The sequence below is a fragment of the Tachypleus tridentatus genome, chromosome 12, assembly GCF_004210375.1.
Source record: "Tachypleus tridentatus isolate NWPU-2018 chromosome 12, ASM421037v1, whole genome shotgun sequence".
NCBI lineage: Eukaryota > Metazoa > Arthropoda > Merostomata > Xiphosura > Limulidae > Tachypleus > Tachypleus tridentatus.
In genome coordinates this window covers 45,560,164-45,704,342 of record NC_134836.1, presented here as the reverse complement: position 1 = coordinate 45,704,342, position 144,179 = coordinate 45,560,164, and the positions used below count along the sequence as shown (strand labels likewise).

The window sequence follows — 144,179 nt, the reverse complement described above, 5'->3', positions numbered from 1 at the left end:
CTTCAAAATTAGTGTTATAAATAGCGCCACAACAGCTACTATGTCTGTCGTATCCCAGCCGGTTTGATGAACCTTGGTATTAAACGAAAGGCCTCATTGGTACTAGATGTGGTAGGTGTACTTGGTTGACATGTCGTATTCCGCGGTACATTTATAGATTAAATTCCACGCTGTTGAACTGCAAAAAAAATCGGCATAGCTTATCACCAAAACTGTTTTTATGTTTTAATTTCAAAATACCTGTTAAAAAACAAACAAACAAGAAGAACCTGTTCCAATAAAGTCACAGAAGAATCTGCCAACACAAGTGGTTTTTAAGACGTTTAGAGCATGTTAGATATTTATAGTTGAGTGGAATTCATTCGGCTCCACTACTGGTGTGTTTAGTGTTCGATTTCAAAGGCACGATGCAGCATGAGTCACCTTTCTGGCATGGTTTTTACATCACGGTGACTTCCCTTTAAGGCCTGGCATTCGAAAGGGTATTTAGAACAAATTTTATTTATACTTTATATACAAAGAAAATTCATAGTTTTTTGTTTGTTTTCTTAAAACATTTCAAATAATAAAAGTATGAAACCTGTGTTCGTATAAAACGTATGACAAAAATCTGGACGATATATTTCTTGATGTTTTTCTTCACATGTATTTTACATTTTTTTGATAATGCACCCAAACTCGTATTTCAGCAAATTAATTAAGGGTGAACTAGTTTGTTTTTAATTTAAGTTTTCAATTCCTTTGTTCTTGCATATTATACAGTGATGTATAATTTATTATTAACTATCAGAAATTTCAGCATAACATACTTACAATTATAGCCACTGTAATGCACAAATAGGTAATAGAAATAAATAGTTTGAAAATATTTATTTTACTCTTAAGCATTTCCTTTAACCTCTCGCACCATAAAATGTTTCGTTTCTGCCATATGTTTTGCTAATTGTTGTGGAGACCTTTCGCCATCAGGTCAGAAAGAAAGGTGGAAGACTTTCGAAACGTCGTCCTCTTCACTTGTATCTTCACAGCAGGCAGTTGCCGTCAATTCTACCAAGTTTCATCATGAATACTCTGTCTAAACAATCTATCAAAGAATTTATATACCCGTTTATTGAGGTTTTAAAGACATCCGTGAATTTGTTTTGGTTTAGATAAATTACGTAAACGTGGTTTTGCAAAGAGACTTTATCAATATTTTGTTTTTGTGAAAGATTTTGACTGTCGTGAATATTTATTTATACCTTGGTCATTTTTGGTTTATTTTGTTTCATATCTTATTACATTTTGAATTATTTCAAATAAAAAAATGTATAAAAATTGAAAAACTACAGACATTTCTAGCCAGTAATTTTCATAAATATACATTCTTTATTAACTAAAATTAACTTAAATATACTTAACAAACTTTCTGGAAGTTAAAAAAGATTTTTCTTATAAAGTTGGACCTCTGTATAAGTTTGATAACATTAGTGGCTTATTACATAATTTGTAATATAGTTTTACAAATATTTACGTCACTCGTAGTATATAATAGACACCCATAATGGATGACTATACCTAAATATTATTGTGCCCAAGATTAATTACTTTAAAGCGTATAGTAGTTAGGATTTAGTTAAGGCATAGTACAGAACTAATCTCGAGTGTGCCTTGCCTAATTGGTTGTTTGTTTTTTTAAATTTCGCTCAAATTTACATGAGAGCCAGTTACGTCAGCATTTCCTAATTGTGAACTAATGAACTAGAGGGAAGACAGATAGTGAACAATACTTAGCTCCTGTTAAACTGAATAGTGAAATTTGGCCATCAACCCTCATTACACGTCCAAGGCACGATTATTTGTAAAATGATAAATGGACGCGAACCTTGGACTGTAAGCTTTACAACTCAGAACGGTTAACAGTAGACTAATATTATATATAAGGTGAATTTATTCTACACCATATAAAGATATATAAATATAATTGAATAGTCATGTTCAGGATAAATATTCAAATTCGTCTTAACTGTTGGCAGATTTTATTTTAATAGATAAGTAACTGTAAACGTTTTAAAAATTTTAAAACAATCTATGAAGAGAAAAAAGAGGAAATATTCTGTTAACAAGGATCGAGCTTCGCGTGGTCAAAATATTACAAAAGACAAAACGAAAACCACAATTACACTGAAACAATTCCCTAAAAATTATGATTACTTTTCATTAATATTATTTCTTATAATTAAAAATATTACATTACTTATTTTACCAGGCGTATATAACTAAATGATATACATAATTATCCTACGATCAATTATTTCAACCCTAAAAATAAGTTGTTCGAAATAAATATAAGGTCATATAATAAGAATATACGAGACACATTAATTGTAGTATAGCTATTAATGTAGCTAAAACTATAACGCATGTTTATAGTTTTAAAACGTTGGCACGGTGATACAGTATACATTATTGCATATATGATCTTTATATGTGAGCATCAGATATCATATTTTCTATTTAACTGGAGTGTTTTAAAAATGATCATTAAACTTAGTCCAGACTATTATTTAAATGTATTTTAAGCGCTGTTATCGTTGGGTGAGGGCCAGAGTATCCAGAAATCACGTTCTTTCCATTGGTATTTCTTGACGATACAGAATATAGTAAGAAATTATTCACAAAATTTAAATTAATAGAGTTCACTAAAACCAGGATCAAAAAGGCTTAGTTCATAACATATTCTACAGGAGTTTCAAAACAAATACTTAATTAAGTTTTACTAGTACACAAAATGTTTCTTAAAACTACCATAAGATTAAAAATTATATAGTAATTTAAACTGTACCAGAGCACTGAAGTGACCCGAATCCCAGTATTGAGAATTTGTGTGCAAAATGTGCAAGTTACGGGTACAAATTACAAGTCGTATATTTTCAGCATCTAGAAAGTGTCAATTATATGTATAGAATACCGATAACGCTTGTATATTCTTATGGTATTTCAGCTCTTTCCGCCAGTAAATGACACAACCTACCAGCATACAACGCATGCATGAAAGTATTCTTTCTTATTCTGACGAATTTATATATACGTAGACGCACATATACAAAATTAGTAATAAAATAACGAAGCATTTTCGCTAACATTATATAAACAATCTAAAAAACCTGGACTTTCAATCCGGAACTTAAGCATTTATAGTGCAATGAAAAACTTCGTTCATTATACTTACTATATGCGATTGTAAATCATAGTTACAAAGATAAATAGGTAATTTGTTTAACGTACAATTCAAATTTCTACGGTACATTTTGTTTTACTTTTCTTATTACACCAATTTTCTAATAAATAATATTGTATAGTATGTTAAACTTCTGGTTTATTAGGACATTTATCTTTAAAAAGAAAGAAGACAAAGCGGTGTGATGAATACATTAAGAACAGATACCTGAATCTGATGAATACATTAAGAACAGATACCTGAATCTGATGAATACATTAAGAACAGATACCTGAATTAACAGTAAGGAATTTTCTGTTTAAAAAAATTGTCCAAAATTACATAAAGACTGCCTGCACAATACAGGTCCTACTTTTCAACTTACAGACTAGAGATAGAGAGCAACTTAAATAAGTTGTTTATTTTCTGACCAAATAATAGGATTTGACCGTTCCTCTTATAACGCATTCTCGGCCCCAGACAGTGATTTTGCGGCAACGGGATACAAAAAATAAATCCACGAATTCATAGTAGAGTCACGCTTATATCAGTAATGGGACCATGAATACGAATGCTATACTTCGAAGTGTTTTTTTAATTATTTTTATTTTATCATACTTTAAGGTTATGAGAACATAAACAGAACATCACCACTATATTGTGTTTCTCATCGAAACTCCTAGAAAACTTAAGGATTTTAAATTACAACAACACTCAAACGGCATTATTCTGCAAAGTAATCATAACAAAAACTATTGTGATTCTCTACACTGGAATTGTATGTTACAGCTTTGACTAACCAAACATTTTGTTTTTAAATAACCAGTTTCACGTTTATATGAATATCTTCTTTGTTAGACATAAAGCTACACAGTGGTCAACACGTGCTCGGTCAACTACAGGTACCAAAGCCTGTCTTTTGTAATTTATCTTATGTAATAGTTTCCAAAAATAACACACATTAATTTTTACTGCGATTTAGTCAAATCTTAGTGAAAGAGAAATATTGTTGATATGAAATTGAACAATATAGATTGAAATTGATTCAACTCATGAGCAAGCTCATACAATACTAAACTGAATCAACAAACTTATTATTTATATATACTTTTTTACTTGCAACAAACGAGAGATTATTTTAAAAGAATAGAATTGGTTTATCCTGATTAAAAGAAAAGTAGTTTGCAATTTTAAAAGGCACTATAGGTGAGCATACCGTAGGTTTGCACGTTAAACTGTATAATTATAACAAACCTATAGAAGTGTTGTTTGTTTTTGAATTTCGCACAAAGCTACTCGAAGGCTATCTGGGCTAGCCGTCCCTAATTTAGCAGTGTAAGACAAGAGGGAAGGCAGCTAGTCATCACCACCAACTCTTGGGCTACTCTTTTACCAACGAATAGTGGGATTGACCGTAACATTATAACGCCCCCACGGCTGAAAGGGCGAGCATGTTTGGCGCGACATGGATGCGCACAATCGACCCTCAGATTACAAGTCGCACGCCTCAACACGCTTGGCCATGCCGGGCCACCTATAGAAGAGTAGAATCTACGTGATGCTATCTTAGTGAGCTGATGGCATGTGCACTTTTCCAAATACAATTTCATTCATTTTTCTTTCAAAATGATACGTTAGCTATGATATATTACTATCACATTAAAAAACAACAAATACATATAATACGTGATGTACAACACAAAAAGCATTTTACTTTCTTTTTTAGGAGAGCAGAAATATTTACTGTACGTGTGTTTTGCTTAGCAATAGAATGGTATATCTTTATCGCTTTGTCAGTTCTCTATTTTGAGGCATCTCTCGTACTAGGGTGTGCATTGCCTTTCACATTATGAATACGTTGGAATGAGCTTCATGTCTAACACTCCACAAAAACCTGTGAAATATTTTACGAAATATAATTCACACTGTATTAACGTTGTCTTTTCAACGCAAGAAATATAACGAACATTATCCACTGTAAAATAGATTTAATATTATTTCCCTTTATTACTTACCCTCTTGGCTCAGGATGAGTTTATTTGTCGATTTTTCATAAGCGTCATAGGTAATTCTATCTATTTAAATTTAGTAAGCCATTTTACTACGACGTCTTAAAATGTTCTTTTTTATACTATCATTTTTCGATTAGAACAATAAGAACGTTTCAGGAAAACGGTAAAGCAATGTTTTATGCCAGAAGGTAAAAGTAAATGTTTATATATGTCTATGGAACAAATATATGATACATACATAAATACGTAAAAAAAATACATACATAATCCTACATTTGTACACAGTCCCATTTACAATATCGTATGGTTTTTCAAAAGCTATCTGGTATATGTCTGTTTCCATTTACAATATCGTATGGGTTTTCAAAAGCTATCTGGTATATGTCTGTTTCCATTACCCTCTCACCCGGAAGGGCATTGCATTTCATTTTCGTGTATGTCTTTTTGTGTTTCTGTGCATGTATCTTAGAATACCAATAAACCGATGTACACGAAAATTTCATATAAGATGGGAAGGTATTGTGGAACTGACTTCCTCAAATCTTGTCCGAATCAAAATCCGGATTCGAAATCTTGATCACTTTGAAGTTTGTTTGTTTTATTAACTTCGCCCGAGGCTACACGAGGGCTGTCTGCGCTAGCCGTCCCTAACTTAGTAGTGTAGGACTAGAGAAAGGCAGCTAGTCATTACCACCCACCGTCAACTCTTGGGCTACTCTTTTACTGACGAATAGTGGGATTAACCGTAACATTATTACGACCCCACGGCTGAAGGGGCGAGCATGTTTGGTGTGACCGAAATTCGAACCGCGACCCTCAGATGACGAGTCAAGCGCCCTAACCACCTGGCCATGCCAAGCCAAAAAAAAATAGGATCTGTGACCATTTTGGACCTGAGAATGGTTTTCTGATTTTTTTTTTTCAAAGGTGAAAATTAACGGCAGTACAAGAGCACGTGAGGAGTGTGAGGGCGAGGGTATGCACTCACTGTGATTACTCTTGTAAATGTTTGTATAAATAATGTTATATACAGGCAAAAATTGTTCAAGTGCCTTTTAATAATCAAGTTTCCATGGTAATAGTAATACGTACTTTTTTTTATGAAAGACCTTAACTTAATGACAAAGAAATCTTACAATATCACACAGCTAATAAATACTACATTTGTTATGTGTTTTTATCCCAGTGCTACTGCTACACCTGACATTTTAATGACTGTTACTTTTCAGTGCTCTTGACAAATACGTCTCACTTTTGGTAAGTTATTTCAATTTTTTCTACATCCTTATATGATTATATCATAAAATCTTTTACTTCCCAGAACTGTGAAAATTTGTTTAGAATATTAAAAACACACAAAATCTATTTCTTTGAGAGAAATTTTTTAACGTTGTTTTGACCTTATTTATTTGTTTTGAATGACGAAAACATTGATGAAATACACTTTAGATTGATTTAATTGAAATGTACAGGACACTGTTGTTCATGAAGTAAACCAATTGTCTAAAATAATAGTTTGGAACTCATCTGAAAAGGTGTGATTTTAACGCAATAGTTATATTTTTATTATTTTAATTAGTTATTGATTTAGGAGCATAAATATTACAAAACTTATCTTACGTCAGTAAACAGAAAACAGATATACTTTATACACTGAAAAAACAACAACTTTGTGAACCAGTTATAACTGAGACAATAAAAAACTACGTTGAGAGTTAGTTTTATTTTAAGTAAAAAAAAACTATGGAATTTATTTGCTATTTTAGATTATTACATTGCTTGGTAACAGAACAAAACAAAACAAAACAAAGCACAGCATCTGTACTGTTAGTGTTGAAATGTTCATATTTGAAACATATAATAAAGTAAGCTGATTTTATAGACATGAATTGATATTTGGTTTCTAAATGCCCTGCTTGCAAATAAATATAAATAATAAATAACAAATAACAAGATTACATTTCATCTCCAGAGATGGCGTTAACTTGTAGCTGATAAAATACATCGGAGTTGGAAGTTTTTATTTAACTAAGAAAAACATGCTTTTTTCTGTAAATATCTCTGAGGTTAGGAAATCAGATAAGCCTGAAGGGATACACATTAACGGAGTTACAGACGCGGTCTAAGACAAACATAGTTTAAATTCAATACTTTTTCATTGTTTCTAAAGAATCTCTTTTAATGTTTTTATGCATATATTTTGTGGATGACAACAGTATGAAAAATGCACGAGTTTTAAATCTTCGAGAGATTTTTATCGCGTTTCTCAAACACTTGGAAATGATCAGATTATTTGATAAATCGTGACATTTGTCTCTCTGGTATTACTCAAAAGATTGATTTGTTTTAAATTTTGTGCAAAGCTGCACGAAGGCTATATACGCTAGCCGTCCCTAATTTAGCAGTGTAAGACTAGAGGAAAGGCAGCTATTCATCATCGCCCACCGCCAACTATTGGGCTATTCTTTTTACCACCGAATAGTGGGATTGAGCGTAACATTATAACGTTCTAACGGCTGAAAGGGCGAGCATATTTGGTGTGAGAGGGACCTGAATCCGTTTAACAATGTTAACACTGAGAATTTTATCAACCTGAGTTTTTGGGTAACTATGATTATATACAACAAATAACTGGTCTAAGACCCATCATTCCATTCACCACAGTTAAGTATAATATGAAATTGTCACGTCTCTGCTGAGCAGTGTCTTGGGAGTTTTAATACTAAGATGTTTTAACGTAAGTCCAGCCGTAGCCTCAGTTTCGTTCCGAATGTAAAGTTGAGAAATTTGTATGAGAGGTGGTCATGTACCAGAAGGGAACATTTTAACATTTACCAAATGAAATATGTTCAAGGATTACTTCAAAGCACTACAAGATTCAGCTTACATTCTGTTTAAAAGCAAATCAAAATCATTAGATTTGATTTAAATATGTAAGCAAACATGAAGTCTTACACTATTTCATCACCACAAGAAGGAATATATTAATATGATAGTGATCCCGGCATGGCCAGGTGGTTAGGACGCTTGACTCCTCATCTAATGGTCACGGTTTCGAATCCCCGTCACACCAAACATGCTCGCCCTTTCAGCCTTGGGAGCGTTACAACGTGACGATCAATCCCATTATTCGTTGGTAAAAGAGTAGCCCAAGAGTTGGCGGTTAGTGGTGATGACTAGCTGCCTTCCTTCCCTCTTGTCTTTTACTGCTAAATTAGGAACGGATAGTGCAGATAGCTCTCGTGTAGCTTTCCGCGAAATTCGAAAAAAAAAAAAAAAACAAACTCCAAAACTTGTTTATCTGTATAGGCACAAAGACGATAAGTAAAATACAGTGGGTCTTGAATCCCCGAAAATCACCTTCACGTAGACAAGAATCATTATGTTAGCACAACTACCTGTGAATTTCAACTTTATAAAATCCCCCAAACTTTCCGCTGAGCCACTAGGCGGATTTTTGATGTTAGCAATCATATCACACCGTCATCTTAACCAAATATAAATCAATCGAATTGCAATTAAGTCCTACTACATTCAAAACTGTTTAAATTTCAATAAGCGCCTAACTAGCCTTTAGTAATAACATAAATATTGTATGTAAAGGTAACTAACTGAAAATTTATTCACTTCTGTTGAAAACATCAACGTTAAAAATAAATTTACCCAGTTTATAAGAATATTATTTTAAAGAATGTGATTTCAAACTTGGATAGAAGTCTTTAAAACGTGTTTTTCATTCAAAATACACAGAGCATTTGCAAACGATTTAAGAGCTTCACCAAGTTCTTACACTACGCGTTTCAATGTTCCGTCATTCTCTGTCTGACGACCGTGCAACATTGCAATAGTCCTATAACGTAGTTTTTAATGCAAAAAGGATCCTTTTATATTTTCGTACTTAAAATTATACCACCCCTCTCTGAATGTTTTTCATAAACAATATACTGTACGAGGAATGTTGTATACCCAGCGCCCGTTGCAACAGTCCAATCGCAGAGAAATCCGTCGACACTGTGTCCGGCAACTTGTTCAGTATATCCTGCTTCAGGTATATGATTGCTGAAGGAATATGTCGTAGAAGATACTTATGTACACGTATTGCTTTTCCAGGCAGAAATCCTTCTCAACAATGTTGCTTATATACGTTCTCTTGCTGGAGTTTGATTCATATTCCTTTGTTTGTTTTTTATGACACGAAGTAAAAATAGATATCCCGTGTTGAAAATTATACATTTTGTCTGAATACATCGTTATCATTTCAGTGTTTTGTGTTAAAAAGAGTTGTTATATACCCTTCCCACATCGTTATCATCTCAGTGTTTTGTGTTGAAAAGAGTTGTTATATACCCTTCCCACATCGTTATCATCTCAGTGTTTTGTGTTAAAAAGAGTTGTTATATACCCTTCCCACATCGTTATCATCTCAGTGTTTTGTGTTAAAAAGAGTTGTTATATACCCTTCCCACATCGTTATCATCTCTGTGTTTTGTGTTAAAAAGAGTTGTTATATACCCTTCCCACATCGTTATCATCTCAGTGTTTTGTGTTAAAAAGAGTTGTTATATACCCTTCCCACAAACGATCAATTTTCGTCAGATTTATACTACCTACAAAATTTCAAGTAAAATAAAAATGTAGTTTTGATACATGCCGTTCAACTTATTGTATATCGGCTGTTATTGTCACTGACTCGATGGTTTGTATTTTCAAAATCGTTTTAGTAATATAGCTTGTTCAATCATCTGTACTAATATTTTTCTTATAATCAAGGAGGAAATGCTCTTCTCTCAAACACTCACGAATAGAAATTTTTGTTATTAACACTCAAAGCTGAAGTTTCATCTAATAATCATAATAACTGCAAAAATGTTCACTACTTCCCTAAGAAAATCCATTCTAAGTTATCTTCTAAATTAATTAATATTATTCATGTAATTTGGCGTAACTGTTTAACTATATAAAAGTATTTTAATGTTACATAAATCAATTCGAAAACATTTTATTGTTCTAAAACACAATGCTTTATTTTTCCCTTAATAAAAATAATTTGAATACTCAACTAATTGTACTCTTATATTTACATAAACGTCCCCAAGTATTTTATGGTGTTATCATTTATCTATTAATGTTCTTGTAAAGTAATGGACGAATGATAATTTCAAAGTGTAGAGTCTTAAAAAAAAACCTCCAGTGGACTTACAAAGCTAGAATCAGAGTTTCGATACCCGTGATGAGTAGAACACAGATAACCCATTGTGTAAATTTGTGTTAAATTACAAAGAACAACAGCTTAACAAAAAATTAAAAAAATACTAGCACGTATTTAATAGAAGACAACTCGAACGTTTTCGGAATCGACAGATGCGGAATACACTTGTGACATAAAACTCAAACACGTGGTTACACTTATAGTCAACGATCTTTTAAAGTACTGATACTCATATTATATGTAGATTGTTACCTAAATCTGGGAACCACACTGCTGAGTAGTTTATACTGTGAATATGCCTAGATATACCTCTATCCAACGAAGCCCATTAGTGTTTCAGACAGCTATGTAATCGTAGTGAAACCTAAGTGTATAAAAAATGTTTTAGTTTTTATGTACAAAGTCACCGAAATTCTACATTATGAAACATTTACTTTGCTGTAATTTCTTACTGTGTCTTTATCTTACATTCTTACGTTTAGAAATATGGTGTTAAAGACAAACGAGAAAGTTCAGCATCGTAGAAGTAAAAAGCGATGAAGAATGATTGGAAGGTGAAAAGAAAACGCTCCATATTTGTAGAAAACAAAATATGAACTACTTTGGATGTACAATTAGATTTTTGGAAAGCTTAGCAGAGATTCTGATGAGTAAAATCGGAGGAAGAAAGAGGGACAGACAGACTTACTAGGCTGCAGGACATTAGAAAATGGATCAGAAATGAGAAGCCAGAATCAGGAAAGTTGATGCTGGAAGCAGAGAAAAAGAAACAATGGAGAGCTAAAGTTGTGTCGACCATCTGAATTAGGGAAGACATATTAAAATTAAACTCTCGCTTGTCTTAACAAAGAAGTAAGTATAAATATTTCTCATTAAAGTTCAGTACAATAGAATGGCATTCATTTCAGTCACTCACCTAAAAGCTCTGTTTAGTTTATGTATCAGGATAATTATTTTCTTAAACAAACTTCTAATACAGTAATACAGAGCTATGCAGCTAGATAGCGTATCAAGTAACCATCTTGACTGGCATTTCTTTATTATCAGCCAACGAAAAGTCTCAACTGAAATTGTTATCATGACTTATCTTGTGAGTCCGTTTACTTTTAATAAATAATAAAACAATACAACACTGATGACAAGAAAGATTTAAAACAAACCATTGGCCTCATTCTTTAAATATAACAGCGATAATACGAATATTACATATTTTTTAAGATTTTATTTCAAATTTCGATCGTTTCATTTATGTTGGCGCAGATAGCCTAGTTGCTTTGCGCCATAAAACATCGAACCGACCAACCAAACAATTTTTTAATACATCTACGTTTAATTGTTTAAGTATAGAATGAGATATTGAAATTTAAAAAGGAAAGGTTGTGCTGTCTTGATTACTGGCTAAGTGTTATATTAGTATGCTAACTCTTAAAACGAGTTACGTTAGTCCTACATTTCTAAATTCTTGGAAGTGTAAAATAAAGCCAGGCTTCTCAAAGTTATATTTATGTTTACAATTGCATACATAAATAATACAATAAGTACATAGAAACATAAAAAGTGCAATATAATACAAGTTATGCAAGGATTGCAACGTAAGACGTAAACACTAACTTTATTAACAAAGGCAACAGTTACAATTCATACTTTTATAAAGAAGCAATACAATGACCATTTTGACAAATAGGTAACGACACCATCTGTTGGTGAATATAAAAAACTATTTTCATTTTACGTTTAAAATAGTCAAAGTCCTTAAATTATCTTTTTCAGATTCGTAACACCAATATATATGATTCTGAAGCTATTTTCTGTCTATATGATTACCTAACAAACACTATGCATTCTTCATAATACGCATGCGTAACTTAGTAGAGTCTTCTAAAAAGAAAACGAATCATATAGAGAAGATATAATGCATAATTTCCAAAGTGCGTTACAAATTTAAAAATAAGCTTATTTATTTGGTGAAATAGTGATCACTACGTTATTCTGAAATTTAAAAAAATATATTATATAATGTATTAATGTATTTCCAAACAATACAGATTATTCACTGACATATCATCTTTCCTAAACTACAGTATTTGCGTATATTACAAAACTCAATAAGTCTTTCATTAGATAGTGAAGAACGTGTAAGTTTATTTCAAAGAAATCTGTACTGTATATTTTATAATTTCAAATCCCTTCAGAGTTAGCTTGACCGTGAAATTCAATCAATATTTCATTTCTTTGTTTTCGCTACTGATTTGGAAGGTGTAACATATGTTGCTTCATATATTCATGCATAAACTTGTGGGCTAACTAATGATACATATGAGAATTATTGTTCAATAATAACTACAGCTTTCCTTGCTTTGAAACCAACAGCAACTGTGTCTTAAAATCAGTTGCACGAGCGAAGAGCGTTTACTGAAAACTTGCCCTCCCCCCTCATCAAAGCTGGCTGTGATATGATTATTGCTCAAGACACATAACAGCCACTTTGTGAGAGGGGTGAGTAAAACCTAAAACATCATACTGGTAAGTTTTCTTTTCATCTTCGCTTTGTAATGACTTGAGTTTTGCTTTACTTCTTCAACAATGTTAAAACCAACTTTTTTGTAGAACTACATTTTTTGTCCAAACTTTTAGAACCTTATAACACCACATTTAGTAGAAAAAATTAATTTGTAGAAATACAGATAAGTTGAATAAAGCCAGTACAATAAGAAAAAAAAATTTAGAACATTGTAACACCGCAATTAGTAAAAAATAAATAAGTACAAATACAGACAAGTCGAATAAAACCAGTACAATAAGAAAAACTTTTAAAACCTTGTAATACCGCATTTATTAAAAGAAATAATTTGTAGAAATACAAGCAAGTCGAATAAAACTATTACAATAAGAAGAATCAGGAAATATGGCAGGAACGACCCTCTTATGTCACGTAAAACGTATAATATCTAGATATCTAAATACATTTCAACACTTGTTATATTTTTCACTACAATAAATTCCATTTGTTGTACAATCATCGTTTTTGTAGTACATTAATTTAAATAGTTCTAGTCAAACTGAAAGAACAATTTTCATAATTTATTAACAATTTATTTAAATACTAGTCTATCAAAGTAGCAAGGTTCGGATACACATACTTTAGCAAACAAAATTAGACATTTAACACTAGACTTGAAATATACAAAATTAATACAATTTAATTCTAAAAATATATTTGTATTCATATAATGTGTGATTACTACTTTGATCCTACTTGTATATGGAGATTAATTTAAAAATCTGAAGATGAATAATATTCTAGCTGAAGAGGAAGTCGTCCTCATACTGGGAACTGATGTTTTATTGACTTCACGTTTGATGGTAGAGGGCCCGGCATGGCCAGGTGGGTTAAGGCGTGCGACTCGTAATCCGAGGGTTGCGAGTTCGCATCCCCATCGCGCCAAACATGCTCGCCCTTTCAGCCGTGGAGCGTTATAATGTGACGGTCAATCCCACAATTCGTTGGTAAAAGAGTAGCCCAAGAGTTGGTGGTGGGTGGTGATGACTAGCTGCCTTCCCTCTAGTTTTACACTACTAAATTAGGGACAGCTAGCACAGATAGCCCTCGAGTAGCTTTGTGCGAAATTCAAAAAAACAAGCAAAAAACAAACAATGTTAGAGACTTAACCCTTAAACGACGGCCATCATTAACTGATGCTGCCACCTACAACATTCCTGCTGTTTAAGGGTTAAAGGACGTATAGAGCAGAATGCGTAATATTTTAGTTTATTTATGCAGAATGTACTTCCACAAATATATTTACTGAGAAAGTAAGAAATAATTCTAACTACACATTTTTATTTTCCAAAACAAACAAACACTTTATAGCATTCATCACGTTAACAATATAATCTTGAAATGGTTGCTTTTCTTTCATCAATCGTCTATTTACTCTTTACTTACTCCCTGTTCAACACAATACTCATTTCGTTCACCTTGTAATATTCATCATATTGATAACATAGTATTGAATTGTATGTTTTCCTTTTCCTATTAAACTGTTTTCTTCTTACTTAATCGATGTTTAGAATAATCTTTTGCTGAGTGAAAAGGATAATTTTTCCCTACAATTTATCCTTCCTAACTAACATTTTCTTATCGGGCTAAGATTATTCGAGGGAGTTGATAGTGTCCAATGGTAATCCCATGATTCGATTGTTCGAGGGAGTTGATAGTGTCCAATGGTAATCCCATGATTCGATTGTTCGAGGGAGTTGATAGTGTCCAATGGTAATCCCATGATTCGATTGTTCGAGGGAGTTGATAGTGTCCAATGGTAATCCCATGATTCGATTGTTCGAGGGAGTTGATAGTGTCGAGGAGTTGATAGTGTCCAATGGTAATCCCATGATTCGATTGTTCGAGGGAGTTGATAGTGTCCAATGGTAATCCCATGATTCGATTGTTCGAGGGAGTTGATAGTGTCCAATGGTAATCCCATGATTCGTCAAGATGGCTGTGATATGATTTTATATTCACAACACACCACAGCGATTTTGGCGATATTGAGATACTTTATGTACAATTCTTACAACCGGATCCTAGTTGTGGTGATTGCTGTTTATATGATTCTGATTATGAGTTCTATCCTGTGAAATATGGTAAGTAGAACCCACGTTTTCTTCAATATTTCATAAGTCTTTAACTATTTCCCGTACTTATTAGTTATGACTGTCTTCACTTTAACGCGTTAGGCATAGTGTCTCACACCGAACTATAGATGAGTTATACCTATAATATGTAGTTGGAATTCTGCTTAAACGATAACCAAAATCTGCAGCTTTAAGTCATACAAGTGTAGCTTAGAATTAAATTATGTATTTCGTCACAGTTCCTTCAGCCAATACATATTATAAGAAGCGTCTATTTTTAATTACGAATTCAGTTTACAGAATGTTACAAGTTACTCTGACATCAAGTTACATCTTTCTTTACACGCAATACAACCGAAGATGAAAGAAATTTGAAAATATATTGTTCACTTTAATTCCAGCTTTGCACAGTACATTGCACATTAAATTTTGTAATCACGTTTTGACATTGGCCTGAAAGTTTTCAAGCACAATACCAGTTAACCGAAGAGATGTCATTTATTAAAGAATGTTTCGTCATGAATGAGAATTCTCACCATATTATCTTCCATTCCCAACTCAACCAATAAACACTCGCTTTCTGATCACGTACTTCTTCCCGGGAAATCAAGTGATTCTGACGTACCTTAATAACGTTCAGCTCATCAAAGGTGGCTGTGATATGTGAACCAATGACACACTTCACAGTCCCTTTGATGGATGAGCGGCATTATGAAGTTTCCAGATCCTGACTTAGACGTCTTCAAAAGAGGTCCTTGCTACAAGTACTATTATGTACGACACACGTGGAAAAGTATCCGAATATTTGCCTTGGAATGTGACCGAAAACAAAAATTAAATCACCGAATAATTATGAGTTATACATTTAATGAAAGAGCAGAAAACTACAATGGAGAAAAAATGATTAAAAATATAGGGGTTGAACTAAAAATAGAAACATTTAGTGGAAGCAACTTAATAACTTATGATTCCACTTTTGGTTTAGAACTTCATCAGTTAACTGGAGTAGGACATCTTCAGGTTCTTGAAAGGTCAGCTAAAAAATTATGTTCCATTCCTATACGACACAATTTGACAGAGAATACAACGGTCTCGTTCATTCGTGATTGTCGCCCAAACTTATACCTGATGAAACTTATGGGATATTCGCCACGCTGTAATAAATTTTGACTATTTTCCAATTGCAAAACCAAGAAGTTGTCCAGTTAGGGTCAGTGACCCACCTATTATTATACAACTGGTCATCTTTGACAGTCAGTTAAGTCACATTTTGTTCTTGTGTTGATTGATCACTAATGTAGAATAGAACTTACACGTATTTAACTAATAGAGATCTGTCTAAAAGGTTTATTGAAAAACAAATTAATCTGTTCACTGAGAAGAAACCAGTCTATTTAACATCGGAGAAAGAACTAACATATCATTAAACACATGTTTCTATTTTTGTCCAGCCTTTTATATGCGTAACAATATAAGATACCCTAAGAATTAAATCAGGTAATTCAAAAAAAACTGAATAATAATATATTACTATTGTGCAAATATGTAAAGGACAAGTATTTATTAAATCTAAGCTAATTCACATAAACACAATATATAAACACATATAATGTTTTTGACAATCAGGATAAGTGAGAAATTTAACAAAAAAATCAGCATTTTATTACTTACATTCATAAAAGCACACCAAAACCGAAATATTATTTAAAAGCAACATTTCGGTAGAGTTGAGCTGTTCAGTGATTTTGAAACTATTCCATTTTGTTATTCTTTTTTAAATGAAACTAATAATAAAATAAATTACCGTGAGAATAGCACCTTCTTCCCTTTGTTCAAAAGAAAACGAAATGCTGAGTTGTACCTTTTTAAGTAATTAAAAACGTCGTGTTACATATAAGAAACATAATACAAATATAGAAAAATCACTGTTTATCCTCTCTATTATGCATTATAAGTCGATATACGTCAAAGTAATCAGACAGAATAATACTTAAGAGAGAATGTTGTGTAAAATAAAACGGGTAATCCTTATTATAATGTTTTACATATATGATACGCTTTAGAATAACAATACCGTGAAAATAAGTGTTATAAAAAACCAAAGGCATGTTAAATTTATATATATATATGAACCCTTTGTATTATGAAATAAAACACACCATCATTAAAGTAATATTAAGCAATCCATGCATAGGATCTGGAATAATCTGAGACAATTAAATATTTACCAATGTAGAAAACTAACTTACGGATGTTACGCACGTTTCGGCATAAAAATAAGCGAAATTCAAACTTTTCTGGACGAGGATAAACCTTTGTTTTGTTTGTTTTTGGAATTTCGCGCAAAGCTACACGAGGGCTATCTACGCTAACCGTCCCTAATTTAGCAGTGTAAAACTAGATGGAAGGCAACTAGTCATCACCCCCAACTCTTGGGCTACTCTTTTACCAACGAATAGTGGGATTGACCGTCACATTATAACGCCACCACGGCTGAAAGGGCGAGCATGTTTGGTGTGATGGGAATTCGAACCCGCGACCCTCGGGTTACGAGTCGAACGCCTTAACCCAACTGGCCTTGGATAAACGTTTAACACAGATTATTTAATATAAATTTACAATACTAAAGTTAACAAAGCTATCGTAATGGTAAAAGACTGTGTACAAAAAACAGTAACACTTTAAACGAATCTTTGCGTGTACGATTTTTTGCACATAAATGAATGATAAGCCGTTCAATAATGTATAACAATAAAAAATAATTGAAACAAAAGTTCTTCTAACCCTGGTTTTATTAACACGTGCTAAGCACTTTCTAGAAATAAAATAAAATACATTTCTCATAAATAGTATAAAACCACGAACATAAGCAACAGGAAAGTTCTGCAGATTAAATACTGGAGTCGACATGGAGTTGAAACCTATCGTGTACCTGATCAACAACAACAAATCAAACTGAAGCGGTGTTTTTCATATTAACAAAACGAACAAATGCGATGAATTATGAAATATAAACTTATAACGTCAAGAAGACCGAATTAAAATGGAAAAACGTCAACTCAAGCTGGAAGAAAACTGCCTTTTGCTTGTCATTCATTGAGGTAATATTTCTTGAAGATTTATCTTCATCTGTTGAATTTCATAATTTTATGTTCAATTAGCATGGTCATTAAACACAGTTCAAATTAACATAAGCGATTTTTTTTACTGTAAAGTCCATTAAGTTGTAATGGCACAAAACCACATGACTGTATGAGTGTAAGTTATAGAAAGGTTCGGCAAAACAAATTTATAATTAGTTATTTAAATCGCTAATTTTCAAGACTAAAGTACGGGGACGGTATTTGTTATATAAAGGCCCCGGATGTTTATCACATAGATAGAAAAGACAGATGTGGAAGAAATTAATACATTGAACAAAGTTTTGGTTTAGAGTTTCGTGCAAAGCTTTACGATGGCTATCTGCGCTAGTCGTCCCTAATTTAATAGTGAAAGACCAGAGGGAAGGCAGCTAGCCATCACCACCCACCGCCAAGTCTTGGGCAACTCTTTTACCAACGAATAGTGGGATTAACCGAACCATTATAACGCCAACACGGTTGAAAGGCGAGTGTGTTTAGTGTGACAGGAATTCGAAACGACGACTCTCAGATTGCGAGTCAAGTGCACTAACTACAAACACAAGTATAACAGTGCGGTTTTATGTGTATTGAAAAATTCTGGGCGGTTTTGTCAAGTTGAACTAAAAGGGGTCTTTTTTCTTAATAAGAAATGTGGAGGTTAAACTTTACATTATAATAAAGTGTTTTAATAAAACCAATGACATGCCGATTTCCTTTTCAGGAAAATCACAAACAAAGATGTCTTGGTTATCATAATTAGTTTTGTCTTATTCCTTGACAGTTGTGTGATAATGCTTGCAACAATCTCTCTAATCTAATCTACAAAATATAAAATGTTATATCATGGAGAACGTATAGTGTATTTGCTAAAGTTATATGACACAGGATATAGAAATTGATTATAGATAACAATCTTTATTTTTAAATATAATGTTGTTTATATTACAAACAGATTTATATAACTGAACATAAATCATTCCAAATTTCGTACTGAGTTTCGTTACACTATCTGAGGTAAAATATTATCTTGGAAACCTATCTCGAAATTTTCTCACCACGATTTCGTTTTTATAGCCAAATTTGTACCAACAAATTGGGGAGAGCCTAAAAAATTTAATCAGCAATTAATTATGAAAAGTCGTGTTTTTATTTCTATATATCGGTGTGGTATTTTTTAAGGTGTCCTTGTATGAATTCCTTTAGAAAACAAAACCTCTTGCAATTAATACACAGGGGGAGTTAGAACACTTTCTCAGCAGATAGCCCGATGTGGCTTTACCATGAGAAAACACACACACTCATAACGCTTTCTGTTGTTGTGTTTCTTCATGAGTGTTTCTACTTTAAAACAGTTTCGTTAAGATACTAGATTAGTCAAACTATTGCATTCTACTCTATAAAAGTATTATTCCCCCAAAAAAAAAAACAATTTATTTATCCAACAAAGATACTTACCATCAAAGACTTTCTTATTTTTTATATATGTGCTACTGGCTTGATATTCTGACGAACTTCCAAGCCGTTCCGTCAAAGACAAGGTAGTGAGATGGAATAACAAGAACATCTCACTACCCATGTCTTTCATGGAAAAGATGGTAATTTCATATGTCAATGATTTTTCATGAAGGCTTCACCTAAATCTTGCTCCTGAAAAACAAACTAACAAATAAATTAACATAATGTTTTCGTACCGAACTTCATACAATACCATAAAAGAATATTTTAGGTTATCGATAGATAATTAATAATTATCCCTAGAATCGTAGCTGACTTACATTCTAAAGAACGAAATCCATATAAAATAAATGTAAAAAATAAAGGATAAAATAAGTTTATTAATGTGGCAAAAAACAGTAAAAATATACATAAAATAGTCACAGAATATAGATGTAACAATATAACTGAAGGAAGAGATAATGTAACAAGACATTACCAAATATTTGGAAATGAAATGAAATGTAAACTTAATACTAAAGGCCCATACAGAAGAAACGACCGTGAACTTGGAAAAAATAAAATAAGGACTTGGAACATAATTGAGATGAAGGACAAGCGATTATAGAATGGACAGACGATAAAAAAGAGAACATTCAAATTTGAAAGACATGACATGTTGAAATCTTGAATAGAACATAAAAATGAACTTATAAAAAGTACAGGGACAATGGACATGACATCAAAGTAAACACGAGAGTTGAAAAAGAACATGCCATAAGAGATATACGAAAAGAAAGAAGACAAGAAATTTTAAAGCAAGAAATTTTGTTAAGGGAATATAGAACCGACGTGAGACTTGCATAAAGACAAAAATGAAAGGTAATGAAAGGGCGAAATACAGCTTGGCGTTCAGGAAATAATTAACAAGGAAAACTAAAGTTGCAGAGAAAACTTTCCTGAACAATTTGGTAAAGAGTTACAATCCACTCAGAACTTGTGGAAACAACCAGATCTTCTATTAAGTGAGCATTTATAATGCACAGAATGTAGAATGGTTTCTACAAAAAAGAAATCAACCTTAAGTTTAAAATATATAAAATATTTTTAAAAGCAATTTATTTACAAACTTTTAAAAGGTCCTCTAAATTAACGGAATTTTTCTGTAATATATCGTTAAGTTTAATGCAAGCATGGTTAAGAATGCAATTATTACACAGTGTATTCTTCATAATATTTTTGTTTCAAAATTAAATGAAACACAGTCAAAACTGACATAATTGTATACGATATTAATGTTTTTGTAGCACTGTGTTAACTTTGATGTTTGTATTATTTATAGGCCAAAGCTTTCCTCTTACAAGCATAAAACAAAAATTTAAAATATAACTTAAAGTTTATCTATAAAACAAAACTTTTACCATGGGTAGCTAAAAATTATATATACTTTTTAATGTTATGTCTCGTTAATGTACACCGGTTACAGATTATTGTTTTTTGTTTTTTTAATTTCGCGCAAAGCTACACGAGGGCTATCTGCGCTAGCTGTCCCTAATTTAGCAGTGTAAGACTAGAGGGAAGGCAGCTAGTCATCACCACCCACCGCCAACTCTTGGGATACTCTTTTACCAACGCCCCCACGGCTGAAAGAAGGAGCATGTTTGGGTTAAAGACGAATTTGTTCCTCGTAATCTAAAACATACTTCTAATTATCTAACAAGCACTTTTCTGAAATACACTAATATTTCGTAAGCGATCAACTACTCTAATCTAGAACCTAATTCCTTAACGGAACTTAACTAATAGAGCTAATACAGTAGCTTAATATGAATGTTTAGTTGAAACCACGCTTGCAACCACAAAACACGAATAACTCCATTCAAAAATATATTTTTAAAAGGGTAGTATACAAAGAAATAATTAGATTAAGGTGCTACAATAAGATTAAAACACAAATTTGGGTTAAAATACTAAACACCTACTGTCTGATCATTAACAGCCTATACACAACACCGAATCGCCCATATTGCAAGAAACATCAGATATTTTTTACTTAGAATTAAGTAAACTAATCTTACAGATGTAAGAGAGAGAAAGTAATAGCACATACTTCTTTCATAAATATATACAATTTAGTCTTAGTTGTCTTATGTTTATGGAGCTAGCATTCCTATCAAAATTACTTCTTAGTTACCCCCCCCCTTTATTTAATGTCGTGCGATCTGCTTATCTGTCAAGTCAAATTTAATAGTTAATAGGTAAACAGTACATCATGATGATTTCTTTCTCAGATATATGAAGGAGCAATCAGGCGTCAACCTTAAACACATACATATATATATAAATATATACTTGATAACTCAGATCAAAATGCAAGGTCAATAGCCACTTACTGTATCAACCACGAACGTAGTTGTTGGCATGAAGTGGTTGCGATGAGCTATATACGATAAGTAAGACTATCTGGTTGTTGATTGTGTTTTCTATAGATCTTATGGATTATAAGTTAGTTTATGTACGCTCACTACGTGCGACGGGCAAACACAGTGAAACAAAGTCCTTATGTCTTGTAAATATCTGATGAAACAAATATCTAAAAAGCAAAAGACAGTATTTCTTAAAAACGTTTCACACAGTATAGCTTTGGAATAATGCTTTTACAAAATAAAGCTGTCATTGTTTTGTTAGTGAGCTGACCTTTGATCTACTTGCAAGTATTTTTTCGCAAGACAAGTCATGTTTTTTTTTTAAATTTAGATAAAAACAAGTAAAAATTTCGATGTTAAAATATTGATGTTAAGACAGTCTGCTTAACAATGATCCTCAGTTAAATCCTGAAGAAGAAAAGTTCACCAATAGGGAGAGCTCGGGGTATAGGGGTTTCTTCGCTTTTTATTATGACTTCTTGAACTTACATTTGTGTCTGACATCATAAATTAACATTGGTGATATATTCAATGGTTACAGAAAGAAACCAGTAGTTTTGGTAAATGTGATTTGTCTTTTCTTCTCTCAAAGGTGTAAATTAGTAAACTTTAAATTCATTGCAAAAATGCAAAGCTTAGAAGAATCTTAACACAGTACTTTAAATTAATGTGTCAAACAGCATAACTGATAAGAAATTGTTTTCTTCAAAAATCAAAACAATATCGTTTTATGCTACTAAACCTAAATCATTAAGTTTTTTATAACAAAAGCCAAGTTTCAAATACTTAGCACACTAAAAGTGCTAAGCCTTGATTGTCCCCGTTGTCCATAAAGTGGCAGCCATATTGTACCACATCACCTTATGAAGTGTATTTTAAACCGAAAAATTAATATACAAACAAACCAAAGTATATATTTTTTAACCTATTGTGTTAGATTAAATTAAATACATTTGTACATTTTATGTGAGATTAAATTGTAAAAAATATGCAAATAATTTAATAAAATTTGCCATATTGGATGTTCCCTTCAAATTAGCCCGGCATGTCCAGGTAGGTTTAGGCGTTCGACTCGTAATCTGAGGGTCGCGGATTCAAATCCCGTCGCACCAACATGCTCAATCTTTCAGGCGTGGGGAATTATAATGTGACGGTCAATACCACTATTCGTTGATAAAAGAGTAGCCCAAGAGTTGGCAATGGGCGGTGATAAATAGCTGCCATCCCTCTAGTCTTACACTGCTAAATTGGGGACGGCTAGCGCAGATAGCCTTTGTGTGGCTTTGCGCGAAATTAAAAATACAACAAAAAACAAAACTCTTCAAGTTGAAAAGTAAGAAATAAAATAATTTATAATTAATCTAACTTAACGAACGTTGTTATAAACAGTGCTTTGTTGCTGATATAATTAAACAGATATATTCACAGGATATACTCGCAGATACAAGATGTATGTTTGAACATAAGTGTCACCTTAATTTCTTTTTTAATTCATACACCAAATGCTGATATTACACTCGTCTTATGTTTATAAATTTACTCGTCCTTGCTGTCAGCAGGGCACCATAAGAAAATTATTATCATGTGTGAAAGAACATGCTAACCCTAGATCTCTTACAAAGCCAATTACATTTGAGCATACACTAGAACCTAGACCAATGGGACGTTGTCGTACACTTCAGTTGGTTTAAAATCTTAGTCAGACCTAATTATGACAGAGTTTTTGACTAAAATAGAAAATAGATCTTGCTAATTTATAAGCTGAACACCGGAACTAATATCCAAATTTCCGCAAATTCTAACTTCTACCGAATATTAATAACAATGCTGAGAGAAAAGTTCTGTCGTATGACCTGGTTGTTAAAAATGCATTAGTGTTTAGTTTGGTATCAGAAATATGATCTGCTGTGTTTGTTTGACAAATGTAGCCTTCCAAAGAAAAACAACATTAAAATCTATCACCTGAACTAATGTAATATAACAAAATCAAGTCAGTTCATACTGTTAGTTTTATAAAATAACATTATAAGTAATAAATCGAATAATGATATAAAAAGTCACTTGTTTTGCAATTGGACTTCTGTTTTGTGAGAGACACACGTTTACAGTACACAAACCACAATAAAAAATACAGTAATCTGCCAATCTACATTATTATAAACTTTTACCAGTAAGTCCTAAAAAAGGTAGCAAAATCGCATAGCAGGTGAAAATCACATATTGAAAGAATTGAGAAAATGATGACAAAGTGTTTAAGTGGTGGATAGTGATGAAACTAATATTAAAAAACTGAATGGAATGTTATATGGCATGAACCTGATAATGAAACAGCTTGAAGGTCACACCATAATCTTAAGGAATAACAAAACAGACAATTAAATAAAAATAAACAATTTAACAAAGAACTTTCATAGACAACCAACAAACAATCGAATATCGAAAGCGTATGTTCTACCGAAAAAATATCTAAAAATCATAGGAAATTAGATATGGTTGCTTAGCACAAAGAATTTCACTAATTAATTAAAAAATAAAAAATAATCTTCAAAGGAAAACAAGAAATATGAGGAAAGAATTGCAACTGTTATAGAACTTTTTGGGGGGATATTTCAAATGCCAAACTTAAATCAGTGTTAAATTATAATACATGAGTAAATTTAGTTTCAAATAAGTTGCATAGGTCGGATAAACTCTGCCGCGGCACTGGGACCATCAAACAAACCAAGTTAGTTTAAGTTACTAATACAAGCAATAGACTGAAAAGCTGTGAACAGGAATATTTCATCTGATAAAAAGTGGTGTTTAAAATCTTGTTAAATGTCACAAAGGGAATTTTTAAGCTAAGATCACTTCATGACTTTCACAACATTTTGTATTCGAAAAAACAACAACTAAGTTTTATTGATTAGATTGGCTCTATTAGTAAACAAAATGTTTTTTTACGTAGAGAGGAATTGTATTGTTTAGTGAACAAAAAATATATTTTTTAAGTATTGAGAATTTGTAACAATGCTTTTTGAAATTAAGTGTGAATAAATTAGAAATAGAAATTATAAATCGTGCCAATTTTAATAACAGAGATTTGTTTTTGTTTTACTTTCGCGCAAAGCCACGAGGGCTATCTGCGCTAGTCGTCCCTAAGTTAGCCGTGTAAGACTAGAGGGAAAGCAGCTAGTCATCACAACCACAGTCAACTCTTAGACTACTCTTTTACTAACAAATGAATTGATCGTAACAATATAACGCCCCCCAGCTGAAAGGGCGAGCATGTTTGGTGCGACGGGGATTCAAACTCCCGACCCTCCTGAAAAACAAAACAACATAATATTCTTAAGTTCAGTGAGAAAGCTGTTAAACTTTAATTTGATCCAAAAATTTAGGAATATAAATTTGTTATTAACAAGTTCAATATTTTGACATCTCGCATAAACAAATTAGACACTTCATTAGACATTATAAATAGAATTTTGGAAAGTTTTAAATGAAAAATACGACGATTTAGTCATATTTTTGTGTTATATATAAATAAGAAAAATATACAAATTAAAATTAAATGTATCAAATGAAACATAAACTACATAAACACACTTATTCATTTTGACATCATAAACCTTATTGAAAAATGGAAAAAAGAAATAATAATAATTGTAAAAGCAGAAAACGTAGAATGATACAGTTTATCCATGGTCAAAACTACAGCGATATGCCAGGTTAAAAATGATGTTTAAAGTGATGTCATGAACAAATGTCCAGCCCTCTTACTTATGAACTGGAAAACATCCACTATGTGTCTTGCAAGTTCTATCTTATTAAGTTAAACTCAAACAACTTGTAATTATTTATTTTTGTTCACATTGTCTTGGCTGCAATACCTTCATTTTCACCTTTTTATCTCAACAATGATTGTACCAAAAATAATATAGGTTGTTGTTATATTCATTATTGTTCTTTCGCATAATAACAGGTAAGACAATAGCAAATTAGGCCTGTTTAGATTTACGTTTAAAGGTTACGAAATCAAGTACACAAAAAATGTATGTTTTTCATATAACCCTAATAAATAACACTGTATTTCACTTTCAGAAACGAAATGCTTCCAAGGAAAAATAATTATTACATGGCTAACTTCTCGATTTAATTTTTTTTTTTTTTTAAGTAAGTTATTTTTCAAGTACCATCCCAATGAAGTCATTTGGTTGAAACGTTGGCCTCATAATTATTTTTCCTTACAACGGTTTACAATATGTATTTTCAATCACAATTTTGCCGCATGTATTTATCATTTATGTTTCTATTTCCTAGCCATAGATCAACAAAATTAATCCATGTTTGAGAAAAATGACCCAGCATGATCACGTGGTTAGGGCGGTCAAACCGCAATCTGAGGGTCCCGCGTTCGAATCTTCTGTACATCAGACACCCTTACCATTTCAGCTGTGGGTGCGTTTTAATGGATGATTGGTCTTCCCTCCAATTTTTCACTGCTAAATTAGGGACTGTCCATCTTGCTCAACAAAGCCCATGCCTCTAAGGTTATATTAGCGGACCCTGTCCAACTAAACCCATGCCTCTAAAGGTTATATTAGCGGCCGTATACTTTTCTGGCACATGAATACTTATATTTCTCAGTACAGCAAAATTATTATAATATGTAGGAATTACTTCATATTTACTTTATTTATGATAAAAAAAATATTATATAATTCTCCCTAGACACTTTGAGGAGCTGGTTGGCCCTCTGATGGAGCTCTAAATATTGGATTATTTCTTACACTATAAAATTATAGGTGCGTTGTAAAAGTGGCAGTTAATCCCTAAGCGTGGATGGCAAAATGCTTGCTGACAGACTACCCTTCCGCTAGTTAGTAGTTCAAGAACAGTGACAGATAACCTTTGTCGCTTTGCCATAAATACAAAATACAGTTACCTGCTGATTTCAAATCTATATGTTTGTGCTTCTTTTATAACTGGTAATTGTATTTGGCCATTTACTTCATGGTTACTCACAAAAACATTTTAAAGCATTGTTTATGAAAAAGTTCATTCTGAATATTTAAAGAGGAATTCAAAGTAAAGACATTTTTTCTTAAAAATTCATGTTAAGTACAGACGCGAAGTTTGATATTTCACTAGAAAATATATCAAACAATTAACTAAATATCAATACTTCTTAATATTTCAATATACATAAATATTTAACTAATTTTGAGAATATTAAAACAAAGTTCTGCGTTTTGGTAGACGATGACGATATCCATGTTCGAACACGAGGTAACAAAACAAAGATCAAAATATTACACATAAAAACAGCAAAGAGGTACTTACCCTACGTCCACACTTTCTCTCTTTCTTTTTTGTGCGCGTACTCACTCGAGTGTGTCCAAGCTTGAAAATAGGTCAAGGTCATTTCCAAGGTAAACCATATAATGCGGTAAGGTGCATTTGTTATAAAAGCTAACTTAATGCAGTATTAAATCTCCACTGAATATTTTAATAAATAAATTAATAAAATTAATAGCGTCAGTGCTACACGTTCAACTTCAAACTTATAGGTAAATCCCGTGTGTAAGATATAACTAAAAATACCTTAAAGGCAAGATAAATATTACATTTACTCTTTCGCCCTCCCAGCCGTGGGGCGTTATAATGTGAGGGTCAATCCCACTATTCGTTGGTAAAAGAGTAGCCCAAGAGTTGGCGGTGGGTGGTGATGACTAGCTGCCTTCCCTCTAGTCTTACACTGCAAAATTAGGGACGGCTATCACAGATAGCCCTCGAGTAGCTTTATGCGAAATTAAAAAAAAACAAAAACATTTACTCTTGTTTAGGGTCACTGATGGGGTTACAATTTCCTGAATCCTGTCTAATTCAGTGACAACGAATCGCATGATAACTGGATCAGCATCTATTTTTACTATTTTAAACAGCGTGTCTTCTGAATAATCCAAAATAATAACTTAGTAGCGCCAATATTACTTTTTTTTTCTAAATCTTTATAAATATAGGTTCACTGTAATAAGTTAAAGATAACCAAAACATCATGAGGATACAGATGCAACTTGATGTTTTCAAATCGTTTATCCTTCATCTCATAGAGTTCAATAATACCAGCATGATAAGTTGGAACATAACAGAAATAAGAATATGTTACCACTGCTTGGTAGTATCTAGTACATGTAATGAAATCACTACTTCGGTTATAATATTTATTTCAACTGAAACCGATTAGTCACGATATATGAATGAAACTTGGACAGGACTGCACAGCGAGTGAATGCTATAAAACAATTATATATAAGCGCTACAAAATGTTTCACCATAGACCTGAATAATTAAATGTAATTATAATACACCATATTTTATGTTTGATGTAAAAATGAACTACATACAAACATCTAATTAACAATGTTAAAACTTCTATCTTCGAAGAATCCTTGGGTTAGCAAATGTTCAGCATAAAATAAGTAAAATCATAAGCCTAATATTTGCGACAAATATAGTTGAATATAAAGACATATCTCGTTATTGTAAACACGATTTGACAGAGTAAACAGTAAAGGTTACATTCCCTTGACTAGTTTGGGTATAAAGTGGTTGTGTCTGAAAGACGTTTAACATTTCCTTGTACCTATCAATTATGGCCTGGCATGGCCAGGTGGTTAAGGCACTCGACTCGTAATTTGAGAATTATGGGTTCGAATCCCCGTCACACCAAATATGCTCGCCCTTTCAGTCGTGGGGACGTTACATTGTGACAGTCAATCCCACTATTTGTTGGTAAAAGAGTTGCCCAAGAGTTAGCGGTGGGTGGCAATAATTAGTTGCATTCCCTCTAGTATTACACTGCTAAATTAGGGACGGCTAGCGCAGATAGCCCTCGTCTAGCTTTGTGCAAAACTTCAAACCTATCAATATATGATTTTTTTTAATGAAAACTACAACCTTTTAAAAAGTACTAACCTATTCATGCAATAAACATATCAAGTCTTTGCAAGTTTAAATATGACATTTACACAAAAACTAGCTACGTTTAATCAAATTGCTTGAATAGACTGTTTATGTAGTGAACATCTTAAAAAAAACAACAGGGTCTTGAAGGCCTAAACCGACGACAGCCGAAGAATTACCACTACGTTAATTATTCTTCAGTTATTTCTTAATCTCTATCCGAGTAACATCCATATGCAATATATAAATTGTGTTTATAAACCTGTTTGTGAAATAAATCTTGCTTTACAAAGAAAATTGGCCTGCTACAGTTTATGTACATGATAAACGCGGGTGTTATTAGATTTTCTTTATACATCATTTTGTAACGAAGCAGTTTCGAATAAAACATATCAGAAATATAATTTTCACGTGCACGTATCTATGTCGCTAAAATCAGGGGCTCGATTCCCGTCGGTGGACTCAGCACATAGCCCGATGTGGCTTTGGTATAAGAAAACACACACACACATGTCGCTATCGAAATATTTCAGTCTTGTTTAGACTTTACTGTTAAATTCTAGATGATTGTTTTTATTGGATAAAGCTGTAAATCACCACAAGTGAAAAACGAAACGAGACATGAGAGTAGAGGAGACTTAAAAAAACAACTGGTTGTAACGCAAGAGAACAGCCAATGATTTATTTATGGATAAAGTCCAAAGAACAATACATAACGTTTCTGCATGTTTAAATACACACCAGAAAAACCGCATTTTAACTTAACTATGAATAGAGTCCACAGAAGTAATTCGTGATGACGAGAAACCCACTTGAAGTAACAATGTATCTCAATACAGCTGGTATGGGTATTACAACTTTTATTAAAATAAAGTAGTAAGTTCTAAACGTTGTTCTCTACTTTATTTTAATAAAAGTTTTAATACCAACACCAACCGTCTTGAAATACAAAGTCCATAGAACGTTACAGAACTTCCTACATTTTTTTACATACATCATTAAAGATGTAAATGACGTACCTATGAATACAGTCCATAGAAAGAAACACAAAGTTTTTCGTATTGTAAAATACACAAAAAATATAAAATGTAATTTCTTCAACTAAAATAACTTCATGATCGTTTCCTCGGATTACACGTGGCTTTAAATCTAAACAATCTAAACTGTTTTTTGTTGTTTTGGCATTATTATAACATTAAAAGGCGTATAGGGGTATTTACTATGTATACAAGTGTGTTTTTGTGTGTTTTCTTATAGCAAAGCTACATTGGGCTATCTGTTGAACCCACCGAGGGGAATCGAACCCCTGATTTTAGCGTTGTAAATCCGGAGACTTACCGCTGTATTAGCGAGGGATTTTATATACAAATGATGCTGTTGTTGTTTTATTGTTCGGAAACAGTTTTTTAAGCCCGGCCTGGTGGTTAGGGCGCCCGATTCGTAATCTCAAATTCGAATCCCTTTCCCACCAAAGATGCTCGCCCTATCAGCCGTGGGGCGTTATAATGCGGTCAATCCCACTAGTCGTTGCTAAAAAAAGTAGCCTAAGAGTTGGCGGTGGGTAGTAATACTAGCTTCCTTGCCTCTAGTACTACTCTGCTAAATTGGAGACTAATTCCACAGATAGTTCTTGTGTAGCTTTGCGCGAAATTCATACAAACAGATAATTTTTAGTAGAGCAGTAGAGTGTTTCATAAAAAATATTTAACTGTTTTCTATAACAGGTCTGTTTTTTCAGAAACAGGGAAGAAAATATAATGAAATAAATAAATTTGTGGTTCAATCCCTTTTTATTTTATATTGGTTAAAACAAAACTCAATAAAAAAAATTAATTCAGTAGCTCAATACTCAATTTTCATGTGCGATCTATGGTATCAAACAAAATGGGGTAAGCCGTACTTATCTTTGTTTTCATTATGACAGGAATGTAATCAGAAGGTTGAAGGTTCGCGTCTCGTTACCGTAAAACTGACCCACATTTTTAATTTATAGGTGTGCTATAAGGATGACTGTTAAATCCTGCTGTTCAGTGACGTTAACCCAAGAGATGGCTGTGGGTAATGTTTAGTAGTTTCCGTCCTTATAGTCTATCTCTTCAAAATTAGGGATGACTACGTCCCACAGCCCTTCAGTAACTTTTTATGAATGTTCTACATGAACAACACTTTGATTTCTGTAGTGTATGAGAGGTAAAATAATATTTATTTAAACAGCGGTCGAACTCGGCCCAGCGTTTAATGTGTTGAACAGTGGATGCGACTCTCCGTAGTTCTCACCCCGATACCACAAGTAATAATAATCCCACTCTGTTGTTTGGAGACTCTGCTGCATTATAAAAGTGGTGATAAAACTGAACTATTCGATTAGAGTATCCCAAAATTTGGCGGTGGCTGGTGTTTACAAACTGTCTTCCTTGTACCTTATCACTTCCAAGTTGGAGGTGGCTAACATGAATAGCCCTTGAATAGCTGTGCGCGAAATCCAACAAACAAGCAATAAGTTAAATAGGTTAACTGGACGAAGACATATCCAATATTTGAATAAACGTGCGTTAACATATTACCTTCTCTCAATCATGTTTTCTTCAAAGATATTTTATACTCCATCAAATACGTTCTTGAGACATCCACCATCGTAAAACTTTTTAAAACTGAATTGTAATAAACATAAAATGCCACTAGGTGAAATATATATATATATAGGTACTCTGGTCTGAATAGATTTTTGAGATCGTGATTACACAAGCCAGCAGATTTTTTTATGATTTATTTCACAACAAAATTTAAGCAAAGTTTTTAAACAGTTAAGTCTTTAATCAGTATAATGATGGAAACAAAATCTCACAATACACAGTTTTGGACCTTCATTAATACCTAATAAGGAAATAACTATATCCTTCCTTAAGCACTTCGTAACGCGCAGTTTGTTTAAAACTAATTAGTTTCTATTTTTCCCACCCTAATATAAACTATGATATCCTAGATAATTTTAAGTTTGATCAAGATGCAATTCCCACCTTTGAAAGTCTGAAAGAGGAATTCAGCTCAGGAAAAGGTAAAAGGAGGTTCTGCACGCGCGCGGAACGTGCTGATCACTTTCGGTCGTCCACGAGTTTTAAAATGCCTTAATCACAAGAAAAACCCCAGTTCCTCTTCCATGGAAGCTGTAAAGCTGGTGCATACGACTGACTAAGTAGAATAAATTAACAAAACAACATGAATTTGGAAAAAATTATTTTTCGTGTAACTAAAAAGAGGTTTCTATACATGAACGACAGATCAAATGTTCGTCATTCAATATGAAAACAGCGAGCATCAAGATATGTGTGTGGCGAAATAACACAACATATAACTACCTTTCGTATGAAGTGTGTTTGTGTGTTTATGTTTATATATACAGCATCTATCACGTATACTGTATTAGTGTCTATTAAATTTTAAGCAAAAATCTGGCTAATCTGAACTTAACGCCCGGAAAATATAGAGTTACCACGAGTACTAAGATTAACACAAACATTTAAAACGTACAAACAGGGCAGGGCGTGACAGTTCAGTTGGTAAAAACAGATCCTAGGGTTCCGCAACCAATGAGGAAAAAGCTGTGGAGTTACTTTAATACTTAGGCAAACGCACTTTAAAAGTGCACGTTTTTTGTGTTTTTTGTTGGTTTTTTTTTGTTGCCAACAGCACCCTCCTAGTTACACATGTATTTTGGTAGGGTTAAAAAAAGGTCATAACACAGACAACAGTTCTTTCATCTAACCAATGCTAAAAGTATAAAGATTATCTGACCTGATAATGCATAGGAGAAGTAAGTGATAATTTGACCGTGAGAGTTACCTATAAAAAAATTCAAAACTTATTTCTTACCAAACATAGGAGATTGTCTTGGATTCCGAAACGTCTTGAAAGCTGTGGACAAACTGGTCATCGGATGTCTTTGTAGACTTTCAACCGAAAATACAGGATACAATATTCAACCGTTAGTTATGTAATAGCCCACCTCTTATACCTTTTATACCAGTTTTGATTGGGCACCTTAGGTCACATGGCGAACTGTTTGGTGCGTGAAACAGCCATGGCTATATTCCAAAAGGCTTGAAAGTTGCCAAATCTACATGTGGCGCAGCTCACTAGCAACTTGAACGTCTCTGGGCCTGTCCCAGGATAATCCTATTTAAAAATGTTCAGGATCCAATGAACACGGTTTCCATTTTGGTGTCAAAGAGTTAGCTGTTCGGTTTCCCGGATTAGAGCGCTTCAGTAATAAATATTACGAATGTAATTGCCAAGACGGAGAAAAGACTTCCTTATATGGCTCTCAACTTGTAACATCTACGGGATTCACTTCCACGTAGGTATAAACAGGAGTAATCGGTATCACCATGAGAAAACAGCACAGAAAGTCTCAAACTGTAAACAATTTATTAACGGTAGAGATGTATGTGCAACTCCCATATTAAAAGGTAGCGGTACTAGAATAATAATGTTCACCTTTTAAAATATATCTAATTTATTTTCTCTGAGTATTTCATTAAGGAAACATTTAATAAAATCAGGTGACAAGCCCAAGACAGGGAATGCATACTCTACATCCAAGTGACAAGTCTCTTCAATACAGAATATGTTGTCGTTGCGGAGCTGTAATAGGAACGAATGTTAGATATTGGGAAAAATATCAGTTCGGTACTAAACTGTCAGAAATAGCTTTGTAATCATGCAGGGAAACAATAGCTGTGAGAGCATACGTTCCAAAATACATATCATGTAATTAATGAACCAAACGTGTATTTAGTAAATATTATTATACGTAATGGACATGAGTGACTGAATGAATTCAGGTTTATCATTGTACTATTCATTTCTAGACTTGCGGATTATAAAACTTTATTTCACGTAGAACTAGATAAACCAAAGCTCACAAATAATAAAGTTTTCTAATCCGCAAGTCTAGAAATGAATACTGCAATGATAAACCTGAATTCATTCAGTCACTCGTGTCCATTACATATATAATATTTACTAAGTACATATACACAGAACTTATTCATCGAATCTGACTAAGTTTTGCTTGTATGTGGTCAAACATTTAAGACTGTATTCGCAACAGTTTCGAAACAATTAATTAAACAGCGATGCACATTAAGACAAAGTCAAATTCGTACTAGCTTCTAAATACAGTGATCAAATTTAAATTACTGCCTTTTCGAGAGTTTTAAAACTAAAGGAAATATATAACTAAACTTACCACCCATATACATCATATACAACGTGAACTAAAAATAACGAGGACTGGCTTTAATTAACATTTTTTCCTCCCTATAGGAAAAATTTTAAAACGCAATCACTGACAGAATCCCTGTTATCTCAAACTTTTTGTCGTACTGCACAAAAGTGTCGCAGTTTCTAGTAAACTGTTACTTTAGAAGGTTGTTCTGTATCTCCTACTGGTTTAGTTTAACGAGGACTGGCTTTAATTAACATATTTTCCTCCCTATAGGAAAAATTTTAAAACGCAATCACTGACAGAATCCCTGTTATCTCAAACTTTTGGTCGTACTGCACAAAAGTGTCGCAGTTTCTAGTAAACTGTTACTTTAGAAGGTTGTTCTGTATCTCCTACTGGTTTAGTTTACTTTTCTCGCATGTTTTTCATTTCTTTATTTTTGTTTAGCTCCAAAAGTGTGAAGAACGTTAACGTTATAATTTATTGAACTTAAGTGAATCTTTGTTTTCTGCTCATTGTTGCATCTTTGTCTATTATTGCAGTTGCCAGGCCACAAAGAAATAGCAAAAGTTATAAAAGGAGCACACACTATAGCGTGTTTTATTGAAAGTAAAATTAATCTAAAATGTAATTAAATTTACCGCCCAAATAATTACCCATCTTGCCTAACCGCTAAAGCTAGGCCTGAAAACAACGGGCTTGTTTCATTTAATATGGGAATAGCCTTAACAATGTTAAGGAAGGAAAAGTTCTAGGTGTTCTGGTTGCTCAGAATATGCTGTTATTAGCAACTGGACAAATAGGATTTTACGTTGTATTTACAGAAATATTGAATACTAGTTTAAAGAGATTATAATCTTATCGTATAGATTAGTGGTTAGGCCACGTTTTCAGTATTGTGTTCATTCTTGGGTTCTTTAGCTCAGAAAACACATTGGATGGTTGGAAAGGGTTCAGAAAGGAGTTACTAAGAAGATACCTCTGATGGAAAGATTTGTCATACGAGGATTGTATTGTTTTAGTTTGAGAAATTAAGAGTTAGAAGGGATTTGAATGAAGTGTTGTTGTTGTGTGTTATTACACACAAGGCAACACAAAGAACTGTCTGCCCATCACGGGTATCGAAACACGGTTTTGAGTGATATAAGAAGCAGCAACACCGATGTGCCACAGGCGAGAGAAAGGCGAAAGAGGGTTGGAGTAGTGGATGAGTCCAGAGCTGATGATTTCACTAATCACTGAACAGATGTTTGAAAAACTTCATGAAGTTTTATAAATAATTTCCTAGCTATTTTCCTATGTAACCTATTTAGTTAGACGTCTATAAATTTGTAAGTTGAAAACCAGTAAAATCAATAGCTGCGTTTAGTTGGCATTTGGATCATACTTTATTACGTGTGAGAACGTATTATCAGTATGCAAATACCAAATCTACCTAGAATTACAACCGGGTAGAAGAATGAAATGTTAAAACAAACGTACGTCTGAATCTTTATTAGTTGTACAACCATTATTTAAATCATATAAACAAAAGGGCTCGGGCAGAGCGATGTAGACCCGTCTTTTTTTTTTTCATAAAGGGGAGATACAGAAAGTGAAAGTATAGCAATGACGAACAGGAAATACCCAACGTATCAAATGCCTTTTTTTTCATAAGAAGAAAACGCGCATCGCAAGTTACTAAATTAAGGCTGCAGGGGCACACTATGTAGCCCCTGCATCTGTTGGCGTGCATCTCTTTAACAAAATTCCCGAGACTGTTTCAGATGACACGTGGCAAGCGCGTGGTAAGCTTGAGCTTGTTTCATACGCCTGGACCACACGTGTTTTGCACGCGAGGACAATTTACATTTCCCTTCAAAGGAAGTAGTTTTCAATAAAAACGCGTAAGAAATGAAAAAGTCGCGAATCCTAAGATCTGCGACGCGTTTTTATGCAAAAAATGAAAAATTTTTCAGGGCACTATTAACAGATGTAAAAATTCAGGAAAACTTTCTGCAGAAATATTGAATAATAACAAACTGTATTATCCATAACTCAATAACTGTGTATAATGGCGATAATTCCATATTTCTACATTTTGTTATTATTGGTTTTTTCGGTAGGAAAATTATTTTCGTTTGATTTTGTTAAAAGACATTGTTTCCTCACAATATTTGCCAACACTGTTTTCTAATTTTTAATTTTTTGGTGTAATTGATACTAATATTTTATTAAAGTGTCCAAAATATGTTTCTGGCGTTAGCTTTTGCCTACATCTGCTGAGAACGAGGCTAACCCGATACAACTCAATGTCTACTCCCCTCTCCACTTTCCTGCGTAGTAATTTTACAATTCCAGAAGGCTACATCAGATATCATCTATACACAAGCATCCCGCCCACTCCTCAGTGGTTCAGCTGTAAGTTTGCAAACTTAAGACGCCAAAATTCGGGTTTCAGTATGTGCAGGTGAGAAGTTCACAGATAGCCTATTGTGTAGTTTTGCGCTTAACAGCAATCAAGACCACGTCTACACACAAGGTACACCGGTTTTGTTTTGTTTTGTGTGGTTACTTAATATAAATTGCATAAACCTTGCAGGAATAACGAGGGACTGTGTATTGATATTTAAAATAATTGAAAATGTTGTATACGAAAAAAACACAACTTAAATGTGAATCTGGTTTACTTTTATCAACAAAAATAATGTGGTAATTTAATGTTTTTTACTTTTAATTTGCACTTAAATATAATTTTCTGGGATATATGTTTTGTAATTCGTTTTTAATGCATTTAAAAAATATATGTATTAAAAAACGTAACTTTCCGTTCTTGTCTATATCTCTCACAAGTTTAATTAGTCTCTGACTAATTTGTTAATGCTTATACAAGTGTAATGACTTCTCTCTCAATTAATATAATTACCATTCTAATGGGTTTTTTTTTTAAATTCCAGGCAAATAATGATGAAAATAAAAGGTAATTTTTATGTTAAAAACTCACGTTTAGTTAAGCCTTCGACACTAATCCCACGTTACAAAACGTTTGTTTTTCTTGTTGTCCAGGGGTAAACTTACAGATTCAAGATTACCAACCTGGAGACCTCTACCAGCTTGTGGTTAAATACAATATGGCGACAGTTTAGCTTTGAAGCAGTAACAATTATTATTTTCCTTTTTTTCTTGAAGCTGTAGCAATAATGTAGGATGCGATGAAAAAAATCACTTCTTTTGGTTAACTTACCACTAACTCTTAACTGTTCAGCTGGCGTATATTACCAACCTCTTCATTTATCGCAGAAGTAGGATTTCATGGACCCACGATCGATATAAATGGAGGACACCATTGTTTATGCCCGAGTCTGAAGGCAACATGAATACCATGCGTTTTAATCTTCTGTTATAAACTAAAACAAAATTAAAGCAGGTGTTGAAGTAACAAAACACACACACAAAACAAGTACTTAAATAATCTTCCTAAAAGAACTTATAGTAAACAGTTAGGACTCCAGAACTATATGGAAATTTTGTGATTTAATAGTCCAGATGCTTTATTTCTGGTAAATGTACTAGCTTATAGATCTTAAAAACTAGGTAACTATATTATATAGCTAATGACGCTATAATGTGAATGTACGTTAATATATATATAATATGTATCGTGTATGGACAATAAACAGTTTGAATGCTTTATTTCATGTCTATACACTCGTAGAAATAACACGGTAAAAATAGTATGATTTTTATGGTAACAATATACACTATAACATCTTGAACCTTCCAAGAGGCGGGAACCGATGTGACACATCCTCGAAGAAATTGTAGCCCACTCCAGCTAATCTTGGGCGCTCTCCAACGTGCCAAGGGCAGGGTCGTTTCCTTTAGTGAGCACCCGTTCTCCCCAGATGCAGGGCTTGCTTCCCATTGGTCGACAATTCAGCCTTGAGCTTTGTGCCCATCCTATCGAATCAGCTTCGGACGTACATTGGTAGCAGACGCCCGGGAAATCTATAAAAATTGATTTAGTAGTATGTAAGACTAAGCTAACACACACATATGCACGTGTGTATAATAAAGGAAAAGGCATTACTAAAACAGCAGTACTCCCATAAAAACACAAAAGCAAAGAATTATTCATATCACAAAACTTGTGCACTTTTGCAAGTGTGTGACTCACGAAGGATAAGTTACTATCAGTTTACCCTAATTTGCACAAACAAACATTTCATGAGCAACAAATCAAAGATGCTAAATTTAATATAAAAGGAATACTTTTCATATTCATTTTCAACAGTTTCTATTAAAGTCGTTAACTATAAAACACTTACTAAATAACGTTAAAGCAAAAATCGCGTACATATAACTTTGTACGACAAGTTAAGCGTTTAATAGAAAACAAACATTAAGATCAAAGTAACGTATCACACGAACAGTTAGCCTCGGACATCCCACATATCACGCAGTTGCATTTTACAGGTGTTTGATAGACAAACATCTATGACAATTATACCACTCACGTGGTATCACGGAAATTATTTTCTGTATTAAGCTCCAACTGTCATACAAACTTCAGTACAAGACTATTAAATAGTGTGTAAGACATACATTTAGAAGAACTGGCTCCAAACATAAGCATACAAGTGAATATTTAAAGTTAAACACACATAGATAAAATAAAAATATATTTAATAAACAATGTTGTTATAATTTTCCATGTTTTATTTATTACCATGAAAGACTATGAAATTCGTGTTTTTACGTAAAACTGAGCTCACTTTTTGCATTTAATGCAATACATCCCGTGCTATTAGAATACGATCTATTACTTTATCTAATATTGTAGTTTCTTCTTGTACTTTAGCTTTCATGGTATTCAACATTGTAAGTACTTTTGCATAACATTTAACATATTTTGTTGGCAGTTTCCTGCCAAATGTATGTATCTCCAGAGGTCCACATGCAAACACACATACAAAATATCTGGCTCATAGTAACATAAAGAAACGAATTTAAGTAAAAATAAAAACATTGAAAGAGAAAAAGGCAATAATTTGATTTTATACATAGGAACTTGTAAGTTATAAATGTATAAAGATAGGACGCCTATCAATGAGCTAATAAATAGTATTATTTTACAACAGAGTAAAGCAAGTGACCATATGAATTGAGCAAACAAAGTTTTTTATCTTAAGTTTATTCTAAACTATTCCAAATGAGGATCCAGGGAAACATACATTTACAATCGAACCCTGTTTCAGTTATTTCAAGTTATTATCTCTGGATATATATTCACAAAAATCAGCTAATTTGATGGAACAATACTATCCAATAACGTGATAAATATATGCAACAATAGTCATTTAAAAGCAGGGTAAAATCGTTCCTGTTTCACTTAAATAGCCTTAAAGATAAACGATACAATTAAGAACCATTTTCCAGTGACATAGACAGCGTGTACAATGTTTCAAACATGAGCCTATAGCAAACGCATGAAACCTTTGGTCTAGGAAAGAAAAGTATAAAAAACAAGTTAACTTTACTGCAATCGTTGTTGCTTTTTAACATGTGTGCCATGTTATTTTATCAGCTTTAATAAATAAGCAACTTATAGAAAATGTGTGAAACTTGCTTTTCAAGTATAATAAATATCAGTGCTAAATGTAAGCCGTAAACCATACTAGGATATTAAATTTATTAATAGAATTATCTAATTAATATATATATTACATATAACGAAAAGAATTATGGAAGCACAGCTTGGTAAGTGGATTTTGTTTCGCTAATGAGTCTTCAGTTTAAAAGGGGGTGTACTCACCTGTGCCATTTATAAGTATAGTATATACTACACTTTAAATAGTAGGTCAAGTGAGTTGAGATCTGTATTTTCAGTTCCTCAGGCAATGTTCTGAAGTATCTCAAAATGGAACTGTTGGATTCAGGTCAATGTGATTTGGGTTGATCAATATACTTTCGACGTTTTATACCTGTGCTAGACATATTATACAAAAGTATGCTTAAGGAACTGTGGTCATTCCCTTTATGACTGAGATTACACAGTCACATCCAAAGTTTTCTCTGATTGCTGTCAAAGTCAAATACATCCGTTTGAAGCACGTAATGAGAGTCATTGCTCCACACTATAATATTCTATCGTTTTAACTAATGCCTTGTATTCGTGCTCCCAGGTCTTGTGAGCTACATTCAGTTGCTATGATAAGGGTTTCGCTTCACGACACATTTCAAGTTGGAAAAAAAAAGTAACTGACTGACGACTAGTCATGAACAGTAATTTTCTGAGGGGTGAAGAAGGTATAATATTCCACGTTAACATTCATCTAGTTTTCTTCCATTTCTTCATCGCTGTAACCACAATACATTCTGATAGAATTAGGTGAACAAAAATTTCATATCATTAATGTTGCATCTAATACCCTGAAGATCCGAGAACTCCTTTTCTTCATTGTATCTTAACACTGTCTTTTCGTTAAAGTCGATTATATATAAATAAATTCTACGTGGCAGAGGGGACGGGTCTATTACTCGCTGGGGACGGGCTGTCTCGGTACTTTTGTTAATACATATATAGCGACTGTGTACAAAGACAGACACACACACATACACACAGCTCATCAAAGACCTTACTTGCATTATCCCCAAATAACGTATTGGTCACCTGCTTACATGCTCTCTCTCTTAAAATTAAAAGAAACAAAACAAAAACGATTTGTTAATTAAACTTAATACATTTTGTTTTCTTTTAACACGAACCTCTAAAAATAAAATACCTCAAAAAAAACTTTCTCTGCATACTGTTTGAATACAATATCTGTGGTATTACGATGTATCTCGCAAGAATTTCACTTTAAAATAGTACTGAGCCTAAAGTTAGATGTTTTGTTACGGTTCGTCATTTACTTATGTTATTAGGGAAACTGAAATTTTCACGATTATTTTGTGAACATGGAGAACACATTTTAGTCCACACAAGGACGAATCATGTAACCCTACATTTAAGGAGGATTAGAAACATAAAACTGTCAAGTTTAGTCTATAAACACGAACTGTTAAACAATAAGTTATGCATGTATTTCATTATTTTTAATATACTTCATATAAATCAACACAAATCTTTCAATAACAGAAAAGCCACGCGAGTTCATTCTTTCACAGAAACTAGTCCCCCGCTGGTACAGCGGTAAGTCTACAAATTTACAACACTAAAATCAGGGGGTTCGATTCCCCTCAGTAAGCTCAGCAGATAGCCCATTGTGGCTTTGCTATAAGAAACAGATATAAGGTATCAAAAAATCCGAAGTTACTAACTTAGATAGTGAATTACTTTGATGCCTGCCAATAAAAAAAAAGTTGACTGAATGTGTTTGAAAAGTGCAACAGACCTCTGACTGTATGCTAATTGACCAACTCCTTTAATAGTGGTAACGACTGGACTATTTATTAACTGCGCCATTCCAAGAACATTTTTGAAACTGTAATATGACAGACAGTCCATAACCTGTCCAAAACTTTCTTATCTTGGATTTAAACAGCGTGAGTTTCTGGTGCTTCGTGTTCAAACTATAAACATGAATGACAAGAAACGAGTGACATGATCTAAGGAGTCATATTTCACCCGAGCTTTAAAGAACTGAAATATGAGTGAAAATATGAACACAGGAAGTACTTCATTTTCTCTGCTTTGTGTTCTAATACAGTCTTTTGTAGATGGTATAGTACACGAAACGTTCTTGTGGTTAGGTCCTTGAGTTCCATTAGAATGGGGAATGATATCTATATAAGTCTGAATGCTATTGTTGCACTGATGGGTCTAGTCCAAGACAATAATGCAACAATGCAACATGCTGTCCACGACAGGAAGAACGTAACACTGCCTTCAAGTATTGACCAGCATAATCATTGATTAAATTTTATACTGGCAGAGCGTTTTGAGATGAATTTGAACGCAGCATTCACCATTTTAATTTTATATCGACGTCCGTGAAACTCCTCGACTAAAAAGTTACAATCGAACAAGTCACCTTCCGATACCACATGGAGTTTGTGCAATTGTGAGAGTGAGAGGCAGTCGAACCCGATGTTAGATAGAAGTCTTAATAAAGTGTTCAGTCGGTGTGATGTAAGAGTAATTATATTTTCAGTAATGTTTTAAAGCAGTGAGGTTGCTAATTTGATATCAAGTGTTGAAGCACTTATTTGATACGTTGAAAATTTGAAAAAGAAAAACGCTTTTCCACAAACTTGGTAAAACAGTTTTTGTCTTTCCTTGTTGAATGATTTGCTGTACTTATCATTTTTGACGTTGCAAATTTGTACGACTCATAAATTCATTGATTAAATACAGCAGGTTAGGCACAAATACATTTGTGCAATATATATATTTTCATACATGTTTAATAACCTCTCAAAGTTATTGTTATAATGTTAACTAGAAAGTGTCCATAATATTGTTTTATATGAACAATCAGACATTTCAAAAAATATATACATCACTTGCAGTTAAGCATATATTTAGAAATCTCACCTCAGCTCGCGTGTTATAGTTGAAATTGAACACTCTAAAAAAACACTTGACTGTAAACAGCGACACTCATACAACATGTGTATCTTGAATATCCAAGATACATATTGGCTTAGAGTCATGTATCAAAAGAAGTCCTAACAATCCAGATTCACTGTTCAATTAATAGTGAATAATATTAACTATACATTAATTGAGCACTTATCAGTGAATGCCTTTAAACATATTTATGTCAAAGTATTAGCTCTGATGAAATGAAAATAAAATCGTTAAAATTACTTTTGATACTAATACAAATTCTTTCAACTAAATTTATGTTTTTTAGTTCACTATTCTACAAAATTTCGGAAGTTACATCTCTTAACAGCTACGAAATAAAGTGGTCGATCTGATCTTATTTCGTACACTGATGTTCATCCTACAAGCTAAGTTTAAATGTTCTTTATAAATTACAAATTCAACACAAGACAAGAAATAAAATTACTCCATCATTTTTGTAGCACATTTTAAACGCTCTTCGTTTGGCCATGTAATACCTAATAATACATTTCCTTTCTTTTTGCAATTTAACAATAAATTATAATACCTTTCCTTTTATTTTGTCACACAAAAGTACACTAAAATTCTCCTTCATCTTGCCTTATTAGAGTACGCCTTAATAAATTCCCCTTATATAATGTAAGCACCATAATTCCCATTTGTTTTGCCATGTAATAATATTTCTTTGTTTGTTTTGAATTTCGCGCAAAGCTACTCCAGAGCTATCTGCGCTAGCCGTCCCTAATTTAGCAGTGTAAGACTAGAGGGAAGGTAGCTAGTCATCACCACCCACCGCCAACTCTTGGGCTACTCTTTTACCAACGAATAGTGGGATTGACCGTGACATAATACCCTCACGGCTGAAAGGGCGAACATGTTTGCTGCGACGGGGATTTGGACCCGCAACCCTCGGATTACGAGTCGAACTCCTTAACCCACCTGGCCATGTAAGAATAAACCACATCTGTCGTGAATTTTACTACATAAGAAAACACCATAAAATATTCCATAATTACTCTATTTCACCACGTAAGTGAAAGGCTATGTTCTTTTGCCGACTACTCTACAGAGTTTCGAGTAATTTAATCTTTCAACTTTATCATCTATTGTATCTTCATTATACAACTTAACCTTAAATAGACATCTATTGTATCTTCATTATACAACTTAACCCTCAGAAGGAGTTTAGAAAACAACAACTCTTAGATCGGACAGAAAGTAAACCTTATACAAGTCCTTTGATTACCTGGGACTTTATCCCCGCTGGTACAGCAGTTTGTCTACGGATTTACAACGCTAAAATCAGGGGTCGATTCTCTCCGTAAACTCAGCAGATAGCCCGATGTGGCTTTTCTGTAACAAAACACACACTTGCGACTTGACTTACTCTGGCCGTGTGAACAGTAAAATATATATCAGCGTTTAACAGCAATAGTTCGAAGTTATTACTCATTGTAGCGTTGTTATTTATTTGTGTTACAATCTTGTAAAATACATCCACTAATTAATTTTTAATGCACAACATTATTTGCTTCATATTTCTTGTCATTTGCATCTTTGAACCAATCAGATATTATTTAACGGAACTTTGCTGTTGATACGTTAAGTCATAGCAACAACGAACACGACTTTTAAAACAGCGACGTGAAGAAAGGTAAATAGCAGATAAATATCATTGGCTAGGTTATACTGCTTAGTGAATTTATCGTAGCGTACCGTTATTACAGGTGATACGCATGTGTTTACTACAGGTATATGAACCATTATACTCCAATGTTACCAGAATCTTAAAATATTTAACTTAAGAATACAAACTAACAATGCAGTTGAAGAAATAATTAAAATAAAAAGCCTGTATACTACCAACGCTTGCTTGTTTGCTTTTTTTTAATTTCGCGCAAAGCTACTCGAGGGCTATTTGCGCTAACTGTCCCTAATTTAGCAGTGTAAGACTAGAGGGAAGGCAGCTAGTCATCACCACCCACCGCCAACTCTTGGGCTACTCTTTTACCAACGAATAGTGGGATTGACCGTCACATAATAACGCCCCCACGGCTGAAAGGGCGAGCATGTATGGTGCGACGGGGATGCGAACCCGCGACCCTCAGATTACGAGCCGCACGCCTTAACCCACCTGGCCTACTACCAACGCTCACTATAAGTTAATGTATTTTAATTAATTGACAAATTAAAGATACAAGTCTCACAAATTGATTACTAAATCTTGTAACTAAACACTTTACTATCTTGTAAAGTTGCAACATTCCAAAACTTCGCAGTATATAAACATGCACCTTCGATCTCGGCAAGTTTACTATCGATATATCACTTATCGTCGACGTCAGAACAAAAACTGATCAAATTTGTGACATTGTAACAGCTGCTTTGAATGTTAGAACGAACAAATCTGAATACATATTATATTGAAAACAACCTCATCTCAAGAAGTATAAACAGCTGAATAAGTGATTGAAATTATTGTTATTCATGTCAAAGAAGCAATAAACATATAGTAAACGAAAAAATATAAGCATGAAACATATTTTTAATGAAGCATATACGGAACAGTTCTGGTTTCCTAAGTAAAGCAAGCGTATTAATATTTCACAGTCACTATGATAAAATTGATGGTTTAGGCCTTCGGACACATGTAAAGTCTAAAATGAGAAAATGACGTTGCATCGTTGTTGATACTTGTGGTTGGAATCCTATTAAACGTGGATCTAATTTTTTTATTAATGAATTGTTAGAGAAGAACACTGTTGTTATTATGTTCACAGAGACAGACGTGTGGACAAAGCTAGGGTATTTTCACAGCTCTTCCAAATGCATGAATTCCATTTTTATATGTCATTCGCAAAAGATATCAAGAGCACCAACTTCGAACCTCTTTCACATCAAGAAATATAAACAAGTGGTACAATTATTGTTGTACGTATCTTTGTTGTAAAAGAAAAATATACCATGCACATATGCATATGTCAAAACGATCACACTAGCAGATATTTGCCACCTATAGCATGTTGAAACACATTGTACCCACTTTCCTTTTTTATAGTAATTAACGTATTTTACTGTCACAAGGGGCATATATGTAAAATGAATTAAAATAGATAATAAATGACCTCAGCATTTAGGAGTGAGTGCAGAACTGGGATTTCTTTCGTTAACCCGCAATTTCACTGTTTGACGTTTCTTTCTTTAACCCATTCTTTCACCACTTAAAACTTCTTTCTTTAACCCATTCTTTCACTAAAACGGTTGTTGTCAACAATCTTTATAATAATTTCTATTACATTATGTGACATCAAAATACAAGACATTGAAAGTTAATAAACTGTTTTTGCGATCTACAGTTGCGAGGTGATACCAAAGAACAGCATTTGATAAGTTTTAGCTAACAATTCTTTATACCTGTTTTATAACTGAACAAATATAAAGCAATTAAACAAATTATTGCAGTTTCTAAGTGTTTATCCATATTTACATTCTAAGACTACAGAAATGCTTATAGGTAATATCCTTATTTTCTGTGAATAAGTTAGTTTCGAAGACAACAAATTTGAAAGTCAAGATTATTTTACAAGAAAGGTGAGTCTGTTAGTGAAGAATCATCCTGTTAGAAGGTAGTCATTAAAAACACCCGTTTAAGTTATGAGAGTTTACGTTTTGTTGAATTTTTGTGTTTTTTTACCAACCTACTTTTAACTTTCATCATGTTGAAAACCTAATCTTACAATATTCAGTACTGATTTCATTTCATGATCTCGATTCTTGATATATATAAATTAATTAGTTCAACTTCTTGCGGTCACCATAACCCTGTTTAATTTTACATTTTTTTAACCGAATTTGGCATTAAGTACAAGAGTCGATAAAGAAACTTTGATATTAACAGTGATATATAAAATTGACCTTTGGTGAGGCCCCCCGCTAGTACAGCGGTATGTCTCCGGATTTACAACGCTAAAATCAGGGGTTCGATTCCCCTCGGTGGGCTGAGCAGATAGCCTTTGTGGCTTTGCTAAAAAAAAAAGAAAAAAAAAACACACCTTTGGTGAGTAAAGAGACATCTACCGTTATTTGTTTGAGGCTAAGAATAATTTTTAATGTGTGTATACACCCTACAAAGGTTTTCAAAAATATCTTGAACTCATAATATTTGAGGCACCTTCATAGAACCGAAAAGTCGTTTATGAGTTTCTGTAGATACCTTTAATTAATCTCTTGGAGTACAAAAACATAACTGCAACTAATTTCATTAAGTGTGTAGAATACATAAAATATACTATACACCTATGAATCCAACCATACAGATTATTAAAAACTTCTAAGAACCTAAACTATGAAGAGTGTAATTTGCATATTTAAAGAATGCATGGAAATTAGTCGACGTTTCTGTGTAAACGTCGAGATGTTTTAGAATCACAGTCATGGTGTGATAGCCAGACAGGCATCTGTTACTCAAACCGCTGTGAATGCCTTTTACAATGTTTCCAAAGTTGAGTCACTCGGCTGGATGGTAAGTGATAACTATCCATAATATGGAATTATTAAACGACGTAAGCCAAAAGAAAACATGTCGAAGAATACGTTCTTCAATATTTCCCATTAATATACAAAACAAAACAAAAAACATGCAATAGAGAATGGCTTCGAAATAACACCCAACTTGACCCAACTTAATCAGAACCAACGCCACTATCTGCAGAGTGAAGACAATAATTACTAAAGGAGCCTGAAGATCCACCCCACCCCTGAAGATAAAAAAAAAAAAGATGTAGCTCAACATTTCTCCTGTTGCTGTAGATAAGAGCATTTAAATAACGGAAGGTATGTCATCCGAGTGTTTACAAGCTTCCATCCAAAGTATGTCATCCGAGCGTTTACAAGCTTCCATCCAAAGTATGTCATCCGAGTGTTTACAAGCTTCCAGCCAAAGTATGTCATCCGAGCGTTTACAAGCTTCCATCCAAAGTATGTCATCCGAGTGTTTACAAGCTTCCAGCCAAGGTATGTCATCCGGGCGTTTGCAAGCTTTCAGCTAAGGTATGTCATCCGAGCGTTTACAAGCTTCCATCCAAAGTATGTCATCCGAGTGTTTACAAGCTTCCATCCAAAGTATGTCATCCGAGTGTTTACAAGCTTCCAGCCAAGGTATGTCATCCGAGCGTTTACAAGCTTCCAGCCAAGGTATGTCATCCGAGCGTTTACAAGCTTCCATCCAAAGTATGTCATCCGAGCGTTTACAAGCTTCCAGCCAAGGTATGTCATCCGGGCGTTTGCAAGCTTTCAGCTAAGGTATGTCATCCGAGCGTTTACAAGCTTCCAGCCAAGGTATGTCATCCGGGCGTTTGCAAGCTTTCAGCCAAGGTATGTAAGTCGAACATTTGCATGCTTTCAGCTAAGTAATATAAATAGAACGTTTACAAGCTTCCAGCCAAGGTATGTCATCCGATCGTTTACAAGCTTTCAGCTAAGGAATGTAAATCGAACGTTTGCAAGCTTTCAGCTAAGGTATGTAAGTCGAACCTTTGCCAGTTCTCAGCCACGATTCAAAATAAATGTTAAGAAATGTGGTCAAATAAAGTGATATCACACCAACCTCAATAAAGCTCCAATACACTTTTTTACTCGCACATGGAAGTCGTAGACGTACATTAGCTGGTGTACGGGGAGCTTCAAAAACGGAGATCGAAAAAAAATTGGCAAGGCTCTTCTCTAAAGAATACTTTCATTAAATCATCCCTTCTGGGCCATTTCTAAAAAAGCAGGAAGGTTAGAAAAAGCATATTTTCTTAGAAAAACACGATCATCAGTACAAGACTGCCAAGCCTAATAATGGATTCCAAAGACAAAGGTTAAATGAATTTCCCTACATTCCAAAAATAAAGTAAGACTTAAGAAGTCAAACTTAGAAAACACAACAGTTATTCAGAGCTTTCAATAAGAAATACATGTGATATTATATTACATTAAGACTGGCAGTAATTTCCACCACACTATTCTTTACTGAACTATTAAAGGTTTTCGGAAATAAAAGTATACAATAGCATTTAAATTACACTTCTTTTATTGTACGTCGCTGCTATCGAGTTTAGTATTTAATATTCAGTAAATTAGGTCAACCGAGTTTAAAATGTACAAACCCTTAGCTGAAACGCTATTTTTATCAATCGCTTACGAGACACTTCAGTCTCGCGGGTATTCTATAATCAGTTACTTATTCGAGTTTTTGTTTCAGATGTTTGTACATAGCTACAAAAGGTCTGTCTGTGCTATCAGTCCCTAATTTTGAACTGACAAACTTTAGATAAGGCAGACAGCCAATAGTTCTCACTGCCTAGTAATTAAACTATGGGGTTTAACCACTCACAACCCTAAATTTCGGAGTGAGATATTGCGAAAATGGGACACACGTCTTGAACCCTTGGATCTAGAGTTCCATAGTCTAAACATTAGACAACTTCCAACTCTTCTCGCTCCTCACTAGTTTTTCAACATTTCCTAATTTTTGTTCGGTTATATCTTAAAATTAATGCAGTTATTTTTATTTTATTTCTACTAATGAAAAACCATGTTAAAATGTCGAACATAAAATACTTTAATGATAAAACAATTAAACAAATGTGTTGTACCTCAACAGTTACCAGAAATTGTTCGTTTAACTTCATTTCGCTCATGTTGTATTACATTTAATACACTCTTATAAAATCACTGATTTAGATTAACTTTTATAAAGCTCATTTTCCGACGGTCTATTCAAATGATTTTTCAAATCCACAACAAATTCTAAACACTGGAGTTTTATTGCATGTTTTAACCATGTTCTGCGAATGAGGCACAGAATAACAAAAACATCGATAACCAAAAGGATTGGAAATTGCATTTCTTTTAAAAATTTTTACGCTAACTTGCACAACATATGTACTGTGGTCATCACAAGGTTCTAACCTTAAATTCTATCTTTATGTGCTCTTAAGCTTATCAATTGGTCAGCTAGGGAGAATCCTTACATGGATAACATTTTTTGACTAAGGCAATTATATTAGTCGGAATTGGATGAATGTGAACCTCGTCCAGTCAAAGCGGGCATTTCAAGCTGTTAAAATGTATTTTTTCTCATTTTCTCCTGATCTAAGAAATATGATACACTTGGACTCCTGACCAGTAAGATCGAATAGATTTGAAAAAAAAAAAAAAACACGAAAAGGAAAATTTAAGGTGCCAAAGCTGTTAATACAATAACGTACTTATCTATTCCTATTCTCAGTAATATCCATTGTCCATATATATATTATGTGTGTGTGATCATAAAAAGAAAGAAAAGGAAAACGTGTAATACCATAGCTTCACCAATCATTGCCTCAACGATTTAGAAAAATGTATGAGCATTAGCTATACCACAGGGCCCCTGGTGTTCGAGGCAGAAATTCTACGAGCATTAACGTCCATTCTAGATAATGGGGCGTAGTGGAAAGTAACGTTTATATGCAGTTTGAGCCAACAACGACAATTTCGCGAAATAGGTAATCAGTAGTTGGAATTATGAGTTGATCCACTAAATAACGTAGATGGCACCACAAGCATACAACACGCACGTAACTATGATACAAAAAAAACGGTGTAATGAAAAAAAGAAAGAAACGAATAGTTTGCTCGTTGGCGACACGGAACTAAAAAAAATAAACAAGAATTGTAACAACGAAAGTTTGTTTGTTTTGGAATTTCGGACAAAGCTACTCGAGGGCTATCTGCGCTATCCGTCTCTAATTTAGCAGTGTCCCTAATTAAGAGTAGAGGGAAGGCAGCTAGTCATCACCACCCACGGCCAACTCTTGAGCTACTCTTTTACCAACGAATAGTGGGATTGACCGTCACATTATAACGCCCCCACAGCTGGGAGGGCGAGCATGTTTGGTGTGAAGGGGATTCGAACCCGCAACCCTCAGATTACGAAGCGCACGCCTTAACGCGCTAGGCCATGCCAGGCCCAACAACGAAAGATAAACCACCACAAATTCATGAAGATTGTACTGACCTTATAGGTAAGTAAAAGACTGTATTGTAATAATTAAATAATATTATTCAAACAATAGAAAGAAAAATTGGTAAAACACAACTTTGAATATAAAATGAGTAAATAAATGTATAAAGATGTGTGTGTTTGTAGCTTCATTTGAAAAACAGTCTTGGTGTGTCACATTAACATTAAATATCAAGTATCACATTATCTTAATGTTAAATATCATGTGTCACATCAACTAACATTAAATATTGTGTCACATTAACTAACATTAAACATGATGTGTCATATTACCTAACATTAAATATCATGTGTCACAATAACTAACATTAAATATCATGTCACATTAACTAACATTAAATATCATGTCACATTAACTAACATTAAATATCATGTGTCACATTAACTAATATTAAGTATCATGTGTCACATTTTAGAACGTGTACATTTACATCATGACTGTTTTATTTTCAAACTTTCTGGTGATTTCTTACAAATGTTACCTAACAGTACCCTCTACTGTTTCTAACTATCTCACAGCACTTTTAAGTTTTCTTTCTCGAGTTACGAAACTGTTTTGCTTCGTACAAACTTAACGGGGAAGCTACTACAAGACATGGACGTTTTCTGATTTGCATCTGCCTGAAATCTAGGAGTGGAAGCGTTTCGGTATCTATGCTGACAAAGACCTTGGCACAGAGACTGAAGCGTCCACTCCTACATTCAAGTCATACGCGGTCCATAAAAACGTCAAATTGAGTAGTCCACTCTGTCAAAAACACCTAAAACACAAGAAAAATACTTCCGAGAAATAATATACTAACCGACTCGATTGATTACTTGGAATTAGGCACAAAGCTACATAACGGGCTATCTGTGCTTGGTCCACAACGGGTATTGAAATTCAATATTGTGAGGGGGAAAGCAACTAATCTACAGAGTTGTACCTAAAGTGTTAAAATGTCATTTAAGCCTATTATGACTATTCTGTGCATATATATATATATATATATATATTAAATATTGTATGAGTAACTTATGCTTTAAGTGTTCTCATAAAAGTTTCAATTTACTACGAGTAGTATGAGTTAAATGTTGTCATATTAGTTGAAATTTAGTGAAATAATTCATGTCCTGCATGTTGTTTTACCACATCTAATCCAATAAAGTTGACTTAAGTTATAAATGTTACAGGACTAAGTTAAAGTTGTTTATTATTATGCACGAAGCTACTACACAAAGGGCTATCTGTGTTCTGCCCAGCACGGTTATTGGAATCCGGTTTATAGCAGTATAAGTCTGCAGACATACCACTGTGCCACTAGGGGGCACCAAGTTAAGTCTAGTCTGACTTAATACTGCCTTAAATATTGTCCCAGTAGTATAGAAGTTTGTCGTGTAGATAAATGTAATAAATTTATCATATCAGTAAATTTCATTCTTTTCATGTGCATTCGCACACCATTTTGGTCGTTACAAAATACAGATAAAACAAGACCCTATACTTCAAAACAATTAAAATATTATGTGTAAAAATAAGGTTCAATCACTTCAATTACAATCGTGTAATAAATATGCAGTTATAATTAGTTTTGGTCACAAAACGTATTTCTTTAGTCAAACTTTTCGTATCTATAAGAAACGAACACGACTCAAAGAGGCTCCGCATGGCCCGGTGGTTAAAGCACTCGACTAGTAATCCGAGGGTCGCGGATTCGAATCCCCGTCACACCAAAATGCTCGCCCTTTCAGCCCTGAGAGCGTTATAATGTGACGGTTAGTCCCACTATTCATTGGTAAAAGAGTAGCTCAAGAGTTGGCGGTGGGTGGTGATGACTAGCTCCCTTCCCTCTAGTCTTACACTGCTAAATTAGGGACGACTAGCGCGGATAGTCTTCGTGTAGCTTTGCGCGAAATTCGAAAACAAACAAACGACTCAAAGAACGCTAATAATAATAAAAAAAGAACAATATAAATGGACATTGTCCTGAAAAGGACCTGACTAAATTTACGATATCACTCCAGCCATTCAGTATATAATCGAAATATATTAATCTGGCCACTTCAACAAAGTTATGGAGGGAGGAAGAGGTCGAGTGTACCTGACCCTCCTGGGTATACAAATAAATATCCCCAAATACCAGAGAGAGAGAGAGAGAACATTAAGTTTAAACTTACAACATAGTTTTTATAATTTGTGTGAGTTATGGCTTGGTTTGTTATATTCAGGTAAATTACCCATTATCTATGGTTTGAAATATAAGAAAACACCGTGGTTTACAAAACATCAAAGTAATTTCTCTCGAGTGTTTCTAACGTTTGTAATATCAAATAACTATTTCTGAAATTCCCATTACAAAACGAATAATAATATTTGAATTAGCTGTCAATGGCTTCATATCTTCTGTAGTATAAATCCAAAGTTTAATTTTACTTCTATGGTAGATGAGAGAAAATGAACCCCACAAAATGACGAGTGATCGAAGCATCAAAACTATTTTTTGACTTCAACTATCAACTGTAATTTGCTTAACATCTGCCAGTAAACCTAAAACCTTTATATATATGGTATTCGTTATAGTCAGTGCATCTGTAAATACTATAATTGTTTACAAAAATTATCTTATGATTTTATGCTCTGACGTCTGTTTGTTGGAAATAGCACTTTAACAAAGCTGTTAACACAATGCTTAACTTAGATTGTTTCTACCTTGAAGTCATCACATTTCCAACATATACTTTCACATAACTAAAAATTAAAAAGACTTTGACAAATAGAAAAAGAGTGAACTGATTTCAATCGAAGATTTAACGAAAAGTACATTAAACAACTTTAATTTGTTTCAGGCATTTCTCTTTGATAATAGTTAAAAACACACTAAAAAGTGATAAGTTAAAAAGGGACAATTTTATCCATTTCAAGTATCCACAGTATAGTGGAAATGCTTTGTTCCTGGTTAAATTGAAAAAAAACAACACTACCTTTTGCTATTATTAATCACAGCCAGCATTTAAAAATGTTATTGAGGTCAGTTGAAGAAACGACACCTTTTTAAACGATATTGCATCACATTAAAAGATATATGAATTTAATTGCTAGATAACATTCAAGGTAATAAAATAGTCAGCGACTCTTGGACAAATGCGCGATACTAAAACTTGGTATTCAACGCATGGGAAATACAGCAGAGGACCTAAGAAATACAAGGTTTTTCTTTTATTAAAGGCTACCTGTGCTTTGCCCGAAATATAAAGAATCATCTTAACAAAGTTACTTTGCCCATGCTTATTTTCGTCCTTCTGACTTTAATGTATGTGTGGGCAGATTTCAGTCATTTTAGATTAAAACTTCTAAGTATTCTCTACCTTAGGCAGCTGACACAAAACAAGTAATAATCTAGAATTGTAAAGTATTAAAAAAGTTACATTCATAAATAAGCTCAGGCCTGCTAGTTCGTATTAAACAGTAGGCTCAAAAGTCATAAAATTACAGGTTTTAATACACTCGTTGGTTTAACAAATACAAATCTTGTAATTCCCCATCTGATGTTGTTGTCTTTTTGTAGGAAAACAGTTTTCCAACATGAATCATTGATAAACTTACAACATTGTTATTAAGACCGAAATAAGTTTCTTATGTCTTTCCATATAATACTCGCGATACCAATTCGTTAGGCTTTTATTTTAGGTTTTGTTCACCATTATCAGTAAAAAACCTTATTCTTCTCTTATAAATACTGTTTTAAACATATTTGTTTTGAAAAGTTTCGTATTCGTGTATTTCATGTTGGTTGAAACAATATAGATTTTAATAAATTCATTGGGAAGCGACTCTTGGATAAATACACGATACTAAAATTGATATTCAATGCATGGGAAATACAGCAGAGGACCTTAGAAATACAAGGTGTTTGTTTCTTTTGTTAACTGTATTGTTCGTTTAAACTGCACGAGGTTCTCTGCAGTGAGAGACGTCAAATCACTGAAGCTATATATATTTTTACAGTTTTGATTTTCATCTATTACAATATACACTCTGTGGAAACCCTCGTTGTTTGTATCAGAATATTACTCTTTAGACAGCAAAAAAACAAAAATAAGTTTACACAATAGACCTGAATCAAGTATCGTCAGTTTTGACATATTATGTTTCTAATTTAAAAGCACCGGAGGAATAATGATTCAATAGTATATTGTGTAATGGTGTTTCTCGGAAGGAGGAATAATGATTCAATAGTATATTGTGTAATGGTGTTTCTCGGAAGGAGGAATAATGATTCAATAGTATATTGTGTAATGGTGTTTCTCGGAAGGAGGAATAATGATTCAATAGTATATTGTGTAATGGTGTTTCTCGGAAGGAGGAATAATGATTCAAAAGTATATTGTGTAATGGTGTTTTTGGGAAGGATTTATCAAAAGTTTGTTTTTTTTGAATTTCGCACAAAGCTACTCGAGGGCTATCTGTGCTAGCCGTCCCTAATTTAGCAGTGTAAGACTAGAGGGAAGGCAGCTAACTGGTCATCACCACCCACCGCCAACTCTTGGGCTACTCTTTTACCAACGAATAGTGGGATTAACCGTCATATTATAACGCCCCCACGGCTGAAAGGGCGAGCATGTTTGGCGCGACGGGGATGCGACTCAGATTACGAGTCGCACGCCTTAACACGCTTGGCCATGCCGGGCCGCATAAAAAAAAAGAATGTATGACATCACGGAGTTTGTATTCCATAATTCACTCATTACCATAATTTAAGATATTATTTTAATCTTAGAAATGCAATGCAATATCATCATAACAAAAGGTTTGTGTTTTCTTATAGCAAAGCCACATAGGGCTATCTACTGAGCCCACCAAAAAGAATCAAACCCCTGATTTTAGCGTTGTAAACCCGTAGACTTACCGCTCTACTAGCAGGGGGGTAGGCTCAACAAAAGGAACCGCATCGTAATAAAAAGAATGAAAATACAAAGAACTGACTGAAATCGCTAAAAGGCGAAAATAAATATATATATAGACTGTGGTTTTAACCAAACTCTTATTGAACCATGTTTTTCACCGAAATGAAAGTTACAACTTAAGAGTGCATATAATATAGAATAATATTACTATTAGATTGAATCCAAGAGTGTAATATGTAAATTCTTTAAGAGCCCATCTGGTGATAGTAGAGAGTAAAAAAAACTACAACAGAGAAAAGAAATGACAATATTTAAGCATTGTTGCATATTATTATAATCTAAATTGTAATTCAATTGAATAAAACTAGAAATGGAAGAAGCCGTTAAGTCTGGTTCTTTCATAATTAATTTAACAATAATTTGTAAGTCTAAAAGAGGGACTTTGGTCAACTTTCAAGTTTTCTGCCGTTTCAATCGAATCTCAAACTGATTTTTCTCACTAAATATCATTTTACACAAAGAATAATGGCCCGGCATGGCCAAGAGTATTAAGGCGTGCGACTCGTAATCTGAGGGTCGCGGGTTCGAATCCCCGTCGCGCCAAACATGCTCGCCCTTTCAGCCGTGGGGGCGTTATAATGTGACGGTCAATCCCACTATTCGTTGGTAAAAGAGTAGCCCAAGAGTTGGCGGTGCGCGGTAATGACTAGCTGCTTTCCCTCTAGTCTTACACTGCTAAATTAGGGACGGCTAGCACAGATAGCCCTCGAGTAGCTTTGTGCGAAATTCCAAAACAAACAAACAGAACACAAAGAATATATTTCCGCTGTTTCTGCATCGTTATCATTAATCTAAATCTATGACATTAACTTTAAAGTTGAATTCAGTTTGTAACTGAATTACGTACCTGGAGTGTTTCTACCTAATAAAAATAATTTGATGGTTACAAATTGTAGTTTATCATCAAAGCTTCGATTATATAAAAGCTCACCGTCATCAGAGGAACATTGTTTTACTGTTTAAGCATTTCCTGTATTGTAGACTAGGAAATCAGTAACCAAGATGTATACGTTTTGATAATAGTACTGTTTAAAAACGTGAGTTAGATATTCAGATGTATTACACTTCCTGCACTATGTGTATAATTATCGAAAGGATATGTTTAATAAACGCGATGTGTCACGAAAAGTATGCTAAGTTATTCAGAAATAATATACTTATTATTACTGTTTGTTATTTTTAGAAAAAAAACCACATTGGGCTATTTGCTGCGTCCGCTGTGGGGAATCAAACCCTGGATTTTAGAGTTGTAAGCCCGTAAACTTACGCTGTTCCACCAGGATACAACATAGATATAATACTTCGAATTTTCATTGTCTTAGAAGAAACACAGACGAAGGATAATGGATAAAACTTGTCTGAAAAGGAAAGATTACAAACTATATGGCAAATAAAACAAAAATATTATTTATAATTACAATTACTCATGTAAGTATAAATATATCATTTGGAAAACAAGGGTTACAAACCGTTCAACAACAATAAGATTAAACGGCTATCCCACACATTCACAAAAACAAAAAGTAGGAACACGAAACTGTTTTAATGCATTTTTAACTCCAAAGTCACATTCTTTACATTTTCTTTCGAAAACACCTTGTCTTGAAGTAAACGTCTTAGTTGCTATACTGAAAAAAGGAGTGGCTATTAAAACATACTCATATTGGATAATATGTCACACGGAAATGCGCTTGTAAATCGCTGAAGTGTAATATGGTTTGTAATCACCTAAATGTAAAGATATTTTCTGAGTATTGTATAATGTTCTTGTATAGTGTACTCCCGGTATCCTGAATAAAAATACCTAGACATTTGTGATTTTACTCGTGTAAAAAAACAAAAAGAGAAACGTTAGGGATTGATTCAAAGAACTGAAAGAAAGAAAGACTGGAACAAAAATGTATTTAACCAAATATCCGTTCCAGCTGGAAGGCCGCTTGATTAATACACGTTTTATTCACACTTAATTAGCCCAGCTGGGAGGGCCGATATTAAGCGATGACGGGCAGTGAAACAGGAGGGAAAGACAGAAGAGGCATGGAACATGTCTTTGATCAATACTGCCACAAAACACTTGATCTTTCCCTTTCCGCCTTCTTCGCGTCATGCTCTATGGTTCCCTGATACCATATTGGGCAGGCAAACTGTATGGGTTTGGATTCAACTTAAGAACCGTATTTATGTGAGGATCATATACACAGGTGACAAACACAATAAAGCTCCCTCTAACAAAGGAAGCGTGGGATTCTTTGCATTAATAAAAAGGAAAAGAAGATAGAATTATATAGATCCGATGAGCATTACTTACGTTAAACAAGTAACATTTGTAGTTAAATACGTAAACAAAAGGCCAAATATTAAACAATTGTACAAAACAAACGGCTCATAAAACTTGTCAAATAGAAGCGTATTAATACGTGTAAGTGTATTTAATAAATATACTAATTATACAGCAACGAAGTTAAAATCTGGTGGCATTCAGAGATCGGAATTTTAGTTATGATACACAGAAATGTAACACAAACTCGTCTCTTAACAAAACATTAACATTAATATGAAGTATTTTAATGTTTAACTTTAAAACAATGTTTCAGCAAGTTATAACAATACAACACATGTTTAAAAAGTATTTTAAAATGTAATGCTCTGCTATATATTTTATAAAACGATCTGTAATTAAGCGTTTGCTCTATTTATCTGAAATAAATATATTCTATGACTTTTAGGGAAGATGAAACAGTTTACAATATCGCAACTGTTTAAAAAAAAAAAAGAAAAACATATTCTAAACAGGTGCTGCCACCTAGTAACAGAGAATTCGTCCGAATAATGAAATTGATCAGATAAACCACAACATTACGCGAACAGAACGTGCAGTAACCATCAAAAGATTAATTATCTTTATTCGATCTCAGTAGCATTTTCATCACTCAGGAACAGGCATTCACTGCATAACGAAATTCTAATGTATATCTCTACCCATATAGGCAGAGGAACAGACACTGTGTAATAAATCAATATGCATGAGAGTGAAAATAAAATGTATCGATCTACCACATCTAGAAATTTCACTCCATGTTTCATGTTAATAGTTAACCAAATTTCGGTTAAAATCCTGTTCTCGAAATAGACTAAAAATAAACATTCAGAACTATATATTGGCAATAAATTGAAAGAAAGCTTTTTTGCATAATTGCTTTTAGGTTACATTCAAATACACATGGTATTGCACGAGATCTCTCTTGCAGAAACGTACACACACAATTACTTCAGTTTGTAGTACTTTTGAAAAATAACATTCCTGATTTTTGTTTATGTTGACAATACGACCGTGGGGCTTTAGATTGCTGATTGTTGTAATTATTGACAAAAAAAAATTTACCGTGAAATATCGGGTGTTGAAATTTATTAACATGCGTTTTATTTTTTACAAAAAAAAACAAAACTATAAAACTTGTCATTTAAATACAAAACGTAAGTAATAAGACGTGATATTTTGAAAATTATGTAAACTTAAAATAAATAGGTAACGTAGAATTATATGGATGAATGTTTGTTTGTTTTTGAATTTCGCGCAAAGCTACTCGAAGGCTATCTGCGCTAGCCGTCCCTAATTTAGCAGTGTAAGACTAGAGAGAAGGCAACTGGTCATCACCACCCACCGCCAACTCTTGGGCTACTCTTTTACCAACGAATTGACCGTAACATTGTAATGCTCCCACGGCTGGGAGGGCGAGCATGTTTGGTGCAACCGGGATTCGAACCCGCCACCCTCGGATTATGAGTCGAACGCCTTAACACATTTGGCCATGCTGGGCCTATGTGGATGAATGAAAACTCACCACGTTTATAAAAAGGTAAAAATTATTAAAATAAATATTTTAACTATGTACTAAACGACTTTGGTTGTTTGAGTACTTTAATATATTTTATTACTAGCTGGAATACCCGTGACCCGTTCCCAAGACGGAAGTTATGTAAATTCGTGAATAATTATAGGTACTTTAGGACATGAAAAGTTACTTCCTTTATTCGTAATTAAAAAACAAAAAAACACGTCCATGAAAACCGCAAAACAAAACAAAAAAATGTGAAACTGTAACTTTGCATGTATCTTGGCAGGGACCCAAGAAATCTTCGTGCTAAATTTGGTGAAGATCCTTCAAAAGGGAGCAAATTAGTAGTAGTAAAAAAAAGTGAAAAACACCCATAAAAATTGCAAAACGGAAAATTTGTATGTATCACCCCATAGACCAAATTTGGTGAAGAATCACCACAGGAAGCGAGGTACTGGTAAAAAAGTGCAAAAATGTCCATTAAAACTGCAGAACTGAAAATTTGTATGTATCACCCCATAGACCAAATTTGGTGAAGAATCACCACAGGAAGCAAATTTGGTGAAGAATCACCACAGGAAGCGAGGTACTGGTAAAAAAGTGAAAAACACCCATAAAAATTGCAAAACGGAAAATTTGTATGTATCACCCCATAGACCAAATTTGGTGAAGAATCACCACAGGAAGCGAGGTACTGGTAAAAAAGTGCAAAAATATCCATTAAAACTGCAGAACTGAAAATTTATATGAACCTCTACATCAATTTTGGTGAAGATCCATCCACACCCTGCGAAGCACTTTGCTTAAAACAAACAATACTATTGTATTTATATAGATGTGTATTCTAACTATGTACAATAAATATCTCAAACGTTTCTACGATAATAGTTTATCAAAAAACATTTCTTTAAAAAAAACACACTAATACATTTTCTAGACATATGTAACGAATGAGTTATTTCTATGTTTCAGATTTATTTAATTAATAACACAAAATGCTTGTTAGAGCATTGATCTGTCTCAGAATTTATAAAGATCGATATGTTTGCAATTAAAGAACTATTTTTTCCACTCGGCTGTACAAAGAAGTATGCAAGTTGTTTATCCCAACTGAACACGTTCGTTTCCCCTCGGTGGACTCAGTAGATAGCCTGATGTTGCTTTGCTATAAGAAAGCACTCATTCAACTGAAAACTGATAATTATTTTTTTCTAGAGCAAAGATTCATAAAATATAACATTTTCTTAACATTAGTGCTTTTAATAGAAGCTTTTCGCAGTTCCAATTCAGAAAATATTTGTAGTTCTTTTGCATGTGTATTGTCGTATTAAGTCAAAGAATACATTTTTTTCTAAAAGGTAGAAACGTTGAGACAAGAGGTACTGATGATATTTCATAAGATAATTTGGAAATTACGCTGCTAAGTTGGATAGTTATAGATGAAAGATGTTCAGTTCAAACCACAAGGTCCGGCATGGCCAGGTGGATAAGGCACTCGACTCGTAATTCGAAAATCACGGGTTCGAATCACCGTCGCACCAAAATATGCTCGACCTTTCAGCCGTGGGGGCGTTATAGTGTAACTCTCAATCCCATTATTCGTTGGTGAAAGAGTAGTCCAAGAGTTGGCGGTGGGTGGTGATGATTAGTTGCCTTCCCTCTAGTCTTACACTGCTAAATTTTTACGGCTAACGCAAATAGACCTCGTGTAACTTTGCGCGAAATTCAAAATAAAACAAACCAAAAATTCAATTTGAATAAAATTAAAATAGTTGGTCAACGACACTAAAACGATTCATTTCGCGATAATCAAACCAATCACAACTATTTGATTTTATCACAAATAAAAACATTAAAAATGTTGATGCTTTTAAAAAAAATGTCTAGATGATATACAGTGAACAATTAATATTTTAGCATTCTGATAATTTTCGTTAAGACCACCACCACTTGTTTGTGTCCTTATCACGGTCAACTGTTATTGTTTGTTTCTTCGCTTACACACACAGCAAACTAAACGGTCAGATCAAAGTGGCTTATGGTTCAGATAAAACCGTTCATGCTTTAGAACTGCATAGCAGGAGGAAGGAAATTAATTGGGAGTATCCACCGCCCGAAGCGTCTACCGAATAAACTGTTCCTATCTTATAACACACCTCGAACTAAATGTTCGAAGCGTTTCTTGTAGCCTCACATCTTGAATTCGAGACCTACGAATCCTCATTGTGGTAAACTTAAAACGTGACAATCCTCGGGCTTCATAACGGTAACATTATGTTTTTGTAATTCTTGAGATACGTATCTAGCGAACATAACAATGGTAGAAACGTTAAAACATTAGTCTAGGTTTACACTTAGTACAAATGCTTAAGTTTCAAGTAATTACCATGATTTAGATCAATACTTTTACTGCAACCATCCTTAAAGTTTAATTCTCATTTTATGTCAGTTTGTTTTTACCATTAGTGACAACTTGTTAAGTTCATTACATAATGCACAAACTATATTATAATAACCAAAACTTGTTTAAAATCAACTGATCGAAACAAGGTTTTCTTCTTTTTTGCGTGACTGTTTTTCATGTTAATTGACTGAAAGTAAATCTATGCATTACTTCATATCTATTCTTCAAAACCCTTTATCTCTTGAAAATTGTATATTTAACCTTTTTTGCAACATTGAAGACAAATATTGATACATGTACTCTTAAGAATCTAGCCACTACAACAAGAGGTTAAAAATCTCATATTTCTCTTCAGGAACACAAGCTTATATGGGCGATGTTTACGTAACCTTTTAATCAACACACCGTTAATTATAAAGTTTCATAATCGACAGTGTTTACTAAATCGTTATGATCTCAATTGACTCCCTTATCTACGATTCAAAACAAAGATCAAGTTCACAATCCGTCCTCCCTCTAAGTTCATAATGGGCGAGGCCTGAATTCCTAGAAACATGGCCCCTCACAACTCATCGCTAAGTACATTCCCTGGGGTACAAGGCCAATTAGTTTTCACAAACGCTGACCTCATAAGATCGCGCAGCAACTCTTAGAAAAAGTTTAAATCTCGCGCCCAGATAATTCAATGAACTATATATATGTAAAAACGGCTGGTTTGGGTTGAGAACATTTTTATGTAGAGGAGCGAACAACGTTTTGACCTTCTTCGGTCATCGTTAGGTTCATCACTGATTATTAATTCAATGAACTGTTTCTTTGACAGTTAAATGTTCACATGCGTTATCGAAAAGTGAATAATTTCAAGTTTAGAGTCACAAATGTAAGATCTCGAAAAAAAGGCTTTTAGCTATTGCTCACAACATTAACAAAATCTACTATGAAAATCTGACCAATGATAAACACAATCAACACTCTAGAAGCCATGTAAAAAAAAATAAAAAATAGTAAAGTTGTTAATTCCGCAAGAAGCTACACAAGGTTTATTTTCAAATTTTTAACTGGTATACTTGAAGAAAGACACATGACCAACACTTGCTCTACTCTTATCGAATAATGGCTTTCGACGTCACTTTTAGAGTGTAACCCCAGTCCCAAAGTGCTTAGTGTTTTACAGAAGCACATGGACCTCGAACCTCGAATCTATTGATTCAGCATGGGCACCATAACCCTAAGATACGCCCGACCTCAATGAAGCTAAAATGTTTCTGCGAATAAATGCTGGAAACCAAAATATAAAGAGCTGTGGCCACGCTTTCAATAATTTTGATGCGCCTTTGAATAAACATTGAACATAAATAAGTTACTCACTCAAGCTGATAGATTATGTGTAAACCAATAAAAAAAAGTTTCTCTAAGGTTATTTCCCTGTTGTCAGACCTTTGGACCTAGGCACGCCTGTTTGTACCTCCGACAACTTCTGGTGTCAGCCATTGCTGTGGAGAACGACTAACCATAACACAAATCAAGGAAAGTTAATTTTTTTGTGTTCCATGTGCATTTATTACGACTACAATATAAACTAAGCCTTAGCTAGCTAAATACGGTTTCCGAAACGAACTTCAACGCTTTGAAGTTCGTGAACTGTAGATGAAACATTCCAATGCATTAAATCGTTTGTTTTTACCAGGTTGTCATTATTTTACTTTTGTGATAAGTAAAAATAAACCCTGTTCTCAGTTCTTTAATTTTCTAATGGCTGGCGAATCGATGCATTTTACCTAGCCTGAAGTAAGACTTGGTAAAGTTCTGCACCCCAACCCCCAATCAGAATCCCTAGACTTCTAAAACTAATTAATTTTAGAGCAATCACAAACCGATATTCGTTGTCTGGGTGTTACCAATGATTTTGTCGAAGATACAAGCATTATTTCCCGAAACCTGTTAATGGTAAAAAAAGTACACGAAATTCGATTTACTTTTATGATTCATCAGGCAATTTGAAATTTGATGAAAATACTTCAACAAAAACTGATGGTCTTACTAAGAGGTTAGCAAAGTTCACACAGCTTTCATAACATCACATTCATAGTATTATATCAAAATCCAATGTTTTTCCTAAGTTTTGTCATCACCAAAGAACTTTGATAAAACTAGAATAACATTCTATTTCCACATTTAATAAAAATTGTTATAACATAGAAATATTAAAACAATCTTTAAGAACTAAGTTTCACGAAATACGGCATTCATTTCTTAGGATTTTTCTGCTGATTTTCTCAGACTTTTAATGAAATTTAAAACGAATAGATAGATATTTTAATGAGAAAGAATGGAAGCATTGTTTTTCATATGATGGTTGACGTTGTGATTTAACTTAGATTTACAGGGTCTTTCAATAAAATAACTTTCTTCCACCAAGTATATGTAAGTATATCAATATTTAAGTTTTCTAATGTTTGAAAACAGAAGTATACATTTAGAAGATCGATGTACCAACAGCTCCAAGATAATTAATTCAGATACAACTAACAAAAATGAAAGCACTTTGGACTTTTCGTGTCCTGGGGTTGACTACATAAATAAAATTTTTAACAGACTATAAATCGCAATAGAAAAAAAACAACAGATTTCGGACTACCAATTAGAAATTAAATATAGTCTTCAAGAACACGATATTGAGAAATATTGACTCCATGAATTATACTGAATTTTAAGTGAAATTAAAGTTTACTTAAAATACCGCATGTATCAACTTTGTGTTATGTTCAGTAAGGGCCAGGTATGGCCAGGTGGTTAAGGCACTCGACTCGTAATGAGAGAGTCGCGGGTTCGAATCCCCCGTCGCACCAATCATGCTCACCCTTTCAGCCGTTGGGGCGTTATAATGTGACGGTTAGTCCCACTATTCGATTGTTCATATTTGCTTGACTTCTTCCTTTCGGGAAGGGACCTGGCCATTCTCTCCGTTGCGGCCTTTGCCTCCGTCCAAAATAACATTTAGAGTGACATCCTCCACCCAAAAAAAAAAAAAGAGCCAAAAATTATTTAATAAATAAATAATAAAACTAAACCTAATAACAATTCACGAAAGGGGACGAAGAGGAACCACAACGTTCCTGAACACCCCAGTTGGAGAGAGAACTCTTCTGATTTCTCTCTCTCTAAACTAAACCCCTGCCACGTTAGTTTGCGAGTTTACTATTCGTTAGTAAAAGAGTAGCCTAACAGTTGGCGGTGGGTGATGATGACTAGCTGCCTTCCCCCTAGTCTTACACTGCTAAATTAGAGATGGCTAGTGCAGATAGCCCTCGTGTAGCTCTGAATGAAATTCAAAAGAAATTAAATGTTCAGTAAGCAATTTCACGATATTTAGTTCTACTTCAAAGTAACAATCTGTTGTATTTACTTTTTAGTTACTTCACTCAATAAACTTTAATAATAGAACATACAGTCCTACTTTGGAATTGCTTAAAATGACTGGAGAATATAATTTATTACTGAACAAAATACAACAAAAAAACTATTGAACTTTCTTATCTAAATGATGAAATTAACGTCCAAGTTTGATCTAGATTTACTCTTTTAAAAAACTGATAACGAAATTTTATTAAAAATATTAATTATGTTGCATGTGTTCGATGAATAGCGGAATTAGCGTATTATAGCTGATAAACTCTTCTGAGATTGATGGTTTTCTGATTGTTCTAATAGTTTAATAGATCTAAATGATCTAAATGAGGTAAGTAAGAAATCTCGGAATAAGAGCTTCCTTTTCACACTGTGAAATTTTAAAATGGCTTCAATGATTAATATAAAACACACAGTAACAAATACATACGTTTCAACAATATTTTTATCAGCATTAGATAGGAATTGTTGTTAAAACATTGTTAATTTACTGCTATGTTAAACTTGCAATAAAGATTTCTTCGTTATTCATTCAAGCCGTGTTCAGATTTCATTGTCTCAATTGATTCTGGGGGCCTGGCATGGCCTAGCGCGTAAGGCGTGCGACTCGTAATCCGAGGGTCGCGGGTTCGCGGCCGCGTCGCGCCAAACATGCTCGCCCTTTCAGCCGTAGGGGCGTTATAATTGACGGTCAATCCCACTATTCGTTGGTAAAAGAGTAGCCCAAGAGTTGGCGGTGGGTGGTGATGACTAGCTGCCTTCCCTCTAGTCTTACACTGCTAAATTAGGGACGGCTAGCACAGATAGCCCTCGAGTAGCTTTGTGCGAAATTCCAAAACAAACAAACAAACAATTGATTCTGACAACTCAACAATGTCTAGGAGCAATACTACTTTCATTTATAATAAACAATACTTGAAGAGAAACAATATTAGTTTTCTCTCACTCTATTCATTGTTAAATCTATGTATTTTGCTCATTTACACGTATAAAACTTTTAGTTTTCAAAGGTAAAATTAGGAGAATAAAAAATAATAAGAAGCATAAACCTCGTGACATGAGAATAGGGCTATCGGGATTGTGTTCTATTTATAGTAATGTTTTGAGAGCACGGTATATTTATGTTATATGAGAACAACTCTTATCCGTAGAGAAAACAAGATAAAAGTAAATAATAAAACATTACAGTATATCCAAATATCAGCCTAACATGTTTCAAGAGCGAAAGTCTAAATTTGTATATGATATTTGCTCTCAAAAATATAAATTCACTGCTTCATTTCTAATGCCGTTTTCACAAGTATTATTCCTGATGAATATGGCAACGTAGTTCACATAAATAATGATCTTTACATGTTTGAGGAAACAGTGAGTCCATTTTAAGGCTTATTTGACTTTCTCTTTCTCGTTTACTTTATGTATGTCAAAAATATATATTATTTAGTTTTCGCAAGTAGAACACACCAGTCTGTTTGATTTCCAGGAACTCCGTGAAAACAGTTGGCAACTATAGACACCTCTAGCAATATTTTGCAGTTTTCTGATGAAGAGCAGAAAGCTCCAAGCACTGAAAATAAATTGTGTGTAACCTGAGAAACCAAACAACCCACGTGTCGTTTATTTACCATGAAGAAATTTGCATTCGATCTAGCTAACTGCATTCCTCGTATAAGATCCAAACGGAAACAAAACGGCAATGAAGTTTTATCACATCATGGCATTGTTGCTTTTCAGTCGCACCATCGTATCTGTTCGCCCAATTTTGGCCGTTTGCTGTATCAATATCTAATATTAGTACAAATACAATCACAATTAATTCATCTCACCACTAACTGCTAACGTGAACCAACTTGATAAGTTTGTGCTTTTTTCAAATAAACAATTTTTGTTCGACAACTGTTTTGTTTGCGCACAAATGAACATCACTTGAAATTGTGTGTTTAAAACTCAGCTAAGCCTCTTATCCAGTAAAATATATGTTATTGCATATTCAAATATCTGTATTATAACAAAAGTTTTAATAACGTACCAAGCGGTGATCTTGTTTTTACCGTCTCAAAATTGATGTGCACTAAAATAAATGCAGAAACAGAGCCAATATTAATTGTGTCATGTTTCAAGAAATAATTAACAAAACAAAAACAGAATAGATCAAAAAACGAGAAAATGTTATTGCTCAAACACAGCTGTTTTGCGGTTACTGATACACTGCATATAAATCTCAGGCCTGGAATAGCCTGGTGGCTAAGGCGTGGAGGGGTTATAATATTACGGTCAATTCTATTTTACGTTGTAAAAAAAAGAGTACCCCAAGAATATCAATGGGTAGTATTGACTAGCTGTATTTCTCTTAGCCTGTCACGTATAAAGTAGGGATTAATACGGACAGCCCTCGAGTTGATTTGCGCTAAATTCAACAAACAAACAAATAATACAAATAATTTTCTGATGGTAGTAACTTTATTGACACTTTTCCTGAAGGTAGTAACTTTACTGACACTTTTTCTGAAGGTAGTAACTTTATTGACACTTTTTCTGAAGGTAGTAACTTTACTGACACTTTTTCTGAAGGTAGTAACTTTATTGACACTTTTTCTGAAGGTAGTAACTTTATTGACACTTTTTCTGAAGGTAGTAACTTTACTGACACTTTTTCTGAAGGTAGTAACTTTATTGACACTTTTTCTGAAGGTAGTAACTTTATTGACACTTTAGTCTCAGTTATGAAAAACGCTTAAACATCACAGCATAAAAATTCGGTTAATAATATCCTAAATATAGTTAAATAAACATTTTTTTACGTAGTACGATAAAACTCTAATAAAAGTGTAATGATTCGGCTCAGTCTTAGGTACTTATAGAGACATTGCATAAACACTATATCATAAATAATCCAGATTTCTATTACTTGTACCACTTTCTTAGTAGCAGTAATGTCGGAAAGAAACACAATCTCAATGTTTGATAGGCGAGAGAATTTTTACCATTAGCTTAATAAAAGGATAAAATCCATTCCCCCAAAAAACAGCATTACAGCGAGAAAAAAAAATTACCAACGCCCTCTCAACTTTCATAAACAAAAGGTCCTGGAAGTGCACATGTAATCTTTATATGTATGAAAATATGGGAGTAATTTTCTCAAAACATGAAATATTTCCCATTAGAAGTTTTATAGCAGATCTAATAGTAGATTTTGTTTTTTGCGATGTCTTAAGAATATGTCTTTATTTTAGGGAATATGTATTTATAAATGTATGAGAGTCTTTACTAAATACTTTTTACAAACACATCATGGAGTAACTATAACAAAAACGAAGACCATTAATTTTTGTATGTACCAGGGAATGTAGGTTAAAATATTAAGTAATAATGAATCTCGTATTATAAAGTCGTCTGCCTAGAAACAAAATACAAAGGAATATTTTTCGCTTTCCCGAAAGTTTCGTTATGACATAAAAAATGTTATTATATGGAAAAGATTCGTAACGTATATATGTGAACATCTACCAGTTCATATAAATATGGAAAAAAGTAATTAATTATTTCTCAGAATAAATATATTCTACCAGAGAGTAAAAAAAACCTAAAACTTGTAAAAGCAGTTTTCAAAATATAGTATAGTTTCAATTTTAAAATAAGCAAATTTTGGCTAATTAACCTTCATAGAGTAGTTTCTAGTTTAAATGTTACACATGAATTTATTTTTAACCTATTTAAACACTATGATCCATACATTGTGAATTCATCGAAAAGTAAATCATATAATTATATTATATTATATTATATTATATTATATTATATTATATTATATTATATTATATTATATTATATTATATTATATTACATTATATTAACTGGAATTGTATGGTTAGTGTTAAATGTATGTAAAAACAAATAGTAACTGCAAATATTCAACACAGAAACAAAATACAGGATGTAAACTTTCGGAGTAGTTGTTTAAACTAAACTTTATTTGGCTTCAATGTTAACTTTAGCATAATAGTTATATTTTCTTGCTGTACGTACGCATGTTATTTGTTGGGTTATAAAACATACTTCAAATAAATGTGCAAGTCTAGATCACAACTAACTTGAACTATAAACATGTGACTTCTAATAAAGTCATATAATGTGTTTGAACGTTTGACAGTTTTGTTTTCTATGGAACTTATTAAGCATGCTTTCAAAATATATATATACTACTTGTGAAAGCTATGCAACTTGCTTCACGCATGTACATTATAAATACAGAAACTGTGTGGAAAGCCTTGCACAGGGACCTGTTACATGTGAAAGCTGTATAACATACTGCATGCTTATAAATGATAAATGTGTTAAGCTCATGACTAAATTCACTTCGCTACATGATATATGTTAAAGCTAACGTATCTATGTTCACACATTTTACCTACAAAAGCTGTATAATCAAAATATATTTTGTTTATAAATACTACACGTGAAAGGTAACGTATTTTATGTTTACAAGTTCTACATGTATAACGTATTTTGTTTACATATGCTACATGTGAAACCTGTGTAAAATATTTTATGTATAGCTATGCATATACCAAGTGAAAATCATATAACATTTGAAGGCAGCATACAGTTTTCAAACGTGGCCATGCATGCACATAAAATAGGCCTCTTTACATAGTTAATTACAAATGATTATTTAGCTGGCTTTTGAAATCACTTAATATGTTTTATTCGTCTTCATTACCAGGACGCCAGATGCCCAAGTAATGCAGTCAAACGTATAATAAATAACATGGATCTTACCTCTGCACGCTGCTGTCTCGCTGTATACTTACTTTGATATAAGTCAGACACGAGCTGATAGCTCACTCAAAACATAAGACTTTTTCTCCGAGGGTATTTTACGCTTTGTATGGATAAGTGGTTAAAAAACTGCGGTTTAAAACGGCCCAGAAGAATCAAAGTAACAAGACATTGTATACACTGAGCAGAATTATAGCATATTCGTGTGGTGGAAATCTAGAATAACGAAAAGTTCAATACGTATGTTACTCTTTTATCAATGTTATGTTGTTCGTTAGTAGACAAGGCAGACTGGATATGAGTATTATGAACATGTGTGGATTTATGTTTCTTGAAGGTACTTTTTGACACGTTATTTGCTATATTTCCAGAAGCTCTTGTTTCCTCAAATGTCAATTAATTCTAAGTTTATAATAAAAATACCTTGAAAGCCTTTATGTTAGAAAATACAAAATACTATATAAATGTCTTATGAACGGCTGATATAACATCTTTAAATTTTGTTTTATCGTAGCAACGTACTTCGACATCTATTTTTAAGGCACATTGTGCTGGTATATTACAGCAATTACAGAAAACGATGCCTTTTGATACAATAATAAGTAAAATTATATAATATAGCTTATAACCAATTAATTTCGGTAAATATTCCTCAATAGTGGAGTGATTCGGTCTGATTGGCTTTTCTTATTCAGATACTTGCATTATCCCATGATAATCTTGTTAAGAACAAACTCATATTTTTTGTGATATAAATCCTTATTAATAATGCTACCTACCTTCAGCTATAAAGAATTCCTTTGTGGATTTGTGTGCATCGAACCTGGAATTTCCCCTTTTTTTCTTAAAATATTATCAACCTTACAGACGCAGTAAGAACTCCATTGTTACCCTGTTTTAAGCAGTCTAGTTAACACTTTCAAGTAAACTTATGTTTATATCACACCCAATCAAAATCATACTATTTTTATTGTGATATATACTTTCAGAAACGTACTGTAAATACAATGAAATATGTATCGTAGCTGTTAGTCATTTATTAAAAATTCTAGAATAATATTGTACTATTATGTATATATATATATATATAATACAAACGAAGTACGTTTCAAAATTCAAAACTGAGGTTATTAAATAAACTGTTGTGTCAGTTTCTTGGTGAGTATAAAGCTACACTATGGCCCATCACAGGTATCGAAACCTGTTATAAGCCCTCAATCAGACATACTGTTGAGTCACTGGAAAGGATTTGTGTTGTGAAGTGCCTCTAGTTAAAATTATTGAGAAAATAGAACAGAGTGGGAAAAAATGCTTTTCGTTTGAGGTAATTTTTGAAATGCTGCTTCACTCTTACGTAACGAAATATCTTAATTTATTAATATTACTATGTGTCTGCACATTCTCGTTAAAATTCAACAGAAAAATTGTTTATCAGCCAACAAATCTGCGTTTAGTTTTATTAGCCCACAATGATTGTATTGTTCCCTCTTAACTTTGTGTTGTAGTGGTTCATGTACCAGAATTGTATTCCACAAACCACTGATGTTTCGTTTTTTATATGGTATGTTACGTTACAGCCCCCCCCCTGCATAAATCATATAATTCAAATTAACTTACTGAAAAGTACATTATTATATTCCAGATATTTCAATAACATGTAAACATATTAAAAAAAATAATATACATAGAATTACGAAAATTTGCATGTTATTGAAATAATTACTTGAACTTTTGATTTGTTGAAACTGAATCTCAACTGAAACTGTATTTGTATCTCAAATACAACTGAATCAAATACTTGTATCTCAGATACAACTGCATCAGATATTTTCTGTAGTATGTAAAAATTATGTAACACGTTTCTGATACTAACAAGCTATATTTAAATATTGTATAGCTATATAACTCATTTCAGGCGTTACTTGTTATGTCTGAACGATACACAGCCTGTTTTACCACATACATTATGTTTGAGAAGGATACAGAAATATTCATATGCTACACAGATATAAAAGTTGAAAAAACACTATCTGTTTCTTATTAGGCACTTGGGAAAAAATCAAAATATTCTTCGAGTATTTCGAAAATGTCAAACTTCATGCATAGGATAACGTGTCAATGAAGCTGGATTTCGTTTAGGAAGATTTTCAGTGTAAAATGATGTTCTGATTTTAATTGACTTATGTTGCAAGTAAAGTATTTGTAACACAGAAAAAAATGGATGAGTGTGTAGTAAATATTTATTTGGGCGCATTAACAGTTGTTTAAAGTTCTAAAGTTTATATCTGGAAACCAAAAAATTAGGTACAGTGCCATTAGTACGTAACTTGTTTGATGAGTCTAATATTTAAATATTTTAAAAAAATGAAATTCAGTTATAAAACAAGAAGAGTAAGTTGTTTGAAGAGTCTAAAGTTTATAAGTAAATTTCATCATAAGCCGTTAATTTATTCTGAAAAAATACATTCTGGCGTAAACAATAACAAACTTTATATCTGGAAACCTTAAACCAATCCATTGATGAGTCTAATATTTAAATATTTTAAAATGAAATTCACATAAAACAAGAAGAGTACAGTTGTTTGAAATCTAGTTTAAAGCATCTATCTAAACAAATTTATTTGATTTGTTTGGAATAAACAATAACAAACTATCTGGAAACCAAAAAATTAGGTACAGTGCCATTATCTGTTTGATGAGTCGTATTTAATTTAGTAGTTATAAGACTAGAGTTGGAAGGTCAGCTAGTCATCACCACCCACTGAAAACTCATTTGGGCTAACAAACTTTTTATCTCCAAAAATTAGGTACAGTGGGATTAACCGTCTTGTTTGATGAGTCTAATATTTAAATATTTTAAAAAATGAAATTCAGTTATAAAACAAGAAGGTAAGTTGTTTGAAGAGTCTAAAGTTTATAAGTAAATTTCATCATAAGCCGTTAATTTATTCTGAAAAAATACATTCTGGCGTAAACAATAACAAAGTGTGGCTTAAACCAATCCATTCTGCTTATCTTTTTACAATGGGTGAGTAAATTATGTTTAAATATTAAACCATCTTTGTTTGTTTGTTTGTTTGTTTGGAATTTCGTGCAAAGCTACACGAGGGGTATCTGCGCAAGTCGTCCCTAATTTAGTAGTGTAAGACTAGAAGGAAGGCAGCTAGTCATCACCACCCACCGCCAACTATTGAGCTACTCTTTTACCAACGAATAGTGGGATTGACCGTAACATTATAACGCCCCCACGGCTGTGTGGACGAGCATGTTTGGCGCGACCGGAATGCGAACCCGCGACCCACAGATTACAAGTCGCACACCTTAATACGCTTGGCCATGCCGGGCCATAAATATAATGGAAAATGATTTGCTTCTTCATGACAATAAACATTGAATTACGTCTTAAAACTTTACAAAAAAAATTAATACGCTTACTTTTAAAATTAACTAAAACTTAAAAGTTTGCAAAAAAGTAGTGCAGTCTGATAAACCGATTAAATTGCCAAAACGTGTTTCCTTCAATAAGCTTATATTGATTTTACTACATTATTGAAGATTGACTGAAAACATTTTAGCTGTTAATAACGTAATTAAGAATATATTGACCCTGCCAAAGTAAATAAAAAAGTATTACTCTATATCGAACGTTATGTAACTAATATACTGTGCTATCAAATTATCGTTTCATGTGCAGGCGTTTATTTTGTATCTTTGATAAAATACCGTCACATCTTATTTGTTTCTCTTTATGTGGAGTTTCAATAAAACACCTATAAATGTACCAGACAGACGTATGTCATATCTTATTCAAACGTACACATAAAATGTTTTCTTTCCTTCATCTTTAAACTTCCACATGTTATATTGTTGAGTACTCTCGCTATTCAAAGATCTTCAATTTAACTGGTATAGCAACGAATGGTTAATTTATCAAGTGTGTAGCATCAGTGTTAATATTGTACAAATTTAAAGCACCTATTTATAAATCACAGACTGCCCCTAAGTCTTGACCATAGTGTGAAATGAATAATATTAGCACTGTTTTTTATAGCACTAGTCACAACATTTAAACCCATAATCCGCATGCTCATGAAAAGTAGACGGACCTTCTTTCTTCAGGGATGATCTAGAAATATGTTGTCATGGAGAGTTGCTATAGTTACTGTGACGTAATTCAAGATCACTATATTAATTTTCACAATAAACTTCCACTCTTTCCCAATTCACCCCTGAAGAAGTATCTTATTATTATATTTATCTAATTATTGATATTGCACGATTTATTTTCCAGTATCTTTTTAGTGCTGGTTGTTGTAAAATGATTCATCCTGAAGATGCCGCAGATGGAAAGTTGTTTAAATAAAGATTTTATAAATCATAGAGACGTTGTTACTTGTAACACAAAGGAAACATTTCTTTCCAGGAAAACATCATAAAAATATTGGTTTCTTAATACTGACCACTAAAGGAATTATACGGATATGTGAACGGTTAAGTAGATTCCATTTGTTTGTTTTTTCGTAATCTCTCTATTTGTCAACGTTTATTCATAAATGTCTCTCAGTTAATAAGTTTACCTATCTTTAATTATATAGTTTTTTTTCAATCTATAATCTGAATAAATCTATTTTCTTTTTCTTTATTCATTTATCTGTTCATTCTTTCAGTCTGTTCAGTCACTCGCTGGTATAGGGGTAAATTTACAGATTTACAATGCTAAAATCAGGGGTTAGATTCCCCCCGGTGAACTTAGGAGATATCCCGATGTGGCTTTGCTATAAGAAAACACACACAGTCTATTCAACCACTTATTTATACATAATGCGCTAATGGACAACTTATTTAGAAAACTATAAGCAATAACTTATTTTTTCGTATTTACTAAAATACTCCAAAACTTATTTGGAGTAGCACTCTCCACACAGAAAACAATTAAAGACACTTTTTTGTAGACACTCTAATTTTACAGTGAAAAGAAACAACAGATCAGACAGCAGGGGCGTAGATTTTTTTACACCCGATGGGGAGGATGATTTTTGCAACCACTTATGTGGACTGTTCAATTTGCAAATTGTTAATCTCTGATTACGTGAACCTGAAAGCTGTAAACATGCAGTCGCAGAGTAATCTTGTTGCCACGATACTTGGATGTATACTTAGGCCTACTGACTGATAATTACGAACTATCGCTTAGATCGAAAAGCTCAGAAGCACGCCTATATTAAAGATGTACATTTCGGCTACTGAAAAAGCCTACATCTAGGCCTAATTATGTAATTCGATTGGTAAGAACACGAGAATCACAAGAACAAACACACAATTTGTAGGCCTGTGATGCAATAAAACAATTCAACAGACCAAACTGTAGGGGGGGGAATGATTGTATGCACCATACCACCCACCTAAAATGAAGGGGGGATGTATACCCCATCCCTCCAGGATCTACGCCCCTGTCAGCTATTTTACTAAGAAATCTGTGTTTATAATGTTTTCATTGATCATTAGAAACATAACTTATGTTTAAGATACGCTCTTTACTTCAACCTCATGTGACTGTGCTTGATATATTATTAGTGACTTCCCTTATCAACCAGAATAAATGTTGTAAACACAATACTAAAAACTACCATAACATAAATACTTTAAGAATGTAATTTCTGGAAAAGTAAAACTTGTAACACATCGAGGTACAGTAATAATCAGCTATCAGATTTTACATATAATTTATTGTAGCAAAAAAACATACTTCCTTCAGCATAACAATGATAGCATTAAATTCGTACCATCTTCAAAGCAGTTGTTTTAATAATAAAAAATGACTATATTAAATACACCATTTGTTTTCGTAAAATTTCTACCATTTATGAACGATAAAAAACATACACATTTAATGCCTCAGTGTTAGTAACAACAAAAACAATATTCAAAACGTTATTTATTGTAGTAAAAACTATACCAATTCAACTCATTAGTTACAAGAATAAAACCCCTACCGACAACCCTGTAACCATGAGAAAGCGATACACCTTCAGCACGTGAGACAGTTATAAAAACCCTATCACATTCAATACCTCATTTTATATAGTAAGAAAACAAGAGTCACCATCGTTAAAATAGAGTAAAAGAAATCAATTAGCGTAGTGAAAGAGTTAAAGTGATATAAACCTTATCACAGCATTTAGTGTGGTAAAAACTCGGCCGCAATGAACACTTCAGTTACAAAAATAAAACCTATAACCCAACAAGTTTTCATAACGACACAAATTCCACTACTTTAAAACAACTTTCGGTAATAAAACCCTTATTACCTTCGAAAATAAATCAGAGTTATTAAAACATTATGACGTTAACGTAAGAAATTGTAATGAAATTCCTACTGTCTTCAATGAGTCAGTTATAGTGTTAAAAGACCCATTGCATTCAATACCTAATTTAATATTGAAAGAAAAACCGCCAATCTTCAATACATTAAGTTTAGCTAATAAAAAACACTACCATTTACAACCGATCAGTTACAGTAACACAAATATTATCCCATTCAGCACTTCAGTTAGGGTAACATAAAACCTTGCCGCCTTAACATCAGTTGCACGTAATAAAGAAACCCTAGCGTCTTCAGTGTGTCAGTCACGGATAAAGGACTCACCAAATTCAATACATCATTCAGTATAACAAAAACAACAGTTTGGAGAATAATCAGTTGAAGTAATAAAGATCTTACGACCTTCAATACGTTAATTATACTACAAAACCTCAAAAATCTATAACCATCACGTGCGGTGATAACAACCTTACTATGTTGGCTAATTACAGTTATAAGAATTTTAAAATTTTCGAAAAAGTCACCAATATTTATGAACAGGTTAACGCCTCTAACGTTTTGGATAGGACAATAAAATCTCTACCACCTTCAGTGCTTTAGATAGACTGCTAGAGTAATAAAAACTATATTCAATACGTAATTTATTGCTGTAAAAATATTTTCACTTTCGTCACATTATTTGCAGTAATATAAACCCTTCGGTCTATAACGCAGAGTTATGAAATAATTACAATCTTCGAAATGTCATTTATGGTAATTAAAATCTACTAACTTGGGAAAAAAGCAGTTACAATAGTAAGAAAATCATTTAACCTTCAAAGAGCTAGTTACAATAACGAAAGCACTTCCATTTTCTACGCCTCAGTTATTACGATATTACAGGATCTAACACCGTCAATACTTTAGTCAACACTTTAGTTACAGTGATATAAATAAAATCTTACCACTAATTGCTTTAGTTACAGTAATATCAACTCTTACCACCTTCAGTGCTTTAGTTACAGTAATATAAACTCTTACAACTTTCAATACTTTAGTTACAGTAATATAAACTCTTACCACCTTCAGTGCTTTAGCTACAGTAATATAAACTCTTATCGACTTGAATACTTATAGTTACAGGAAAAAAATCTTACCACCTTCAATACTTTAATTACAATAACAAAATCCTACCACATTTAACATCAGTTGTAATAAGTAAAATTTCCACCTTACAACGTTTTAGTTCTAATGTTTCAGATAACCAACTGACACAGCTGACAGCACTCTTAAGGGTTAAGTTTATATTTTATATCACGCTTCCCACGCTTTATCATTGTATATTTAAATTGCATATAAAATAGAAAATCAATTATACAATGAATTGTTTATGAACAATTAATTATCTCTGGAAGACAAAGGTTATCGGTAAATAAGTAAAAAAGGTAAAAATAAGCATTCAAATTATGGTTTATACGTTTTCATATTTGGTTTTATTCGTTACACTCGGTAACAGTTCAAATCTTTATATTATCTAACTTTCAACTAGAGTCAGATAAAAAAATTAAGATATTTAACACGGGAACAGGCCCACTGATAAACATATATAGTACCAAAAACCAAGAACTTTATTTATCCTTCTATACATATAATAACATGTATTTGTAAACGTGTTAGTAAGATAAATGTATGTAAATATAATGCAAAGTTTTTCGTACAGGTTATAATGAATGGTGAAAGTTCTGTGAATTCGAAGTAAAAATTTGATTTTCACATACAATCACCCCCCGACGCCAAAACATGTAATTATAGATTCTACAAAAATAAACACAAACTAATCGAAACATCGTCGATGTGTGAAACGAATACAAATAAACTGAAATATATATACATATATATATACTGATACACGTGCTAATAATAATTACAAATCATATACATATGTATCAAGAGAAGTCACATTACTCGTATGTGATTGGAAATAGCCACTCTATATATGTATAGCGCTCTACTGCAAAAACATGAAGTTTCTGTAAGTTTTAGAATATTTGAATTAGGACTGTAATTTCCATCTTTGACCGAGACCAACCGTTTACAGAATATTTACATTTATAATACTGACCCTGCTCAACAAGAGTTCCAGTATTTTTAATGATTGATTATCAGTTAACTCGTCGACTCTAGCACTAAAAAAAAAAAAAACAGTTGCTGAAATTGTTTCGGAAATCTTTTAAATAAAAAAATTAAAAAAGAAACCTTCAAGAAACACCCCTCCCCCCCCCCCCTCCTTACGTGTTGATATACAAGACATCCGGAAAGCGCCTTTTTCGTTGGCGCATTGGCCCCGCCTACTTTAGTCGATTGCACGCATATGCAAAGGAAGCCGAATGCTCTTCCACGAGAACCTTGTAAGTATAGGACGAAGAGTTGGATATTTTGATCTTTTTTAAGCCCGTTCTTTATCTGAAACTCTTATACTACATAACTTTCGAAGAAAATAGTTTTCTATTTTTTTAAAGATATTTTATTTGGAATTCTTATAAGATTGTAGCTTAAAAAAAAACGCGTCGTGGTTAAATTATTCATATTTATCATATGGCTTGTATTTGCTTATGCAAAATATCGTCAAAAACCTTATAGAAGATTTTGTTTGTTTGTACTTAAGTACAAGGCTACACAGTGGGCTATCTATGTTTTGCCCGCCACGAGTATTGAAACCCGATTTTTAGAGTTGTAAGTCTGAAGATATGCCGCTGTGCCATTGGAAGATAATAAAAGCAATATCTATAAAAAATAAAGTATGATGAGAGACATATTTGACGGTACTTAGAAAATTCTGGAAAAGTTTTGCAATTAAACTTTTATGTGTCATAGGAGAAAAAAAATCTCCATTGAGATATTTTTAAATAGATATTGAATAGATTAATAGTTATTAAAGCTCAGGACTGAGAATAGCAAAATAAAAATATTAATATGCATATAATTTTTACCCTTTTTCTGTACAATTTGTTCGTTTGTCCCTCTTTCTGAGCAAGAAGAACGTATTGTGATCAATTTGGTGTCGTATTTCAACAACTGTTTCTTAAATTGTGTCATTTTCATGTAACCTATTATAACAGCATACGTTAACTAGCTATGTAGTACACTCGTATAAACTGTTATTTCTGGCAAAAAAGCATTATTTCGATACCGTCTAACAGAGCTATCTAACTCTCATTTAACTATTATATCTCAAAACTGTTTAGGTGTTGTTGGTTTTTTTTTCCATTTAGCAGCTGGCCACAGTTTAGAAATTACAGTTTGCTTCAATTCGTGTCTGTTAATGGGCATTCTACATTAAAAACAGCTCAACTTCAAAGAATTTTCAATAACGAAATTAATTTCATCTTACATTCGATTTAAAAGTAGTTGAAACCACACTATTAGTTTTACTGCACATTAACTTTGCAAATAGGGCAAATTATTTTTCCGTTGAGTCAATAGTAAGCTTATAACGCTAAAATTCGGAGTTCAGGCACATCATAGATAACCAGTTTTACAGCGCTACGCTTAACACTCCTACGAAAAGTGAGGCCTAATGGCAATTTCATTTAAATACAAATTTATTAGCCTAATATTAATAACCTTTCAAGTTGCTCTGGGGCCTATTAGGCCCCACTTTTCGTAGGAGTGTTAAACAAAACAAAGGTTAGAATGTTGTAATAGTTTCATAACATCACGATTTAAAATTGCACTAACGTTATTACTATAACATGAAACATCTGGACAAATTACCGTTTCTAATAAAATACTACTTAAGTTAATTTCAAGGGAAATACGTTTATAAGTAATAGTCCAATTTCTATATAATGTTTTTAAATATTGATTGTTTGATCATGCACTTACGACAAGTTAGTAAAGAAGTCAGTAATCAGCTAATAATCTCTTTAATCTCTGCTTTATGTATTGGTTAACATTATCAACGGAAACCATCAGTGTTAACTGTATAAAAACGACTACATCACGACACAATTACATGTTATTTCTACTACATGTTTTGCAAACTGTGATGTTTTTTGATAATATCTTAAAATAACAACATAATTTTAACACATCGGCCTTAAAAATATGTTTATCAGATCGATTACAATGTATCTCTTTTTTTTTTCATTTTGTATTAAGTTATAGTACAAGTCACAGTCCACAAACTATGAATTTATCCTAAACTTTTTGAATCTCAGTATACGTGGGTAACGCTAATTTAAATTAGCGACTGACAATTAACTGACAAAAAGTTATGAATATGTTAGTTTCCTTATTACTTTTTATTTATATATAAAATAACCCTTGACAAAGATGATCCTGGATTCTTAAAATAACCTGCACCCAAAATTTCAGCTTAGGTTTTCAGAGGTGCATACTATATTAATAGACACCCATAACAATAACCTTCTTAGATTGAATAAACGGCAATTACTACACATATCTATTCACATGGGGTTACAAGGAACAACATCAAATAATATCTTTATCATGATTTCATATATAAATATCATTTTTAAAACTAATAAAAAACACTTATAATCTACTAAATATATTCCATTATGGGACAGTAGCTCCGTTGTTTCATATTTACTGGATTATTTCCTAAATATTTGAAAATTCACCTTTGTCAACTTCCACAGATCTTAAGAGAAAACATATGGGTGAAAAGAAATGATTTTAAGAGCTCAATATCATAGTATTTCTGAATACATTTCTCAGTTGTCTACAGATAAGACATTGAGGATTTTTAATAGCAGGGTGAAGTAATATCATCGTTTTTGATACATTTTGAGTTCCTTACGGATAAGACATAGTTATAATATGAGAAACCTAAAGTGGAGTGAGCATTTGCTCGCATTCTAGCAACTATATACATATTGGAGTTTTACAATGTTTATCTCTCTTCCCATTAACATGTGAGCTTAACATGTTTTAGTGGATTTTTAAAGTAATCCTATTACACACGAATCTAACAGACAGAGCAAAATTATCATAAAATCAGAAAGAAATAAAATGTATTTAATTTTTGCACTGGTTACATACTTATTGTGTCTTAGCGCAATACGCTAATATAATTTCTTGTATAAAATTTATACTATTTCTAATTAATTAAACTCGAATAGTTTTTATAACTCTTAATGTTCATGTTGTCGTTATGACTTTATGTGCATGACTACGTTTCCTACACTACAACGAATAAAATTAACGGTTTTAACGCTTGCTGTGACATTTCATGTGTTTGTTAATGACATATATGGTATCCCAAGGATGATTTATAATATATATTTTTAATATAACTAAGAATTGCTTCCAGGTCTGAACTAAGTATATATATTCTTGTATAATACAAGTTATAACGGTGAAATGTAAAGGCCGTTCTTTAAGGTAAGGACATAAATATTGCATTTAACGCCTCTAATTTTGAATATATTTCGAGGCCTTAAGATGTCGTTTAGCATTTACGCTCAATATCAAAAGTCAAATAAAATTTAAACAGCTGAACAACATATTTTCACTTAACAAAGTAAACTGACATTTTTGACGTATTCCAATAATTATAACTGATTTTGTTTCTGTGCGCTGGGACTGGCTGTCTGATAAAATTCAACCATTTTAGCTAGAAAGTCAGTAAATGATCTGTATACTCTTAAAGATGCAAGTTTTATAGAGATTGAAAGTTCACGTATCAGAAACGTTCGTCTCAACGCACGTAAAATCACGTTAATTATTAACTTCCCAACTTACTCTTTATGTGTTTTTATTTTATTTTATGTCAGTATGAAATCTTAGAGCACAGTGTTATTATGAATAACCAATACATTTGTGTGTTATAATTTCTAATGTTATGCTTAGTTCAGTTCCATATGTTTTTACATTATATGTGACTCTTTTTAATACTCAGATGCTTGATTGTTTCTTGTGAACAAAAGAAACGACTGGAACACGATAATTATGTATTTTTGTAGGTTTTCAGGTTAAGATGTTTTTGTTAAATAAAAATTAGGATTATCATACACATTACAAGATAATTTCAGCCTTAAGATTGTTATAGTAATTCAATAAAGTATTAACACGGATTCATGCTGCTGAACAGCTTGTTTGTTTTTTACCCTAATTTACCAATCCTCATCACGTGCCTTAAAAATACTATTATCCTAATGGAGATATAAAGAACCGAAATTTTATAATTTTCTGCTAAATCTATTTTAAACATTTCATTCAGATCTACAGAACCAAAAAGGCCTACAAACGTACCAAAATGCATGACTTATAGGGAGAAAGAAGTGTCTTTCAAAGGTACAGTAAAATTACAGTGAAAAATACTCTGTATTGAAGTTGTTTTTTTATATTCGCCTGATATAAGATTTTTGATATAAGACCATAATACGTATTCAGCAAACTTGAGCCTTTGCGACGTTTCTTAAAACCAGTACACAAGTTTAACAGCTATTCACTTTTCTTTAAATACGTATATTAAAATTTAAGTACAGTTTGAAAAAGACAACTCATGAACATTTTATTTTAAAATTATGTAAGCCAGTACAAATATAATTTGTACTTATAATTCAAACATACAAAAAATTTAATAAAGAAACAACTCATATTTTGATTTTTCCTCCAAAAATCTTGGTAGATTCCTTCTTCTTTATAGAAAGATTCATTATAAATCCCTCCTCAAGAAATTACAAATTAAATTTCAGCAGTGTAATTTACACAGTAACACCTTAACTAGATCGAGTTAGAACAGAGTACACTTTAAACACATAAACTTGAAAAATACGTGTTTTTTTTTTACTGAGAGCCAGCGAAAATAGTCTAATGTTTCTGTAAAATTTTATTACTGAATATTACGATGACCAAATTAATATTTAATATCAAACTTGTTTAAATCTTTTATACTTATATTCCTGCGTATATATATATATATATATTTTTTTAAAATTAATTATATTCAAGTGGTTGTTATGAATGTTTAGTTTTTTTGTAATGATATATTTGAACATTTATGCTGAAATTATTGTTTAAAAACACTGGATCATTTTCTCTTATGATATGAACGGAAAGAAAAAATTGCACTTAAAAAGGTTACATAATTGACGTATTTCAGTTTTATTTCGCAATATATTTTCTATTTACTGTGATCCCTAAATGTTTCATATTTGAAGAATTATTGTTCTTTGGGTATATGACGAATACACCTTTTAACCTAATGTAAAAATTAAACAGAACAATATAGGAGTTTTAAAGATATATACACATAAGTTATGTATAAATAGTAAAAGTCTTATTGTTGTTAGGTTCCAAGAACTTTCTTTTTTTTTTATTAGATTCAAAAGTCTAATTTTATGGTTTTAATATATCCAAATTGCACATTTTGTGTTCACTAATATAACTGAAATTTCTGGGGTTTTACGATATATATAGACATGTTTTGTATAAATAGTAAAAGTCTTATTATTGTTAGATTCCAAGAACTTTCTTTCTTGTTTTTATTAGATTCAAAAATCTAATTTTATGGGTTTAATATATCCAAATTGCACATTTTGTATTCCCTAATATAACTGAAATTTCTATCTTGAAGACTGTTGTTTGTACAACTTATTCCGGAGTAAAAAAAAAAATCTTCTATCAAAATATAAAACACTAAATACTGTTATTGTTCAGTAAAGAAACTGGTGACAAGGTGACCGTTGTGAGTGCATCTCAGTCACTTAGGTACCGAAATATTATGGGTGGATAAGATGGGAACAGCGCACGTTCGTGAAGCAAGTGAATGCGCAGGAGGAAAGAAGATATAGGCAATGGCGGTATACTCACACTTTTACGAGGCCTCCGCTCAGCAAACGCGAAGGTCATGTGCTTCCTCCATCAGCCCATGAGCAGGCGTTTTGGAATCCTGCGATGTTTCTGTTTGCCGTGTTTCGTGTTCATCAAGTCAAACATCACCATTTAGATTTGGCGGGACGGTCTAACTGCTTGGGAATCAGCCAAATATTGTCAAATTGTCCTCTAAACTTAGCAACAGAAGTCGCACTGCTCCCTTCCACGTTAGAAAACTCACTCGCTCGCTCATTCTCTTTCTCTCACATTCAATGTTTGAAGCACTATTGGCGTTGTGCCAATACTACTCAGCACGAGCACACTTCTACAGCGACGCCTAGTGAGCATGAGTTTAATTAGAACAATCGCACACATTTTGTTCCACGTTTCAAAACTGTATTAGCTTTTAGAATATTAATATTTAAAAATTGTTTTTAGTAAGACATTCATTTGTTGTTGTTTTTTTATATTCATTATCTTTCTGGGATTGACAATGAGACAATAACAACCGAAATAAAATATCAGCGCCACCAATCTTTCGTCCTGATAAAAGAAAACAGTAATTGCGACAAGGCTGAAACAATATTTCAATCGAACGCGAAGAAGAAATACATTATTGGGCAAATCACATACAACAAAAGACCCAGTAAGGAATCAGCAATTATGTGAAATATTACAGCTAATATGGCAGCTTATGTTACTGTTATAGCAATAATGAGGCTGAACCATCTACGATGTTCTTGGCCAACCAGGTTTCCCGCCAAACTCGCCTGCCATTCAAGTCGCCAGCTTCGTTAAAATTGCTCCAGAGGAGGGGTTCTCATTCACGCGACGAAACACTGAGTCGCTCAGGTTTCTGCGAAGTTCTCAGAGATTGGCCCTTGTTTCTGATCGGTTCGTGCTTCTATTTTCTAACGTGAACTACCCCCGTGGGACTACTGAAATATTTGTTATATAAAGTATTAAATATGAATTCAAGTTGGAAAATCAGGGATAATGTGTTTACTTAATAGTTGCACAAAGCGTAATAAAACCTATGTAATTGTTAAGAGGTTTAATGTCGAACTTCTTTATCAGGAACGGTCACAAATTGAACTTGTAAATACATAAGAAAAACATTACACTATCATAAGAATCAAATTTTAAGGTCATTTATAAAAAGAGTTCATAACCGAATAAGGCAAGACCAGGTTTGTAAAGAAAAACAAGAGTACAGAAAGCATGAGGGATTATTTGAGTTGTTTATTTGTGTGTGAATGTGTTAAATTATGAAAGCAGTACATATTCAGTGTAACATTTTCCTATCGCCTGACACAACAACAGGTGTTGTAAAAGCTCACTATTTAGTTCCATAGCAATTCTGTTGGTAACACCTTTAACCTGTGTAATGGTAAAATGAAATTATTTTTTGATTTAAAATTTTTGCCTTATTTTTACATGCAATATAAGATAACTAAAAATAACTGTTAATGTACATTAATCAGTTTACTTCTATACACAATAATGACTTCTTTCAAAAATAAATCCTTAATGGTTTTTTTTTGGGTTTTTTTCAGACACTACTATCATTGTCTTCTGACACGGTTTATTTTATAAAGTGAGTGGCCACAGGAGAACTTCCTTCCATTAAATTATATATACAAGTATCTATATAATGTATGTTTATATAAATATTAGATTTCAGAAGGGAAATGGAATATGGACTAGAGCAAGACGATAACCAGAGAAGAAATGTAAGAACACTAAATTTAAAACATGCATGACCATAGAGCAGGAAAAGTAATTTAAAACGTAACTAAATAACCTAAACTATATACAGAATCTATTCATTTATCTAGCATTCAATAAACTCAGTTATGTAACTTCATCCTGCCAACGATAAACGGATTGACTTTAACTATTTTTGCAATCTTAAGTGATTTATTTGGTTTAAAGCGGTGTTTTTAAAATGTGAAAAACACATTTTTTAAGCTTTAGAGCAGAAACAAAACAAGAAAAAACTCCCAAGTCGAAACATGTCGTGCAGGATTGTTTCGAAAAATATTTAACGTTTGAATGAAAAAAAAAAGTTTTATTGAACATTTTATTAACATCATCAAGATAACAATACTGAGAAATTCTCACAGCTGTCTGGTGTTTTGTTTTATTTAATAAAATGTTTTTTCAGCATCCGTGTATGCAGAAGAAAAAAAAGATGGGATCAGTGATCAAAGATCATTATATGAATGAGTATGTCTCTTATTGGAAATAGACAGGAAAAAAACAATGAAATCTTTCACATCAATGTCGCCCCCCTATCAGTGGGACAGCAGTATGCCTGCGGACTTGTACTGCTAGAAACCGGGTTTCAATACCAGTGATGGGTAGAGCACAGACTGCTCGTTGTATAGTTTTGTGTTCACTAGGAAATAACAACACTTCAATGTCATATCCAAAGAATTAATAGAAACGATATTGTATGCGCTTAGATTTTCTCGAAAAGGTTGCTATTTGATAATAAAAAAAGACAACAGTTTTTTTCTTATATATATATGTAACATGATTATCCCAAGGCACTTCAGCAAATTTATTTGTTATTCTATTGTAATATTTTGACTTTTATGGTATTACTTTTTGAGGGGGAAGATGATTTTAATATTATTAATATTAATAATAATAATATTGAATTTTCTTCATTATTAGCTATAACTCCAAACCATAGGTTGGAGTATTGGAACTAGTTTTTAATAAACATCTTCATACAGTACATCATGACATATCAGAATATCTAAGTAACAACTGTTGAGAAGGGGCTGATATATGAGGTTAAATTTCAAGAACCCTTCGTGAACATTATTGAAGCTGTGAACGTGACATAAGTTGAAATTCAACTTATTAAGGAATGGTTTAATGTAAATGATTATTATTTTATTCTTGTAGTGCACACAATGAGCTTCACCTTATGTGAGGATTATTTTGGAGTCATCAAGATCGTTGTGAACAAATACTTTACCATTGAAACTTGATAAAAAAACAACTAATCGAACTGATTATCAATCGAAATTTTTAAACCACGACTTCATTAAGTCATATGATGTTCGTTAAAAAGTCTTATTTGAGATTTTAGATTAAATATATATATATATATTTCTTGTTTTGAAACAAAAAAATTGCATTCCACTTAGGTTCGAAAAATCAAACGAACAGATAACACTTATCAAGGAAGTTCAAACACATTCAAAAGAGAAGTCACAATATTTTATATGATCAAATAAAAAAGAGAAACAATGAAAAAGAATGAAGAAATTCACATTTTTTTTTCTGGTGGACTCATTTAAGACGTTCATTTATGTATGCAATCATATACAAAGTCAGAAATAACTAGACTATAAAGTTGATTACTATGCTCTGTATCAAAACATAATCTTATAGTCTGAAAGTACTGCTTGTCCACTGAATTCCGTAATTCAAATCTAGGTTACGGTGTAAACCATTTCACACTGTGTGCAAAATATAAACATAGTAAATTGTAAGCGATATATGGAGTTTAGTGTTACAAAGTGATAAAAGGTACCTCAACAGCACGCAATTTAAATAAACTATTTAACCTTAATAAGTTTAAATAAACTATGTACTGTTATTGTCAATTTTCTCATCTTGCAAAATAAAATAGATCATTTACCATCAATAACAACTGGTTAAAACTTCGTGAATAAAAATGTTGAGACCTTTTTTTAAATAAAACTGTTGAAAATACTCGTCTCTGAAAATGGAAGTTCGATTTCAAATACTTATGAATTAGAATGTACTTACGATACTATACTTCAATACAAGTATCTTAGCACGAAAATATATAACAGTAATAATTAAGTAAAAAAAAACATGGGTATAATTATTTTATAGTTTTCAGTAAATAAAGAAATGCAACAATAACCTTGATAGCATTTTAAAAGCATGTAAAAAACATACATTAAGTCATTAATACTGTGAGATTATAAAATCCTTTAAATAAGTAGTGGAATCGTCTTAAATTAATAAACAAAACACAGCGAATCACGTTTTTATCTACTGTGAAAATCTGAGACTTAAATTGTCACATAATGTTTTGTGTTTGTTTTTTTTTTTGTTATGATAGACCTGTTTACATTTACAAGGTCGTGAAGAAGGGAACCTGAAGATGATTTACGTATGTTCAGTTGAATGGAAAATAACATGATATTTTAATTTACTCTATTTCTTACATCATCAAATTTAACCCTAATAAGAAATAAAGCACAGGTTTCCACTCTAAAATTATTTCCACAAGTCCCTGAATAATCTAAACATTAGAGCATTGATTAATTCACTAAATAAATTTTCCATGTAAATAACTATGGAATCAAAATGTTCGTTAACATTTTAACACTTGAACATCATATAAAATATATTTGAAAATGTGAAGCAATATTACTGAATTACGGCTACAGTTAATATCCTTAATATCTAATTTTCTTTTTTTTTAGCTTTGAATTTCGCCAGTGTGAAATTAATAAATTATGTCGTTGATGTTTTCTCTTTGATTTCGAGAAATTTCAAGTATTGAATAAACTAAATGAATTAGTCAAATTGAATATATTTTTATTAAAATTAATGAAATACAATGGTCTTCCTTTAAAAATAAAAGAAAACTTTCATTTAATTATAATAATGTGGGAAATACTTAATCTTATTAGTTCCATTTAAACATATGACACCCTACCCCCTCTGGAAACTCTATAGTAAGCCTCTGAACTTATAACGCTAAAAATCTGATTTTCATACTTCTGGTTGTGAGAGCAAGATATAGCCCACTAAGCAGCTCAGTGCTTAACAACATATAACAAAAAGTACCTGAACATTACATGTGTGCTTCTCTTTAACATTTTATCTCAATGTGTAACATCTGATACATCAATTCATACACAACACTTCGCATTCCGATATCTTTCTATACATATCACCACTTAGCTGTCCATTTACAAATGAAACTTCTTATCTGCCTTCCCTCTCAATACGCACATAACATTACTCAGTTGTCAATACGCACATAACATTACTCAGTTGTCAATTCACACATAAAAATTTTTGTCCGTTTTTTCTCTTCATATATATATATATATAATACCTCTTATTTGTCAATCGTAACAGCACTTTACCAATCGTTTCTCGATAGACAACTCGTTTTATCCTCGCCTAATCAAACGTAATACTCCACTTATAACACATGTAGTTATTTGCTATAACACAATGATTAATATGATATTTACTCATTCCTTAGTTTAGTTCTAGATAGTTCTTTTCTCAGGTCACCACTGTAAACAAGAAATGAATGGAACTGAGAAACAGCAATACGTTTCACCAATATTTCATTTATTACAACCATTGCTTCGTCAGTAAAGACATCGTCTGGAGAAACCATAGTGTTACTAAACAGAATATTTGGGAAACGTACAACTGTTTTAATTTTAGTCACTTCTGTAATTTCACCAAATACCAACGATTTCATGTATTAACTACACAAATAAATGGCGCTGAATGTATATTTTCATAAAGAAAAGTTTAAATAGCGTAAAAACAAAATAAAAGGTACCGAAAATGCAATGAGATTTATAGAAATACACAAATAAGTAAGTAAGTTTAAGATTGGTTAGTAGCCAAAGCTCACAAATTGCTAATACAAGCATAAGGTTCATGTTAACTTAATAGGTTAGAATTGTGTTTACAATTAGTTTTTAAAAGAAATTGTCGTATCGTGTTTTATTTAAAGTCAACTGCTACATGGTATTGCTGTAAATAAAATACTTGTCTATATTACGTAAAATTTTTTTTTCATTCAACTTCTTTAAGATAAAAAGGCAAGCTTGCACATTTATCCACTTCCAAGTTAACACAGATATACTATTATTTAATCATTTGGCCAAATTTTGTGCTAACTGCCTGTTCTAAAGACATTGCACACGACATCTCCTTGAAACTGTAAATTAATTAAATTCAGTAAAATCATCGTGCCTGTTTGATGTGATAGATGAAATGTTCAATCACATTTGGGATTGACTAAACAATGATGTTTATGTGAATAAAATATAAAAGTGTGGTATCATTACTAATAACTATGTTGCGCAACAATAATGGAAACATAGGTTTACTCACGTCTGATGGTTAAGGCAGGCGTGAAAGAAACTACCTGTAAACAATTACTTGAAATTGCCGTTATCGACAGATTCTTCCATGTGTAAGAAACGGGACATATGCACCACATAACTACCGTTATTCTATTTTCGTTTCACTTCAATAAATCCCTGTTGTTGTGGGTCCAACTGGCTTGACACACAGATCCAAGCTGACAACTGCGCACAGGGGTCACGCCACGTGGACTAGCAAGCGGTCATTTAGCTAATCTTCAGTAGGTACGTACCGAGGAAGGTCTGGAGAGATGACAGAAAGGAAAGCTACACGCCATGTCTGCGCCAGAACTATCAACATAGAGATGGAGATTCGTCAGGATGGGTGGGGTCGACCCTGAGATCTATGAGCTACATTCCAGCCCGGGCTCCTACCCTAGGGGGGGAAAAAAGAGAGAGAATAAGCATTTATGAAAATGGTAACTCCTCACTAGTGGTTGACAGAAATATCTTTTTTTTAAGTTGATTTTTCTATAAAGGTTCCCTCTGATCATGCTGGATTTCTCTGGTTTAATCCTCATATTGTGTGTAACTAACTCATACAGGAATGTATGTGTGACTTCGAATACAAGTTAGTTAGAGACAGAGACACAGATGGGGTGGAAAACATAGGGGTTTTATATATATTTAAAAAAATATATGACTTAGAATAATTCAAAAAATTGAATACAGTTGCGTCTTGTTAATCATTCTGGTTGTCTTCATTTTATATACATATATAAATCAAATATCTTTATATCAACAGCTTCTACAGTAGATAAGATTTAAAAAAATATATTATGTTGTACTTTGCCGCCTTTGTGGCAAGAAGATTACTAAAATTTTTCAAAACCATATCGTCGGCAAGTGTGTGTGCGTGTTTTTCTTATAACAAAGCCATATAAGACTATCTGCGGAGTCCACCGAATGGAATCGAACCCCTTGATTTTAGCGTTGTAAATCCGTAGACTTACCGCTGTACTAGCGGGTGATTCGTCAGCAACTAGATTTGTTTAAAGAAATAATATTAACTTTAAACTACGTTTCAAGTGCACATGCAACAAACAAATTATATATAAAATTGAGCCGAATTAAAAACTCCTACCATTAACCACAAAACAAATAATTTCTAAACTAAATTTATTTGATCTTTCTGGGCGTTACGTATATAAATCTTCATTATGTTTAAATCCTTTTTGTTTAAATTATTTGGTCCTTTATGGGTGTGTGTGTTTCAATACAGTGTTCTAAAAGAAAGGAACACAATATCAGGTGTACCAGTTAGTGTAAGCCACAGTAAACGGAACAAACTGCCAAAAGGTTTTGATTTTAAGAGAAACTTGTTTCGGTACATTTTGCCATAAGACAACGTGAGACCGAGGACGCACAAATGTGTCGAAACTAGTTTCTCTAATATCAATACTTCCATTTACTGTGGTTTCTCAAGAGGAGTTTTCTGTGTTATCTGGGTACGAATGAACAATAACATTTGTATTTCTGGTGGTTCAAGGGGCTTTTGTAAAAGGCTTCACTCTGGTACTTTAGAAGTAATATTTTATCGGAAATTCACCTAAATAAATATTAAGCAACGTAAGCTTAGATAAAGTGCATTTTTATCTGTTGGAGTCAAGTTTTTAGTCCACCTAATATTCAAGATCGAAGTCCATGTTGTGCTATTTTCTTTAGCATTATACAGTTGCAAATGTAGTGGTAGTGCACCCACCTTATTGTCAAGAGCTGGTTTTATTCGCGACATGGTAAAATATTCTAAATTGTAATTCTGTCCCAGAATGGAGAATGAATCGAAAAAAATAAATAAAATGAAAGTAGGGCTAACATCGCATACCTTAATACAATCGTGGTTGATTCCATACCGCAAGGTTTTAACCCGTTTTCTTTAAATATTGAAGGTGGATTTATTATGTTTCGAATATTTTCAACTTCTCAAAAGCAACATAATAATAATTATAGGAAACAGCAAATGAACATTAAAATAATTCATGTAGCTGTTAACTATGTCCAGATTAAAAAAGCGACCTTGTTAAATGTAAGTACATTTCATTTATACACAGTGGATAAATGTAAGTTTGTTTTGAATTTCGCGCAAAGCTACTCGAGGGCTATCTGCGCTAGCCGTCCCTCATTTTGCAGTGTAAGACTAGAGGGAAGGCAGCTAGCCATCACCACCCACCGCCAACTCTTGGACTACTCTTTTACTAACGAAGAGTGGGATTGACCATCACATTATAACGCTCCCATGGCTAAAAGGGCGAGCATCTTTTGCACGACGGAGATGCGAACCCGCGACCCTGGGATTACGAGTCGCACATCTTAATCCACCTGGCCATGCCGGGCCGATAAATGTAAGCTTAGTTGCGTCGAATTAGTTTTGGGAATTTTTGCTGAAACAATAATTAGATGTATTTGCTTGTAGTGTATTTTTATTTTTATCAACAAGTTACATAACTGACTATTCTCACACTGTTCATATCTGAGGGTCGCGGGTTCGCATCCCCGTCGCACCAAATATGCTCGCCTTTTCAGGGAGCGTTATAATGTGACGTACAATCCAACTATTCGTTGGTAAAAGATTAGCACAGGAGGTGGGTGGTGATGACTAGCTGCCTTCCCTCTTGTCTTACACTGCTAAGTTAGGAACGGCTAGCGCAGATAGCCCTCGAGTTGCTTTGCGCGAAATTCAAAACAAACAAACAAACAAACACACTGTTCATAACGAGAAGTCTAGCCTCGGATCCTAGGGCTATAAGGCCGTAAACTTACCATTGTCTCACTGGGAAGTTTAAATACTACGTTTTTCTGTGCTTATTGCTTGTTTAAGAATATCATCTTATAAAACAATCCTTGAAGTATTTCCATGTTTTATTTTAGAATTTCGCGAAAAGCTAAATATATCCGATCCTTTGTATAAGCTCACATATTAGATAATTAGAAGAAAAACATCCACCGCCAACTCTTGTCTTATCAAATAGTGGAGGGCCCGGCATGGCCAAGCGTGTTAAGGCGTGCGACTCGTAATCTGAGGGTCACACGAAACATGCTCGCCCTCCCAGCCGTGGGAGCGTTATAATGGTACGGCCAATCCCACTATTCGTTGGTAAAAGAGTAGCCCAAGAGTTGACGATGGGTGGTGATAACTTCCCTCTAGTCTTACACTGCTAAATTAGGGACGCCTATCGTAGATAGTCCTCGAGTAGCTTTGCACGAAATTCATAAAACATCAAATAGTGGAATTTGATTGTCACCATAATTAAAAGCGACATGTGGAATGTGTCTTTGAAACAACGGGTTGCGAACCACGAACATTGAGATTTATAGCCCAACCACGCTAATAATGGGCCATGCCCATACTGGAAGTGTTTCTTATTACCGTTTAGCTTGTAGCTAAATATTGAACACAAATGCGGTTTTTTGTTGTAGTTTCGATGTTTCTTTGATAACGTTTTTATTATTTAACTATGATAGTAATTAAATAAGTATATTCAATCTAAAATAGCTATAGATGACGAAATCGGATACATCTCAGGCTCAGGCGTAACCTTTTATAATTTTGAACTGCGGATCAGATGAAAAAACAAACTGCACCATTGATGCTAATTCGGGGTGGAGAGGGGTGGACACTCTACCCAATCTTAAATCTTCTTCTTTTTAAAAAAACGTAAAACGTCTGTTTAATGGTCTTTGTTTATGGGAAATTACTAATGTTAATATATTCAAATTACAAATACAAAATTCATCCCTCTTTTATGTGTTCCTTATAACCCTCTGACACTTTCGTAGCTATTACAATTTATGTGTGAATTCCAAAACGCCATAGAAATTTATACAGAAACTGAGACTGAATCTTGCTCCCCCCCCTTACGATTTTACCAATATAGCAGCCCTCTGAAGAGCAACTCGTAACCAATAGCGGGATTGACTGTTATTCTTATTTCGCGTTCACATTCGAAAGCGTAAAAGGTGTTTGGTAAAACCCATGTATCTTTAGTCAAAATAATCGAGGTCTGACTATGAAAAATTGTAAATGATAGTTAAACAAAACTGAATTAATAGTAGTGAGATAGTTTTGTTTTGTTTTAATTTCGCGCAAAGCTGCAAGAGGGCTATCTGCGCTAGCCGTCCCTAATTTAGCAGTGTCCCTAATTAAGAGTAGAGGGAAGGCAGCTAGTCATCACCACCCACCGCCACCTCTTGCGCTACTCTTTTACCAACGAATAGTGGGATTGACCGTCACGTTATAACACCCACATGGCTGAAAGGGCGAGCATGTTTGGTGTGACCGGGATTCGAACGCCTTAACACACTTGTTCATGCCGGGTCTAGTGAAATAGATAAAAGCATTTATCACAGCTGTTCCATTGTAATGCCACTCTTTAATCTTTTATTATTTTTTCTTTTATATTCCAACTATATTTTGCAACTAGTTTATATAAAGCTAAACGTTAACTTACTTATATTATTAATCGATATTAAAAACATACTTTATGTTCACACTTACTGGTCAATAACAAACATGAGGTTAAAGAGGATTTAAAAGATAAGCGCCATCTTCTGCTAAAAAAAGAGTTAAACAGTTTATTTTCAACCTATTGACACTGAACATTCTATTGCACAATTTTTGTGGCCTGGCATGGCCAGGTGGTTAAAGAACCAGACTCATAATCTGAGGGTCACGGGTTCGAATCCCGGTCGCAACAAACATGCTCGCCCTCCCAGCCGTGATGGCGTTATAATGTGACGGTCAATCCCACTATTCGTTGGTAAAAGAGTAGCCCAAGAGCTGGCGGTGGTAGTGATGACTCTGCCTTCCCTCTACTATTACACTGCTAAATTAGGGACGGCTAGCGCAGATAGCCCCCTCGAATAGCTTTGCGTGTAATTCAAAACAACCAATCCAAACAATTTTCGCCGAAATTGATTTTAAAATTAGTATATATATATATATATTAGTACATTTTAAATAACATACTTCAAGAAAATGGGATAGACTGATCAGGTGTTTCGCATTCCATATTTTAAAAAAAACGCCGTTCTTGTAACATTGGATAAAACAATAGCAACATATTTACATACACATATGTATGAAAGTCGATTAGTAACGTCGTCTTCACACGGTAAGAAGTAAAAGTTTTGCGTCGTGAAATGTGGATGTTCTATATGTAATAAAAACTTTAATCGGTTTACTGAATGAATATCTTTTAGCAAAGCAACAGTCGTACGTAAGACTTCAAACGAGACTGTTTTTAAGTTCCAGAAAAACCTCCTGATAAATACAACAAGCACAAATATTATATTTTGTCAGTTCATTTAAACCGTAATTTTATTCAAGATATCATAATAATAATAATATAATATGTATATTTATAAGACAGAGTGAAACGTATGAGGCGATTGTTAACTGCTAATTATTTTCATCGTTTTCAGTTTATCTGTTTTGTATGTCTTTATTAATACATAACAATGCAGTGAATAAAGAAGGAATTGCGTGTATGTATGTTTTCTTACAGCAAAGCCACATCGGGCTATCTGCTGAGTCTATCGAGAGGAATCTAACCTCTGATTTTAGTGTTGTAAATCCATAGACTTTCCGCTGTACCAGCGGTGGACACAGAATTTAGTCCCAGAGCACTGTGTTATTTTAGATATATGTAAGTAAGAATATTATTTGCCAAATTAGCTCTTACATTATTATCTCTTTTCCAGTAAAAAAACAACAACATTATTTCTACGTTTTTCTTCAAATCTAAAGAAACCCTATAGAGGTGTAAATAAACATATTATTTGTTAGTATACTAAACATATACAATTTTAAAAAAATGAATTGTTTCTGAAGTGTTGCGTTCTATTTAACAACTTGTAGATTTCTTGAAGTTGAATATTGAATAGTGGTAATATATAAACGAGTGTTTATTTATCCAGAATCACGTGATCAATTACAAAAAAAAGTACCGACAAAAAAAGTTCTTATAAACTTAGTTTCGGATAAACCTTCAACTCTGTGTATCGAATGACAAAAAATATTTACAGTAAAAAAGATTTGGCCTTTCAGAGACTACAAGATATCAAGTTTATCAATGGAAGAAACTCCCTGCAGTGGGCTTATTGGAACTAAAGAGGAAGAGGGGGGGAATTAAGTGATATGTTCCCCTAATGCGTTAACAGTTCTTCATCGCAGTTCAGTGCTTCCGGTCACGTGCATTTCCACAGAAAATAGGTCACTTGATTACTAATCGGTTAGTTCGTTCTGGAATCAAATTTACTTGAGAACAAGCACTACCATTTATGTATATCTAGATGTTGTATTTCCTCAGTTATTCAGTAAATAATGATTTATATAACACGCCAACTTCCTTCTCCTTCGCTAGCTTTCATTGCTTTTAATTTAGAACACTATCTTGGTTTTAACTGACAATTACAGCAAGTACTGACCTAAAAGTAGGTTTCAAAATTACATCTTTGGCATACTGCCTGACACTCCTGTTGTATAACTTAATTACACCGTATGTATTACCTTCCATAACTCCACGTTGCTTCCGCGATGGTTCTTGATTGTATAGTGACTTTAGATTAAAGACATGGAGTGTCTTTGTCGCCTTTGGGTAAGGCTGGGTGTGCTATAATTATGTTCGGTGAAAATAGACTCTGTTATGTGTTTACTGTGAATTATGTCCTTTACCTTTAATAACATTACAACCAACTCTTTGATTTATCAATGTGTAGCAGTTGTTTCCTATTAGACATCCTATCCCACCTTTTCTTATACACTTTGTAATATCAGTATTTATGTTTTATTACAAGTTGACTGGTATAAATTATTGTAATTTTACGCTGCATGTCCTGTTATGGTGTTAAGTATACGTAGAGTAAATAGTTTACTGTGTATAGCATCAAAATTAAACAGTTGGTGACACAAAAATGGCTGAATGCTATTACATTCCAGCTCCCCTGAAGATCTTGCTCGTTCGACAGTATTAAGTATTGTTTAAATAAACTGTCCTTTCTTCTTTTTTTTTACAACAAGCAAACAAATTAAATAGTGCCAGCAGTTTCATAAAAAACTCCAAAGTTAAAAAAATGCACAATCTGTAAGTGATAATAACATAGCAGGATTTTAAAAAGAAATGCAAAAAAATACATCAAGCTCAAAGTGGTTACAATGGTTTAAAATTAAAAATAGTCGTAATACACAACTCACTACCTACAGTGATTAGATTAGACTCAGTTCAAAATCATTGTAAGAAAACCAAAACAAAAGTGGGTAGTTCAAGTGATAACCAAGACATTTAAACTGTGTGTTTAGAAAACAGCAAACATTTAATTATGCAGTTTCTGGAAGCGATTATATATTGTGTAACTCTTCAATCACCTGATTCCAAACATAGTTAAAGATACAAAATAAATAGTTGGAAACCTATGCAGTATTTAATTTTACTGTGTTTCTAAAAACACATTATGAAGCTGTAACAGACGAAACACATACAAACTGTAAGTTTTGAAATTAATATATTAACACAAGAATTAATTCAATATTACAGCAAGAAGTGACGATAATTATGTATACAAAACCCTACCTAAATACATGTAACATATATAAAGGCTAAGTAATATATTCATATGATTAACCTAAAGTTTATTATTCTTTAAAGTTATAATTAAATGAATAATAACAATAAATAAAATATATTTATTTCTAGACATATCTTTAGTGGGAATTAAAAATACTGTTCCTCTAGAGTAATGTTCTTGTTGTTGGTTTTTTTACTTGGAAGACTACTTGGTAGAGTTTAAGTTGAGATGAAACATGTTTGTGTCTCAACGTGTTGTTGCGCAAAACTAAGGTTTGTCCGTGCAGTACCAACAGTATTGATAAAATCCCCAAATTTCATTTTCATAATCATACCGCTTATCCATCAGAGTAGAGGGCGTATTATCTCACCACTTTTAGGTGGTTTCACTAATAGGGGTGCCTTCGATAAATTAAAAAAATATATATATTCTGACAGTAAGCGAATGTCGATAGCATTAATGTTCCAAGTGAAGACGCAAATAACAAGTTTTAGAAAAAAATCGAACTGTATGAAAAACTTAAATAATATAACACATTACATGGTATTCTTCAACTCAATAAGTAACAAATTAAAAACGTATAAAATTTAGTAGTAAAATACGTATTAGAGGAAATGTGAAATCTGTGAAATTTTCGTAAGCCTTATTAATAACCCTGGCTTACGTCCTTCCCGAGGATGCTGTAGTGACGTGAAACGTGTGTAGCAGGAAGACAGAAGTGTCGCTAACATCCTATTCTTCTATTTCCTCTTCACAAGTTCTTCCCCGCTCTTACAGCAAGTCTGCGGATTTACAACGCTAAAATCAGGGGTTCGATTTCAGTCGGTGGACTCAGCAGATAGCCTGATGTGACTTTGCTATATGAAAACACACACACACACCTCTTCACAATGGAATACTTAACCGAATTGCATGAAACTTAATACAAACTTACAAAATATTTTCTGATATACGTATCTTGCTATACCATTTTTTAGGTATTTAAATAATACCGAATTTTGTCAACCACATTTTTTCTGACATAACCAGTTTTAACAAGGCCCTTCAATACCTAGCTCATCAGGTTGTAATACAACAGGTATAGTAATGGCCTATACGCTGTACGCATCGTCAGATTGTAATAAAAAGCAACTGTAACTTAATCGTGTAAGTGAGACAGTGTCGTAAAATTAACCCATTCAAAATAGTTTAATAGTTTGTTTTTCTGTTGATGGTCAGAAAGTTGTTTCATACGTTCTGTCAGTTAAATGGTATCCATTAACATAATTTTTCGTACTTTATCCTACCAATTGCAGTAGTTTCAACTACTGGCTATAAATTAACTGTTTAAAATTTATTGCTACCCATTAACACAGTGGTATGTTTGTGGACTTAAACACTAAAAACCGGGTTTCGATACCCATGGTAATCAGAGCACAGATAGCCAATTGTGTAGCTTTGTGGTTATCTTCAAACAAAGCAATCAAGATTTATCACTGACCTAGGACTGTGTATTGGTAAATGAAAGTTAAACAGAAACTTCACTAACGTTTCTTAACCCCAAAATATCGAGGCGAAAATTGCAGAAATTAATGAGAATTTCAGATAATAAAAATGCTTTCAACGATAATATAAAATTAGAGTTTTCGAGTAATACAAAACTTAGAGCTTCACTTCAAAATTAGTTTTCCCTAGTTTGCGTTTAGATTTTGGTGAAAGTCCTCTGCTTTTTGGCAAAGAAATTTAGGCTTAGGAGACCTGTTTTCACTGCTAAAATGCGTTTGAAGGTATGTTTATCCTACTCTTAGTAGTAAAGTGCAAAGTTCGTAGGTGTGTTGTTTGTAAGAAATACAAAAGTTGTGAATGCAGTAACGATGAGGCCTCCCGTTGATGTTAAAGAAATCATAAAATGAGGTCGTCCAAAAACTATAATTCAATCAGAAGAAGACCGGAAAACTAATTGAAGGTAAAACACTTTTTTTTCGAAACCAGTTCCACTTCTTTAGGTCGTTCAGTGGTTGACAGGCTTAGATATGATTCATCAGACTTCAACCGATGAAACTGAGACAAATTGTTGAAGAACCTTTTTAGTTTGTTCTCAAAGTATTCTAGATGTCATGTCTGTGTTTAAAACTATTCTTCCAGTGCAAACAATATCAAAATGGAATAATCCTGAGTAAATAGACTTTTCATTAACACTAAAATAAATTTTCGAGAGTTTCATCGTTTGATTTTTCGAAGAAAGAGATAACCCTAAATACAAAATTATGAGAAATTTGTAAACTGAATTTTATTTTACTAAGAGCTACCATTACAACGATCGCCTCTCAATTTTATAGCTAAAATGTTTTAAATTAAAAGCCTTTCTAGAGTCTTCTTCAAACCACAAACAGTAAAAGTGATATATATATAAATAAAAACCATTAGCAACAAGATACAACTGTGTCAAAGCGATGTAATGTAAAAACCGTACACTACCTTCATTTGTATTATAATTAGTAACTCGTCTCGATTATAAAACTTACCTTTAATTATTACAAATTACGCTTTTATATTATACATATATGACTCTACTCTTACTGCATATAAAACAAACACAACTATTGCAATCACTTATTTTAAAAAAACCGATTCCACAAAGGTCGCGCTTATTGATAATGTGTAAGATGGCTACGAGTTTGCTGCTTTACCGGAAAAACGAAAAATATCATATGAATCGTAGCTTCTCTTTTGATAATGGATAACCAAGTTTTCATTCTATCATCAATCATCGTTTCTTAGATAAAACTGGGCTTCGAAAACAAACGGAAATATAATTTGACATTAACAGGCTTACATTATATATAAACATTTAACGCGTATTCTGTTGTAAAGAATTTGAACCCCCGTCCCACCAAACATGCTCGCCCTTTCAGCCTTGGGGACGTTATAATGTTATGGTCATTCCAACTATTCTTTGGTAAAAGAATAGCCTAAGAGTTGGCGGTGGGTGGTGATGACTAGCTGTCTTCCATCTAGTCTTGCACTGCTAAATTATGGACGGCTAGCGCAAATTGTTCTCGTGTAGCTTTGCACGAAAATCAAAACAAACCAAAAAAATCTACTGTAAAAAAACTGAGCTTATTCATATAAAAAGTTATGAGTTTTGGAATACGTTTCTTTGGATTATAGGGACAAAAGCAAATTAACAAATGTCAAATTCATCATCAGGTTATGTATATATAAATATAAAACGTGATGCACAACAGAAGCTGTACAATCATCTGAAAGAAAGTGATAATTTTTTCTTACCCTACTTTTGTTCTGGCATCTTCATAAATCACGGAAAACAATAATAAAATAAACATAGGTGTTAGACACGAATTATACATAGAAATTCCAAACTTGGTATAATCACAAACTGTGTCAGAAAATGGTTAATGTGACGTAGTAATTGAAACTAGGTAATGTATCAGAAAATGGTTAATGTGACTTAGAATTTGAAAGTACAGATAATGAGAATATAAAAGAATGTACACATTGTTCGACCAATCATAATATTTGTTTAATTAAGCATTCACGTTTCAAATGTATTTTATATCAGACACGGCGACGCTTTAAAACAAAAATATTATGTTCTACCACTGCAAATTCACATATATTGATTTCATGGTTGTTTTGACAATTCATATAAAACATGTGAATGTTTTTTGTTGTGTTTTTTTGTAAATGTAACCTTTCATTAAAATATACCTATTTCTTCATAATAATTGTTGTTTTTAATTAAGCACAAAGCTACGCAATGGGCTATCTGTGCTCTGCCCACCACGGGTATCGAAGCCCGGTTTTTAGCGTTATAAGTCCGCAGACATACCGCTGAGCCACTGGGGGACTCTTCATAATAAGTTTAGGCATAAATCTATGTTCTACTAAAAAATATAAATCAAATGGCTCGGCATGGCCAAGTGTGTTAAGGCGTTCGACTCGTAATCCGAGGGTTGCGGGCTCGAATCCCCTTCGCACCAAACATGTTCGCCCTTTCATTTCAGCCATGGGGGTGTTATAATGTGACGGTCAATCCCACTATTCGTTGGTAAAAGAGTAGCCCAAGAGTTGGCGGTGGGTGGTCATCACTACCTGCCTTCCATTTTGTCATACACTGCTAAATTATGGACGGCTAGTACAGATAGCCCTTGAGTAACTTTATGCGAAATTCAAAACAAACAAACAAATAAATCAAATATTTAACACCAGAGATTTCGCGTTACAAAGTATTTTATCAGAAATTCAATGTCTTACGATGTTACTTATTTCAAAGCATTTCCTTTTAAAAACAAATATAGAGAGAGACAACAAAAATGGCTCGTATAAAATAAAGATAAATCTATCACAGTGGATAAATTTTACAAATATATTATTGAAATATAATTTTATTTTCGTGTGAAAAAAAAAAGGTTTTGATGTTGATACACGTTGAGTGTTACATCTTGATCAAATAGAAAAACAGGCCGGGTGGATAAGGCACTCGACTCGTAATCTGAGGGTCGCGGGTTCGAATTCCCGTCACAACAAACATGTTCGCTCTTTTAGCCGTGGGGGCATTATAATGTTATTATCAATCCCACTGTTCGTTGGTAAAAGAGTAGTCCAAGAGTTGGCGGTAGATGATGATAACTCGTTGGCTTTCCTCTCGCCTTACACTGCTAAATTAGGTACGGCTAGCGCAATAGCCCTCGTGTAGCTTTGCGCAAAATTCAAATCAAACCAACAAACCAATCAAGTGGGAAAATTTTCGTAAACATTCAGAATATATAGGAAATTTGGCAGAATCTAATTCAGTGTTGTAGAAGTTGTTGTTTTGAACGAAGATACTCAATGGACTATCTGTGCTTTGCCTAACACGGGTATCGAAACTCGGTTTCTAGCGTTGTGTCCGCAGACATCCTGCTGTGCCATTAGCAGGGTCTCGAAGAAGAAGGCTTATCAAAAATAGATGTAACCTTTTACTCTTCAGTAACGATAACATATACCTTATGAAACATAAGAGTCCACGGATATCATAGAAGTACACGTGTGCCCCCGCTAGTACAACGGTATGTCTACGGATTTACAACGCTAAATCAGAGGGGTTCGATTCCTTTCGGTGGGCTTAGCAGGTAGCCCGATGTGGCTTTGCTGTAAGAAAACACACACACACTCGCAGTAAAGGTGACATTTAAAGCATTTCAGACATATATTCAATGTCAACAACAAAATAAGAAGACGGTTACAGAAAGTGTTTTTCTTCATATAAACGTCTGCAGACAGTGAAGCAGATTACGTTTTTTAGTCTGGGACATTGTGATTTGAAATATAAACATCTGATTCGTCATTTAAATCGTGCTTCGTTAGTGAGGCGTTTTAAATGTGAGTTAACTCTGAAGATGGTGTATTCCATCTCTCATTGCGTCCTACTTTAAAGTACCTCTGCCACTAAGGCACCTTTTATTCTTTTAAACCTGTAGTTTGTGTTATAGTTCCATCTGTCTGTCAGACATGTGGAACTCTCTTACCTGTTTAGTGTGATCCTTTATACTTACGAATGTATTTAAATATGTACTCTTTGGTAATATATATGTTGACAAGGCCTGGCATGGTCAAGCGTGTTATGGCGTGCGACTCGTAATCTGATGGTCGCGGGTTTGCATCCCCATCGCGCCAAACATGCTCGCCCTTTCAGCCGTGGGGGCGTTATAATGTAACGGTCAATCCCTCTATTCGTTGGTAAAAGAGTAGCCCAAGAGTTGGTGGTGGGTAGTGATGACTAGCTGCCTTCCCTCTAGTCTTACACTGATAGCCCTCGAGTAGCTTTGTGCGAAATTCCAAAAAACAAACAAATATGTTGACAAAAGCATTTTACTCCAATCTGAATACATTACACTGGAGATGAAAGGTGATTATACGTTTATTTTCTTAGTGTTTCTTCTTTCGACTCTTATATAACTTTCATATTCGAAATGCGTCATCAGATTTGTTGACTTTATATCAGTCATTGATTTATATTATTTGTTGGGCGACACTGACAAAACTTATTATTTTTGTCTCGGTTTCAGATGTGACTGAAATATGTGTAGTATTGATCTTAATCAAAACCGTCGCCATTGTTTGTGTTTGTTTTCTCTAAGTTTTTACAAGTAGTGACTATGAATAATGATGACAGTATCCGGAATATTTTGTACTTAGGCTACCAACTGCATTCAATCGACTAATTTACATAAAGTTCATTGTAGAAAAAATCCGTGATCACACAGGTTAAATTTTCATTTAGTCCGAATAATTTGATTGCTGATTAACCCATAAATCTACGGAATAAGTCTTGTTGCGACACACCAACGTATCTTAAGTCTTTTTGCTCATTTTTGTTGTCCTTAATTTATAGAGAATATGTCCCGGCATGGCCAGGTGGTTAATGCACTCGACTCGTAATTTGAGGGTCGCTGGTTTAAATTCTCTTCACACCAAACATGCTCGCTCTTTCAGCCGTGGGGGCGTTATAATGTGACGGTCAATCCCATTGTTTGTTGGTAAAATAGTAGCCCAAGAGTTGGCGGTGGGTGATAATGAATAGCTGCCTTCTAGACTTACATTGTAAAATTAGGGAAGGCTTGAGAAGATAGCTCTCGTATAGTTTTGCGCGAAATTCAAAAAACAAACAGTTATAGAGATTACACTGAATAAAGTGAAAATAGTTTTAAATGTTCCACTACACAAAACAATCACATCGAGTTCACACAAAATTTAATGCTCAGCAAAAAACCAAAAATACCTTTCACGTCATCTTGAGGATGTGGACTTCAATGCAACGGAGAAACCGAACAACCAATGAAAGTTAGAATTCGAGAGAATAATACACACACAAGAGCGTGTAATACCGATCTGTCTGCAATATCCAGCCAGTCAAAGAAGACGACCGTATAATAAATTGGAATAATACTCAAATAATGAAATATGAACCACGCACGAGGAAAGGAAAGATAAAAAAAAACCTCTACGTCCATTTAACTGATAAACTACTCAATAAACACAATAAAGAAGTCAACAAAACTTGAATATCCCTACGGAAAATATTCAAATAAGTTAGTTGATTAAAGTCATAACTGGTAAAAACCAAAACAAGTGAATGTCAGCGTTATTCTATGAAGTAAAACTAGATTCGAATTTTGACTGCTACCACCAAGAAGAACTATTTATTTAGACCTCTCTGAAGAGAATAACAAACTAACAGATAAAACTTTGAACAAATTCCTTACTAAAATCTAATTGACATATTGTCTTAGGTTATTAATCGCATAGGCTAGTAAGAATACACTTAACATAGAATTTATTTTATCAGATAAAGTTTAATTCATTTAAACAAAATAAGTGCTTGAGCAAAATGTCAAAATAATACGATTATTGTGTTAATTTATAAAATTGAATAGGTTACATGTACCTAATTAGATAAAAAATATATTCCACTGGGAAATGGAAAAGTTACTAATTCGTAGGTAAGCGGAAGAAATATCACGCACAGTGTTGAGTAGTATATATATAACCAGTGTGTTATGGAAATATTTGTTTGTTTTGTTTCTGTTATGAATTTCGCGCAAAGCTACTCGAGGGCTATCTACGCTAACCGTCCCTAATTTAGCAGTGTAAGACTAAAGGGAAGGCAACTAGTCATCACCACCCACCGCCAACTCTTGGGCTACTCTTTTACCAACGAATAGTGAGATTGACCATAACATTATAACGCCCCCACGGCTGAAAGGGCAAGCATGTTTGGTGCGACCGGGAGTCGAACGCCTTAACACGCTTGGCCATGCCGGGCCTAAATATTTCTGTAAATAAACAATTTGTTTTATATTATATCTAGGATTTTGCCCGTACGTATTCATCAGAGCGGTTAAATGACATAAATTTAAGTAGCATGCTTTGGTTGGTCATTGATCATATAACATATATGCATCTAAGAGACTTCTACACAACAAACATTACCTAGCTCATGTAAAATTAAATACTCAACTATTTACATAGTGCTGTGAAAGAGCATAGTCGGTAGTAAAATATATAATTTAAGTGTTAGATAACTTTACCACTGAGGAGTTAGTTACACGAAATTTTATCTTTTCATTCAACTACCGCTTTGTGTCAGCAAACACAAAAGTTTCCAAGATAACGTCTCTTATAAAATTGCTACGATTTCACATTAAACTAATTATTGCAGGCTTACCACTTGACAACACAAGTGTCCATTTCAGAAGGAGATAAATTCAACCCAGAAGTTGCAGGTTTGTATTCTTTTGGACTAGAAATTTAGTGCATTACAAATTTTACAGAGAAGCACTGTAGTAAAATCTTGCACAAAAGACGCGTTTGTGGATATGTAGGTTATATTTTGATTACAAGTTATCACAATTTTCTTAACAAAGACGAACAAATGTATGCACGAGAATTCACTCTAGACAAACCTCTTTCGCTAAAAACAAAGCATCATTAACCAAACAATCAAGTCCAAAATTATCAATTTTGAAGTTATAGATTCTCCATTTCCAAATATAATTGCTTAAAATGAGTTATGTTGCATCTTTCACTATCCTTTTCTTAATGCTCAAAATGAGTTATGTTATAACTTTTAGTACTCTCGTCTCAATGCTCAAAATGAGTTATGTTACAATTTTTACCACTCTCGTCTTAATGTTCAAAGTTATTTACGTTACAGCTTTTACTACTCTAGTATCAATGCTCGAAATGAGATATGTTATAACTATTGCTACTCTCGTCTCAATGCTCAAAATGAGCTATGTTACTAATTTTACTACTCTCGTCTTAATGCTCAAAACCAGTTATGTTACAATTTTTACCACTTCCGTCTTATTAAATACAATACAGTTTGTTTACTTTTTAAATAGAGCTCGTAAATTACTGCGCATTTTTTTCCACAAACGAGATTTCTCGCATTTAAAACACAAAATCCATTCAGTTTTGGTGAAAGTCAACAAATTCCTGTTACTAATTGTAGGTTTAAAAGCTTTACAAAATAACACGACCCATTCAAAACTTTCAAGTCTACAGTTTGATTAATTTAGAAATTGTTTAAGGGGCCACATTGAACCGTTTTTCACTGTACTGATCATAGCGTTTCCTACTATTATTTTATATAGTTAATATCACCCATTTTATAGTTGCATGTATGTTATAATATTAAGTCATTAGTCATGTTGCATAAACTTTTGCTCATTATTCTCTTTGCATTCCGTCTTTTACAAAATACTTAACTTTGTTTATCATTTCTTGCTTTATACTCCACGTGTTTTGTTAAGTGACAAAGGTTAGTTAAAGACGGATTAGTTGTTTTAGATACAACTCATACTATGCCTAAATATGCTCTTTTCTTTCTATTACATTTAACAATTCTATATTTTGATTGAAAAATCAGAATTATAGCTATTTAATATACGATTCAGGTATACATTTAATTTATTATTTCTGGCTGTACTAGTAACAATGTTCTATACCTTGCTGTATTTGACTCCACGCGTGTTGTAGCATGTAATGCTACCATCACCTGAAATTACAGTACGTAATCTGTTTAATCATGAGACATTTTTAGAGCAAACTGTGGGAAGTTCTACTTACATGTGATTATACTTAAAAATAACAACTTCTGCTAGTAAGTTTCGTAAATAAGATATGCTCTATTGTTATTACTATTATTAGTTCCATTAACACTGTGATCAGAATGTTTCGTATGTTAGTTTATTATTTTCAGTTTGTTATTATTATATTTTCACTATAGGTATTCTCAAGCATTTTTAACTTACAAAGACTGTAAACATCAAAAACACCCAACTGACATCATGTTACAAGTAATAAAGTACGATGAGTATATTTAGTTTAATATTTTCATCATCAGATTGAATCTTAGTTTTACTCTTCTTCTTCAACGTTCAACTGGCCATCAGGTCTTCAATACGATAAATATAACCAATTTTAATACATAGGTCTGTTCCCTCTGGCGGAATCCGAAGTCTTTGGGATGTGTAAGGGGGAAGGCAGTCCTAAAGTATTTGTAGTAGTAATAATACTCGTATATCTCAGAACCGCTGGTATAGGCATTAACCTTTTTACTAATAAAACAAAGAACAATGTTTCGACCTTCTTAGGTTTGCAAACTCTCTTTTTGTTAACCTGAAGATGGCTTAAGAAGATTGAAACGTTGTTTTCTGCTTTATTAGTAAAAGTGTTAATACTTGTAACAGCCGTTCTGAGATACATTTTTATTTCAAATGGGATTCTCGTCTTCACGTATTTGTAGCAGTGTTTTGTTTGAAATGTTCTTCAAATGATCATGGAGGCCACGTTTGCTAGTTTTTAGGCGATAGATGGCTGTATCCTGCTCTCTCTTCAAGAGTCTTATGGAATGTGTTTAGGGTTGTAGTTTTGCTGACAACAACGCTAGTCAGTTTTGAATTTCAACTTCAGTATAGTTTTATCTTTTCTGAAGAAAATGGCAACTTAAAGTTGGCATTTGATGCTGTAATCTTTGGCTAGCCTGTAGGTTGTCCCATTGGCCAAGATTTCACAGCGGACCAGAATCCAGTGCAAGGCATTTTCGAAGTTCTGTGAAACCGTTTGGAAGCTGTCTTGCAAATTTCTTTTGGTCGCACCAGTGTTCTTGGATATCAATATTTTCAGAGTAAACATTAAGTCTGTCAGAATAATAACATTTCAAAGACTATTTTCAAATGTCCTGAAGTAGTCAACTGCGACAGCGATAGCTGCTGCTTTAACTTTGAGGTTGATGCAGAGATGTCCTCCAGAAATGGATAGAATTTCAAATTTCAAGCTGTACTTTCTTTGTCCACTTCTCTAATGTCAAAATCTCATATGGTCTGTAGTGGAACAGTATACGAAGACTCTTAGCTAAATGGTTGATAATCTGATGCCTTATTCTATTTTAAATTATTTTTTAGGAATTTGTAATGAAGTGAGTGATTTGGAAAACGTTTTATCTTTTCTCTTTGAATCAGGATCTTCAGATTTCTTCTATTTTTCAGAAGCTCAATATTTGCCTTTTTTCCAATATCCACAGTTGATGTTGTCCTCATTTTCCCCAAAATTATAAGTCCCTTGTTCTGAAGCGAATAAAGTTTTTTTGTTGTTAAGAAAATGGTTGAAACGTATTCCACGACTGACTGACTTAAAGGATGTATTGCAAACGTGCTTTATGATTCTAGAATTAACTTCCACAATGTGGCCAGAAATGTCTTTATCAAGGCTATTAAGTTTATAGCTTTGGTTAATGCCATTCTTTGTTAGTGCCAGTATGTTGGTTTCCTTGACAAAGGTAATATGTTGTATGAAACAATACGGTCGAAATAAAAACATTGTGTAAAACGTGTGTACTTTATCAAAACAACTAAATGGCATACAGTAAAGTAGTGCACCTAAGTTACTAAAAGAATATATGCGCTCAAGAGACTAAATGACGTAAAGTTAAGTATATTGTTATGTATGCAATGTTAAGTCTAAGCGAGAGGGGTTTAATTCTGGGATTTATTTTCTATCAATTGCCTCTCAGTGTATAGTTATCTACCAAAATTATTTTTTCGTATAGTCATTTTTTATATGCTTACCTTTTGTATATATGGAACTATCTCGTCTGAGTTAACGTCATTCTTTCTCAATACTGACATGGTTTCACAAATGAAACAATGTGGCTGAAAACAAAACAAAACAGTATCCAGCAAATATAAAGTTCCGGGAAATCGTGAGTGAAGGTTTTTGGTGAGATGTAAGGCTATGTAAAAAATATTTTAGTTAAAGACCTTTATGACGTTAAGAAAATACGCAGTACGTTTTCGAAAAGTGAACTTTTCTCTTCACAGACCCATGAAAAAGAACTTCCACTTTTTGAAAGCGTTCATATCATAAGTTTTTGTATCTTTTAGTTAAGGACATTTTATTCATTTTTTCGCCTCTTGCTTTGTTCAAAACATTTTGTTAAACTTGCTTTGTTCCAATTGTTTTCTTTTACTTGTTTTGTTCAAAGTGTTTTCTTTCACTTGTTTTATTCAATGCGTTTTATCTCATATTTTTTCCAAAGCGTTTGGTTTCACTTGCTTTGTTCAAAGTGTTGTGTTTCATTAATTTTGTTTCAAGTGTTTTGTTTCATGTGTCTTATTCTCTTGCTTTATTCAAAAAGTTTCGTTTCACTTGTTTTGTTCAAAGTGTTTTGTTTTACTTGTTTCATTCATTCAAAATATTTTGTTTCACTTGCTTTGTTCAAGGTATTTTGTTTCCTGTGTCTTATTTAAAGTATTTTGTTTCTCTTGTTTTATTCAAAGTATTTTGTTCCACTTGTTTTATTGAAAGTGTTTCGTTTCACTTGTTTTGTTCAAAGTGTTTTGTTTCACTTGTTTTACTCAAAGTGTTTTGTTTCATTTGCTTTGTTCAAAGTGTTTTATTCTAAGCGCTTTTTTACAAGTTCTTTAAATGAAGTCAAAATGTGTAACTACAATTAGAGAACTTCGTGTGTTAATAATGAAAATACTCAGAATAAAAGAAAAATCTTAATTTTTAAAGACAACACAATGCAACATCTGTGCTCTATCCCGTAAGATAATTCTCCATATGTTTATTAAGATAATTCTCTATATGTTTATATATAAATTATATTTTTCGACAATAGTTTAACGTGAACATTTCTTAAAATGAGAAGGTTTGCTGTCATTTTATAAAGTAGTAAAATTAAATAAATTAGGAACAATGTTATTGAGTGCTAAATATTCTTTTATATATACATTTCTTGTAAAATTCATTTAAAAGTTGTTTATGTATACAGCAGATGGGAAAAAATATACGTAAATACGCGTTTCAAGATGCACTTATCCTTTTCCAAATTTTAAACGGATCTTCTGCTGAATGATTATTCTTCTGTTCTTTTATTTCAATGATGTCTTAAACGTATGTTCTATATTATTTGATTATGTAAAACTACCGTTACACGTTAGTTGTCACGAAGGATGAGAAAGAAACGTTACTATACTGAATCTCAAAGACAACTCATTGTACAACTTCTTAGCTTTGCAAAGAAATAATGACAAAGGTTATTCTAAATTATGTTCGGTCAAACACTCACACATTTTTATATTAATACAGTGGTTATCAATATATTTTTTGAAATTTATTATGAACAGTTACTAAATGAATAAAATGCATTTTTTGAAATGAGAGCTTAGTAGAAACTAAAAATCACATACAGATCGGTAGAACTAAGCCTGATTAAATAAATATAACAGTGGTTGGGAGATCATTGAATGTAAAGATGGGTACCACCACGTTTTATGTCAAATTATGTCTTCAAGGAATGAAACCTAATTCCTCGGAAACTTTTAGTTGTTCGACTATAAATAACTGAATCAGAACTAGCAGAGAAAGATGAAACCATCCGTTATCAACCCAATTTCTCTGAATGTTTAATTTTTTTTTTTGTCCAAGCTCTGTAAACTGAATAATCGATAAAGATTTTACTTTATGAATGTCTAGCAAACTTCTGAAGGAAACATTTGGGAAGTATATTTAGGTCAATGTTTTCTTCCTTTTTTTCACCTCCATCCAAAACCGCCAACAACTGGCGGACGACGACTCCCGAAGGCCAATTTGAGTAACCCAAAGGCACATGGAAGATATCTGCGAATAATATAATATAAATTCCTATTTGTATTGTAGTACTTTTTCAGTGGAACTGCCGTATTGATAAGATCGTGTGACTGGATACTTTGTTTTGGTGGAGCCATCTATACCTTGTTAGCAAAATGGTATTTTCTTCTCGATATGCTCTTGGCAGTACGTGATAGCACACGAGCTCTTCTGGAAAGTTTCTCGAGTCTATGAATGTATAACTGTTATTATAACACGCAGCTTCCATAGCTCTTTTGATAAAAACAACAACAAACTTTCACGACATATTATACTCGCCTTTTTTAATGTAATATCATCTCCAAGGTGGTAACAAAATGTCAAGACTATAAACATGTAATTCGTCCAGTGTGACGACACACTTTCACAACTTCAGGGTTTCTCTAGTATGACTTTTGACTGTTGGTTTTTCTGTTTGACTTGGTTCTTTGGGAGCAACTCGCAAACACAACCATTTCCTAAATTCGTTTGAATTATGTTTATCAAAGTTTTACGAGAAGTACTATTCTGAATTCTGTTCCGTCAAACACCCACACATTATTATATTAATACAGTGGTTATCAATATATTTTTGAAGTTTATTATGAACAGTTACTAAATGAATAAAATGCATATATATATATTTAATATTTATATATATATATTTTAAAAGCTATGAAAAGTGCGGGCATATGACGAAAAAGTACATTACTTTATAATCAATATACCTTTATGTTATTGGGTTATTTTAATTGAACTTGCCGTTGATTTACTGATATAGTTGTAAACTACAACTACAAGCCAAATTTTGATGCTTTGTCGATATATTTGCGTTTACATCGGAGAATTCAGTAACGCAACCCTCCTACGAAGGGAGGCCCAGCATGTCCCGGTGGTTAAGGCATTTAATTCCTAATCAGAGGGTCGCGGGTTCGAACCCCCGTCCCACCAAACATGCTCGCCCTTTCAGCCGTGTAACGGTCAATCCCACTATTCGTTGGTAAAAGAGTAGCCCAAGAGTTGGCGGTGGGTGGTGATGACTAGTTGCCTTCCCTCTAGTCTTACAGTGCTAAATTAGGTACGGCTAGCACAGATAGTCCTCGAGTAGCTTTGCGCGAAATTCAAAACAAATCTACAAAGGGAGAGTGTTAAATGCCACACGTACTTACAAATCATTACATTTCACCTGAATTACAGTAAAAAGGTCAAGGTGTTTAACTTATGTACTCATAGGCTGTTTTCACGTGAAAGATAAGTGAAGAAACTATTATAACAACAATCCCCTCGACCACAAACCTGGCAAGTCGCCACCCCCTTTCCTGCAGTAAAACTTAAACGCCTCCGGTCTGTTTATACGTGGCCTTGGAAATCGACATTAATGTACGAAGGACGAGTTGTGGAAAAGTAAAAATTTATTATTTAATGTTGATCTCGCTGTCCTTATTACAAACAGTCTTGTTACAATAAAAATTAAGGTGTCAGGCAAAACTGCATAAGTATAGCCATGAACGATCAATGATGAAAGAAAGAGTCCTAACTGTGGCATAAGACCTGAAACATCATTCTTATAAAGTGTCATTAACCCAATTAACTAAAGATGTAATTACATTATCATACAGTCATTTAAATCTGTATATATACACATTTAACAGTTAGCTTTAACTTGCAGCAACCCGAAAATAATTAAGTTAACCTAATTCTAAAAACAGGTGTGTGATTAAAATTTTGAAACCTTCGTAGGTTGAAGATGTTTTCCTTACAAAAACAAAACTTCCCTTGTTAAAATATAAGTGTACTAATGCATAACGTAGATAGGTAGCTTTGACTATTTAAGTTGCATGCTTAAATATACTCATTAGACTTGATTCAAGTTTGTTCAAAAGTTTGTCAGTTTTGCATCTGAAGCCTATATTTTTTTCGTCTTATATAATGCACTATGTGATAAGTAAATACATTGATCGTGAAATATACAGTCTTTGTGGTTCGTTTCAAACCAAATAAAACATTTTTTTAATCCGCTACTGTTTAACTGATATGAGTCCATGAGTAAACTGTAACCATGAAAACTAGGACAGTAATATTATCTTTATTCATACATGTGCAGGTAAATGTACAACCTTTGCACCTTTCATTACAGACCTTCTAAGCAGTATGTCAATATCCGTAGCTTTGTATCAGTTTTTGTTTCTGGCTAAGATTTATATACAACAATTACCATTTAATGAAGCTTGTACTTGCTTCGCCATGATTGTGTTTCATCGCTTTTCATGGGCGTGGATCGTAAGTGAAAGGACGGTGTAAGTTACTGCGAGCTGGAAGTTAACCACTTTAAAAAAATGTGTGATAAAAAGGGTCTTTGACTTTAGGCAATTTAGAATTGTGTAGTTCTGTCTGACCTTACAGTTTGGTATAGAGACGCTATTCTTTGCTCTTTTATAGAGCGAATAACCACCAGCTTCCTGACTGCTCCAACAATTAGACCAGTTCGTCTGCATATTTTAAGGTCGACCAGTAATTCTTGTAAAACTACAATGATTTAAGTGTATAAAGACAAAACATTTTGTTACTTGTTTACATGAGAGTTTGAGCCTTTGTTCTTCGTGTTTGATTTATACATATTCTGAATCTGATATTTATTGTGCATTTTGACATAAAACACTTATCCTGAATCTAATATTTATTGTGCATCTTGACTTATAAAACATATCCTGAATCCGATACTTATTGTGCATCTTAATAATTGTCTGTTGAACATTCACCGCAATTATTACTGCTTACAGAGTGGTCTTCCCAATTTTTATTCTAAGTCACTAGCGAGTTTTTTCAGTAGTGAATCTGTTTTGAGGGAAGTAGGACGTTAATTTTTGTTTTGAATCTGCAAATGAAATACAACATTAACACTAGCACGAGCTTGATTCACATAACTTCTTTTAAATAAGCTGTAATGTTAAGCTTTAAATGAATACTTAACGCTTATCCATCCAAAAGTTAAAACAGTTATATAAGTTAAAGAAACGGCAAGGGCCGATTAAATACCCTTCAAGTACACGTTAAATAGAAATTAAAATAAATTAATTAAAAGAGAAAAGATAATTACTCGCACAGTCGAAAAAAAACGGACAAAATATGTAAAATGACATTTTTTAGGTTTATCTTTAAATTTCTAATATTAGAAACGTAGTTGTAATACAAAATAACCTTAATATGTGTGTGTTTATTAACAGATAATTGTTTACTAATATACTCTGTTTCAAATAATTATAACAAACTAATTTAATTACAACTAAAGTAATTTAAATATATATATATTTATTAGATAGCACACGTACAACGTAATATAACTTGTTCATCAAATATCTCAATTAAGAACCAAGTGTTATCAAAAACATAAACAAATGATTGTTTATGTATAGAAGAGTGACTCATTTCATACGAATGATATGACGTGATTATTGTTTCATCCATGTAGGGTATGTTAAAGTTATACAGTCAGTGATATTTATGTAAAAAGTTGGTCCTTCTGTAAAACTTAAATAACTTGTGCGTCTCCATAAAAAAACCGTATTAATAATAAGTTGTATATTAATTCTTTTATAAATGTAATGCATAGAATGAAACGTACCCGAATACATTTGTAGAATGTTTGAAAGTTAAATAAGAACTGGTGTATTTGTATAGAATTAATGTGTTTGAAACATTAATAATAGTCTCTTGTATGAAACAGAATTACAGTATTTAAAAGTTGCAACTAAATAACTTTATCCCAGTAGAATTATGATATCTGGAAGTTAATATTTGTTGTATCTATATAAAATTACATGATGGAAAAGTTAAATGATAGTTTATGAATCGCTGTAGAATCTCGGTACAACATATGGACCTCAAATAAGTACCAATATATCTATCTATATGGAATTAGTGCGTTTAGAAAGTTAAGTATTTGTTATGTATCATATAATTATAACGTCTGAAATTTAAAATTGAAATTAATCTCAATACAAATACAGTATCTGGAAATTAAATAATAGCTGAGATGTCTCCGAATCATAATACTATTCCAACGATACCAAGTCTTCTTTGTGTATATAAATACTGAAGTAAATTGAACGTTATATAGTATGTGTTGTTTCAAAAAAGATACCTTACAGCATCTGTGTGTGTATATAATTATTAAAGAATATTCTATATTACAAATCTACATATGCCCCATTTACCGAGCCAGTAATTAGTGTCGAATCTTTCAAAAGATTTTTGAAACAAAAAGTGAAAGCTGAAATCCTTTTCAACAAAATTTGGAACTCCAGTAAACCTGTATTGTATTTTACATAAAGAAGGGCGCCCTCTTTTCACAAAAATATCAAATTGTCTTTAATAATTAATCGGTCAGTACAATAATGGTCAACTTTAGTCAAGCAATCCTTTTGTGTCAAAAAGATGAAAAGCAATGAACGTTTGACCTTCAAGATAGCGTGTTAACTTCACCTACAAATTGTAATGGAAAACTAGGGAGAACCATTTGATAAAACTTTGTCTAACGCTAGAATAATTCATCTTTTAAATAACAAAATGTTTTGAAAATATTAGCCTTTTTTTATCGTCTTAATAGTGTTACCTGTACGAAAATGTAGGTGAAAGTAAACGTTCTATTTTAAAATTAAACTACCTGTAGTAAGTTATCCATGAATAAGTTATCGATATAAAAGCTGAATTTAACTGTATTTTTTAATATAATAGAATCATTCCTCGTACTTTGATACTTAATACACATTTTTATATAAAAGAATACAGTTTTTGTACTTAGGAAATTTACAGTAGAGTTATTTAACACTGTTATGGAATTGGGGATTATACATATGAATTCATCTATATGTTATTGTTTACATACAGAGAACACATTTACACTGTGTTACAGAGGAAAAATCCATAAGATTCAAGAGGAAGCACTTGACTTCAAGTCATTTCTAATACCACAAGTGAGGCCATTGCTGTTGTAGCTTCAAGCACGTAATCAGCTCTATAACTGTATCGCCCAAGTGACCGTTTTATTTCGTGTCAGGTGTAATGAATGCTTCGCTAGTACAACTGTATTTTTATCTCACTTTTGTAGAGTTATGAAAGGGGCTTTCTCACAGTTAGAAGCTTTATTAATTTTACGATTCGGTTGTTCTTCTTGTTTTTGAAGCTAAGCACAAAGCTACACTATGGGCTATATATGCTTTGCCCACCACAGGTATCGAAACCCGAATGTTAGTTTTGTAAGTCCGCTGATATACTCTTGTGTCATTGGAGAGCTTACAGTTTGGTAATCAGACCCAATGTTGTTGTTTTTTTCTTTTGTAAATCTATAGTAGTCCCCTATAGATGCCAAAATGTGTATGTATACATATATATCTATTTTCAAGATGCAGTGTAGAAACTATAAATTTTTAACTTTAATTGATTTCTTCCTGGAATAGTCCAATAAAACCAAAATTCTACAACTCAGATATATAATAGTATATCACTATACCTAAAGTAAAGCGAGTGTAAGCAGAAAACAAGACACTACAATGTTTAACATTCTTCTATTTTTCCCTTCGTTATCAATTTCCTTTACCGGTCACACGTCAGGATGTAATTTTACAGAGAATCTGTAACAAAACATCCAGGTACCATTATTTAACTAAGTATAAATAATTTAATAAAACAATTATGTTTTTCAAAACGTGTAAATATACTACACAATCCTTCTATACATAAATTAAGCCTCTCTCTCTTGTGGCACAACGGAATGTATGCTCACTTGCAACGCTAAAATCCAAATTTCAATACCCCTGGTGGGGAGAGCACCACTAGCCCATTGTGTAGCTTTGTGTTTAAATTCAAATAAACTTAAATTAAATTTAAGTTCTTACTTTCTATTTCTTTTTTATGATTGTTAGTCATAAGTTTAAGGTTTCACAGTTCCAACTAACTTCCACCATCTTAAATCTTGTCTATTTAAGGTGGTCTACTTGACAAAGCAATGTCGGTAAAATGTTGAATTTACACTTTGTTTTTGTTTGATCTCTGTACCTATTGTTCTGTTTTTGATAATTCGAACCGGACATCACGATATGTTACATTATTAAAAAACTTACAATTACCCTGTTTATATGTTGCGGTACCAAATAACCTTTACAAGAAAATAGCAATATTTTGAGGTTAATGATAAAATTAGGCTGTAATACGTTTAAAAACGCGATCTTCATGAATTTATAAAATACGCATTCTAAAACAGTCTGATTAATCCCAAGCTAAAAATACGTACACATTTCTTATGCAGCACACTTCTAAATAAACAACAAAAAAAAAACATTTATTTATACCATACCTTTCAGACTGATGAGCAGTCAGTCCTTCGTCAGGGTAAAGAAGATGTACATATATAAGAGAAATAACGAATTAATTAATGTCAGTCATTTTTACTTTGTATATTTGTTCTTTCATCAGACCGGGAGTGACAACTTTGAAACTTAGATTATGATCTTATTATTCTGAGAGTAATTTTTCTAAGATCAAGGTACGATGTTTGAAAAGGAGAACACACGTCCAAATCACAAATGGTGTGTGAGCTAAGAAACAAGACCACTGAGCAAGCAATTTGATCGCAAAGTTTGTTCAAGTTATTGTCAGCATATAGATGGTAGGAGACAAGTAATTTCCAAAAACTATGTAATGATTCACACACACACATATATATATATATTATGCGTGTATCATGTATTTTTTCATAAATACTATATGACTCGTTTTGATACACATTAATATACATTATTGTATATTTATTACCAGCAGTTTTCAATACTTTAACTATAGTTAGACAGAGTATAAAACTCAACACACTGTACTCATGGCTTACAAGAAAAAGTGTGTGTTTGTCTGTATATGTAAGGCAAAAAGGTTTTGTGTTAATACAATACAACATTTTAAAAGTCCATTTGGTAAAGCGATGTTTTATTCATATGGTTGCATGGTAAAAGTAACTACATGATGTTTTTAAGGGGGTTTGTTCATCGTAATCTTGGATCCTGAATGTATTAAATAATTATTTATATTTAGTTACAAATGCCCATTACTTCATCGTATTACATCACAATGTCTCCTGCGACATCCTAATGCCTGGCGATCGCATTTCTGCACTACTTCTGGAAAGCAACTCCAATATTCTTTTATGTTTCTTATATTTGTGAAAATGTAGTTTTGAACTGTTTAAAGAATTATGAAGGCAAAGCTCGGCGCAACTAGTTGCACCGAAGATAAATAAATGTGGACCTTAGAAAAAAAAAAAAAGGAAAGAAAAAGCATTTTGTTTGTCCTGAAACGAAAACAGATCACGAAAAGTTCAATTTGCTGCCTTTAAGATCCCTTGATTTGAACATTTTTATCATGCTTTATCAAAAGAGTGTTTCTAAACAAGGGGAACAGTTTGTCGAGAAAACCCACTTGTAGAGAAAAATACATATGTAAAAACGGCTCGTTTGGGTTGAGAAAATATTTTATGTAGAGGAGTGAACAACATTTCGACCTTCTTTGGTCATCTTCAAGTTCACAAAGAAAGAAAGAGGTAACTGACTGGAAGCTGACCACATGTTTGAAAGGGGTTGTGTAACTGAGTGTCGGAATGTAAAGGGCGTGCTTAGATGTTTGAATATATAATTTTATATTATTATTTATTTTATTATTTTTAATATAGGTATAAAGGTGTTCCTTTGTATTGGTTTCTTTTGGGCTTGAGTTGTTATATATATATTCGCTTCTCTACGTAAAATCTTTTCTCAACCCAAACGAGCCGTTTTTACATATATAAGGGAAACAGTTTGTATTTACGATTCATTATCTGACCAGTTATTGAGTTTAAAACACAAAATCTCTTGAACTGCGTTTTTGATTAGTTCAGAGCAGTGATGTCACAGTTACTTTTGTGTAATTATTAGTATATTTGTCATTAGCAGTGTATAAGTAAAAATAATCATTCAAACAATAATAACGGGTCGCCTTTTACTATTAAACCTACCTTGATATTTCGGTTAACTTATTAGTTTCTAATAATATATTTAATAAAAATCTTTGTACATGGATTTGGTATTATTAAAACAGTGTATTGAAAACTTGGAGGGGGGCATCTTTTTGGCCTATGGAAACGGTGTCACTGCTGTCATGTTCAACACAGAACCCGTGTTACAAATGTAATTTAACACACTATATCACATTAGTAAGTTTCTCTTGCTCAAGACAAATGTATCTTTCCTTCGATTGTATTATTTACAATAAACAGATAGAATCTAATGTAACATTCCTATGTGTGTCTATATTATGTGTAAAACCTAAAACAGCGAAAGAGGTTAGAGACGTTTTCCTTTTTTTACACCCGTAGTGTTATTCTCCTCCAAAGTTTTAGAGTGAAAAAAAAACTGAGAGTTATAAATCGTAATGGTAGATGAGTGGTCATCGATGATTAATCAAGATGCTCACACGTTAAGCGTCCAGAGTAAACGGCCTCGAGAAGCAACCATTGAGATCCGCCTCTTTTTGTAAAATTACCAATGGAAAGCCAATATTCGCTGGCAGGTGTCGTTCACCATTTCTAGTGTTTGCGTGTTATCCTGGTCGACTATTCCTACGTCATGAATAGGCTCCCCCTACTCTGTGATTAGTAGCTCAGAGTATCAACATCTCTTGCTCGTCGATCACATACTTATAGCGCCCTCTATTATTAGCTCTGTACAATCAACAAACCAGAAATACAATTACGGTAAATAGAGTTAGGTGCAGTTGGAACTGCAGTACGCAATACTTGAAGCTCTAATTACAACATAAATACTTGAAGTTGTAACTACAAGGAAAGAAAAATCTTAGACATGTAATTATAACATGCACTAAAGGAAAATATTATTATAATAGACAATAATAGAAGCTATATTTACAACATATAATATCTAGAGCTGGAATTACAACATAAATATTTGAAATTATAATAAAGACAAACAATAATTAGAGATGATATTTAGGGCATAAAATAAATGTGTTTTTATTATCATAGTGACAAATACACCAAGCTTTATTTACAACAACAATACAGCTAGAATTACAACTTAAAAGTACTCTGAAGAGTCAGGGGACAGTCTTTGGATTTACAACGCTAGTCAAGCATTCGATTCCCTTCGGTGGAAACAGCAAATAGCCTGACGAGGTTTTGTTATAAGAAAACACACACACATACCATAAATACTTGCGTTGTAATTAAGACATACAATAATTAGATCTAAATTTCCAGCACGCAATAAACGTGGTTAAAACTACGTTTTACAACACTGTGATGAAAAATTATAACGTGCAATCATTATAACTGCAGTTAGTTAATTAAGTTATCTGAAGCTGAACATACGGCTTACATGCTCGCCCTTTCAGCCGTGGGGGCGTTATAATGTTTCAGTAAATCCCATTATTCGTTGGTAAAAGAGTAGCCCAAGAGTTGGCGGTGTGTGGTGATGACCAGCTGCCTTCCCTTTAGTCTTACACTGTTAAATTAGGGACGGCTAGCGCAGATAGCCCTCGTGTAGCTTTGCGCGAAATTCGAATTCAAATTGACAGTTCGTATATGATATTTTGTTTATAACATGAAATCCCTCGAGCAAATTAGACATCAACTCAACAGAGTTTGTTTCTTAAACAAAATATTAGTTATGCTGTGTTTACATACTAATATCTAAAGCGTTATTTTTGTTTTTTAATTACATTAAATCTATTAATTATATTTTTCACAATGTGCAATTCTTGCAGCTATTTGCAGAACATGTTATTCTAATGCTCTATTTTCATAGTTACGTTTAGGTCATATCAATGGCAGAAATATATTTATGTAATGTATTTCGTTAGGCTATATTTATATGAAGCTGTAAGGACAACGCATTGTTGATGAAAACACATCTATGTGCGAGTTTTATTACATAGGCTTTCAAAAGAAAAGGGCGCAGATAACCTAGTTGCTTTGCGCCATAAAACACGAAACCAACTAGCCAAAACAACAGAATTTTGTTTTGCGCAACCATCAAAATGGCATTAATATATAAATAGTAGAGGTCAAACATATAAGCTCCTAATTAGAAAACAAAACAACTTATAACATCTTAAGGTTTTTTTGTGTTTTCTTTACAAGCAGTCTATTTAATAAAACATTTTTGACGTTGTTTATTATATTTTCGTATCTTTTCAGATTAATATGCCAAAACAATAAACGCTTTATTCGGTATGAATACCACTATTTATTAATTTAGGAGGTAATAAGGTATTGCTTTAGATGCATAAAACAAATTCTCGAAATTATAGTGAATACATGAGCATTGTTTTGTTTTTGTTTTAATTTAAAAAAATAACAACTAGCGGAACTCACGCATTATACAATAAAAAGTTTGAACGGTTATGTTCACTCAGTGATTTTGGTACGTTTCTAAATTGTACCCGAATAAAATAAACTTTCCAAGAATATCATAAATTAGACTCATGTTCAACAGAGTCAGAGTGATATTGTTTGTATTGTGCTACAGCCACGTTCTCCCTTGTTTAGTGTATTCTGATATTTAAGTCAGTACACTAGCAATTTTTTTGGTCGTCTGATCGAATCCCGTTGTTAATTATGCTTGTCTTTTTCAGCCATGAGGGTACTGTAACGTGGTGGTCAACAGTATTATTGATTGGTAAAGAACAGCCCAAGAGTTTGTGGTTGGCGTTGAATTGGCTAGTTCCCTTCCTTATAGTCAATCACGTCAAATTATAAAAGGCTACACATACAAAATTTTCGTTAATAGTATTGAGTCAAAATTATCAAAAAACAAAAAAAACTTATGTGTAGAATTCGGTGCGGTGTCGTGATTATAACAGATTATAAGAAAAAAGTGAAAATGTATTTTAAATATATTGTTTATGAGTAAAAGAGAAAAAAAACACACATTATGAATGCCTTTAAAAGTGGAAAAATTATATATTTCAAAACACAAGTGACAAAGTCGTGTATGTTGAGATTTTTCACTAATGTACAACAACAACAAAAAGACAAATAATTCCTACCTTTTTTGCATGCAGGTGCACATTTTGAAGCTGTCCACTTTCACAGAGAGAGAAAAAAAGGAGGGGGAAAAAAAAAGCCGAGTTAGACAAACCGAGACGTAGGGAAAGATCACAAACAAGGGCCTGAAGCCGGTTTATTGTAGTCTGAGGGAAGTTTGGAAAGAGATCCCAGCCCACGGGCAGAACTACATACACAAGCTGCCGAACGTTACTCACACAGGTCACGAGGAACATCCCTACCGACAGGCCACATGTTACATTGGTTCCTGTAATCCTGGGCCCCACAGTAAAATCTCAACAGTACGTGCTAGGCCCAGATCTACACGTAAAATAAGATGGGCGTTGCTGGTCCAACACAAAAGCCCCTCTCCCTCGGGAAGTAAAAAAAAAAAAAAAAAAAAAGAGAGAGGGTCAGGGGAAACAAAAAATTAACCGGAAAGAAACTTATAAGCGTTTGAAGAGAAGACTTTTAACATTTCAGAGGAAAAGTCGAATCATAATATTTATAATTAGAATATCATTGATTGTTACTTATTTATTATTACTATGTTTAGTTAGCACCACAAATTAAAATAAATATGATCCGTATAAAATCTCAAATTAAGAACGATATAGTTTTATCTTTTGTTTTTTAACGTTGTGTTCTGATATAAAAAAGCATAATTTAGAAAATTTTTAAAACGTATTTTTCATATATTTCATTAGAGAGAGAAAGTCTTGTCAATGTATTTTGAATGATAAAATTCTCTTTAAACATAGCCTGAATGAAACAAGAAAAATGTCACTTTACATGTGGATAACTAAACGAAGATTGTTTTGAGATTATGTATCACTACTTAGTTTAGAAACTAAATTTATTTAGCTCGTGAAATATTATTGGGATTACATCTGAAAATGCCGTTTATCCTTACCCTAAAACCTCATTTCAAAATGACTTAAATAATACTGTAAATAATTAAAATATATTTGCTTAACGTGTATCCAGTTGTTGTCCATAAAAACTCATTATACATATATATACAACGTATAAATCACTGCTATGTCTGTTATATCCCAACCAGCCGGGCCCGGCATGGCCAGGTGGGTTAAGGCGATCGACTCGTAATCCGAGGGTCGCGGCTTCGAATCTTCGTCGCACGAAACATGTTCGCCATTTCAGCCGTGGGGGCGTTATAATGTGTCAGTCAACACTACAATTCATTGACAAAATAGTAGCCCAAGAGTTGGCGGTGAGTGGTGATTACTAGCTGTCTTCCCTCTAGTCTTACACTGCTAAGTTAGGGACGGCCAGCGCAGTTAGCCCTCGTGTAGCTTTGCGCGAAATTAAGAAAACGAGCAAACCCAACCAGTCTGAGAAATCTTGGTATTGTACGAAAGACCTAGTCGGTGCTAGATATAGCAGATTTAGTATGGTTGACATATCATTCCCCTTTTTTCTTCACTCATAGGTCATTAGAAATGGTGGATACTCTCACCATTCAACGTAGATTATTCAGCAAAATAATAAATATAAGAGCCACGTGACTTTTTATTCGGCTAGAATTTTGCTTTTTATGCGAACAATAATCTTCATGTGGAGAGAACAACAATATTCACGTGGAGAACACCAATATATATAATAATAACACTAAGAGGAGATTCTTGAAATTCTTTAGAATGTTTATTCGAAAAATGACGTGAAAAATACATTCCCGAACGCAAAATCTTTAATTAAAGACAGACAAAAAATTATTAAAAACCAGAAACGTTTTATTAATTAGTAAGATCAGACGTTTCAAAAATATTATTGTAAAGAAATTGTCTATACGATCTATAGGAAGAGAAAAGGAAAACTGTGATATAAACGACTGTATAAATTATATAGTGTAGTTATTGACTTTAAAACTAAAAAATTCCCCCAAACAGTCGATTGTACAGAATGTATGGATGTTAGCTTAATTCTTCAATTTGAATTATTAGACATGTGGCCCAGCACGGCCAGGTGGTTAGGGGCACTCGACTCATAATCCTAGGATCGCGGGTTCGAATCCCTGTCACACGTCTAACGTGGGGATGTTATAATGTGACGTTCAATCCCAGTATTTGTTGGTCAAAGAGTTGGCGGTGGGTGGTGATGACTAGCTGCTTTCTCTCTAGTCTTACACTGTTAAATTAGGGACGGCTAGCGCAGATAGCCCTCGTGTAGCTTTGCGCAAAATTCAATAACAAACAAACGAAACTAGACATTCAGCACAGGAAGCTCGAGCACTGATACCTTCCTGGTGAAATGAACCATTATGCTTCATCTGTAAGCTTTCAGGTTAGCCTTACGATTATTTTGGTAAGCCTTTAAACGTCAGTTTTATCTGAAAATGTCAGCCATTTTGAGAAAAATCGAACACTACTTGCTTCTTAATAAGAACTATCCTATAAAGTATAGAACAACAAAACTATAGGAATTCATGATATTTTCTAATTGCTCGGATTCTAAGCACACAGAACTCACACTGTGTAGCTCTAAGCATCAGCTAAATATAGAACATGTTATTCCCCTCTATTGTTCCCCGTATTCTTCGGTAAGTAGAAATCCATTGATTTGAGTTCGGCGGTCAGTACCACTCAGTTCTTGCAGGGGTGGTATAATGGACTGATGCGTATAACTTCTCAATAGACAAACACAACAAATGTGTGATGAAGATAGAACAGTTTATTGATTTAAACACCAAACGCAAAAATAACGTCAGACATGAACACTTTTAATTTTATGTTCACGTGTGTTATAATTTAAAGGCGTAACATCTTTAAGCCAATATAGAAATTGTGTTTAAACTAAAGTTAAATAAATCGCGGTTAAAAATACATTTATCTACTTACAAATGAACTTACGGTGTAACACCTTGGAATCTTTTGCTTTACGTTCACAATTTTATTTTTGTTGGTTTTTTTCATTTTATATTTATAGGTTTCTACAACCAATTTATTTCATTTAATTTAGAAGCAGTTATATTTTAAGGTTATAATTTTAATATTCGCAATAATAACTTCGAGTCAGATTACACTTATCTTTGTTATTAGAAAGAGTGATTGTTGGCAGCAAATATTCACACGGCTACCTTATACGAGGGTCAAGAAATTTCTCATTTATCAACAGATCTTTTCTTAAGCCTTTTGTTTGTTTTGGGGCCCTTATTTCCTAAATTCACGCCCTCTCTCTTGTAGAATCTTAAATCAAATGACGTAGATAATAAATTTATGAATTACTGAAACTTCGGAAGAGTATTTAATGTTATGACATTTTGTTATTAAAAACTGATCAGAAATACGTTAAACACAAAGGTAAGAATTAAAATACCTTATAATTAATTAAGACAATTCTGTGTATAATAAACTGCCTACAAATAGAAAACGTGATAAATCAATACAATAGCAAACGAAAAGCTATCATAAATATTAAAATGTATTGAACCACCAGTTATCTATTTGTGGTATTAATAAGAGAACATTATTTATTTTAACACCGCTTATTTATTTTCTAGTCGTTGAGAAATTATCTAGCCATGTTTTAACATAAATCATTTTTCTGTGAAATATATCTCGTTACTATATATTCATTTATTTCTCCAATTGTAAAGTAGTAACGATTCCAGCTAGCTTGTGATACTAAATTTGTTGAATAATGTATGAATAAATAGTTCAAAAACAAAGCAGCTAAGAATATAGAATTCTCCTTGGTAAGAATGGTGTATAATAACGCTCAAATTCAGGGTTCGATTCATAAGATGGCATAGCACAAATATGTCGTTATGTACCTTTGCGCTTAATAAAAGTTTTTTTATTAACATTAACAAGTCATAACAAGTCATTAACAAAAGTGTAGTAATATTTGATGAATAAATCATTTCCTAAAACTGTATTGAGGTATGTAGAAAGAAAAAACAAACAAACAAAAATGTATCAAAACTTCAAAATACCACCAGATGGTTATGCTATTTCATTTTTGTAGGAAAGATACTACGCAACGCTACCCCCGGAAAAAAGAAAGAAAACAAATACCCTTCACGATATATCCAATGAGAACAATTGTTCGCCATCTAGTTTATCGTTTAGTCACGCGCCTAGCGATCTTTATTTCTAAATAACAATATTTTTCTCGTTAATTGGAGATTTGAGATAGCAACGTTTCAGCTGCGAGTTACAGAACCACACGCACGTTCCTGAGAACCAGCTAATTAAATTTATATGACCTTGTAAAAAAACCCATTAAAATCGATTAAATATATCGTACTTCTAACCATTCTTGTATCTTTAAGTTACGTTTGAATAAATAACGTGTCTTTGTCAATGTATATGAAGGCTAGTGTTTCTGTATTTTCACAAAATGTACCTACGTCACTTTGTATTTTGTTAAAAAGAATGTTTTATAGCACTAAACCAACTGAATGATGGATTTATTGGTCAATGTATTTTTATATGTTTTATCACACGATGACATCCATCTTCTTGGACCCGCTTCTTATCCAGAAAGCTGAAAAAGATAAAGGAGTATCCAATTAAGATAAACGTTAACTAATTATCAATCAGGAATAACGAACTTATCTATGTTGCAGAATATACACGAAAAAACAACAAATAAATTATACAGTGCACCGATATTTTGTGTTTGTTTATGAAATACTGATCCAAATGATCTTATTTATTCTCCATAATACAACCAGTTTATCTGTTTGTCGTCTCAGCTTCCATACTACTTCATACAGCTTTAACAATACATACTAGTCCATGCAGTATTAGTTTCGAAGCTATATACCGACCACAAATGTTTCATCGGTCTCACTTTCCTGTCAGGTATCTGAATTGCTAGGATTCCTGAGGAAGTGATATTATTGATAGAGATCTAGCTTGTACCTCTCAGCAGTTAGGGTGCCATCAATGTTGTGTCTACCTCCAACTCCACTGGCAAAGATACAGTACACATTTATGTTGATCCTTCAGCCGTTCCACTGTGCATGTGGTATGATGACTGTGATATCAATTTCCTCTCTGCAGTCGAACGATCTATTGTTGATTGTTGTCAAGAGTTTCAATTTATATTATTCTGTGGAGTGCATCTTTCTTCAGCCTTATTTATCCTGTTGTTTCACGTCTTATGCTAACTTTTTTCTGCTTAATGGTGGTTTATGAGCGGCTACACGCGCAATGAATACTGTTCTGCAGGTAATATTCATACTTATTCGTGGAGGTATGTCACTGATAAAATTTATACTGGAATGTTATGCATAACGTAAGTTATGCACAAAGTTACTTAGCATCACTTTTAAAAAGTTTGTAATTTACAACTTGACATCCTATATTATCAACACTACCAAACTTACGTGGCTAATCCTTGTTACATCATACTTTGGATCTGAATAGCCTTTACCAGCTAAACTTCTGTTTTCTATAAATTTGTCATGTGGCATTTTTCAATTGTAATGGAGCCATGATGGACCTGGTTTGACACTGTGTGATTGGATGGATGACAGCCAATAACAGGACATTATGTGGCTGTACTCTAATGCAGTTGATTTTCATATAATAAAGGGTGAACAATCCTATAACTGCATTTTCATACCTATTCAATTCTCAGATTCCAAAACTCATTAGCAATCGTAGCAGAGTGATAGTTTTATAAGCAATATACAAAATACTAGTATTAAACAAATATAAGTAGGAAACGTTAAGCCATATGATTTTTGCGTAGAGTTGAAAATCGTATAAATTATGTGTGCATGTATAAAATAATGACACAATACACGAGTGTGGAAAGATTTTCTTAAAAGACTCATAAAACACACATGTATTTACATGTTATTTGTGCAACATACGAGTAGAGTCACTAATCTGTAAAGTGTACTAAATCAAATAATATTGATATAGTTTACACAGTTTACGAAAACAAAAGTGGAGTTTTCAATAGTTCTCTCTGACTATCTGAAAACGTTACAGATGCTTGCTTGTTTGATATTTTGTTACACACAATGGGCCGGGCATGACCTATTTGTTAGTGGGTCAAACTACTTAGCCGGAAGGTTAAAGGCTGGAATTCGCCATATGCTGCTGAGCACATTCTAGACTTTTAGCCGCGGGTTATGAAAGCGACAGTCAGTCATAAAAACCTATTTGGAGTAACCGTGTTGTCGACGAAGTGTCCTTCTTTCTGGTTGTTCTCGCTTTGGTCAGCTGTTCTAAATTAGGAACGGCTTTATCTGAACTTTTGGGTCACTGGTCTGTTTCTTTAACCCACGTGTTGCACAAAGAGTTGTTCATGTTGAAAATACCAAATGTTTTACGCATACACTAGCTAGAATTTATGAACAGAAGAAATGCCTTTTTTCAGCAGTTTATTACCTGGACTATATAGTTTGTAAGTTCTCCTAGGATAGCGTTTAATGACGTTGTCTTGATATTGGGTTGTATACATCCTTACTTATTACGTTTCTGCCACTATAAGATCTTACATTTTAAAGACATAGTCAATGTATATGAATTTTATTTAATATATTATGGTATAGGTACTACCACCTTTACCCATAGTATATCTTAATTTCAAATTCTGAGCTAAATGAAACAAATAAATTTTGCGAAATAAATCTTGACTAACAAAGAGCTAGAAAAAGGCAGTTAAGGAAATTCCTTTGTGAGCCAATCAAAATTAAGGTCATTCAATATTACGTAATATTTTACAAATTATCCAGTTCATACATCTCAACGAACCGATCACGCGTATTATATTATATTGAACAATTATCGACTGGAGATTTCTGATAAGAAAATTATTCAGTGCATTACAACCAGCCAATGGCTGTTTTGCTCTATCCTATCCTTCTGTTTTCCATTTTACTTGTATCAGATTAATTAACGCTGTTACACAGATATTTTATCATACATACTACGACGCAATGTGCTGTCGGCCGATCATAGCAAAGAAGTCATGTATATTATATGTGTGTATGTGTATGTTTATATATATATATTATATTTTTATATATTTATTTGTATTTTATTTTGAAAATTCTGAAACGAACGTTTTTTCTTCAAAAATTGATTCCTTTTGTTTGACCTGATTTAAAAAACACAAACATAATGTCCGTCTTTATAATTGATATAGAGCTACAATAAGTGATTTTATACACTGAGAATTGAATATTGATTATGTCCACGGATTTACAACGCTAAAATCAGGGGTTCGATTCCCCTCGATGGGCTCAGCAGATAGTCCGATGTAGCTTTGCTATAAGAAAAACACACACAAACACACACGCCTTACAGATCATGATTTTAAGAAACCCTTGGTACACGAGTAAGATTAACGAAATTTTATGTGGGTGCCAGTTAACACAACTGGAATCCAAGTTTTTAAATGTACTTTAAGTCTTCTCGCAAGTATGCACTTTCTGAATTGTTTTTGTATCGTAATCATAACCACTTTTCCCTTAAAAAAATAATTTCTCTATGTGAGCTTTTCGTCCTTTAAACTTGCACATTTTTTTCGTTTTTTACTTTCTGCCAATTTATTGTATCATTATCCCTGCATTCTACAAACAATAAATTACACGAGTTAATGCCCTAATGCCTTGTTTATTTTATGAATTAGAAAATAAGTAAAATTACACATTTAATTGTAAATTTCATCAGCAAAATAGTGTTTGAACAAATATTAAGAGTTTTTTATACAATTTTTCTAACCCACGTTTTGATATCTCAGTGCGGAGTGACAAAACATATAAATGATTTCTATTCTTTAGTAAACAGGATGTATCAATCTTCCGCAACAAAAAATAATGTTAAATTTAGCCACTTTTTGTGGCATTAACTCTATCAAAGAAATATTTCAAATGTTTGTTGAATTGTCCTTGAGAAATCACTAAGCCTCGTTACTTCTGTTCTCTTATATATTTGAAAACGGCTGGTATGGATAGAGAAAGCACTAACAGAGGAGCGAACCTGACGATGACCGAAGAAGGTCGAAACGTTGTTCGCTCCTCTATTAGTGCTTTCTCTATCCATACCAGCCGTTTTCAAATATATAATTTTCTCTACAAGTGGGATTTCTCGTCATTACGGATTACTTTTGTTCTCTGTTCTGGCTTGTGAAACAGAATCTTTTCTGAGGCAGAGAATGTGTAACAGCACCAATTCCAGTTGGGATATTAAAAAAGTTGGCTCACGGTGACCAACGTTTTGTTTAAAAAACATTTTGAACGTCTACTTCAATGTATTCTGTAAATATCCAAGGAATTAAAGATACTATTCACTGAAAATTTCCATCCAAACTTTTGTTTTCAATTTTTGATTTATGTACTTTTTCCATCTAAAGATGTTTACGCAGTCTATGTTTTCATAGACTGATAACTGGTTTTTACGATTCTTCATTATATGTCATTCACTTTTGATACTGATTTTGAGTTGACTCGCTTAGTAATTCTTATTTTTCCAAACATAGAACTAAAAATTTCGGGGAGTCGCCTAAACCTACCTCTAGAAAATGGTAGCTCAATTTTGTTTGTATGATTAAGGATTGTTGAATTTTCAGAATGTTTATTTTACACTTGTGATTACATTCTACACACACAGTCTAAAAACGCAAATAGTTCTCACATATTTTCAATAAAACAATCCTACTATACAAGTATTTCTTTACTATCTTTATTTAAATAGGTAATTACTTTTAATAAACATTTCTTAGACATTAATATTACACAACTTGAAATAAAACTCTTGAAGTTTCTGTCGTAGAGTTAAGACCTTCGGTTTCTTCAAATGATAACTTTGTGATAAAAGTCGAAATGTCAGTTATCCCCGACTATGCAAGTAGCCATTCTATAAGATGTTACTGATAATAGTAAATAAAACAAACCTTTCTTACACAACAACACTCCACACCGATCTATATTGTATACATGAAAACTCTTGGATTGATTTTTTATCATACTATGATTACTTACAAGAAATGAAGGTATGTAAAAATGTATCCAGTATATTAATAACAAATACAACTATCAAATAACAGTTGGCCTGGATCTCACTCTCAACTAGTATTTGTCAGTTAACAACTGTAGAATATTATTTTAGTTACAATATGGGGAGCAGAGGTTATGCTACTGCATGCACTCTGACCTATGTCAAGGCCATGACCATCTGTGATAATCAGTGAAATATTCGATACGACGAAGGCACTTTCTCTTGGTTCTCCGCTCGATATGGTCGGTGGCCGGGTGATAAGGGCGCTTGACTCGTAGTATGAGGATCACGGGTTCATATTCCCGTCGCACCAAATATGATCGCCTTTTTAAGACGTAGGAGCGTTATAATGTCACGATCAATCCCACTATTCGTTGGTAAAAGGGTAGCCCAAGAGTTGACGATGGGTGGTTATGAGTAACTACCTTCCTTCTACTCTTTCACTCCACAATTAGTAACGGCTAATGCAGATAGCCCTTGTGTAGCTGTGCGAGAAATTCAAAACAATTCTCTTTTGCCCAGAGAATATATATATAGTACCATTATTTCAGCCCCCCAGTGGCACAGCGATATGTCTGGGCATTCATACCCCGAGAACCTGGGTTTCAATGCTTCTGGTAGGCAAATCACAGATAGCCCATTGTGTCGCTTTGTGTTTAGTTCCAAATAAACAAAAAACATTATTTTACTGCGGGTATCTTAAAGAAGGTACAATGAACAGACGTAAATTCAGACAACAAAACAACACGTTGATTATGGTTACTACGTATTAGACTTTTCAACGTTCCTAGGCCCAGCATGGCCAGGTGGTTAAGGCACTCGATTCGTAATCCGAGGGTCGCGAGTTCGAATCCCCGTCACACCAAATATGCTTGGCCTTTCAGCCAAGGGTGCGTTATAATGTGACGGTCAATTCGCTGGTAAAAGAGTAGCCCAAGAGTTGGCGATGGGTAGCGATGACTAGCTGCCTTCCCTCTAGTCTTGCACTGCTAAATTAGGGATGGCCAGCGCAGATAGCCCTCGTGTAGCTTTGAGCGAAATTCAAAACAAACCAAACCAATCATCATCCCTAATTTATACTTTGTAATAGATCAACATTCTTTCAGAGAAAACAGTTAAATTATCAATTATTTTGGCTGTGTTAAAGTATGTAGAAAATTAAATAACTTTATTAACTATTAACAAAGTTCCTGTGTACAAAAGTCAGCAACCGAAACGGGATTAGAAAGTAATATCGATAAACAAAGCTTACACATATAGAAACAAAACTTTCTGCGTAGATGAATACGACCGTTCAGTGTTTTAATTCTTTGAAAAAATTACAATTAGATAAAAATAATTGACATTTAAGAAATAATATTTTATGCTCTACATTTCCGAACTTCACACAATACAAGTTATTGTTATTCCTGTTAACTCCATTCTACGCTTATTTTAATAGCAGAATAGTTAAGAAAAGTGTTTGAAACCTGAATATCGATAAACATAGTGCAACAAAAGCTAATTTACAAAAACACGTCAATTTGTCAATGCCTCTGTATTATGTTAAGTTGAAGAAGCATTTACAAGTAAAACGTAAAAACACGGATCCACATATGAAAGTTATTAGGTTGTCCAGAATTAAACGTTGGAATTATCACGATGACATTTAGAAGCTGAATATTGAGTAACTTATCGTTGGTTGGTTGGTTTAATCCAATGTTTGTCGCTTACAAGGTATCTTAATTGTCTACTGTTTCAACTCTACTCAGAGTACGTTTCGCAGCCCCCAAGGCAGTGTGCACAAGAAGGACGTTCGTCTGATTTTCGTCTGCGACTTCAAATTTGGACGCAGTTACCGAAACTAAACGGAACATCGACCAGGCATTCTGCCATGGATCTGTCAGTGAACGTGCAGTTCAAAGTTGGTTCCCAAGGTTTCGACATAGAGATGAAAGTCTTGAAGACCATAAAGGTCATGGAAGGAAGCCATCTTTAGATGAAAACACATTGAGGGAAGCAATTAAGACAGACCCTCACACAACAGTACGTGAACTTGCGGAAAAGCTAGGCACAAGCAAATCAAGTATTGCCAACCACCTGAGTGCGATTGGAAGAACGAAAAAGATGGATAAGTGGGTTCCGCATGAGATGATTGAAGGTAAAAAAAATCGGTGTTATGAGACCTGTCAAGGATGACGCTCCAAAAATTGAACGAATTAGGAATGGAGGTTCTGCCTCATCCACCTTATTCCCCAGACCTTTTCCCTACGGATTTTCATTTTTTCAAGCACTTTGACAACTTTTTGAGCAATAAACGCTTTTAAAACCAGGCAGCTGCAGAAGAAGCTTTCAGGGAGTTCATTGACCATAGAAACTGTGTATTTCTACAGCAGAGGCATAAACAGCATCGTTACACGTTGGCAAAAGTGTGGTGAAGCAAATGGTGCTTACTTTGATTAAAGCATGTTTTACAACACTGGTTTATACTTTTTCAAACTTCGCAGTTCAAGAACGACATTTATTTCTGAACAACCTGATAGAAATGACTTTAAAACGATTAAACTTGACATAATAAAATTCATTACAACATATATATATATAACTTAATATTTTTTTTGTTCAGCCACTTTTTCAGTATGGCCTAAAGATTATTTACCAAAGAACATTATACCAGTTGAGTTGTGGGTCTGCAAATCAAATATTATCACACATTCAGAAGGAATTTAAGTGCTAGGTAACCCTCTTTCACACCACCTTTTGTATCATGGATTATTTTCTAAAAAAGATCCTTTATGGTATGTAAAATTTTATTTTAAAAATGGGGGTTTAAGTAGTTTTGTATTAAGAGATACACGTATACCTGTGAACACGTGCGGGTTGAAATGTAATGGCTATTAATATAGAGAGCGTAGACATATTCACGTATAGAGCAAACTTTTAAGAAAAATTAGTAAATGTAGGTATGGTTAATATCAATCGTTCAAAAACAATACAAAAAGATAGAGTTGGTGTTTACATCATATACGTTTTCTTCCTTTTATAAAAAGATTTTTATATAGTTTTTTCTTGTTATTTTTAATGCGGTATTTCAATAGACAGAGAAGTATTTATAACCAAGTTCTAAATACAATGAGTTTCCAAGTGTAATATTTAATATTTACCTATTTCATCCTGTATTTTTTTAAAGGAACCTCAAATTTCTGTAACAAGGCTAGCTATAATGGATAATGCTAATATAATTTACACTAGAAGTATAATTTTTAATTACTATTAGCTATTAACAATACTCATAAAAGTGGATACTACGTTCGAAACTATGTTACTTCAGTGAAACTGGTTGACACCAATGTTTAGGTTTTTAAGTTATCATGTAATAACAAAAAAATCAGAAGAAACAATAACAAGAAATTCAACCATTTTACCATGATATTTACAGATATTCCTAAAACTTTTGACTCAGTCATTACATAGATATCGTTGCAAATGAAAATACTGTACAGTATTGTAAAGTCCTGATGACCTATTGAACCTACATAGGCAATGTTACAGTCTGCCTAATAAAACAAAACTGAATGTATATGTGAAAGCGCTCATTGTAAACTGTTTATAAATCATGAAGTCGGTATTCCAAGTTGAGCATCTCTAGAAGCCTCACAAATACAACTTTGTTGTTGTATAACGGAGGGTATTTATATTTGTAGAGAATAACACTCGAATAACACATATGATTGAAAATATTTCTTTATACTCACTTATTTTGTTATATTTAGATTCAATATGTATCGAATATCAAAACTGTAAATTATAAGTAGTCATGTTCGATCATGTTATGCGAATGAACATTGAAACAGAAGATGACCTATTTCTTAATTCATAGAATAATCTTAAGTTTCTCAGTTTCCATCTTTGTTTCTTAGTCATCACCACCCACCGCCAACTTTTCGGCTACTCTTTTACCAACGAATAGTGAGATTGATCATCACTTTATAACGCTCCCAAGGCTCAAAGGGCAGGCATGTTTGGTGTGACGGGAACTCTAACTCACGACCCTAAGATTACGAATCGAGCGCCCTAACCCACCTGGCCATGATGGGCCTGCATCTTAGTGTTTTGGGTGTTGACAACTGCTTTCTCATCATTGTATGCAGCAGTATTAAAAATAATGTTAAAGTGCTGTACTTCATAGTAATTTAAGTAGATTATAACACTATATTAATATTATCTTTTCAACTTTAAAGTTTGTACATTTTAAATATAGTAAATAATTAAGACTTTAACTGTAGGGATAACAGACAAAAGTGCTGGTTGTGGGTAAAATAAAAAAGTTACTGGCGATAACTATAAAACAATAATTTTTTCTTCAGCGATATTGTTTTCTGGACAAAGATCAATCTATTAGAGATTATAGAAACGTTTCACATAAGAAAAAACTGGTGTTTTAAAAGTTTGACCCTTTTAATGATTTTTTAGACTTTTGACACCTTTATGGCGTCTTGAAAACTATGTAAATACATTTTATTTGAATAATGTTTGTCATATATGACGATGTGACACTATATACCACATATACAAGATTTAGCAATCCTCACCAAAATCATAATTTGACATTTTACCAATTTACGAGTACTAATTTATTTTTCTGTGACGGTGTGTTTGTTTTTTGATTTTGCGCAAAGCTACACGAGAGCTATTTACGCTAGCCGTCCCTAATTTAGCAGTCTAAAACTAGAGGAAAAGCAGGTAGTCATCACCACCTACCGCCAACTCTTGGGCTACTCTTTTACCAACACATAGTGGGATTAACCGTCATTTAAAAACGCCCCCTTGGCTGAAAGGCCAAGAATGTTGGATGTGACGGGGATTCGAACCCGTGACCTTCAGGTTCAGAGTCGAGCGCCATGGCCAGGTGTAACGGAATGCAAACATGAAATTAAAACTTAGAACTTTATTTGTTTATTTGTTTCAAGTTAAGCACAAAGCCACTTAATGGGATATCTGTGCTTTGCTCACAACGGTTATTTAAACCCGGTTATAGTAAATCTGCAGACATACCACTGTGCCATATGGGGACTCTTAGATCTATTGTCTATTATTCTAACCACTGGGTCATGCACCCGGCACAACGTTTAAAAATTGTGTCTTATGTATCCCTTTGAAAATTAACAAAAGCAGAAAAACATAGAATACCAAAACAATTTAATTAATTTTTTGTGCTTAATATTCTGCTCATGAATCGTACGTGACGTGAAAGTTTCACGAACTGTACTGCCTTCCGATCTGGACAGTCTCTACATCAGACTTGAAGAAGGTACACAAAAGAAGCAGAAATATTTATCAAAGCTTATACAGAAAGTTGCTCACGGCATAATAAACAATATCTATAAACAATCGTCTTCCTTTTGGCTATATCATTAGTCTGTAATTACACAATAAATAAATCTCGGAGAAGTAGTGAAAAAAGTTAAACAGCTTTCCACCAGAATTAACCTCGGAACACATCAGTCTGTTGCATCTAGCTCTTCACCAGAATTAACCTCGGAACACATCAGTGTGTTGCAGCTAATTATACCCATACTAGCTCTCCTGAGGTACATATTCGAGGTGAAATGTACATATTATTGTTCTAACGTGCTGATGCTACTATACTGCTAGGAAATCATCATTTTTCTATTAACAATGTACGGCTCTTTAAAGACAGGACAATCGGACACTCGTCCAAGTCACGTGAATGTTACTCTGCAAGATACAAATACAAATGATATTTCGTACTTTACCATTTACAGACTCTCATGTGGACTTCTATGCCTTTGGGTTGCTTGAAAACACACTACGAAGTCATCTGCTGTGCAAAATGGACGGACTTTGAAAAGCATCTAAACAGGAGGGAATCAATATTCATAGATTTCAGTGTATTGCCCAAACACCTGTAGAAAAATAGGCCATAACAAGGGGCGTTATGTAAAACGGTATCTTTGGTATAAAAAAAACCCTACAAGGTCTAGGTACTCATCCTTGTATCGTTGCCAAAGACATAACGCATTGTTTACATCTCCGATCTTTTGAGAAAGATGGATATTTAAGAGACACGTGCTGCAACTCTCATTTTAAAATATGTTATGTAACGATAACAGATATTTAATATATACATGTAAAAAAAAACGGAACATAATTCCTCTTTTCAGTTCAGTCTCAACATGAGTAAAACGTTTTCTTGCATTAACGTTTAACGTATCCTATTATCTTTAGTCGTATTCCCTTCGAATAAAATTTATATTTATTTATTTTTAATACGTAATTGGCACATAATTATCTTTAATATGCGCTCTCAGCGGCTCAGCAATAAGGCTGAAGGTTTATGATGCTAAAAACCGGGTTTCGATCCCTGTGTTGGCCACAGTACAGATACCCCAATATGTAGTTTCACAATAAACAAATAAACTTTATTGTACACATAAAGTAGTAACTAAAAATCACATTTCTCTCGGAAATATTAGAATATGACAATGTTGGAGGAACATATCGAAACATTTTGCTAAATGGTATCCTATATACAAAATAAAAACAATTGTTTAATTACACTAGCATAAGTTTAAACCTGAAATAATTTGCTTTAAATTATTATTAGAATAGTTTTAACGATAATAATTAAATTATTCACTCAATATTTAACTAGCTGGTTGGTTTTTGAATTTCGCGCAAAGCTACACGAGGGCTATCAACGCTAGCTATCCCTAATCTAACAGTTTAGGACTAGAGGAAAAGCAACTAGTCATTGCCATCCACCGCCAAATCTTAGGCAACTCTTTCACCAAGAAGAATTGCGATTGACCGTCACATTATAACGCTTCCAGGGCAAACATGTTTGGTGCGACGGAAATTCGAACCCGCAAATTACGAGTCGAGTGCCTTAACCACCTGAATATGCAGAGCCCATTTAACTAGTAAATATTTTTAAGCAGAATCTCTTACACATTTGTTATAAAGTTAATTCTAACACTAGTTGTGAATAAGATAATTTAACTTTTGTATGTTAAAAGACTAAATAAGGCACACAGACACACATATATATATATATAATTCACCATTATTAGAGATCGATTAAAAGTTGAACGTGTACAGGTGGTTAGCGTAATGAGATTGTTAATTCAGGGGCTCAAGTTTTGCGTCCTATTGCTGCAAAAAAGTGCTTCTTGCTTTGGAGTTTTAATATTAATAACAAATCTCCACTATTCGGTCAGATAATATTAGCCCAATAATAGTAAGGACTGTTATGCATAAATAGCGATTCATGTGTCCCCAGTGATTCAGCGGTAAGCTTAAGGGCTTGTATGCTAAAATGGTGGGTTTGATAACTATGGAAGACACAGCGCAGATAGTATCCTATATCGCTTTATTCTTAAAACAAACAAATGAATAAGTTCTTTGCGGAGATTGGCGTGAAAATGATCATATAAAAAACCTATTCTAATTATGTTTAATATATCTTAAAAGGAAGCAGTATTTGCGCAATGAATGTTTGACCGTGAATACGCTGGATATACTTTAGTATTTAGTAAGGTGCACCAAGGAGAAAAAAAAAAACTTTCTGAAACTGCCTCAACTCACACAAAATTTATTTTTCCCTACTTCACCTCTCCCGCCATGGCCCGGTGGTTAAGACACTTGACTCGTAATCTGAGACTCACGGGTTTGAATTGCCGTAACACCGAACATGCTGGCCCTTTCAGTCATGGGACATTGGTAAAAGAGTAGCTCAAGCGTTGGCGGTGGCTGGTAATGATTAGCTGCCTTTCCTCTAGACTTACACTGCAAAATTATGGACAACTAGCGCAGATAGTCCTCGTGTAGCTTTACGCGAAATTCAAAACAAACAATTCTTTAACCCATTTTAAGCAAGTTTCTCACGTATAAGTGCAACGTGTACATTAAAAAGATTTGATATCATAGAAATCAATAACTTACCCTCTGCTCATACCAACATTTTCAAAGTCAATAGCTCTGCCCTCCCAATGACTCAGCGGCAAATTTGAGGGCTTATAACGCTTCGTGTTTAACAAGAAACCAACACTAAATCAACACATTACATTTTAGCTGTGCAAAACGTATCCTAATATGAATAAGATTTAGTTGTAAAGCAATTCCGTATTATGTTATCGTAAATAAAACAAAAACAAAAATCTGATTTTGTGTATAGTAAATAAGTAATATTATGGGAATAATTGAGATAATATTTGTGTACGGGTATTTTTTTGTGGGCTAAATATGTACGTTCCTTTCAAATAGAAAGAATCCTTTCAGATTTGTGTTGTATAGTAAGACTAGGTTGCTCTATTGTATCAACAGATTAAGTTTGCCATAAAGTCTGGTTAAACTTCTCAAGTGCTCTACATATGAATAAACAATTACACAACCTAAATATCTGGCACAGTCTAAACTTCGTTAACATTACCAAATAGATTATCTGCTGCACTTAATCGGCTGTCATCTAGAACTAGAACCAGTAATATAAACCTTAAGTAACAACTTAATATTTAGATCACAAATTTACTGCAATTGATTACATATTTTTCAAATATCACCCATTTAATATGAAAAAATGTAAACAGTTTTCATAAAATTGGAACTTGTTGTTTTCTGTCGCACATGATGAAATTATTGAAATAAATCAACTGCTCTAGTTTATTCATTACACGTAAGAAGAAAAAAGGTTTACAAAAGCCCCGAAATACTGATTATTTATTTTTTAATATGTTTTAATTTTATTTATGATTTTGAGAAATGGCCGCGAAAATTCTACAAAGCGATTTCTAGATTCTTCCCATTAACCAAAGTCGACAACTTAAAAAACAGACAAACGATATTTCTTCAGCTTTAAGTGAGGAAAGCTTATATTTTGGTTATTAACATAAAAAAGAGAGAGAAATATAAATTAAAAAATAAAAAATATATAGCTGATACTTAGTGACATTTAATGTATTTTTGAGAGATTGAAATCTAATCTGTTAGCTGAAGTAGTTGCTGATAAGGTTTAACAAGATAATTAAATTTTCAGCCTGGTTGCCAGGCTCCAAAAGTAGGGCAAATTATCTTTTCATGAGGAGTTTTTGCTTAAATTAATTTATGACAGATTATCAGTTGGCGTGGTAAAACAGCTTTTGTTTCACACTGAAATAAATCTTACATACTATGGAGAAAAAATTAAGCAAACACGCATCCGCTGAGCCCACCGAGGGGAATCGAACCCCTGATTTCAGCGTTGTAAATCCGGAAGCGTACCGCTGAGTTATCAATGAAAGTGTCGCGCTCTTCTGTTGCAACACTCATGAGGTTTTCACTAAAATAAATATTTTTTTTAAGTTTAACTTTGCTTGTTTTATACTTGAAACTTTTTGTTTGTAATTGTTATTGGTTAAATCTGAAACATATGATTTTTGTAGAAATATCAATTGTTTTATTTATTGCTCCGCTATAAAAATGCTGCTTAGTTATAAAAATATTACCCAATTATGATTGGTGATGATCGGTGCGGTTGTTTCCGAGATTCGAGTTTGGATGTATATATCCCAAGCTCCACCAGAATAAGATTACACAAAGTTTTTTTTTTGCAACAACAGTCTGGGTGGTAGATGTTATAACAACATGTTGCGACAAATGTCCTTCATATACAACTGCAAGAAAAATTAGAAAGAAAAAATTCCAAACTAAGAATAACATTTCACAATACACGAGTCTCAAGTAATACATGGAAATCACAAATTCAACGAGAATTGAAGGGTTTTCCCTATTTAGGGATTTCATATGGAGCTACAACATTTTCAAAAAGACGACCTCACCACCCAGCCTTTGACTACAACATGAACTCTTTCATTTGTGGTGATAGGTGCTTGTCAAGAGATTCTATGAACTTAAACAGATTGAAATTGTTGTTCATTGAAGAACTACGAAGCTAAAGTAGAACGTACTAAACGTCTGCGATTAAAGACAAGCTGAGCTGACATCATCAGTTCAAATCAGGCCTTTACTGGAATTATACTTTTTTGTTTCCTTTCTGCAACTTTACCAGCTAAACTTCTTTGTAAAACTTTTTTTTACATCTTCACTCGAAGTATTATCTTTCTTGTTTCCTACTCAGTGATTTAGATTCCCTTTTAACGTGTCGCAAAACATTCCACTGAAACTGCCGTGTGTCGCGTGAAATAATTAATGCAGCCTGAAGCAGGAATTTAGACCAATAACACGTCTCTTTTCTGACAGTGTGTAGAATTCCATAGTCAATTTTTTTAACTTCAGATTTATTTATTTTGTATTTTTATGAATAAAACGAATCATCTCCCTGACATGACACTCTGAAGCACGTGTCTCCAGACCAAGAGAAACAATGGTCAATAACACTTTTTTTTCTCTCCATTCCAGCTTTGCGCATGTAAAAATCGTGACAAAACGGACGCTACCGTTTTGTAAGTACAAACATAACAGTGTCTTAGCGAGTGTTCTCTAATATCGTGCATAGACAGTAACACCCATTACTTCATCTATGTGACTTACCTGGATATATCTAAATAAACATTCTACACGCTTAAACTCGAATTTTCTGACGGCGTCGTTAAAACGCAGAGTTTGTTGTTTCTCTACAATTATATTGGTACCATAAGTATACATTTTTTCTCATACAAATCTATCTACGGCCAAATTTAAAATAGTTTTGATCATGGTGTAAGAAAAAAGGCTTTACCGTGACAACTTGACACTTGTCAGAATCTTGACCAGAACATGAAGAAAAAGTCATTAGATCAAAAGAAAAACAATAACCTTCATTTTTTCGCTATTTTATGTTTTCTTAGTTGACAACCCAACTATTAGGGTTTCATTTTTTTACCTCTAAAACTATTTGGCATTCTAACAGTAAGACTAAACTCAGGTAACATAGTTTAGCTTATATTATTTCCTTCGCGGCCCGGCATGGTCAGGTGGGTTAAGACGTTCGACCCGTCATCCGAGCGTCGTGAGTTTCAATCCTGGTGGCATCAAAAATGCTCGCCCTTTAAGCCGTGGGGCGTTATAATGTAAGGGTCAATCCCACTATTCGTTGGTAAAAGAGTAGCCCAAGAGTTGGCGATGGGTGGTGATGACTAGCTGCCTTCCCTCTAGTCTTACACTACTAAATTAGGGAGGGCTAGCACAGATAGCCCTTGAGTAGATTTGTACGAAATAAAAAAAAACAAAACAATTATTTTCTTCATTACCTTTATATCGTTTGGCGTCTTTCAGAATAAGCCTCTTTAAAAAATAGGATGTGAAATTTTGTAATGAAGTTTTTTCTTCTTTAAGTGTTTGTATAGTTTATAAAATAAACTTTTAATTACAGATACTATACTTAATGGTTCATGCATATTTTTAAATATACTTAAATTTCTATTTAAAAAAGTACAAATTGTACACTATGCAGAAACCGGGTCCATCTATATTATTGACAACCACTTGATACGCACCAGAGTAATTTAACATTAACTATTATGGCAAGAAACAATAACATAAAGTCTCCTAGCATTATCTTGACGAAACAGCTTTACAATGTCATCAGTATATTTTAATCGGTATGAATTCCAACAAATAGTTTTACTGAGCTTATCTCTAGAGAAGAAGAAATATATCCAACGATGCATGATATACTTAATGAAAAAATTTTATTGTACTGTCTCGTTAACTGCAAAACAAAGCTTACACTCTTCTCTCTATTAAACACAATTTGTGTTTGGGTCTGATGGGTGTTGCGAGAGCCTAGTCCAACCGAGCTGTTTGTTTGTTTTGAATTTCGCGTAGAGCTACACGAGGGCTTTCTGGACTAGCAGTCCCTAATATAGCAGTGTAAGATGTACTGTCTCGTTAACTGCAAAACAAAGCTTACACTCTTCTCTCTATTAAACACAATTTGTGTTTGGGTCTGATGGGTGTGGCGAGAGCCTAGTCCAACCGAGCTGTTTGTTTGTTTTGAATTTCGCGCAGAGCTACACGAGGGCTTTCTGGACTAGCAGTCCCTAATATAGCAGTGTAAGACTAGAGGGAAGGCAGCTAGTCATTACCACACATCACCAATTCTTGGGCTACTCTTTTACCAAAGAATAGTGGGATTGACCGTATATTTATAACGTCCCCACAGCTGAAAGGGCGAGCATGTTTGGTGTGACGGGGATTCGCAACCGCGACTCTCGGATTACGAGTCGAGTGCCTTTAACCACCTGACCATGCCGGACCATCCGACCGGGCTGTGAAAACAAGATTTCAAGGTTAAGATGCGTTACTGAAAAAAAAAAATGCTCTTTGCACTTTGGTATCATAGGATGACGATGAAATTTAGCTGTTCCATGGGTAGGTGTTATTGATTAACTCCCTTCTCTCTGTTCG

The 144,179-nt window shown here is 33.2% G+C and overlaps 1 long non-coding RNA gene across 6 annotated transcripts; it reads right to left on the bottom strand.

The window, feature by feature from the left end:
- Positions 1-37,866: 37,866 nt before the first annotated feature.
- On the bottom strand, positions 37,867-123,291 carry LOC143233175 (uncharacterized). Of its 6 annotated transcripts, none has more exons than XR_013018011.1 (3): positions 122,817-123,291; positions 90,478-90,885; positions 37,867-38,199 (listed from the first exon to the last, which is right to left on the bottom strand). It is a non-coding gene; the product is annotated as an uncharacterized LOC143233175 (long non-coding RNA). The 6 variants fall into 6 exon arrangements; XR_013018012.1 differs by having other exon boundaries at positions 90,512-90,885; XR_013018013.1 differs by having other exon boundaries at positions 90,526-90,885.
- Between the last annotated feature and the right edge of the window lie 20,888 nt (positions 123,292-144,179).